Source organism: Haematobia irritans, chromosome 2, assembly GCF_050003625.1.
Source record: "Haematobia irritans isolate KBUSLIRL chromosome 2, ASM5000362v1, whole genome shotgun sequence".
In the NCBI taxonomy this organism is placed as follows: Eukaryota; Metazoa; Arthropoda; class Insecta; order Diptera; family Muscidae; genus Haematobia; species Haematobia irritans.
This window is the reverse complement of record NC_134398.1, coordinates 141,818,514-141,955,234: the sequence shown is the minus strand read 5'-3', so window position 1 is coordinate 141,955,234 and position 136,721 is coordinate 141,818,514. Positions and strand designations below refer to the sequence as shown.

The following is a 136,721-nucleotide window of genomic DNA, read 5'->3' as shown; positions in this document are numbered from 1 at the left end:
CTAATATAAACAAGGGATATAGATTTTCAAATTATAATAACTCCGATAGTGACTCTAAAAATTCTAGATATAATGAGGAATCTGAATATGGCCACCACCAACTCAATATGAAATCAAACAATGATGAATATGTATTTCAAAATTATAAAAATACAGCCAGTTATGACTTAGGATCTGAATATCAAAATATTTCTTCCGATAAGTTTTCAGGATGTGAAGATAAATCATCTGATAATGGTTTATTTATAAGGCGTTCCCAAATTTCAAATACGAATATATCCCCAGGGCCTAGTGATTTTTCGACGATCAATCAGCTGCAAAATGTGGACCAAATCAAGCCAAAAGCTATTATTACACCCAGTGAAAATAAACACTTGAGTGAATTTGGAATTGCTGCAATTGATCTCACAGATTTTGGAAAAACAATGGATATACTAAAAAGCCAAGAGGAAGCGGCATTACTCGAACGTCCCAAAACTCCAGATGAGTATTTTGATTTTATGAATGCCATCTCTGGAGATGATGGAATCTTGGATGACCCTTCATGGTCATTTAAAGAAAGACAAATAATGAATTTTAGACGTTCATTGGCCCTTATGGATCAACTAAAAGCTAAAGATCCGCTAACTCTAACACTACGTGAGAAACAATTGATGCGTATACACTCTCAACAAATACAAAAATATGAGGACTATTGGAATCCCAAATATAGAGTGAAAGATGATTGGAAGGACTCCGATTGGCCGCCTAAAGACAAACAAATGGAATATTATTATAGGCGATCTTTGAAATACATTCAGAGGATCAATGAAAAAGATCCATCATCTTTAACGGATCAGCATAAAAAAAATGTGCTAGGAAGTATAGTACGAATTCGAATATACGAACAAAAACTGAATGTTACCAATGAAGCAATAAAATTTGCTATTAAATCTCTGTCTCGGAAATTTAATGAGGATTTGGAAAGAAGTGTTGACATCAACTTAAAAAATCCCGAAAATCCAAATTTACTTGCATCAAACGAGATTGATAGTTCACGTTATAAGCAAGCCCTAGAAGTTATTAGAAAACTCACCACAAAGGATTCTTTGTTTATAACAGCAGTTGATCGACATCAAATTCTGTTGGCCATTAAATATATGAAAAAATATGAATCTGCCAAAAATATTACCACTTCATCAAAGGTAACTAATGCTCTACAACATTTGTCCACAAAATTAAAAGTGGATTTAATTAGTATGGCTCTTGATTACGTACCTCCGAAAGATATGGAAATAATAAGTATGACACATAAAGACCCCGATCATCAGGAACCTGATGCGGAAGTGATCTCCAAACAAAATGAGTCAACAGCAAATATAGTGGATAAATATAAATTATCAAAATACAAGCAATCGGCAAGACGAATTAGAAAATATAATGAAAAGCATCCTTCAACTTTAAGACCGAAAGACAAGCATTTTATTCTCACAGCGATTAGATCGTTACAACAGTGCCGCTCTGCTTTGAACGTATGCGATAATAAAGTAGATGCTGATATTGCAGAGTTATCTGCTAAATTCAATGAAAATTTATCAACCAAAGTAGATGAGTATATATCATCTGACCCAATATTAATAGAAAATTTAGTTGATGATCATACGGGAGAAGAGGCCAAAAAATGTCCTCCAGAGTTCTATTACAAAAGATCGTTGGAATTCATTAAAAGTCTAAATGAAAAGGATTCATTAACGATTAATGAATTTGATAAAAATTTCCTTTTGATGAGCATAAATCGCCTAAATGATTACGAATCCTCAGCAAATATCTCCAACTCAGATATACATGCCATAATTGATGAATTATGCCGTAAATATAATGAAGACTTTAGAAAACTTGCTAACGAGTATGAAAAGCCATATGGTACGAAATTTCCAAGTGCTTTGGCCAAAGATACTGGTGAAGAAGAAAACGAAAATTTAAAGCAATGCACAAGTTCGGAAAATAGTGGAGGAGAGTTTCAGGTACAAGGACCATTAATAGCTGGTCTGGAGATTTATAACAGTGACACTGATGACACTAGCGATGAAAGGGAACATAATTCCCAGGGTGCCAACCCAGAAGAGGTCGTGGAGCGTCCCAAAACTCCAGATGCTTATTTTGATTTTCTAAATGCCATTTCAAGCATGGATGATAATACCAATAATGAGTCCTATAATTTCTCTGGAGATGATGGATTTTCTGATGATCCCTCATGTTCAAATGAGTCCATAAAGGGGGGTTCACTCAACGAAAAACAATTGATTGGTTATAAACGTTCCTTGGCTTTTATACGTCAACAAAATGCGAAAGATCCCAATACACTTACACCAAGAGACAAACATTTAATGCGTAAACATAATCATCACATTCAAAAGTACGAGGAGTGTGTAAAGGCCAATAAACCGATGACATCATCTAAAAAGAATTTCGATAAAAAATCAGAATTTTATTATAAACGATCAATGAAATACCTTTGGAAGATCAATGAAAAGGATCCATCAGCACTAACGGATAAGGACCAAAAAAATGTACAATCGTCTGTAATACGTATTCGATGGTACGAACGAAACAGATATGTTACCAATGAAGAAATCAAATTGACCATAAAGGATTTGTCTAGGAAATTTAAGAGGGATTTTGAACAAGATTTTCAAGAACATTTGAAAAGTTCGGAAAACCTAAAACCAGCTGTGTCCAACGAATCTATTAATGATGATTACAATGATGAAAAAAGTTACAAACAAGCCATGGATTTAATAAAGAAGCTTAGCACAAAAAGTACTATGTTGCTAACAACAAACGACAAACACGAAATGCTCATGGCCATTAAATATATAAAAGGCTTCGAAGCGGCTAAAAATATTAGCACTCCCGTAAAGACAAGTAATTCCATTCAACAATTATCAATAAAATTAAAAAAAGATATAATTGCCATAGCTCTTAATTATATACCTTCTCAAGGTATAGATCCCCTCAGTATCGCAGACGGTAAACCGCAAAAGGCATTACAAAAAATTGACCCGAAATCTACAATTGAAATGACAAATAAACCGAAAAACAAAACTCAATTATACATTTTCAATCAGGCTGCAAAACAAATTAAGAGAATCAACCAAATGCCTATCACAGCTTTAAGGCCTAAGGATAAGCATTTTATTCTCACCTCTATAAGAACAGTTAAACGTGGTCGTTCCACATTGAATTTTTCAGATGATAACGTAGATGTAGCTATTGCAGAGTTATCTAGCAAATTCAAAGAAGATCTGTCTAAGACTGCCGATGAGTATAATGTATCGGATCCAAATTTAAGACAATACGGGGAAGATGACGAGGAAGAGAATGGGAGACATCTAAATTATTACAAACGATCGTTGGAATTCATTAAAGGTGTCAATCAAAAACATCCATCAACGGTTTCGCGTTTTGATAAAAGTTTTCTAATCATGGCCATCAATCGAATAAATCTTTATGAATCTATGGTCAATATCAAGGATCCGGATATCGCCGCAGTCATTGAAGAATTATCGGAAAAACATAAAGAAAACTTTAGGGCTCGTGCTGAAGAATTTGACCAGCCTTATGGCATGACATTTCCGGGTGCTTTGACAGATTATGTCAGCGATCAACAAAATCAAAAATTAAGCCAATCTAAAGCACATGATGACATTGATGTACCTGGTTCTGAGGTTTCTGGAGGTCAGAAATCTCGAAATTCTAAAAAATCTGTCAATCAAAAACGGTACGGTAACTATAGGCGTACGTTAAAATTCCTTAGGGAATTATCCAATACAGATCCATCAACGTATACTCCAAGAGATCTAAGTTTGGCACATTCTGCCATATTTCGAGCTAAAAAATTTATGCAAATTGAAAATATCACTAATACTGATGTTTTAGATGAGCTAGTAAATAAATTATCAATTAAATTCAAGCATGATTTTAACAATACTGAGAACGTTCGAAATAATCAGTATAACCCAGCGAAAATAGCAAGTGATAAATTCGATGACACTCTTATTGAGGAAGATAATCAAAATTCGTTAGATGAATCTGAATCTATGGACCAGAATGCAGGAGAGATTAACAAATCCACATTAGCAGCAGGTGAAAAATATGATGAAGACAATGAATTGAAATCCTTTGATCAAGATGACATCAATGAACTCACAGAGGACACAATGAGCGCCACAGAACACTGTGTCTTAACGGGGAAAGTGAGAAGAACTTATAAATCTTTTTTAAGATTCATACGAAAATTAAGAACAAAAGACCAATCTGCATTAACATTTAACGATCTGTTTCATCTGCGTAAAGTGGTTTCTTCTATCAACAAATACAAAACCTTATCGAATGCCATTGATTCGGAGACGAGAAAAGCAATTGAAGAGCTATCAATTAAATTTAATGATGATTTCGTAACACCCCTTGAAGGAAGGAAATGGCCTGACGATTTTATTGGAACATCAAATTGATAGGAAACTACGCCTCAACAATAAGATATCTACTCACAAATAACGAAATTAGCACACCAGTAGTTTAATCAAAAAGGTACATTGCATTTTTGTTTGTTTTGTATATCGAAAAGTTATAACAAATGTTGCTTTTATTATTTTATAGTGTCGATGCCAATCCGGTTAACATGGAATAAAATACATTTTTGTTTATTATCAACACATGAATGTTTTCTTGACTTATTCATTCAATGAAATGAATTCCTCAAAATCCCCAATACTTGCCGTTTAATATTTGGTCAGCTGAGGCAAAACCAATGCACACGATCTAGTAATTTTAGGGGAATGAGGAAGCCGATAAGAGTTATTAAAAGAGTTAATAACACTTCATACTACTTAAAAAAAAAAAAACAAACAAAGGTGAGTTTTTTCAGATTTACAATTGTATAAAATGCCATGACAAACATGGCGTTTTTTATATCTCTTGTGTTCACATTATTTGTCCCATTACACTAAAAAGGAAAGTTTTGAAAAATTAAATTTTAAATTAAAAATTAAATTAAATTTATTTTCCAAAACCAGTTGATTCGAAGTTGTTGCCGATTAGTGTAGTAGCCAATGATAATAAAAATAGGTCTAAAGAATGTTTAATTACATGAAGAAATTATATACAGTAGTGGAACAAATGGTTCTGTCTGGGAAGAATTTACCATACTCGTATTAGTCTGCATGGTTGGTTTTTTTCATGGCCACCAGTTGTAAAAATATGGTACAACATATTTTCACAGTTTCAGCAATTGCAAAACGCGTTGCATTCACCCCTTTTTCATATGCCTGAAAATTGCTTTTGAATAGAAATTTCAAAATATTATTATTATAAAACTAGCCTAAGGGACGGTAGCTGGTCTCTTAGTGCCTTTGGTGGGCAAAAGTTGAGGCAGCTGGTATGGCCATCAATTTAAATCGGTCGGCGCTCCGACGGTCACTAATGGAAACGGCTTCCGAACAGCGAAAAGCGGACGACTGTCTTGGAGCAAGCGGTTCGCTATATAAATGTGTATCTTTGTTAGATGGGATGGCGTATATAAGCTGACAGCCCTAGCACCATCATAGATTACAGTAGGCCAATCATCCACTTAACCGAAACTAAACCTGATTAATGAAACATCTACAGGAAATAAGACTAACAATCCTCATACGTTGACGACTATAGCCACACGAAACCGGATTAGAATAGGACAATGGGATGAAAGAACACTCAGGAAAACGTCCCGCCAGGCACAACTCGAAAATCAAATTCAAAAGTTTAAAATAGCCATTCTAGGCATTAGTGAGATGAGATGGTGTAACAGTGACAAAATAACGTCTTCGGAGGGAGACATCATTTTATACAGCGGCAAGGAGAATCGAGCGGAAAGCAGGGTTGGATTCTTAATAGCCAAGAACATTGCAAAACCCCTTAAATCATGGACACCCGTTTCGGTTTGTATTATAACAGCACGCTTCCACACAACGATTAAAAAATGTGTCACAATACAACAATGTTACACACCGACCGAAGACTTTTGAAAGATGACTTTTACAACCAACTGACGGCAACAATACATAGCGCCCCAATACATAGCACCCCTATTCTTATGGGGGATCTAAACACGAAAGTAGGAAGTTGCAATACAGGACTACGACACATAATGGGAAAACATGCAATTGGTACAAAAAATAATAATGGAGATCATTTTATTGAGATATGACAAACTTTTGATTTGGTTATCGGTGGTTCACTGTTCCCCCACAAAGGCATACACAAATACACATGGACATCGTCCAAAGGAACAATAAAGAATCAAATTGACCATATATGTACTGGTCGTAAATGAAGAGAATCGCTCCAAGACGTTCGATCGAAACGAGGGGCTGACATATACAGCGACCACGAGTTAGTAGTTGCTTCAATAAAAATCAAATTAAACAAGTATATACGGCCGTAAGATCCCAGGCCAGGCCGAATCTTATGTACCCTCCACCATGGATTGCATAGAAACTTGTACTAAAGACTGTCATCCACAATCGAATTAATTGGGTTGCGGTAACACTTGACGATGGCAAGGTATCTTAAAACTTCTTAACACAGTCTTCTCAATTGTAAGTTAGTCCATATGGTGTATATATTAAACCAAAAAAGGCCGATTAAATACATATATAATTCAGTTTGACAAAATTTTCAATAGAAATAATATTTTGACAAAACTTTCTATAGAAATAAAATCTTGAACAAATTTTGTGTAGTAATAAAATGTTGACAAAAATTTTCTATAGAAATAAAATTTTAACAAAATTTTCTATAGAAATAATTGACAAGAAAATTTCTTAAAGAAAACCAAAATATAATGATAGTAGAGGCGGACAAAGGTAATGTTACGGTCGCAATAGAAAAACAGGACTATGAACAACGAATGAATGTTATGCTGCATGATATTATGACTTACAGAAAATTAAATAAGGACCCAACTTCTTCGTTACAAAGAAAGAACAATGAGTTAGTGAAGGAATTACTTGTAAACAAAGTAATAGATGAATCCCAAAGTCGGAAACTAAAAACGGAAACGGCAATTGCACCAAGAATATATGGCCTTCCAAAAATTCACAAAGAAGGAAACCCACTGCGACCAATATGTTCTTCAATCAATTCTCCATCCAGTGGTCTCTGCAAATACATTACGACGGTGTTATCGAAGTTAACAGAAAACTCAAAATATAATGTTAAAAACTCTACAGATTTCAGAGAAAAAATCAAGGGAACTGTGATAGATGAAGACGAAGTGATGATATCATTAGACGTGGTTTCTTTATTTCCTAGTATACCAGTAGATACTGCAATAAAAATTATAGAAAGCAAATGGACACATCTTCAAAATTATACACACATGACGAAGGGCCTTTTCCTGAAAATACTCACTTTTTGCATAAAGGACAACCGTTATTTTCAATACAAAAATAACATTTACGTGCAAAAGAAGGGTTTGCCCATGGGATCTGCAGCGTCACCAATAGTAGCCGATATAGTGATGGAAGAGCTATTGGATAAATGTCTCGCAAACTGTGATATTAGACCTAAGATCTTGACTAAATATGTGGACGACCTCTTTGGAATAATTAAAACTAGTGCAATAGATAAAATCTTGACGAAATTCAATAGTTTTGACGCAAATATTAAGTTTACAATAGAAAAAGAAGAAAACGGCTCCCTACCGTATTTGGATATGCGGCTATCTAGAGACAAGAATAACATACTAATTGACTGGTACCAGAAACCTACATCTTCGGGAAGATTACTGAATTATTATTCCAAACATCCGAAACGAATTATCATAAATACTGCACATAACTTCATCGAAAGGGTCATAAACACGAGCGATAAACGGTTCCATAAACAAAACAAACAGAAAATAATCAGAATATTACAAGACAACAGCTTCCCACAAAATACAATAAATCAACTACTAAAGAGAAGAATACAGACATTTCCAAAAGACAAAGAACCACGAATTTACAAATCGGTCATTTACGTACCTAAACTTTCGGAAAGATTTGAAAATTCAGAATGTATAGATAAATCAAAATATAAAATTGCCCACAAGACTTAAAATACACTTCAATCTCTATTTACGAACACCAAATCAAAAGTTGGCAAACTGGACAAATCAAATGTAATTTACAAAATAAAGGGTGATTCTTTTGAGGTTAGGATTTTCATGCATTAGTATTTGACAGATCACGTGGGATTTCAGACATGGTGTCAAAGAGAAAGATGCTCAGTATGCTTTGACATTTCATCATGAATAGACTTACGATCTGCCACAACGTCGAATTTTCAGTGAATGGGCCCTAGAAAAGTTGGCAGAAAATCCGCTTTTTTATCGACAAATTTTGTTCAGCGATGAGGCTCATTTCTGGTTGAATGGCTACGTAAATAAGCAAAATTGCCGCATTTGGAGTGAAGAGCAACCAGAAGCCGTTCAAGAACTGCCCATGCATCCCGAAAAATGCACTGTTTGGTGTGGTTTGTACGCTGGTGGAATCATTGGACCGTATTTTTTCAAAGATGCTGTTGGACGCAACGTTACGGTGAATGGCGATCGCTATCGTTCGATGCTAACAAACTTTTTGTTGCCAAAAATGGAAGAACTGAACTTGGTTGACATGTGGTTTCAACAAGATGGCGCTACATGCCACACAGCTCGCGATTCTATGGCCATTTTGAGGGAAAACTTCGGAGAACAATTCATCTCAAGAAATGGACCAGTAAGTTGGCCACCAAGATCATGCGATTTGACGCCTTTAGACTATTTTTTGTGGGGCTACGTCAAGTCTAAAGTCTACAGAAATAAGCCAGCAACTATTCCAGCTTTGGAAGACAACATTTCCGAAGAAATTCGGGCTATTCCGGCCGAAATGCTCGAAAAAGTTGCCCAAAATTGGACTTTCCGAATGGACCACCTAAGACGCAGCCGCGGTCAACATTTAAATGAAATTATCTTCAAAAAGTAAATGTCATGGACCAATCTAACGTTTCAAATAAAGAACCGATGAGATTTTGCAAATTTTATGCGTTTTTTTAAAAAAAAAAGTTATCAAGCTCTTAACAAATCACCCTTTAGAATGCAACGGCGATGGCCTAACACAATGTCCAAAAATTTATATTGGAACCACAAAGAACAAACTAAAATCTAGATTAGCAGGACACAAATCAGATATAAAATTAAGAAACAGAAATACAAACCAAAAAACGGCATTAGCAGAACACTGTGCAAGAGAAAAGCATGAGCCAGACTTAGAAGGAGCGAGAGTGATAGATAACGAGATAAATTACAATAAGAGACTTAATAAACTTTAAGTTTTGTTTGTGCTTTTTGTACTATTGTTAATGTAAGTGAAAAAAGAGAATTCAATGTAAAAGAATGTAAACATGCTTGGCTTATTACACCCAGAAAAAAGTGACCCCTTCTTTAAGTTAAAATGAACTCATTGTGAAGAAAGTTGAACTTCGTATAGCGCCAAAGACATTTTTATTTGTTTGAACGATGTGATTTTCGTAGAAATTAGGTATAATGCATTCCATATATTAGTTAACGTTTTCCTATATTTATGTACCACTATACTACAGAATGAAAAAATTTAACTGATTTGAATTCATATATGGAATAATTTTATTGAAAATTTTTCATTCATTTGGACAAATCTTACACATTTGTGGTAAAACGTTTACTTCATAATTAGAACTGCTTACCTTCGTTTTTAAATACAATTTTATTTATTTATATAGGCAATTTTTTCTTCAATAAAATACACGTTTTATTAAGATATTAAATATATTTATTAAGAATCAACAGCATCGACTGGCCTTGAAATACTAGTTTATTATTCCACTATTTCCAATTTCCATGTAATGTCATCAACTGTAAAACGCATTTTTCTTCTTGTACCTTTCACTTTTAATAAGTTGCTGCATAACGATTTTGTCCTCCTTTTATAATTTCAATACCTACAAATATAAAAAATCATAAACCATTTTTGTTACAAAAGGTTAGCGTCACTGAATATTACCTGTTAATTGAAGATTCCAAAATGAAGACAAATGAAAGGGTTGTTATTCTGCTGGTGTTTTCTTTCTTTATACGCCATCACGAACATTGATAGATTTATTTTCAAAAAACGAAAATTGTTCTCACTAATTTAAAATAATAAATATTTTATATATGTTATTTATTATATTATTTTACCATATTATTTTTTCACAATCTCTCCGTATACCACAACAACGCGATTCCAACTAAAAAAACAACCCACGCGCAAACATATCGATTACGATGACAGGTATCGATTACAGGTAGACAATAGAAATATAGGAAAATTCTAACAAGTATTCTAACAAGTGTGTTTCCTTAAGTTTTGAAAGGATTGCATACTTCTTAGTACGAATGAACTAAAATATTTTTTTATGTCAAGTGTTTTTCGTATGTATGAAAAACTTTCTATTATAAAGGAAGTCGCAATTATCATTTTATAAGAAATTTTACTAATTTTGAGGAAACTTGGTTTTAGTTCGGTTTTTGTTTATTTTTACGAATGCTTTGTTATCGGTGAATAAAATTTTCTTGTTCAGTAGTAAATTCTTATACCCAGCGAAGAAAATAGTATGAGTAAAATTCCATGCATTATTCTAGTTAATGAACTATTCCTAACTGCTTACAGTTTAGGTTTTTTTTACTGAAACGAGTAAATTTTATTATTTCTCACAAAAATTTACCTTAATGGAAATAAAATGGATAAACTATATTGATGAAAAATTTTTCCTTTAGTTTCGAAGGCACTTTTTTCTGGGTGTACGTATTTGTTTTATGTTGTTTTGATAGGTTGTCTTGAAAATGCCTTACATATTAAGGCGAAATATCGACAAATAAATAAATAAATAAAAACATAAAGACCTCGAGCTTGACTAATCATTTCATTATATATTGATAAAAGGTCGAATAAAAAGAAAATTAATAAAAAGAAATAAAATATTGACAAAATTTGGTATAGTAATAAAATGTTGACAAAAATTTTCTATAGTAATAAAATTTTGACAAAATTTTCTATAGTAATAAAATTTTGACAAAATTTTCTATAGGAATAAAATTTTGGAAGATTATTTTTGGTAATCGGCTATATATAACTATAGGTCGATAGTAATAAAATTTTGACAAAATTTTCTATAGTAATAAAATTTTGACAAAATTTTCTATAGGAATAAAATTTTGGAAGATTATTTTTGGGAATCGGCTATATATAACTATAGATCGATACGGACCAATTTTGGCTGGTTGTTAGCGGCCATATACTAGCGCAATGTACCAAATTTCACCACGTACCAAAATTTCAACCGGATCGGATGAATTTTCCTCCTCCAAGAGCTCCGGAGGTCAAATCTGGGGATCGGTTTAAATGGGGGTTGTTCACATAAGCATTGGACCCACTGTATTGAGTGGTATTACGTGAACAGATCGCCTTCGCTCTCTGCCGTTTGCCCCTCTCACTCTAATTTCGTTAAGTTTTACATTGAAGTATCAAAAGGGACATTCAATTAATCCAAGTTTTCCTTCATACATTTGTTCTTTTAATCCACCAAGAGGCAGACGGCAGTGAATAGTGAAAGATTAAATTAAAGTAGAGACAACAATGAAATAAATAGTGATTTACCGTTTGTATTTGGAACAATAAGAAAACACTACTTTTTAAATAAATAAGCTAAAGTGTGTGGTTATTTACCAGAGGCAAAAGAGGTGCGCGTTGCCCCAGCATTGAGGCCCTTACTCACGGTTGAGATAACATAAATAAATAAAGATTAGTGCCCCAGATAAACAGGGGTTATATATAATTAAGACCGGTATGGACCAATTTTTGCATGGTTGTTGGAGACCATATACTAACACCACGTACCAAATTTCAACCGGATCGGGTGAATTTTGCTCTTCCAAAGGGGCCCGGAGGTCAAATCTGGGGATCGATTTATATTGGGGCTACATATAATTATGGACCGATATGGACCAATTCCTGCATAGTTGTTGGAGACCATATACTACCACGTACCAAATTTCAACCGAATCGGATGAAATTTGCTTCTCTTAGAGGCTCCGAAAGCCAAATCGGGGGATCGGTTTATATGGGGGCTATATATAATTATGGACCCATGTGGACCAATTTTTGCATGGTTGTTAGAGACCATATACTAACACCATGTACCAAATTTCAACCGGATCGGATGAATTTTGCTCCTCCAAGATGCTCTGCAAGCCAAATCTGAGCGTCGGTTTATATGGGGGCTATATGTAAAAGTGGACCGATATGGCCCATTTGCAATATCGTCCGACCTACATCAATAACAACTACTTGTGCCAAGTTTCAAGTCGATAGCTTGTTTCCTTCGGAAGTAGCGTGATTTCAACAGGCGGACGGACGGACATGCTTAGATCGACTCAGAATTTCACCACGACCCAGAAAATATATACTTTATGGGGTCTTAGAGCAATATTTCGATGTGCAACAAACGGAATGACAAAGTCAATATATCCCCCATCCTATCGTGGAGGGTATAAAAACATTATCGCCAAGAACAAGGGAAGACTATACAACCGTCTAGACGTAGCGAAACTGAGAAACAGAGTACTAAAAGAGGAGGTAGGAACATACATACGTGCAACAAGCTACGAGACATCGGAAAATGAAACAAGAAAAAGATGGATGTCGGAAACCACATGGGCAAAGAAATCAACTTAAAATGCAACATTCTGCTAACTTGAACTTCAGAGCACAATACCACGAAATCGCAAAGGCAGTTAAGAAATCCGCGTGAAACGATAAAAGGAACCTGGCAAACGAAGCAGAAGCGGAGCCAATAACAGGAGGGAATTGCACAACATAATTGGTCAAATATCAAACCAGTACAGAAACCACAATCAGCTAATAAAATACGAACATGGTCGAATTCTAACTACAACGTAGGAACAAACGCGTAGATGGGAACAACATTTTGAATCAAACAGCAACGACAACGCAGTTTACGAACACGAAAGGTATAGCCAATACAACGAATCAGAGGCGAATAACAATCGCATAAACCTGGACGTGCCAGACATTAATGAAATAGCCAACGCCATCATAAAAGACGGCATTCCACCTGAACTCCTACAAACAAATCCTTTAGTATCAGCGGAGGTAGTAACCCCACACATACAAAAAGCTTGGATAATGGGAAAAACTGCCAGAAGAGTGGAAAAAAGGTACAATAATAAAACGATCTCACGGACTGCAATAATTGGAGAGGCATCACCCTGCTGAACACGATTTACAAAATTCTAGCGATAAATATCAATAACAGGATGCAAGGTATAGAACAAGTATTAACCCTCTAATGCCCTATCCCGCCTTAATACGGTCTACTATAAAACGGGACGCTTATAGTAGAACACACTTAAAGACAAGAAAAATGGGTAAAATAAGAACAAAACTATTGAAATGATTTAATAACTTTGTATTATTACACTCTATTTCAATTTTAAATTTATAATCATAGAAGGCTTTGTAAAACCCTTTTTATTCAATATTGTCAATTTCATGAAAAAAAAAAATTTTCTCTATTCAAAACTTGACTTCCAAAAATTAAGTTCATTAAATAAATAAAATTACATTTAAAACTCAAAAGGTTATGTGTGACACTTGTTTGAAAGGTAAACAAAGCCGAGAGCCTTTTAATGGTGTTCATATACGATGTTCCCGTGTTTTGGAAAGAATTCATAGTGATGTATGTGGCCCCATTTCACCAAGAACTCACGATGGCTACAGATATTTTGTTTCCTTTATCGACGAATATACGCATTTCACTGTCATTTACCTAATCAAAAGAAAATCTGATGTATTCGAAAAAATAAAACAATATGAAGCTTTTGTGACAGCGAAGTTTTCAAGAAAAATATCGATTTTGCGTTGCGACCAAGGAACAGAATATTGTTCAAAAGAGCAAATACAATATTATAAAGACAAGGGTATTCAAATTAAAAAAACAATTGCGTATACACCACAATAGAATGGCATTGCTGAAAGGCTAAATCGAACATTGGTTGAAAAAGTTCGAGCAATGTTGATAGGTGCAAATGCTCCGAAAGAAATGTGGGGAGAAGCAGCACTGACGGCAGTCTATTTGTTAAATCGATGTCCTACTAGAAGCTTGAGTGGACCGGAAACACCAGCGGAGCTGTGGTATGGAAGGAAACCAGATGTTAAAAAGTTACGAATCTTTGGTTGCAAGGCCCATGTATGGATACCGGATCAAAGGAGAAAGAAGTTAGATTCGAAAAGTATGGAGGGTATTATGGTCGGTTATGCCAACAATGGGTATAGAATTTGGATTATAGAAAGAAGAAAGGTAATAACAGCACGGGACGTTAAGTTTGATGAAAACATATATCCGTTTAAAAACAATGTTGCTGCTCAAGATGATATTGTTGCAATAGGTAGTTATGAACAAGAGAGGGATAAAGAAAGTGTCATAACTGAAATTGGCAACTATGAACAAGAGAGGGAAAAGGAAAACGGTAATACTGGAAACTTAATTAATGGTAATGGAAAAATATGTGATCAAAGTACAGAAAATAGTTGTTTAGAAATTGAGGAATCAGATGCGCTTATTACTCATGATACCGAGGAAGAAAATCGGGACAATAGTAACCAAAACCTTCTCGGTACAAAGGATGATACATCAACTGGCTTAAGAAGAAGTGCTAGGGGTCTTATACCAAAAGCTTTTACTGACTATTTTGCGAGCTATAGCGCAGATGTGGTTGATGGTATTATAAATGAGCATCCAGAAACTTACGCAGATATTTTAGTGAGACGTGATAAAGCAGAATGGTTAAATGCTATAGATGAAGAAATTAAATCGATGGATGATAACAACGTCTGGACTATCGTTGAAAGACCAAATGATGCCAAGCCTCTTAAGTCAAAGTGGGTATTTCGATTGAAGAAATACGAAAACGGACAAATTTCGAGATACAAAGCCAGATTGGTGGCAAAAGGTTTCTTGCAAAAACACGGTATTGATTATGAGGAAACATTTGCACCAGTGGCAAAGCTCACGACATTAAGAATAGTTTTAACCATAGGTGTCCAACGCAGCTATCATTTTCACCAAATGGATGTAAAAACCGCCTTTCTTCACGGAAAATTAAGAGAAGAAATATACATGGAAGCCCCAGAAGGCATTGTCCTTGACAAGAATAAGATTCTTCGATTAAACAAATCGATTTATGGGCTAAAACAAAGTCCCCGATGTTGGAATGAAAGAATTAACACATGTTTATTAAAGATCGGATTTATAAGGTCTAAACATGATTATTGTCTGTACGTTAAGAATTCTGACACGATGTATGTTCTATTATACGTTGACGACTTGCTATAGCATGTAATGATTTAAAAGAAATCGAGAAATTGAAAAATCAATTATGTAATGAATTTAGTATGTCGGATGGCGGAAATTTGAGATATTTTTTGGGAATAAAAATTGAATACAACCAATCTGAAGGACTAATGAAATTATCGCAAGAAAACAGCATTAAAAGTATTTTGGAAACATTTGGTATGATTGATTGCAAACCAGCATTATCACCTATGGAAAAGGTGTCTCATATACCAAAATCAGAACCGACTATTAAACCATATAGGCAATTATTAGGCAGTCTAATGTATGTAATGTTATGTACTCGTCCTGATATTTGCTTCCATGTCGGATGTATGGCTCGGTATCAACAGGACCCAACGAAAGCTCATTGGAAAATGTTGGAGAGAATATTAAGATACATCAAGGGCTCCAAACAGTTACATTTAGTTATACAACGAAATAAAAATTGTCAAACATTACTTGGATATTGCGACGCAGATTGGGCATCGGATTTAACTGATCGAAAATCAATAAGTGGCTTTATCTTTCAAATATTTGGTAACACAATTTCCTGGTCAAGTAAAAAGCAAGCTACCGTTGCTACATCCTCTTCTGAAGCTGAGTATATAGCATTAAGTGCTGCTACTTCAGAAGCAATATGGTTGAAAGGAATTTTGCTAGATATGAATATTGTGGACGATATGTATTGCGTGCCTTTATATGAGGATAATCAAGGATGCATATTTATGGCAAAGAACACTGAATGCAAAAGATCGAAACATATCGATATCAAACACCATTTCATAAGAGATCATTTGGCTAAAGGAGACATAGAAGTAAAATATGTTAGAACAGCCGACCAAGTTGCTGATATTTGTACAAAGGTATTAGGAAATGTAAACTTTCAAATATTTAGAAATAAATTAAATTTAATAGAGTGAGAGAGGGTATTGAAATGATTTAATAACTTTGTATTATTACACTCTATTTCAATTTTAAATTTATAATCATAGAAGGCTTTGTAAAACCCTTTTTATTCAATATTGTCAATTTCATGAAAAAAAAAATTCTCTATTCAAAACTTGACTTCCAAAAATTAAGTTAATTAAATAAATAAAATTACATTTAAAACTCAAAAAAAAAAAAAACTTAGTCAAAACTCTACAAGAGACTTTGTAGAATACACTGGATTTTACTATATTGATTTAGCTTGTTTCGTTCTCTTGCTTTTGTATCGTAAGCGTAGACTATTTTATCAGAGAGCAGAAAAATGGGGCATTAGAGGGTTAAGCGAGTGGCGCACGCCGCTGCATATGGTCTTCATAGATTTTAAAAAAGCTTTTGATTCGATAAGGCGAAGATCAATATGGAAAGCTATGGCACGCATAGAGGTCCCAAGGAAAATAATAAATATCATCAAAGCTATGTACACTAAATCCACGCTACAAGTACGTCAAAATGGTACAGTCAGTGACCCATTTTACGCAAACGATGGAGTTAAACATGGATGTCCACTTTCGCCACTTCTATTTGCAGTAGTTCTAGATGACATTATACTAAAGTTGTGTCAACATAAAAGAGGGAAAGTATGGACAGGCACCTTGGATACCTAGAATACGCAGACGACATATGTCTACTATCCCATAAACACTCTGACATGCAAAATAAGCTAACGACCTCGCCGCCATGTCAAAAGAAGTAGGCTTGGAAGTGAATATTAGCAAAACCTTTGCAATGCGTATAAATCAATCCTCGGATAGAAACTTCAACATCTCCAATCAGCCCATATCCTTTGTCGAGAAATTTTGTTATCGGGGCAGTATGATGTCAAGTGACAACGGTATAGAAGAAGACGTTGATCACCGACTGAAAAAAAGCCAGATAAGCTTTTGGCCGTCTAAAGAAAGTATGTAGGGCAAGACAAATATCTCAGAACACAAAAGTAAAGATCACTTTATATGGTCGGAAATCTATATTTCGATATGTTACAAACGAAATGACAAACTTATTATACCCCCATCACCATTCTATGGTGGTGGGTATAAAAACTTGTAAAACTATAGTTTTTTTTGTCTGCTGAAAAATAGCAGTCTGTATTTGCTTTTAAGAGCTGTCTTTTTCTATGGACGTACTACATGGAAAGGTAAAGGAATTTCTGTAGAAAGGTCGCTGCATTTTGATCTAACGAATTTGTTTTAAAATGTTATGCAAAAATTTCCCTGTTTTATCAGATTTTTATGTTGTGTCTACTAACAAATTTCTTTGGGTATATATGTCTGTCTTGAGTAGACTTTTGGGCGCAATTAAATTTTTAAGTTATTTATTTAATCAATCTGGTTCTATCGGCCGAAAACAAAAAATCTAGGAAATTGGTAGAATTTGCAGTTTTTCATATTGGTTTTTTTTTTTTTTATTTTGAACAGTCTCTCTGAATCGATTATGAAAATCTTAGAAAGTTGATTTCCATAGTACATTTTATTTAAAAAAAAGTAGAACTCAATTTTTAGATCCCTTTGAAACAGTAAATTTTGCGTTCACGCAAAATACACTGTCTAAGTAGTTTTTTTTAAACTCTATTCCATATTTTTTAAGGTTTACATAGGTTAGTTATTTAAAATCGGGTGTTTTTTTAGCGTTGGGGTGATTATTTTTTGCAGCAAATGCATTCTTTAACAATTGTAAGATTTTTTTAGATAAAAAACGAACAATATTATTGTATGGAAAAAACATTAAATAATAATCAATTTCTTTTTTTTTCACGATTAAAGGATTTTGCATTAAAAGCTTCAAAGTCAATACCAATGAGAAATATTTCATCAATGTCTGTCAAACCGAAGAGATACCCCCACCAGAAGATATCACAGAAGCTGAATTAACGGAAATTTTGAACTCAGACGAACCAAGCTCTTATCGCATACCAATGAGCATATCAGAGCCTCGTGTTACCAAAGATAAATCCGATAATCCCGTAGATGCTGTTGACTTTGCTGTCAATCCGAAATTCTTTGCTAAAATTGAAAAATCGATACTATTTCGTGATTTCTTTTTGGTTTTAATTGCCGAAGCTCTTAGTGAGAAATACAATGTACAGATAAAAGTCGATAAAGCAATAATTCTAACTAAGCGTAAATTTATTGGTACTCTGGTATCACATCGTGTACGTAATAATGATGTTAAAACTGTATTAAGCTCTTATCGTAATCCTAAAAAAGAGGATCTCAAGAAACTACAATCCCTGGAAGGTGGACAAAAATCCTTGATACAAGAAGTCAATGCTAACGAAGTGCAGGCCTTAAAAAAGAAGTCAGAAGAAATGAAACAACAACAATCTCAACGCATTAAACAGGAAATATCACAGGCATCTTCTACGATTCCTGATTATAAATTAAGGGCCCGCATTAAAGACGAAGAAGTTGAAGAGGTACAAGCTGAATTCTATCTACCGAAATGTGTAAGTATTGAGGACACATCATCAACTACAATCGGCGGGTGGACTTTATTAATTGTTACCAATGTGTTTACAGATTTCTTCCCATGAATTGACTTTGGACATAGGCGAAGATCGTATTTTATTGGAATCTATGAAACATGGCTATCTCTTTGATAAATTTGTAAATTACCGTTTGAATCAAGAAAGAGCTCGCGCCATATTTGATAAAACTAATAAGGTGTGTATTGCTGGAATGGTTGTATTACAATAGCTTAGATTATAGCTTAACTTGTTTCATGGCATAATATACTCATAGAAAAATGTCGGTAACGGCATATGCTGTTATATGTTTGAAGTTTCGGTCCATCACAACATTGATTGGCTAGATCTTTAATTTATAATGTTACTCAATGGATTTTCAATATATTTTATTAAAATCATAACTATTTTATTAAAATCATAACGAAAATATACTTAAAAGCTACCATGCAATCAAAGAAACAAATCTGCTAAAAAAATTAACACCGCAAATATTCTTCAAATCTACCATATTATAATACATTCATAGAAAATTTCGCTACTAACAACAGCCCTTGAGATGCCTTAAAAGCGTCGTTGTTCCTTAATTTAAAAAATATTCAAATTTTTCAATAGTCCTAGTTTGACTTTTTTGCCTTAGCCCAAATAAATAAGGATAATCAAATAGACAATGTTTGTTTTTTTAACAAACAGAGACTGCTTACATCAGCAGACTTTCCGATGTTTTAGTAGATATTTCTGCTGCGGCAAATTTCTTTGAGTTAATAGTTGTAATTGTATGGTTTAGTTTTTATTATTTTTTTTTTTTTTTAGTGTATAGTTGTAATTATGTGGTTTGGTTTTTTTCAATTTTTTGCTTTTGAAAGTATTGATATAAATTATAAAATTGTATTTTTGTTTTGTTTCTTTCAGATGTTACAAATACGTATCCCTGTTATACCGGCTCAATAAATTCCATAAACCTTTAAATTAGTTCGACACTATTTTAAATATAAAACTTAATATAATTTATAATATAGAGATTGAAATTTATGGAGAATTCTGTATATAATCGAAAATTAACTTAGTTTTAATTTGATGTACTCATATTGAAAGATAGGTAAGTCATCTCTTAAAACAAGTAAAGGTCGGTACTATGTTCGGTTTCGTTTAAAATTTTCACGGATAATTTATTAAAATAGTTAATTTTAAAGTTGCTAATTTTACTATTTTATTCAATTGATGTGTACGGTCTTTTTAGTCAAAATTTAAGAGGAAAGTCTTTTTACTTATTTTTTTTTAAGTATTTTAAGAAAGATTAAGGGGAGATTAAGATTTCAGTGGAATACGGGTAACGACTGTTTTTTCTTTAAGATATGCACCTCCAGACGAAATTGCCGCTACCAATAAGAAATGCATTGCTATATATTTGATAACGAAAATACCGTGATGAGTTATTGTCAATTGTTTACATATTGCTCCCATAAGAAATGCATTGAAAAACTGTTTTATTGACACCCAAACGAAATTTCCGCTAGATGTGCATACCGGTCTTTAAATCCCAATTGACTGAGGCTGTGCTACCCACGAAACGATCGATCCATTCGGAGTGTGCACGGTTTTATCTAATGGGGCGACTACCATTGTGCCATAAGCTCTTAAAGCCAATTTTAAAAAGCTTATGGGAGCTTGGAATCGTTTCTGTACTGTCAGTAAGTCAGTTTTGCTATGTTTTTCTTATGTGATAATATATAAACAATCATTAACATCTTACGCTATGGAAAAATAATTGTTTATACATTCTCTTCCATAAAAAATGGTCAAAACGGCCTTGTTGGCATGCAACATGAGCTGTATAATTTGACGTTAGCGTAATATTTTGGTTGCCAAATAATTCAAAAGAGCTGCATACCGGGCTACAGAAGGTAGCAAAGGGGTTGTATATTCGACTGTTTACTTTTTCTCATGTTGATTACTACCTTATCGACATGGAAACATTTGCTTTCCGTTAAAGACCGGTTTGCCCCTCTAAATATCAGAAATTTCGGTTGCGTGTCAATAACACAGTTTTGCCATATATTTCTTATGGGAGCAAAATGTAACAGAATTTTCATTAGCAAATATAGCAATGCATATCTTATGGGTAGTAAAAACTTCGTTAGAGGTGCATACCGGCCTGGTATACAGCTTGCAAGAATACATGTTGCCTGAAACGCCGTTCGAACTCGGCTATAAAAAAGTAGGTCCTTTGTCATGGACCTAAACACAGAATCGGCCAGCGCAAGGGACTGCATACTCTAAGTGAGGCTGCCAATATGCCTAACCTACGATAATTCCTGTTGCATTCCAATAAGACAGTTTTGCTAGATATTACTTGTGGTTAGCTGAAATTTCTGCTAGAGGGCTTAGCAGATAAGAATGGCTCACGAAAGTGTCAGTAGCAAACGTACCAAAACCTTTCGTATGGAAAGTGATGTTATCAATTTTCAGTACCAATGCCTTTTCTATGGGAAGCGAAATTTTCGCCAGAGGTGTCTTATGGCCGGACGATAACGTCGTCCTAACAAGAACTTCGCCGGTATGCATCTCTAGCGAAAATTTCCGCTACCCTTAAGTAATGCAACCAACAAGAAGAGAATGGCCAAAAAAGTAGTGAAAATGTTTTTTTTTTTTGATTGGATTTTGCATTTTTTCGACATTTTAATCTGTTTTTAACCCATTTGGAACAAAAAAATTATAAAATTGGTGGACAGCTGCCAATCTGGCTTTAGGAGCCACCACAGCACAACTTCTTTAATGATTCATGTCACGGACAATATAAGACGATCTTTAGACCGTAGGAATCCTTTTTTATACATCCTTCTTTTATACATTGATAACCAGTACTAGGCCGATCCCTCTCAGGAGTGCATTTATTTTCTCAAGATCGGTTAGGAATCCACAAATATTTATTCCTAGAATTAGGAACAGTGTATATGCTAGATCATTTTTGGTGAGAGTGGCTAGATGTTGGAATGTTCTGCCTTATGGTTTAAGAATTTTTTCCCATACTAACAATGTTTTCCGCTTGAAATTACTTCAGGGCTTTTCAGATGGAGTCTTGTGATTTTAATATTATGATCTTGCATAGTTGTTTATATTTTTAATACACTAAGTTTCTGTGCTAGTGGACCACATACTATACTACAAGGCATATTAATTAAAGGTAAAGTCACGAGCAAGCGTGTGTACCCCCCCATGATATTAATAATGTCAAACTAAAATGGCATATCACTCAAGTTTTGTTTGTATGTGTAGTGTTGTTGTGTTTGTGCATGTGTAGTGTTTTTGTATTGTTGAATGCATATATAAAACATCAACATTGTTGAATACTAAACGTAAACAAAGCCTTTGACAAGATGAATGTCGATATTAGTCACCTGATTGCATGACTTTACCTCTTTAATATGCCTTGACTATACTACAGGTATTGACTTATTATGATTTCTTGTTTTGTTTTTTTTTTTTTTTTTTTTTTTTAATGGCTGGGGAGCCTTGAATCAAGTTTAGAATTGTAAGGTTTTTTGTTTTTTTTTATTTCCTTTAGCTTTATTCTAGCTATTTAGATATATCCAAAAACTCAGATATTGTTGTTTATTGTAATATATTGTTACGTTTTTATATTTAGGCGTTTTTAATTACCGGACAATTAAAACACAGTTCTTTTAAATAACGACAATCTACAATTTATTTACTATGACTTCACACTTTACAATTCGTTCACACTGAAGTTATTCGTTTGACGCTTTAATTAAGACTGACTCGTTATGCGCTTTACAGATTATCAGTTATTCCGGACGACAGAGCTCGTGTCGAACATATCCCATATATTGTGCACATTATAAGTTAAGTCCGAAGGCATAATCGATACTGCTGCATGTTTATGGGATCGATAACACATTTACCGATTATTTAATCATCGCCGACAAGTCGTATCGATCCGACACACTGTAAGATTCTTTACAAACACCGACATTCCGTCCGGAATAACTGATAATCTGTAAAGCGCATTAGCAGCATGCGAGCGCTTTTATATATGACGGTGTGGCAATACGAGAACATTCTGGTAGCACTACAATATTCTGGCAACGCCAGAACATTCTTAGACAATGCTAGAAGGATCTAAAGGGTGATTTGTTAAGAGCTTGATAACTTTAAAAAAAAAAAACGCATAAAATTTGCAAAATCTCATCGGTTCTTTATTTGAAACGTTAGATTGGTCCATGACATTTACTTTTTGAAGATAATTTCATTTAAATGTTGACCGCGGCTGCGTCTTAGGTGGTCCATTCGGAAAGTCCAATTTTGGGCAACTTTTTCGAGCATTTCGGCCGGAATAGCCCGAATTTCTTCGGAAATGTTGTCTTCCAAAGCTGGAATAGTTGCAGGCTTATTTCTGTAGACTTTAGACTTGACGTAGCCCCACAAAAAATAGTCTAAAGGCGTCAAATCGCATGATCTTGGTGGCCAACTTACCGGTCCATTTCTTGAGATGAATTGTTCTCCGAAGTTTTCCCTCAAAATGGCCATAGAATCGCGAGCTGTGTGGCATGTAGCGCCATCTTGTTGAAACCACATGTCAACCAAGTTCAGTTCTTCCATTTTTGGCAACAAAAAGTTTGTTAGCATCGAACGATAGCGATCGCCATTCACCGTAACGTTGCGTCTAACAGCATCTTTGAAAAAATACGGTCCAATGATTCCACCAGCGTACAAACCACACCAAACAGTGCATTTTTCGGGATGCATGGGCAGTTCTTGAACGGCTTCTGGTTGCTCTTCACTCCAAATGCGGCAATTTTGCTTATTTACGTAGCCATTCAACCAGAAATGAGCCTCATCGCTGAACAAAATTTGTCGATAAAAAAGTGGATTTTCTGCCAACTTTTCTAGGGCCCATTCACTGAAAATTCGACGTTGTGGCAGATCGTTCGGCTATTCATGATGAAATGTCAAAGCATACTGAGCATCTTTCTCTTTGACACCATGTCTGAAATCCCACGTGATCTGTCAAATACTAATGCATGAAAATCCTAACCTCAAAAGAATCACCCTTTACGACCATTAAGTAATTCGTCTGGTGGCTGCCAAACACATACACACTCACATAGATATATGCTCGCATTACTACAACAACAATGACAATAGACAATGAGATGAAATGAGAAAGCAAAATAACAAAGCAAAGGGGTTGTTATTCTATGAGAGAGTAAGAACTAACATTTCGGTAAGCAAACAAAAGAACATAAAAGAAATTCAGGAAAATACTAGAAAATGAATAGATGATTCCAACAAGTGATAGCGAAATTTTATCGTTACAATTTTAAATTTTAAATTAACGGAAATTAATTTAAATAAACTTATATCTATAATTATCATATTCGTAACAATATATTATTTGGCCACGTTGGCTTCATATTACAAATATGTTCAATAAAATCAAATGAATCCGGGTATACCTGCAATATTAGATCTAAGTAAGGCGTTTAATTCTGTTGACCACACTATTCTCTTAAATAAGCTTTTATCTCTGTTCCGTTTTTCGCACTACTCATGTATGTTAATTTGTCCTTTCTTGTCGGATCGATCGCAGTTTGTGATATCTAATGGTCGATCGTCTGGGACTCGTGCAATACACTATGGTGTCCCGCAAGGTTCCATTCTAGGTCCGTTGCTTTTTATGTTATATGTCAACGACATTTGTGAATGTGTTCATTTCATTCTTCGGATTCTTCTTTGGGTAATTGCATTCGGGAACTTGGCGACGATATTGGGCGTATTTCTGTGTGGTGTTACGAGACTAATATCTGCTTAAATGTGCGGAAAACTAATTGTGTTTTGTTTCATGGGGCGCGTAATCACTCTGCAAGTATTACGGTACAGAATTCTGTTGTATTTTGTTCTACTTCCGTTTCCTGTTTAGGATTTGAGATTGATTCTGGACTGAGTTTCACGGGTCATATTTCCTCTGTCTGCTCAAAAGTGAATTTGACTCTAACGAAGTTATATAGTATTGATGTTATTCTACCGTTTGATGTACGACACAGACTAGGTTAGGTTAGGTTAAAGTGGCAGCCCGATTAATTTTCAGGCTCACTTAGACTATTCAGTCCATTGTGATACCACATTTAACTAAAAGTACCTATTACATATGGGCACTTCTAGTCTTAAGGCCGGTATGCACCTCTAGCGAAAAATTTCATTCCCATAAGAAATGCATTGCTATTTATGCTAACGAAATTTTCGGTAGCGTTCAATTTCGTAAGCTGGTACGCACCTCTAATGAAAATAACAGGGTTGTCAAAAGCATATTTTGGCAGCAAACATTTAATTTATTACAATCATTGTGTGCGTAAAAGTTTTAAAAGGTCTGTAAATAATAAACAATTTATTTGAGGAATATTTGGAACATATATTAACAATGTTTAAAAGCGATTAGCTGGTTTAAAATTTGTGTACACAGCCCTGTTTTTTTTTGTTGCAGACTTAAATAAATTTTTGCTACCGAAAATTTCGCTAGAGGTGCATACCGGCCTTTAACCACTGAACCTTCTCTATTATTTACTTTTGTGGAACCAACCAGATTGCACCAAAAACATTAACAAACTGCTTAAGTTAACGTTTTCCAGGTCAGCCAGTAATCTAAAGCTATATGCTCCTAATATTCGCTTACGCCTTACACAAAAAGCAGGACACTCACACAAGAAGTGTTTAATTGATTCCTTTTCCTCCACATCATGACAGCTTATATAATAGTCATTATACTTCACACCTATAGTTTTTGCAAATTCGCCTATCTGTGAGGCGTTATTATCGATTTTGCTCCCATAAAAAATACATTGCAAAACTGTATTATTGACGCGCAATCGTAATTTCCGCTAGAGGTGAATACCGGCTTTAAGCCCTTTGTGCCCATCTAGTAAAAATTTCAGCTACTAAAGGGTGATTCTTTTGAGGTTAGGATTTTCATGCATTAGTATTTGACAGATCACGTGGGATTTCAGACATGGTGTCAAAGAGAAAGATGCTCAGTATGCTTTGACATTTCATCATGAATAGACTTACTAACGAGCCACAACGTCGAATTTTCAGTGAATGGGCCCTAGAAAAGTTGGCAGAAAATCCGCTTTTTTATCGACAAATTTTGTTCAGCGATGAGGCTCATTTCTGGTTGAAAGGCTACGTAAATAAGCAAAATTGCCGCATTTGGAGTGAAGAGCAACCAGAAGCCATTCAAGAACTGCCCATGCATCCCGAAAAATGCACTGGTTGGTGTGGTTTGTACGCTGGTGGAATCATCCCTGCCAACATTTTTTGAATTTGGGGACTCTTTTGAGAATCCCCACTACGTCGAAAACAATCATATACGACATCAAAAACTCGTCGGAAAAGCGCCGTCACTATTGAGAAGTTGTACCACGCCAAGTTACTACAAAAATGTTTCGCATGAGTGCAATTATTAGGTGCCTTTATAGATCAATTTAGAACGACGCCAATAAGGGACCCTCCAAACAATCAGAAAAAGTGCATTTTAAGATAGTTGTAAAAGAATCATTGTGGTCGAGTAAAACACGTTTGTTTAGATATTTATTAATTTGATTAAACATTTACAAATTCTTAAAAATATAACATTTATACCACTATCACATTACATTTAACATAATTTTTGGCATTAATGATGATGTTGAGTTACAAGTAGCGAGTTACATGTTGCTGCGTCTATCAACCAGTGTTTTTATTCCATGGAGGCAGCGTGTCTGTAAAATATCTGAAAAACAATCACTTTATTCCATTTGGAAAATCAAATATTTGTTCACCAATATACCTTTCACAATTTTAAGCGTATAATCTATGTTTTCAGAACTTTATTTTCGTTTTTATTTAATTAAAATATAACAAGCTGGTTGCGCTTGGCGTTTCACAAAAAAAAAAAAATGGCTTTTTTAACAGTAGGGATGGCAAATTACTTGCATGTACTTTTTGATGTACCTTTTCATGATGGTTGAAGTGACATTTACGAGTCTGTGGTAACGATGAGGTTGAAATGGAACTTTGAAATGCTGGCAGGGATTGGACCGTATTTTTTCAAAGATGCTGTTGGACGCAACGTTACGGTGAATGGCGATCGCTATCGTTCGATGCTAACAAACTTTTTGTTGCCAAAAATGGAAGAACTGAACTTGGTTGACATGTGGTTTCAACAAGATGGCGCTACATGCCACACAGCTCGCGATTCTATGGCCATTTTGAGGGAAAACTTCGGAGAACAATTCATCTCAAGAAATGGACCGGTAAGTTGGCCACCAAGATCATGCGATTTGACGCCTTTAGACTATTTTTTGTGGGGCTACGTCAAGTCTAAAGTCTACAGAAATAAGCCAGCAACTATTCCAGCTTTGGAAGACAACATTTCCGAAGAAATTCGGGCTATTCCGGCCGAAATGCTCGAAAAAGTTGCCCAAAATTGGATTTTCCGAATGGACCACCTAAGACGCAGCCGCGGTCAACATTTAAATGAAATTATCTTCAAAAAGTAAATGTCATGGACCAATCTAACGTTTCAAATAAAGAACCGATGAGATTTTGCAAATTTTATGCGTTTTTTTTTTTAAAAAAAGTTATCAAGCTCTTAACAAATCACCCTTTATAAGAAATGAACAGACATCAAACCACTGCTATTGCTAGCGAAATTCTCGCTAGAACGATATTAGGGCTGTTTTCTTTTAGCACTGGATGCAACATTTGTATGGACTATCCAGAACATCGTTGCATTGGTGTTCTATCCAGAACAACTCATCAGTGCAAGTCGCGCCGATGTTGCCAGATTGTACTTTGATAAAGTGACGCTTCTTTAGCAATTTATTGTGACTAATTTATCGAAAAACATGAAATTCAAAGTGGTACAGTGTCATAAATAATCGCAGCAGTAAATATTTATTACTATTTGAGCATTTCATACATTAAAAATGCAAGATTTCACTTCTTTTCTGTGATTGTTTTTAAACAGCTGATGACAGTGTTGCATATTTTTTGAGATGTCCTGTACTCTGTTTTCTTTTAGACCTTCACGGCTTAAGGCCGGTATGCACCTCTAGCGAAATTTTCGGTAGCAAAAATTTATTTAAGTCTACAACAAAAAAACAGGGCTGTGTACATAAATTTTAAACCAGCTAATCGCTTTTAAAAATTGTTAATATATGTTCCAAATATTCCTCAAATAAATTGTTTATTATTTACAGACCTTTTAAAACTTTTACGCACACAATGATTGTAATAAATTAAATGTTTGCTGCCAAAATATGCTTTTGACAACCCTGTTATTTTCATTAGAGGTGCGTACCAGCTTACAAAATTGAACGCTACCGAAAATTTCGTTAGCATAAATAGCAATGCATTTCTTATGGGAATGAAATTTTTCGCTAGAGGTGCATACCGGCCTTTAGGGTATCCAGTGCTAAAAGAAAACAGCCCTATTATCGGTTGTTTACATTGTCCAAACAGATACACATAGCAAACCTGCCTTATTGGCAAGCAACAAAGATTTTCGCAAAAGCTGCATACAGGGCTTTAAAAAAACTATATAGAAAATATAGGGTATATCATAATTATACAAATTTTAAGGTATATCTACAATTTATTTGATTTTAAATACTATTCCACATTGTGTTAAATAATTAGTAACAGATAAGAATTAAAAACTCGCAGACAAAAAACACGCAGATTTTCCAAATACAAGTTTCTGGCAAGCCTTTTTTAATTTTCACTCTTCTGATCATCTTGAGGTAAATTTTACAAAAAATATATATCTGTGCAGAAGGTACAAACGCTATGATGTGCTCAAAACACATTCTAATCATATGAAGTGTACATCAACAAACAATGCGCTTGGTATCTTTTTATTGTATATCCAATACAAAGACAAAAATAAGTTTGCCACAAAGTAACCAAATGAAATTTTTTTATGGAAAATCAATTTTAATTTGTTTTTAAATGACAAAAAAAACACAAATATTAAATTTTTAATAAATTTTATTAAATATTTTTAAACGAAACTTGGTTTCATGTCTACATGTTACGCAATAGTTTTTTTATTTCTATTATAAATGATAAATTTATAGAATGTATGTAGGCAAATGGTGCAAATACTCCAAGGAAAAGACCTCAATTCTTAACTTCCAAAGTTTCGATTTATGTAGCCCTTCCTGCTCTCGCACAATTTATTTGCCAGATAATTGCTCGTACAATTTGGGAACATAGTCATCCCATTCAGCTTGATAGAAATTGCCGGCTATGGGATTGCCGAGTTTGTATTTTTGGGCAAATGCAGAAATCTTAAAACATCCACGACCATCACCACTATTGTTGGGCAAACGGGTCTCGTCGAAAGTTAGCTTGCCATCTTGTTTGTACACCAAGAAAACGTAACGATGTAAACCGGTACCTTCTGGAGGGCCAGAACCCACATAGGCTGACAAGACCTCGCCAGCACTTATATCGCTTCCAGGAACATTTCCCACCAACCAATGATGCCATTCGCGATAAGTTGGCTCTTTGCGGCTAGGAGCATCTGGATCGGTCATACAAACTGTGTAAAATGCATTCGAATCGGCATTCCAGCTAAGGGTAGGTTGATCTTTGACCTGTGTTGGCGTCAATACATTCCCCTCTTTCACCTCCACTCCTCCACTATAACTGACTTTCAATAGTTCAGTAGGAGCCACGCTAATTACATCTGGTACAACTTCCAGGTCTTGGAAACTTTTCAAAGCCATTTTCTTTGCGTAAAAACGTTTATTAACCAATGGAGAAGAAGACGCCGAGCAGACCTCTAGCACAGACGAGTTAAAATTAAATTTTTCGACAGCTTGCGATAATGAAGAGAAGTTTCTCGATTTTATCAGGACTAGTTCTTGTTTTTGTACAGCAAGAACTCTCATCGGCAATTCCCGTGCAGCACGACCTAATCGTAAGACGAACATTATTCCGCGGCTGTGTGATTTCAACAATCGACCGGCTAATAACGAATGGTAAACCGATAACGATTACATATTGTGCATTGTTCCATCGATTTCCAAGTTATCCAAATCGTTCACTGAATGTTGCAGTATCGGACAAAACTGTGAATTTGAAATTCCACGCTCGAAACTTAAGGAAGGATGTGTCGCTAGTACAAAAAAGAAATGAAAGACAGTTTAAGCCCAGCAACGAAAGAAGAAAAGCACTGAAACTATTGCTACATAAAGTTCAGCAAGACGTTGTTATCAATTGTTTACATTTAGGTCTTGTACAAAATATATGGTAAATGCGTATTTTTAGCATGCAACAGGAATGTTCGCAAAAGAGGTATATAAATCAGGCCCCGAGAGGGTTTCAACTATGTCCAAGGACTGAAAACCCCCATTTGGAGCATATCTATTCCCTGAAAAAATATAAACAATTCCAAAGAGCTAAAAACAGAAAACAGCGTGCTTATAACACGTGCCGATAGCGTATTTATTTGTATGTGTTTTTTTATGGGAGTAGCCTGTAAGCCATCGATAACATCGTCCAAACGAACTTTCGAATAGCCATAAAAAATGCGTTTTGTCGATGTGACAATGTTATCGACGTTTATATTTTCTCCCAAAAACGCATTTCTTATGGGTAGACGAAGCTTGTGCATTCCGGGCATAAAAGCCGGTATGCACCTCAAATGAAATTTCCGTCATTCAATTTCTGGCAACGAAAATTCCGTGAAACGTTTTTATCGATTGTGTACATTTTGTTCCTATAAGAAATACATAATAAAATTGTGGAGAACTTTTGATCGAAATCTAAATTTTTCGGATCACGGGAGTCGATATCGAGTTTTTTTGATCGACAATTTTTTCGATTGGTAAATTGCAATCGTAAAACATTTCTTACTTGTTTTTTTACATTGTTTTCGCCATATAGGAATAATATATATATATATTAGTTTTAGTTCCAAATGGTTGGTAATTTATAGTAAATTTATATATAATGAACATATTTTGAATATTTAGGACTAATGCAACTCCAATAAAAGTTAAACAAATATTGGTCATAGTCGAGTTCGGGAGCGAGCATCCTAGTTTGGCAAAGAACCATATAAAAAGTGCACATGCTAGATCGATATCGAAGAGATTGTGATCAACCAATTACCGTACCATTCCGTGACAACATAACGCTTCTGGACCACCTTGTAAGGATAGTGAATGCTGAAGGCTTCCACTGGCCAAAGACGGCAGACAATTGTGAAGCTGTAGAATTGACGTTGACATGCCACCAAAAATTATCCCCACTGTTCTGGTTTCCGAATTCACAAAAAGCAATAACATCTGAACAATTCCATCTTCTTCCAAATAAATTCCTTATCCATAAGAACAGTGTGTATAAATTTCATCTTATATATCTTTGAGGTTCGGAAAATAGAGGTTGAGGAAAATTTTCGTAAACCGGAACATGGGGATATATTCCATTTGAACGCCTCCTTCATCAGCCTAAATCGTCCATTGAGCCTGCAAACAGGTGACTTTCTAACAGTGCACACCATTTCAAACCCATGTACTTACACCAATAACAATGTGCACTTTTATTCATTATTTGTCGCCGAATTATTTTATATTCATCTCATCCTCCAATTAGGAAGGAATTCGGAGGAATGTAAAAAGAGATAAGATATAATGCAATACAATTTACTTTTTACTTTGAAATCTTCAAAAACATATGTGTTTTTCTACATTCTATTTTGTGCCGCTAACTTAATTTTATCATTTCATTTTGTTCTGCTTCGTTTTTTGCTGTTGGCAATGCTAGAGAAATTGCATCAAATTTCGATCGAATGCCGTGATCCAAACTTTTAATTGTATCGGCAATTTTCTCGATACGATTATGAATTCGGTATCGAATGCCCTGATTAGCCCCAGGCCTGAGAAACCAATGAAAAGACTGTGTTAAGGTGGACACTAAGTTCGAGTTTAAGGTGGGTATTAAGTTCGAGTTTAGCCACTAAAATCGTTAATTTTTTCACGATTACTTTTCTTTAATAATCCATTTTAAGGAATACAAACTTTGTGAAAATTTGCTTTGGGCTATTCCCCATAAAGTTATAATAAAATTTGCAACAAATATGTATAATTTTATGTCTTTTCTTACTGATATAAACTCGAACTTAGTACTCACCTTATGGGAGCAAAATGTAAACAATCGACAACAACGCCTCACGGAATTTTCGTTAGCAAATATGAAAATGCAATTCTTGTGGATGGCGGAAATTTCGTTAGAGGTGCATAGTTAAGAGTTCCGAAACTCGTATAAATATTGTAATAATACGTAGTATAATTTTTCCGCTACTCATAAAAAATGCATTCGTACTGGGGTGTTATTATCGACTGATTACATTTTGATCATAAGTAACTACTATTTTCAGTTCTCAAGCTGAAAATCAGCATATTTTCATGGTTACTTTTTTAATACTTTGGATCTTTTGCATCAATAATTTGATAAGACTTGATAAAAATGTAATCATCTTCATATATATTTTTAGACTTTTAATTTAGTGCTTTGGTGAAAAAATCTAACATAGTACTCACCTATATAAGAAACACACAGTAAAACTGCATCGACCGTTAGTAATTTTCGGAAGAGTAGCATACCTGAATTTAACCATATTAAAATACGGCTTTTTATTGGATGGATGGTCCATTTGTATGCTTACAAAAATTTTTTTCTTAATTTAATTTTTAAATAATTTTCCTTCAAAATTATTTAATAGTGAGTGTTTTTCCTATTATTATCAGAGTGTAGTTGGAATCTTATATTGGTATTATTTTTTCCCATAATTTGTTAAAATGTAATCATTTTTTTTAAATACGGATATACTTTAAGGCGAAAGAAAACATCATAACAAATTAACGTCATTTTTATTTAAATTAAATTCACATCATCACATTTAATTCTTAGTATAAATATAAAATATTGCTTAAATAATTTATTATGGTTTGTTAGTCCATTACTAATTTACATGCATCATACATTTGTGCGCCAATACGTAGAAGAGCTTGTTCTTTTGTTGGTATAAGCCTAACGGCATTATTTACCAATTTACTTAAGGCAGTAAGATCAATTTCTTGAGGTTCTGAAGCGGTAATTTGTAGATTGTTGGTATTCGGAGTATCTTGCTGTATGGGGAAAAGGCAATGGTTTTTATATGTATATAATATTTCAAATAAAACATTGTATGTGTGCTATATATGCGGAATTATATATGATTTTTAAAAAGCGTATGAAGTAAACTTAAAAGATTTTTAAAAGGCGTATGAAGTAAACTCGACATAGATTTTGTGGTATGGTATGTGCTACAGCGTATAATAGAATTTAATATTCATAATTTACGGAAAAGACAAGGACTACTCTCTGCAGTGATATAAATAAAAAGGCCCCACAGTATTCTGCTGCATTGAAGTTGGAGCGATGTCAACTTCAAGAATATATTCAATAACAGTATTAGCTATTCGGCGACATTGACATAGTTAAGCGCATTAAATAGCGAAGACAACATGTTAGAATAGATGGAATTTCTATCGCCAAAAAGACTTGATGGAGGAGACATTAACCATAAGGAGCATTAACCATTTGGAGCAAGTTGAGATCAAAACAACAAATATGATTACAGTACAAACCAACAATAAACCAACAACACGAATGAAGTAAGAGGAAGCACGCTCAAAATAAACCCAGCCAACTGCACTCAAATCGATGATTTGATGGTGGCAAAGGAAAAGAGAGATGTTTATATGAATTTATTTCGGCATAAGCTGGCTATCATAAACCTGTTTTCGGAGGGTTCAAGTGTGGTTCACTTTGGGTTTAGCGAACTGCCTGAATTTATTCTGATAATTGGTTGATAGTTTTGCTGCAAGTAGAGGATGCTGATGAGGAATGTGGTAATTCCGAAACGTGCGTCCATCCATCCATCTTGCAGTCTATAGGGCTTTGCCCAAATAAATTTGACAAACATTCTATTCCTCTGTTGGTTAAGCTACTCTTGTAGTTTAGTCAAAGCAATGGTTTTAAAGCTGAGATCAAAACAACAAATATGAAATAAAATTTTGACAAAATTATCTATAGAAATAAAATTTTGACAACATTTTCTATAGAAATAAAATTTTGACAAAATTTTCTATAGAAATAAAATTTTGACAAAATTTTCTATAGAAATAAAATTTTTACACAATTTTCTATAGAAATAAAATTTTGACAAAATTTTCTATAAAAAAAATTGACAACATTTTCTATAGAAATAAAATTTTGACAAAATTTTCTATAGAAATAAGATTTTGAAAAAATTTTCTATAGAAATAAAATTTTGACAAAATTTTTTATAGAAATAAAATTCTGACAAAATTTTCTATAGAAATAAAATTTTGACAAAATTTTCTATAGAAATAAAATTTTGACAAAATTTTCTATAGAAATAAAATTTTGACAAAATTTTCTATAGAAATAAAATTTTGACAAAATTTTCTATAGAAATAAAATTTTTACAAAATTTTCTATAGAAATAAAATTTTGAAAAAATTTTCTATAAAACAAAAAAAAATTGACAAAATTTTCTATAGAAATAAAATTTTGACAAAATTTTCTATAGAAATAAGATTTTGACAAAATTTTCTATAGAAATAAAATTTTGACAAAATTTTGTATAGAAATAAAATTTTGACAAAATTTTCTATAGAAATAAAATTTTGACAAAATTTTCTATAGAAATAAAATTTTGACAAAATTTTCTATAGAAATAAAATTTTGACAAAATTTTCTATAGAAATAAAATTTTGACAAAATTTTCTATAGAAATGAAATTTTGACAAAATTTTCTATAGAAATGAAATTTTGACTAAGTTCCTAGAGAAATAAAATTTTGAATCAATTTTCCATAAATAAAAATTTTTAAATTTTCTATAGAAAAAAAATTGACAAACTTTTCTATTCTATTTTCTATGAAATTTTTCCAAAATTTTCTATAGAAATAAAATTTTGGCAAAAATTTTTATAGAAAAAAAATTTTGACAAAATTTTCTATAGAAATAAAATTTTGACAAAATTTTCTATAGATCTATAGAAAATTTTATCAAAATTTTATTTCGAAATAAAATTTTGATAAAATTTTCTATAGAAATGGAATTTTGACTAAGTTCCTAGAGAAATAAAATGTTGAAACAATTTTCCATAGAAAAAAAATTTTTGAAAAAATATTCTATAGAAAAAAAATTGACAAAATTTTCTATAGAAATAAAATTTTAACAAAATTTTATATAGAAATAAAATTTTGACAAAAATTTTTATAGAAATAAAATTTTGACAAAATTTTCTATAGAAATAAAATTTTGACAAAATTTTCTATGGAAATAAAATTTTGACTAAGTTCCTAGAGAAATAAAATTTTGAATCAATTCTCCATAAAAAAATTCTTTTTAAATTTTCTATAGAAAAAAAAATTGACAAACTTTTCTATTCTATTTTCTATGAAATTTTTGCAAAATTTTCTATAGAAATAAAATTTTGACAAATTTTTCTATAGAAATAAAATTTTGACAAAATTTTTTATAGAAAAAAAAAATTTGACAAAATTTTTTATAGAAATAAAATTTTTGCAAAATTTTCTATAGAAATAAAATTTTGACAAAATTTTCTATAGAAGTAAAATTTTGACAAAATTTTCTATAGAAGTAAAATTTTGACAAAATTTTCTATAGAAATAAAGTTTTGACAAAATTTTCTATAGAAATAAAATGTTAATAAAAAAGCTATAGAAATAGAAATTTTTAAAGGAATAAAATTTTGACAACATTTTTTATAGAAATTAAACTTCGACAATATTTTCTATAGAAATAAAATATGTGTATAGTCAAGCTTAAAATTCCTTATATTAATGCAATACGTCTATAGATATTTAAAGCAATGACGGTTAATTTAATATGCAAATATTGTATCGCAATCATGAGTTCTGATTATGGGTTTATGAATGGCTGATGAGAGCTCCAAATTAGAATTTAATTTTTTTTTATATATGCATCCAAAAGTAAAAAAACAAAAAAAGGGTAAATATGGAAAGAGAAAGCGTACCAGAAGTGTTTCATGTTTGTGGGTAATAGACACCAGCAACACTTACGAGATTGTCCAAATAACTCAAGAGCTGTTGACCAACCGATGCAATTTTCAAGAATGTGCCTTGAGATGTTTTCGAATATAAACTCAAACGTCGACCCGCTATTTCCAATAACATACGTCCTATAAATTCATCATCGGCTACATCGTTTAGTAAAACGTTTGCATTTGCATCAAAACCATGGGCATATAGATCGACAATCTGTAAGAATAAATAAACAACGTTCATTTTTTGGTGAGAGAAAAATCAAAATTTTAAGCTCCGCACCTGTCTTCTTCTTAAAGCCTTTTGATCAAGTCTCCAGCTTTCAGCCAATTTAAAGAATTTCTCCATATACAGCATATGTTCGGCTACAAATAATTGTTCCAAATCTTCTCTTATTAAATCCATGCTGGCTGTTATGGCTTTACATAAGAATTCGGTGCGATGTTGTTGTAGAACCATATCAGGAGCAGGCAATACAAAATTGAGCTCTTTGTTGATTTCAGCAAAGAAAGCTTTATTGCTCATGGCATCAAATACCAGGGTCATGGGTTTTGAAACTCTCAATTGAAAAAAGGCTATAAAATGTAAAACCGAGCATAATTCATAATGCAACTTTAACTGTTCCTTAATAGCATGGTGTTGTTGCAGGGCCAAAAATTGTAAAGGAGTTTGACCTTCGGCCAAAGACACTTCGAATTTCAAATCATATGATTCATGATTTAATGAATCTTCCATATGTTGAAGAAACGATAAACATAACTCTAAGAAATCAGGAACACATGAGGCGGACATTTCAATGTCTTGTTGACACAATTTGTCCTTGGGCAGTCGACCAACTTTATTTATCAATTTAGCTGTACTCTGTAGAGGAAATTTTACAGCAGCTTGCCAGAGCATACATGAAATTCCATGTTTGAGAGCATGATCACTTACTCTAAACTGGTTTAGGCATTCAAGGGCCGCTCTGAAATGTTCTAAACTGGTCAAGTTTTTACTCCAGTAGATCAGATAATGCCAAGTCATAAGGCTTAGCAATGAACCAGATTCCAAACTGAATGGGAAATGTTTTCTTAGCAGAGTTAATTTCATAAGTACAGTATCTAGTTCGGCAGTTTCATCATATAGTTGTATTTTTCTAGGGCTCTCATCGGCATTTGATTCACTCGATTTTGTATTATACTGAGAAGATTGCATTTCACCTTCTTGGACAATTTCTGCCTTATCAATTTCTACAATCTTTGATGGATGTATGCGTGTATTTATTAACCATTTTGCTGTCATATCGGTGACAATGCCCTTACCACCACTGACAATAGATTTTAAACTGCAATCCGGTTGATCATAGGGAATTTCTGGCATTACGGGCTCTAAACATAGTATGGGATATCTGTTCAAAGGAAATTTAGAAATATTTACAAAGCTTAACAACAACAAAAAACACTTACTCCAATATTGCTCCCAGAATAGCAATGTCTTCTAATTTTCCTATTAATAAGCCCCATTGAGCTTCATCGTGTGATATGCGTTCAAAATTATCTTCATCATGTTGTGAACCCTCGTCACAAGAACCCTAAATGGATTTCGGTGTTAAAACAATAATCAAAAAATTGTAAATATTATATTCCAAATACAAAGGCGAATTATTCGATGCTCGCCTCTGCATGAAAGATAGGCTTCAAGCATGTACACAGAAAAAACAAGTAAGGAAAGTCTAAAGTCGGGCGGGGCCGACTATATTATACCCTGCACCACTTTGTAGATCTAAATTTTCGATAGCATATCACATCCGTCAAATGTGTTGGGGGCTATATATAAAAGTTTGTCCCAAATACATACATTTAAATATCACTCGATTTGGACAGAATTTGATAGACTTCTACAATATCTATAGACTCAAAATTTAAGTTGGCTAATGCACTAGGGTGGAACACAATTTTAGTAAAAAAAAATATGGGAAACATTCAAATCTGAAGCAATTTTAATGAAACTTCGCAAAAGTTTATTTATGATTTATCGCTCGATATATATGTATTAGAAGTTTAGGAAAATTAGAGTCATTTTTACAACTTTTCGACTAAGCAGCGGCGATTTTACAAGGAAAATGTTGGTATTTTGACCATTTTTGTCGAAATCGGAAAAACATATATATGGGAGCTAAATCTAAATCTGAACCGATGTCAACCAAATTTGGCACGCATAGCTACAATGTTAATTCTACTCCCTGTGCAAAATTTCAACTAAATCGGAGTTAAAAATTGGCCTCTGTGGTCATATGAGTGTAAATCGGGCGAAAGCTATATATGCGAGATATATCCAAATCTGAACCGATTTCAACCAAATTTGGCACGCATAGCTACAATGCTGATTCTACTCCCTGTGCAAAATTTCAACTAAATCGGAGCAAAAAATTGGCCTCTGTGGTCATTTGAGTGTAAATCGGGCGAAAGCTATATAGGGGAGATATATCTAAATCTGAACCGATTTCAACCAAATTTGGCACGTATAGCTACTAATTCTACTCCCTGTGCAAAATTTCAACTAAATCGGAGTTAAAAATTGGCATCTGTGGTCATATGAGTGTAAATCGGGCGAAAGCTATATATGGGAGCTATATCTAAATCTGAACCGATTTCAACCAAATTTGGCACATATAGCTACAATGCTAATTATACTCACTGTGCCAAATTTCAACTAGATCGGAGCAAAAAATTGGCCTCTGTGGGCAAATGAGTGTAAATCGGGCGAAAGCTATATATGGGAGCTATATCTAAATCTGAACCGATTTCAACCAAATTTGGCACGCATGGCTACAATGCTAATTATACTCCCTGTGCAAAATTTCAACTAAATCGGAGCAAAAAATTGGCCTCTGTGGTCATTTGAGTGTAAATCGGGCGAAAGCTATATACGGGAGCTATATCTAAATCTGAACCGATTTGGCTGATATTTTGCAAGTTTTTCGAGACTCATAAAATATTCGGATGTCCGGAATTTTAGGAAGATCGGTTGATATACACGCCAATTATGACCAGATCGGTAAAAAATATATATGGCAGCTATATCTAAATCTGAACCGATTTTTTCCAAAATCAATAGGGATCGTCTTTGAGTCGAAACAGGACCCTATACCAAATTTTAGGACAATCGGACTAAAACTGCGAGCTGTACTTTGCACACAAAAATACATCAACAGACAGACAGACGGACAGACAGACAGACGGACATCGCTAAATCGACTCAGAATTTAATTCTAAGACGATCGGTATACTAAACGATGGGTCTCAGACTTTTCCTTCTTGGCGTTACATACAAATGCACAAACTTATTATACCCTGTACCACAGTAGTGGTGAAGGGTATAAATATCACCAAAATATTTCCAATTAAAAAGATAATTGAAGCTCAAACTTATTAGGGAGCCACCGTGGTGCAATGGTTAGCATGCCCGCCTTGCATACACAAGGTCGTGGGTTCGATTCCTGCTTCGACCGAACACCAAAAAGTTTTTCAACGGTGGATTATCCCACCTCAGTAATGCCGGTGACATTTCTGAGGGTTTCAAAGCTTCTCTAAGTGGTTTCACTGCAATGTGGAACGCCGTTCGGACTCGGCTATAAAAAGGAGGTCCCTTGTCATTGAGCTTAACATGGAATCGGGCAGCACTCAGTGATAAGAGAGAAGTTCACCAATGTGGTATCACAATGGACTGACACAGTTAGTTAAGAAAATGAGTGAACATTTTCGCTTACAATTTACAATTTAAATAAAACACTTAGTCGATTGCAAACCTTAATTAATTGTTTAATAATTGATTTAATAATTGTTTAATAATTGTTTGAATCTATCAAAAAACTGATTGAGTTTTCCAATCGACATCAATTAAATTTTTCATTGAATCAATTAAAAAATTAATATATTTTTGCAATCAACATCAATAAAAATTTTAATTGAATCAATTAAAAATATAATTGGTTTTTGGAATTAACATCAATTAAATTTTTAACTGAGTTAATTAAAAAAATTAATTGCAATTTTTAAATCAATTATTTTTTATGCCCAATTACAACTGCGATACTATCATCTTCGTGATTGAAGACATTTCAATTAAAAAATTAATTGGATCAATTAATTTCGTGATTCATTCGCAAAGAAATGTTTTGTGTGTACTTAGGAAGCAAAAAGTCAAAGGTTTCAAAAGTACACTGGAAAAAATTAAACAAGTATTTATCAAGCGGAATCCTAGGAAACGCCTTACTAAAGGCAAAACTTTCAATGTCCTTGGATCATGTTGAAAACTTAAATTAAATTATTAGATAGGGATAGCATTACCTTTGTGCCCCTTTACTAGCAAATTTATCACTTTTTTAAACATTGACACAATAGTTTTGTGCGTGTTTTTTTAATTAATTCCTTTTAATTTGTTTTCGTAAATTTTTATTCCGGATCTCTTTAAATCCATCAGTGATTTATTTATTTATTTATTCAAAAATTCTGTAATACAAAGCCAATAGAGGCCTATAAAAATATATATTTAACATAAAATCGAATCCAATACCATAATTTTGAACACTTTTTCAAACCATGGTGTTTTCAGGCGGACAATCTTGACCCTTGAAACTTAGCAAAGAAAGTTTTTCTGTAGTAGACCAACCGGGTTTTCCCATGTTCTGTTATTTTTTGTTTTTGAAAATAAAATTAGTGCGACACCTCTTATTAAAAATGAGATTTTTTATGCCACTTTTTTTTTAAATTCTCGACGCAATGCTGATTAGGGTCATAGTTTATTCTACGAATGCAAGATTGCACAAAATATGGCTTATACACTTTTGAATACTGAAAATCGAATTAAATTAGAAATTTTAAATTAAAAATAAAATAAAAGCGACTTAATAATAACTTGAATTGTACTTTATTCATAGTTAGTAGTCCGTTGTAATTTATATAAATTGGTCGCTATTTGGCTTCAAATTACATGATGAAAATAAAAATAAATAAATAAATAATGCCATAGAAAAATCTTACGAAATTAATTCGTATTTTTTATTTATATAAAAAATCCGTTTTTTTACACTTTTTGTTGCAAGTGACACCTTTTTTGCCAATTTTTAGAAATACTCAACGGTAACGCTCATTAGGGACATGGGTAGAGCATTTATCTTACAAAGCAAAATAGCACAAAATATGGTTTATAAAGCGGTAAATAAGATGGTGGACAAACTGTTTTGATTAACCTGAAATTTTTTTTCAATTAATCCTTCAAATTACTTTTATATTTCTCAGACATGGAATGATCTGTCTAGGACCTTCATACTGACAATCGATTTTCTTGCTGTACCAATTTTATATATATTATACTTAACTTTTATTAAAAGATTGTGTGCTAGTATAGGTTAATAGTTAGTTTTAAGTCAATTTTTCCTGAATTGTACTAAATTCTATCAACCTATTGTCCTATAGGGCGTTGGTTGATTAAATAAATAAATAAAAATACTAGGCCTCCATTGTATTCATTCGTATTGATAACAGTATAAATAAAATAAATAAATTTTAAAGTCGACTTTCTCAAAAATTGAAAATTTCCATTCTAATATTGTTTTCATTTTGTTAATTACAAGACAACTACTATATGTATAAAAAATGGATATAATTTATTTACCTCTTTGAATTCCCGTCTCAATGATATGGCTACAGTTTTACAAACAATGGCTACAAGTAATCCCAAGGATTTGGGACTATTCAAAAGTAATTCTCTGACATATTGCCACCAGGGAGAAATTGCATTGTAAGCATAATCATTTACAACATCTCCTGCTAGTTCGCAAATAGCTTTAATCATTTCTGCTAAGCGGGACATATCAGCAATTACTTCATCACTATGATAATAAAACATTACAGGCTTTGAGAGATTTCAAGAAAATATAAATATAAGCATACATACCAATTTTTATATAGAAATGGTTTTTCCAACCAATAATACAAAGCCAAAACCAATAGATCCTGATATGGTATTAGAGATTTTTCAGCGACCACTTTAAATTGATCGAAGCATAGACCCTGGGTAAAAAAGCGATGGAACAGTTTCGAGCTAACTTCACCATAGTTTTTGGATTTTTCTTTAACTAAGGGTATTTTATTTGCTTGATCCACTTGGAAAATATTTAGAAATTCCACAAACTCTCCAACATCATCAAATTCAGCACCAAAAGTAACACCACGTGAATTTGAATTAGTATCCATACCAAACTCGGGCATTTGTTGTTTCAAGAGATACGATTCACTAAGCAGTAAAACCAATTGTTGAATTATGACTAAATCACTTTCGTCCAGCTCTAAAGTTTCCACATATTCGCGCTGATTTGGAACTTTCATTTCCATATAAAATTTGCACAGATGTTTATAATTTCGAATAGAGGTTTGAAATTGTTGATAATCCTCAGTTGATTTGATGTGGTATTTTTCAGGATTTTCAATTTGCTCTTCTAAGGTCAAATCGAAGGCATTGACAATACTTTGGAAAATATGGGCTCGTAATTGTTTACTCTTCATTAACATTTCCATACATTGTTGACGCACTTCAATAGTTTGAAAATCCGCAGCCATTGAGGAGATCTCTTCAATATCAAGATTTTTACTATCGTTGGAGCGCAAAAGATTTTTCAAGCGCCTTAAAAGATGTATATCTTTGGATGTGGCCGAATTGGCTGTACTTAAAGCATAATGGAATGGTATTTGAATTTCCTTGACACTAGTATCGCTGGGATCAAGGAAAAGACAAGTATTGATATGTGAACGGTTTTTACCATCTGGTGTTAGGCCTAATGAAGAAGAAATAATACACACTATGAAGAATAAAGAACATTAAACATAGAGCTTACCCATAAGACCATGTGTACTATAGGCCAATTGTCCATATTTGCTTACAGTAAAAGCTGCCACTTTGGGTCCATGTTGTAAAGGCCATATTTCCAAACAACCCAAACGTGGAGCATAGATAACCAAGAATAAAGTTTTTCGTCTTGAATGTTGTACTCCTTTCAGGATTTTCTCCTTAACTGGTACAAATGCACACTGGGCCTCTCGATAACCTTTCCATACCCGCAGTATTTCACACCTTTGAGTATCCACCAACAGAACCCTATCCAAATTATCAATTATAGCTGCCAGGCGGCCATTGGGAGCTATAGCTATAGTATTTCCATCACGTTTTGCATCGTAAAATTTACATTTTGTACGCATTTTCAATTCCTTTCCAGGGGCCACAGAAGGTTGTTCTTCAGGTGAGGGTGTTGGTGGAGCTCTTCCGAAAAGATTTCCCATAATATTGCGATAAGCCATACCAATAACATCCTTTGCCACTTCACCTATTGATGATGTCTTGTAACCTTCTTCAGCCAGATAATACCCCAAACAGGGGTCCGCACCAACGGCCACAATTGTGGAACTTTTCATTGTGGTTGAAGAGACCCGGGTATGAAGACCATATGAGACACATTGATCCACAATATGATCAAACACCCTGGGTATTTGTGTGGCATCAATTACCGAATCATTAATAATAGTTTCCTTCTCATTGGGAAATAGAAATTTTTGGTATACCAGTATATCAGCAATGGCAGAAAAAGCATTGGAATTCACCGAATTGCTGCGTCCAACAGTTCTATTTAGATTTTGTCGTAAATTATTGAGATGTGGTACAAGATCTGAACCTTTGAGTATACAAACGCAACTATCGTAAACCATATAGATAAAGGCATCCGCTTCGGAATGTTTTGGTGGTGTATGGGCTTTAATTGATTGTACAGGAGCTTCGTGATATCTATGGTGAAGTAAGAAATATTAAAAATGGAAACATGAAGTTTGGAGATGGCAGATGGGTTAAACCAGATAATTAGCATTTGGTAAAAAAAGACCCTGAATATATTTAGCAAAGGCAATTAAAGTCTTTATCTTTTAATTCTGGATTTTGCAGCCACACGCTCTAGCTCGCAACATCCTGATTAGTGTGGTATATATGGAAATAAATCATTTTTATAAAGGGAATTTTATAAGTAGTAATTTTTTATTGCAGTTAGTTTTATATTGTTCTTATTCTCATTCTTTGTTATTTATTTATTTATTTATTTATTATTACAAAAAAAATTATCTATATTTTTTAATTGCTATTTATATATTTTTAATATTTACGTGTTTCTAGTAGTAATGCTATTGTATTGTAACTGTCTTAGGTTCTGATCGACTATGTTACATTCATGCAGAAATAAATAAAAAAAAATAAAAATAAAATAAACAAAAAAAAATTAGTTTAACTTTCCATAATTTAACGAAATAAAAATGAAACCACTAAATCAAATCTATAATTAAGTGAATATAAGAACTAATATACATATAATATTTAAAAAATATATTTTTTTAGTTTGAAAATTTTAATAAAAAAATGTAATAAAATTAATTTATTTATTATTGACAGTTGTATGGTAAAAATAGATTTAACGTTTACGTTAACTTTTTTTATAATGGGGGTTAAAAGAAAAATTTTAGCTAAGGTCAGTGATTTGATGACGATGCACATCATTTGTTTCTTTCCCTTTAATTATGAGAATACACCACCTAGACCTAAATACTCACATTTGGGAATATAATTTTATACCCGAATCGGTGTAAAATACCACCATTCCAGAGCTTAGACCCATAGCCACACATGTCCATTCTGCTCCTGTACTCACTGAACGGCCATACATTGGCAAACACAAGACAGACGTGACAATTTGATTTGGATCCTCTAATTCGCCACACCAACTAAGACTGTATGCTGGTGTTGAATTCCAGCTAGAACTTAATAAAGCCAATTTTTCTCCTAGAGCCATAGCGATTAGCTCGCCCGTGGGTGATATGGAATAATTAATACCATTTAACCAATTTTCATCTGGATAAACAAAACATTGTGTGAGCCAATATTTTAATGGGTGCGGAATATGTAAAAGTTAAATACCATGTTTGAGTCCAAAATACTCTTGAACCTTGTGGAAATCTTGTAAAAATCCAAATGTTTTAACTTCACAAGCCATTTTCGGGGATAAATAAACCTTGTGTATATTTTGCTTAATCTCGAAGCCAATTTAAAACCATTAAGACGAATATTAATTTATCATAGATATTTTTGTTTGTTTTGTTCATCAATTTTCCAAATAATCAGCTGGGGTGCAGAGATGCCAGAAGTTTTTTTTTTGAGACACAGCAAATGCAATAAGCTTGTTGGCAAAGCCGTTGTGCATCCCTGGCGGAAATTTTGTATGCGTGTCAATAACACAGTTTTGCCATGTATTTCTAATGGAAGCAAAATGTAAACAATCGATAACAAGTACACAAAAGTTAGGTTGCTAAAGTTCTTATGCATTCCTCATGGGTATAACATTTTTTTAGAAGGGCATACCAGTCTTCAATTGGAGTTGAAAAAACATATAAGGAATTGTTATTTGTGGAGTTATTTAAAGCTAAAAACATTGTCCTCTGTCTAGGCGAGAACAACGTTTAGTAGTGAGCTAAAAAATTTGGTAGACGATGACACCAATATCCCAAGAAATTAGAATAGACTGTAATTTATCCCAGTATGCAATTCCTCGTGCATAACAATATTTTTGTTATCTTCTTCTTCTGGCCGATGATTGCAGTGAATCGTCATGTTCCAGTTACAGTTTTGTTATGTATTTCTTATGTTAAACGTCTCTATCATAGGACTAAATTACACCTTTCTGGTCTTTTGGCATCTGTAACAGGGACAGTCCATATAAAATTCGTTTCATTTTCTACCAATATCACAAACATTTCAATTGACGTTTCGACGCTACGAGTTCAACGGGGTTTTTGGCTGAGTGTGCTAAGGCGATTTGTTATGGTGCCAACGAATCCAGGTTTAACCCGTGGATGGAGTGAACAAGTTTTTCAAGTTGTTAAGTTCGCATTATCGTGCTAAAAAAAAGCAACTTTTACAAAAAGGGTTATAATTTTGTTCAGATTTTACATATTTAATTCAGATTTTAACACCACCTGTAATGCGAACATCTGATAATTAAGAGCTAGCTAATTTCTCTTATCAGAAACGATCGCTTTCGAAATCGAAGAGGAACATTCGTTTCGGATATGAAAAATAGGCTGCTAATTGCTTAAAAAAATAAAAAAACAAGTAGAATGAAATTTGTTTGTGTATATTTACAGAATGAATAATTTCCATTACATGTTAATACATATAAATACAAAAAGGTATTTTCATGATTGATACGAGAATAGATATTTTTTTCGAATTGTGAGGCAATCTTTTGAAATGCTCAAAGAGATATATATAAAAAAAACAGAAAAACTGGCAGTAGCAAGACTGAAAACCAAGGAAAATAAAAAGAAAGTAATCTAAAGGGACATACAATAGATAAAAACACACATACAAATATAAATTAGAAATCAATTATTAATGTGATAAAATCTAGGGAATTGGGAGTAGCTCTTTTGTTCGTATACTGCTCCATTTATGCTTTAGTTCATAAGTAATTGAGCCATTAAATTGTTGTCATCCGCATTTGAGCTGGAAGTAGCATGTAGACCTGGACCACTTTCTAGGAACTCGCGCAATTCATTTTCCAAATCGCCACCCACATTTGCCGACACATCTTCATCTATATCCATGGCTATGGATGAGGATAGATTATTATGGGTGGTATCTTGTCGACTTGTCGAAGACGTAGTCGCTGTATTAGAAGTGGACGGATGAGATTGTGTAAAAGCCAAAGGGGGCATTGATACAGGTTGTTGCAAAATGGCGGGAATTTGAACACGATGTGGTGGCTCAGATGGAGGTGGTAAACCAACTAAAAATTATAAAAAAAGTCCAATTAAACATTTACAAGTGAGAAATATTTGGGGAAAAAGACTCACCATAAGATAAACCCATGGCTTTTCTCAAAGCATAGGGATCAGCCACCGCCGATGGAGGTAATTTTTTCACAACATCCGTTAGATTCTGGGTAACCTGATGGGCTAACTGCGTTTCTTCATGTGAAGCTGGTTGAACCAAACCCAGGTGATGGGGCAGTGGTTGAGAAAGGCGATCATGTTGGGTATTCTTTAGCTTGTCAATCAGATTCAAATTATTACTCAAGTGTTCCTGGAGTCTTCGTGTTAATTCGAAATTTTTCATTTCCTTCTCAATGTCATTCAAGAATGTGGTATCTATGCCTAGATCGTTAAGCGTCCTTAGACGACTAAAATCGATGCGGGTATTTTTATATTTTTCATACTCCTGTTCGATTTGGGCGCGAGATTCAGATGGTGCTGGCGAAGAGCTACTATCTAATAGCAAAGGCCCAGCATTAGTGAAACACTTCAGCGCCTCTTGTTGTTCATAATTTTGTACTTGAAGATCGTAAAGGTCTTGCATGCATTTGGAATGTTCACCATTCGTTAACATATCGAGAAGGCCATTGGCGAGCATGGTGGCGTAGGAAGAGTCTTTGGTAAATTGTAAAATGCTTTCAGCATATTCGGTACTCATAGCATCACCATAGGTTTCCATCACTAATTGGGTTTCATCCTTGTTTAGAGTAGAGAAACGAGAGTCGAATGTTGGGGCAAAGGAAGAGAAAGGGCCATAATTCAAAGGCTTTACCAACTTGGCTTCATTACGTTTGTCTTCTCGATAGCCCTGGACTTGGCCAGAACCTTGCTTGAGCTTGCCAACCAATTCGCCCAAGGAAACAACCTTTTCAGGTCCTTCATTTTCATCCTTAATGAGAAAGTTGAGAGAGGTAGATCCATCTTTGTTTTGACGAAGAAATCCCATTCGATGGGCTTTTTCTTTGGCTGACAAACGTTTCTTGGCTGCTTGAGCTGCACCCTGAACCTGAGCCAGAATCTCTTCTGATGTTAAATCATCAACATATGGTTCAAAACGAGATTTTGGTTGATTCTCTAGCCGAATGGCTTTACGTTTTTCCTCTTCTTCGATTTGTGCTTGTGTCATGGGTTCTTCGGCTCCCGTGGACGCACCCTCGTCAGCAGAGTCGGCCATACCATGGTGATCGAATCCCATAAAGTCTCCACTCTGTTGAACTAATTCAAATCCCAATTCCTTGGCCGTAAGATCTCTCAAATAACCCGATGTAGGTTTTAGACTTCTCATTAAATTATCTGGCGACAAATGTTTCATACCAACTTGCAGCAGGCGTTTTGCTGCTTTATGGTAAACAGTATCCACGTGATTGTAGCGTATGGCATTTTCACACATTAAACGAAAATCCTCGGTGAATTCATTCAGCGTTGTATAATCGTTGTCGTCGATTTTTTGTCGCATTGTAGAAAAGTCCATAGGTCGTGAAATAATTTTAGAATAACCAGGGGCAATGTCATCTGTGACAGGCCATGCGAAAAACTGATGGGGATCTCGCTTTTCTAGACCACGCAGCAAATGCTCTAAAAGTTTATTTAGCGACGTCTTTTGGTGTTTCATTTTGAGTACGCAGCTTCTAGGCTCTCTACCAGATTCACTACACGAACTTGGAGTACGAGGAGCTTCTAGTACTTTGGGAGTAAGAGAAGTCATGGAATTTGAACCACCTGGCGTTGTGTCCGAAGCTGATGGTGAAAACGAAGGTATAATTAACTGCAAAATGGAGAACACGAGTTATTGGTAAAGGAATGTGGAGGATGATTTTATTATATTACTTACCTCCGTCAAGGGTTTTGTCGGGCTAATGCCTCCTACTGTACTACTACCTCCTGGGGTGCTTCCACCTATTGGTTGTGTGTTCTGTAGACTTGCAGCTGAAGGAGCAACTTCCCCTCCACCAACACTTGGAATTGTACCACCTCCCAATGAATTACCAATGGAAGAACTTTGTATGGAAGAAGAGGCTGGTGAATCTAAAGTAACTTCTTCAGGTTTCATTGGAACTATGGGTTTCGTAACCGGCCTGCTTGATAATGAGTTCTCCGTTGTAATGCCAGCATAGAGTAAAACATTTTCCGGTAATGGTTGAGAATTATCATCATCCATAAAGCTAAAACCATCTTGACTACTGTCACCATCAGCCATAGATGGCATTATATTCGATGGCGGCCCAGCCGCTCCCAATTTGGGGCTTCGCTGTTGTAGGCAGCTGAAGGATGTACCTGGCAATGATTGCGAATCCTGATTGGCGATTAATGTAAGGTCTTCAGTACGATCCATTGATGTGGTATCTCGGCGAGGACTCTCATCTACAACGTGGCGCTCCCCTTTGTCTCGTTTCTTTTCTTTGTGATGTTTGTGCTTCTTCTCGCGGTCTTTCTTCTTCTTCTTTTTCTTGGATTTCTTATGTTTTTCACGATGCTCTTCCATGTCCTCCATCATAAGAGGACTGCTGCACATGGCTTCCATCGCAGATGGGGGACCTGCGGCAGACGATGTTATAACATCAGATCCGCCATACTCTGGAGTATTGTTGGGTCCAACTTTCAATATTAGTTTTAGGCCTTTTTGTAGACTAGAAGGGTCCGTATGGTGACTATATTCTACAAAAGGTTAGAAATTACAAATATATTCAATATTCTTTACCTGCAATTGGCGGCTAAAAAAATTACTGACCTTCATATTTTTCTCTTCTATCGAGTTTGTGCTTCTTGTGTTTCTTTGATGAACCCATGACTTTCTTTGTGTGGGATTGCAAGTTTCTTTATTTGTTGACCGAAAAACTATGAATTATATCGAATTTGTATTAAAAATATTTTTGGGTGTCGTAAAAATAAGAAAAACGAGCAGAATTACAAATGTTGAAAAAATGGCAATTGCCTCTGACGCTTACTGGGTTTTGTTATTCTTCAGACATTGAGTAGTTTTTGCCCACGATTGGTAGCTCATTCGATAACTGCATTGTCGATACCTAAATGGATGCGTAATGTATGCCGCAGTACGCGGCATCCCAGTACGCTATCAATTCCAAATCTCGTTTACACTACGTTCACATAATTATTGAAGTCTCTCTACGCAATAAACACAAACGTTTGAAAAATACTAAAATGCAATAATTTTTCAAACTTTTTTTCAAAGGTTTAGGGTAATATTCAAGTTGAGAAAATCGCGTTCTCAACAAAAAACAGACATTACCCTCAACAGTAAAATTCAAACCATCAGCAATAATTACTCAATTGTAATCCTCAAATTGCAATGCATCGCTACTCAATAATTTCTCAAACAGTTTTCAATATGAGATAAATTAAAAATTAACATTAGGGCTGTTTTCTTTTTGCACTGGATACAACATTTGTATGGGCTATCCAGAACATCGTTGCACTGGTGTTCTATCCAGAACATCTCATCAGTGCAAGTCGCGCCGATCTTGCCAGATTGTGTTTTGATAAAGTGACGCTTCATCGATTCACAATAGCACTTTATTGTGACTAATTTATGGAAAAGCATGTAATTCAAAGTGGTATAGTCAAAGACAATAAATTCTAGGAAGATAGGAAATTGGCTTGCGTCAAAACAAATGTTGCATTTACCACGTTAGTTCCATACATGTTCGTAATTTTTTATTTGTTTTTCGTTTCCTTTTTTTTAAGTGAAAAACTTAATTTTCTTACCCCCATTTTCATGAAGCTCCGTTAGTGCTACGTTAGCTAACGAACTTTTAAACCGTACTATGTACATATCTGTTATTTTGCCTATATATTCCATATGCCAGTTAGGAACTTAACTGCTAAAATTTTTTCAATTAAAGTTAACCGGAGACAAGATATTTCGATTTTACTTTCTGTTAACTGGGAGTTAAAGTCTAACGGAGATACATGAAAATGGCCGTTAATGAAACAATGTTACATTTTTGGCAACAACAAAAAAATTACATTTTCCCCTTTATGGAAATTTATTTCGTGCACTTAATTTCTTTTTATTTGCATTTTAATGCTATGTCAATACTTGTCGTATACGCGTTTGGTTCGAGTATGAAACTAACACGGTAAATGGTTTGATCTCCTCAGTAGCCAATCTCCTATCTTCCTAGAGTTCAATGTCTTTGGGTATAGTGTCATAAATAATCTCAGCAGTAAATATTTATTACTAATTGGAGCATTTCATACATTAAAAATGCAAGATTTCACTTCTTTTCTGTGATTGTTTTTAAACAGCTGATGACAGTGTTGCATATTTTTGGAGATGTCCTGGATAAACGAGTACTCTGTTTTCTTTTAGTCCTTCACGGCTTAAGGTATCCAGTCCTAAAAGAAAACAGCCCTATTGTTGCGAATATTTTCTAACTACAATTTGTATGAAATGCAATCCCAGTTCTAACTGAAAGTCAACGCTAAATTTCTAGGGATTTTTCAAATCGACTTACCATACATATTCGATATTTCCAATATCAAAATGGAGATTTTAGTGCAGTATAATACGCGGTCCAGGCTAGAAGTTTATCCGGCCGGAATGTCTGTGTTTGTAAAGAATCGTACAGTGTGACCAATCGATACGAATTGTCGGCGATGACTAAATAAATGTGTTATCGATCCCATAAACATGCAGCAGTATCGATTATGCCTTCGGACTTAACTTAAATTGTGGCCAATATATGGGATATGTTCTGGACGGCGGATAGGCGTTATTATCGATTGTTTACATTTTGCTCCCATAAGAAATACATTGGAAAGCTGTGTTGTTGGCATACAACAGGAGTTTTCGCTGGAGGTGCATACCGGCCTTTAGCAGAAATTTCCGCTATAAGAAATGTATAGCTATATATTTGCTAACGAAAATTCCGTGAGGCGTTAATATATATTGTTTACATTTTGCTCCCATAAGAAATTCATTGGCAAACTCTGTTATTGGCACGCAAACGAAATTTCCGTTAGAGGTTCTTTATTAAAAACCTTCTTTTCGAGTTTTATATTTATAATGAATAAAGAGGAATTCATTTTATTAATATAAACCTTCATCATTTAGCGAAATTTTAATTCGATATTTGATTTTTTCTTTTGGACCCCACTAGTATTAGTGGACCTCTGGTACTTTTTCTCGCCCTTAATAACTCTCGTTGATTTACTTTTAGTTTTATTTTCTTCTAATTTTGTGAGAGAACTGTTCACTCGACCTCTTATCATTTCGAGTCGATTGCGAACATTGCATATTTCCTGGGTTATAGACAGGCGGTCGTTCTGTAACTTTTTCTGATCCTCTAACATTGATGCGAGAATGGCATGTTTTCGATTCATAGCAATCAAACGTTTTTGATTAACAAAATTATTTGCATCTTCTGGCGGCGGTATGGTGCAGTGTAAGCGTTTCTTTTCTTTCTGGTCGCAAAGGATTTTAATGCGTGGTATACTTGAAGTTTTATTTTTATCAGGTGCCTCAGGGCTCTCAACATCTGGAATTCTTATTGGTTCCATCGCATCTTCAACAGTAGCATTTTTAGGGGGTTGTGAAGATTTAGTTTCTGAAAAATTTGATTAACAAATATTAGTGGACATGATTTTAGATCACAGAGAAATTCTGACCATATAACTGGGAATAGACATGCGCGGCAATAGCTTTTAGTCGATCTTCAAAATTAAAATGATGATCATGGGTCATCTTCACATTATTTGCGTATACATTTGTTCTTCCACTGTTTAGTTCATTCAAAATAGTGGGTTTGAAAAATTTCGTCCTCTGCTGCTCCTGTAAATGTTTGTTGACTATTTTTGTAAAATCCAAGCGATTTAGTCCGTCCATTTTATGAACTTTTGAGTGTGATTTTTTTAATACTTTTATTTACTGAGAATTTAGAAATATTTTTGTGATTTTTTAAAGAGTATGTATGTCTGCCGAAAACAAAAATGAAATAAAAAGCAACGAAGAAAATGTTTGATACAATTAAAAAAAAATACAAAAGAAATATCAGGTCATATACGCAAATTTTACTACATATAGGAAATGTTTTTTTTTTCTCGAAAAATCAGGGAAGCTGTGTAGATTGGCACGCAAACGAAATTTCCGCTTGAGGAGCATACCAGGCTTTATGCCGCTTTATTGGCATGTTGGCAAAATTGCAGGTATTAGAGTATATTGAGTATATAAGGCTATTTTCACATGGCTCTGTTAGCACGTGTATTTTGACAGGTGCTGACTTAGCACTTTTGCACATCATTACTAAATAAAGATAAAAACATATATTTAATATATTTTATAATTTATTTATAGTATATTTTATTTTGATTTATCTGTCGATCTGAATATTAATCCAATTTTTTGTAAAAGGTTGACTTAGCACCTTTACACATTAAGCTAACGTTATAATTTCTAGTTGTGAGATATTTTCTATTATACTTTTTCCAAAGCCGAATGCTTCCGAATCAACTCATCATATCATATCATAAAAATGCTTGCAATGACTTACATATTTATTTTTCTGGGTGCATATATTCAGCTCTCAAGTTTAAGGTGATCCCATGTCATAAGACATATTTAATCTCATTTTCCTTACAATGTGATGATGCTCTAATTCTCTCATTACTTTCAATAGGCTGTATAATAAAATCCGTTAATTTACAACTGCTAAATCTACAACAGAGAGCAAATGATGTTATGTTGTCATCCATCAATTGAGATATCAAGGTGAGAAGACATATTAACTGATTAAGAAAAAGTACAAAACGAGTTCAGAAGAAGAGATATATAGATGATTTTCAAGAAATCCCTATTCCGAAAATGTTTATAATTAAAATCTTATTAATTATATGCCTCATTGCAAGGGTATGTATGGACAGAATCATTTGAAATAGAATGAATGTCATAATTTTAGCCATCCACTTTCAGATCTATGCTGATTTCGTACAACAACAACAATTCCATCCGTATACCCCAGTTTGGTTACCAGAAATACCACCACCGCCTTGTCCCTTGGAATTACAATTACCTCAACTGTCCTATGCTCAATTAGGACCTCAATTAGCTTCACATTATTACGATGATGTTGGTGTAAGGAATTTTCGAACAAATTCTAACGAAATAAATTTTCTATTACCCTATTTGGATATTGATATACAAATTGAACATAATATTCATATCGTTCAGAATGCCGAAGATAGGGAAATGTTTGTATTACATGGTCATGAATTTTATCAATTGTTTTTGGGACGTCAGGAGAAACGTCTGAGCTTAATGGCCTATTTGGAGGGGAATGTGAAAATAATCGAACCCTTAGGAGTAGAGGTATGTTGTGATGTCTATATAAAATTTCAATATTTGTTAATGGGTCCTTCCATTTAGATGATTTCTTGGCAAGGTCACTACTTACTGGTAGTGGCGTTAGATGAATATTTTGAGGTATATTATATACGTAAAGATATTCTGGAAAATCGCGCTGAAATACTGAAAGACCCCAGCAGAATGTATTTCGATATACCACCCACATTCCAACCCATACAGCAAGTGTCTATATATGGAAAACTGCAGAAATTAAGTTTGATTTCCATATCAAATGATGAAATTATGATTATTGCTGCGGTAAATTTTTCAAAACTTCATGGAAAAATCAGGTATAAAATACAATATACACAGGATGAAGTATGCAAGAAAATATATGACTGTAATTGAATGATTCCTATTGTAACATATATAGTTACTTTGAATTACAGTAATTAAAAATTTCCTAAAGTCCTGCTCATTGACCACATCACAAATCTGATCCGTTTATATCAACGACAATACACATAGGAAGATGGGAAATCGTCTACTGAGCACATCAAACCATTTACGGTGTTAGGTCCATACTTTTCGTTTATCGAACCAAACGCGTATACGAAAAGTATTGACATAAATAGCATTAAAATGCAAATACAAAGAAATTAAGTGCAGGAAATAAATTTCCATAAAGGGGAAAATGTAATATATTTATTGTTGCCTAAAATTACCATTGTTTCATTAAGAAAATTAAGTTTTTCATTTAAAAAATAAAAACGAAAAACAAATAAAAAATTACAAACATGTATGAAACTAACACCGTTAATGCAACATTTGGTGTGGCGTATGCCAATTTCCCATATATGTATTGTCTTTGGTTTATATTAATAGATATCTGCACAAGTTTGTTTGTAAGCGGTTACAAATGGTTTGAATTTTTATAGGACATTCGGAACAAAGACAATAAAGAAGATAAAATGGAATGAGTCAAATCAAAGACAATATACTTTAGGATATGGGAAATTGGCATGCGTCATACCAAATGTTGCATTGACGGCGCCAAAGATTATAGATTACAGAAGATGGGAGATTGGCTACTGAGCACATCAAACCATTTACCACATTAGTTTAATACTCGAACCAAACGCGTATACGACAAGTATTGACATAGCATTAAAATGCAAATAAAAAGAAATTAAGTCCACGAAATAAATTTCCATAAAGGGGAAGATGTAATTTTTGTTGTTGCCTAAAATGTAACATTGTTTAACTAAGAAAATTAAATTTTTCATTTAAAAAATAAAAACGAAAAACAACTAAAAGATTACAAACATGTATTAAACTAATCTGGTAAATGCAACATTTGGTATGACGCAAGTCAATCTCCCATCTTCCTCAAATCTATAATCTTTGGATAGATCCATACATGTTTGTATTTTCTTATTTGCATTTTTATACCCTGCTCCACACTGTGGAACAGGGTATTATAAGTTAGTGCATTTGTTTGCAACACCCAGAAGGAGACGAGATAGACACGTGGTGTCTTTGGCAAAAATGCTCAGGGTGGGCTCTTGAGTCGATTTAGCGATGTCCGTCTGTCCGTGAACACATTTTTGTAATCAAAGTCTAGGTCGCAGTTTTAGTCCAATCGACTTCAAATTTGGAAAAGTATGTGTTTTGGCTCAGAATAGATCCCTATTGATTTTGGAAGAAATCGGTTCAGATTTAGATATAGCTCCCATATAAATATATTTCGCCCGATATGGACTTATATGGCCCCAGAAGCCAGAGTTTTACCCTAATTTACTTAAAATTTTGCACAAGAAGACCAATTAGTACTATAGTCAAGTGTGCGAAATTCTATTGAAATCGGTTCAGATTTGGATATAGCTCCCATATATCTTTCGCCCGATATGGACCAGAAGCCGGAGTTTTTCCCCAATTTGGTTGAAATTTTGCACTGGGAGTACAATTAGTAGTGTAGTCAAGTAGTGTATATGGATCGTCTTAGAATTAAATTCTGAGTCGATTTAGCGATGTCCGTCTGTCTGTCTGTCTGTCTGTCCGTCTGTCTGTCTGTCTGTCTGTTGATGTATTTTTGTGTGCAAAGTACAGCTCGCAGTTTTAGTCCGATTGTCCTAAAATTTGGTATAGGGTCCTGTTTCGGCTCAAAGACGATCCCTATTGATTTTGGAAAAAATCGGTTCAGATTTAGATATAGCTGCCATATATATTTTTCACCGATCTGGTCATAATTGACGTGTATGTCAACCGATCTTCCTCAAATTCCGTACATCCGAATATTTTATGAGTCTCGAAAAACTTGCAAAATATCAGCAATATCGGTTCAGATTTAGATATAGCTCCCATATATAGCTTTCGCCCGATTTACACTCATTTGCCCACAGAGGCCAATTTTTAACTCCGATTTAGTTGAAATTTTGCACAGGGAGTAGAAGTAGCATTGTCGCTATGCGTGCCAAATTTGGTTGACATCGGATCAGAGTTAGATATAGCTCCCATATATATGTTTTTCTGATTTCGACAAAAATGGTCAAAATACCAACATTTTCCTTGTTAAATCGCCACTGCTTAGTCGAAAAATTGTAAAAATTACTCTAATTTTCCTAAACTTCTAATACATATATATCGTGCGATAAATCATAAATAAACTTTTGCGAAGTTTCCTTAAAATTGCTTCAGATTTAAATGTTTCCCATATTTTTTTTACCCTAGTGCATTAGCCAACTTAAATTTTGAGTCTATAGATTTTGTAAAAGTCTATCAAATTCTGTCCAGGTCAAGTGATATTTAAATGTATGTATTTGGGACAAACCTTTATATATAGCCCCCAGCACATTTGGTATCGAAAATTTAGATCTACAAAGTGGTGCAGGGTATAATATAGTCGGCCCCGCCCGACTTTAGACTTTCCTTACTTGTTTTTCTAACATTATGGTCCGTCCCTGTCATTAACCAATTTAAATTTTGAGACTAGAGATTTTGTAAAAGTTTAAACAAATTTGTCCAAGTCGCTTCATATTTAAATATTTCTATATGGGAATATAAACCTTTATATAGCTCCCAACAAATTTGAAGGTGTTATAATGGCGTCAACAATTTTGGTATTGGGTGATGGGTATAATATAGTCGGCCCCGGCCGACTTTAGACTTTCCTTGTTATACCCTTCACCATAGCATGGGGGTATATTAACTTTGTCATTCCGTTTGTAACATATCGAAATATTGCTCTAAGACCCCATAAAGTATGTATATTCTGGGTCGTGGTGAAATTCTGAGTCGATCTGAGCATGTCCGTCCGTCCGTCTGTTGAAATCACGCTAACTTCCGAACGAAACAAGCTATCGACTTGAAACTTGGCACAAGTAGTTGTTATTGATGTAGGTCGGATGGTATTGCAAATGGGCCATATCGGTCCACTTTTACGTATAGCCCCCATATAAACGGACCCCCAAATTTGGCTTGCAGACCCTCTAACAGAAGCAAATTTCATCCGATCCGGCTGAAATTTGGTACACGGTATTGGTATATGTTCTCTAATGACCATGCAAAAATTGGTCCACATCGGTCCATAATTATATATAGCCCCCATACAAACCGATCCCCCGATGTGGCTTGCGGAGCCTCTAAGAAACGAAAATTCCATCCGATCCGGCTGAAATTTGGTACATGGTGTTAGTATATGGTCTCTAACGACCATGCAAAAATTGGTCCACATCGGTCCATAATTATATAGCCCCCATATAAACCGATCCCCCGATTTGGCTTGCGGAGCCTCTAATAGAAGCAAATTTCATCCGATCCGGCTGAAATTTGGTACATATTATTGGTATATGTTCTCTAATGACCATGCAAAAATTGGTCCACATCGGTCCATAATTATATATAGCCCCCATACAAACCGATCCCCCGATGTGGCTTGCGGAGCCTCTAAGAAACGAAAATTTCATCCGATCCGGCTGAAATTTGGTACATGGTGTTAGTATATGGTCTCTAACAAACATGCAAAAATTGGTCCACATCGGTCCATAATTATATAGCCCCCATATAAACCGATCCCCCGATTTGGCTTGCGGAGCCTCTAATAGAAGCAAATTTCATCCGATCCGGCTGAAATTTGGTACATGGTATTGGTATATGTTCTCTAATGACCATGCAAAAATTGGTCCACATCGGTCCATAATTATATATAGCCCCCATATAAACCGATCCCCCGATTTGGCTTGCAGAGCCTCTAAGAAACGAAAATTTCATCCGATCCGGCTGAAATTTGGTACATGGTGTTGGTATATGTTCTCTAATGACCATGCAAAAATTAGTCCATATCGGTCCATAATTATATATAGCCCCCATATAAATCGATTCCCAGGTTTGTCCTCCGGAGCCTCTTGGAGGTTGAAATTTGCAACGTGATTGAAATTTGCAACGTGATGTTAGTATAAGGCCGCTAATATCCATGCCAAAATTGGTCCATATCGGTCTATTGTTATATATAGCCGAACCCCAATCACATAAAAATTGATCCATATCGGTTCATATTCATGGAGCCAAAAATAATCTACCAAAATTTTATTTTTATGGAAAACATTGTCAAAATGTATTTCTATAGAACATTTTGTCAAAATTTTATTTCTATAGAAAATTTTGTCAAAATTTTATTTCTATAGAAAATTTTGTCAAAATTTTATTTTTATAGAAAATTTTGTAAAAATTTTATTTCTATAGAAAATTTTGTCAAAATTTTATTTCTATAGAAAATTTTGTCAAAATGTTATTTCTATAGAAAATTTTGTCAAAATTTTATTTCTATAGAAAATTATGTCAAAATTTTATTTCTATAGAAAATTTTGTCAAAATTTTATTTCTATAGAAAATTGTGTCAAAATTTTATTTCTATAAAAATTTTTTTCCAAATTTTACTTCTATAGAAAATGTTGTCAAAATTTTATTTTGTCAAAATTTTATTTTTATAGAAACTTTAAACTTAATTATATACGTATTTAATCGGCCTTTTTTAGTTTAATATATACTACACTGAAAAAAAAGCATGCCCGGTTCCAAGGATTTTGTCTTTACTTTAAAAATTTTGGTATTGATTCCGAACCAAAGAAGCGGAGAATACAAGTAAGGATACGTTTAAGACAGAATTCTCTTTTAAATTTGGGTTTTATGTACTTGCTTCTAGGCAGCAAATTTTAATTTTTCGCTTTTTCAGCTTTTTTTCTTCATATACTATCAAAGACCTTTAAAAACGAGTTAACGACAACTTTATTTTCCAAATTAAGACTTGACTTCCAGTAGAAATTATGCTATTTTTCAAGTAAAAAACGTCGTTAAAATAAAGTGTTGAAAAACATGTCCTATATTTGAACGATTTTTTGCTTTGTAGTCAAGATGCAAAATAACAACAAATTTAAAGACAATTTCATTAAATTTAAAGATTTTTTCTGAATTATTAAAGTTAAGTTGACCTTAGCCCAAACATATTTTCTTTCATGTTATGATACCCATTTTTAAGTCAAATCACTTAATTATAAGGACAATACGACTTCATTGAAAAGATTATCGACTTTTGGACAAGGAAAAACTTTATATTAGAGAAATGCGTCTTCTACACTAAGCAAAATTTGCATTCGTATTTTAAAGACATGAAATCTTTGGACTCACGACAATATTTTTTTCAGTGTACGTATGGACTACCTTGTAATTTAGAAGACGGTGTTAGGAAGTTTTAAGATAGCTTGCCATCGGCAAGTGTTACCGCAACCCAAGTAATTCGATTGTGGATGACAGTCTTCAGTAGAAGTTTCTACGCAATCCATGGTGGAGGGTACATAAGCTTCGGTCTGGCCGAACTTACGGCCGTATATACTTGTTGTTAATTAAAAATTTTAAAATTTCAATTATTCACTTAATTGGCTTAATGATTCTAGTTTAATTAAAATGTTAATTGTATCAATTGATTTTTTAATTGAAAAAATATTTTGTGGATATTTTTTTCTCTGTATGTAGACAAGATTATCGAAGGAATAATGTAAATTCGAAGTTTTTAAGTTTTTTGTATATCAGGGATACATTTTTTACAAAGTTTCTTTTTTAATACACAGGACATTTAGATGGTCGACAATGGGTTTCACTGATCTGGAAGAATTGACTGTACCAGGTTTAAGTGTTGTAAATATAATGGGTACAGAGGCTTCTAAATATTTGATTACTGGGAAAGTAATAAAAAATCAAGCGAAGGTAAATATGAGCTATTCGAATGTACCCAATCAAGAATTCAAAGTTATTTTTATCGTCTTCCCTTTCCAGACAATATTGAATATTTACAAAATCGTTTCCGAATCTTTACGTCTTCAAAATATACAAACTTTAGCTGTAGACTCTTTAATGGTCCATTGCATTACATTCCAGAAGCAAAATCTAATTGTGACATGCTCTGGCAAACAAAGCTATTGTCGATCTTATCTTCAAGCCGAAAATGGTTATTTTGAAATGTTCAAAGAACGTACAGCCAAGGAATTTTTATTTGATCATTTAAATGCCAATTCAAGATTTGTAATGGCATCACAGCAGAATAAAATTATGATATTTCCAGATCATCAGTTGGATTCCTATGGAAGTTTTACATCGGATCTTACAAGTATTACGCAACTTGTGGGACACATTGGATTGACAGGAGAGGATTTTGTATTGGTGATATCTAAAACGCCCTATAGATTTCTAATACGTGTCATTGAAATTGAATTGGGAAAAGGATTTAGAAAGACCAGGGCCACGGAAGGTGAGTTCAATAAATCCAATATAAGTGAATATTTAAAACAGTTTTGATTTCAGATTCCGACACACAGAAAAAATTTTTGGTAGCTTTAGCTGAACAGTTCCGAAGCTATCTTCCCGAACGTCCAAAAAACTTTTTTGAACAGTTATTTAGTCCCCCCACCCGTAAAAAGACTTCACCAAATATATTTACAAGAATGAGAGATATGTTTGAACCTCCTAAATCTGAAGAGGAAGAAGCCAGAGAGAGATTCATTTCTTTATTTCATCGCATGGTAGATGTGATAGATCCCAATACGGATGATAAATCTAGTACAAATATTTTCAATAGGATGATAGATGTGATACAACCACCGCAAGAAGAAGAACCTGCACCCGAAAATCCCTTTGAAGGTATGATACGGCAGTTTGGGGACATACTAAGACCAAATACAAAACGTGAAGTCAGTCTCAACTCGCCGGTGGTCATAAATAATGGACAAGTTGGTCAAATAAGAATGATCGATAAGTCCTTGAAGAGTCCTACGGAAATCTTGGAAAAGGTCTCCGAATTAAGGCAGAGATTTTCGGCAGGCGGACAAAGAGAAAAACGTTCTCACTATAGGCCTTCATCTTCTGATACGAAAACAGGAAATTTAAAAAATCATTTGAAGGCCAGAAAGATAAAAGTGAAAAATCTGATATTTTCTGGAGATATTATAAAAGGTGAAAAGAGAAAATACCTCAATATTCTTTATTTATGACATTTTTTTTGTTACAGGATTTTCTTCAAATCGCTCCTCAAGCCGTCTTCTGATTACGAACAAAATAAAAACTCAACTTTTAAATGCCAAAGAATTGGTTTTACCGCAATCATATAATCGCAGCATTCGCCAATTTATACCAGATCTTTATTATGGTCTTACACCATCCATGGAATCTAAACACTTGAATGTGGCTTCTATTAATGGTGTACCTTGGTCCAGCTTTTATGAAGCAGTATTTTTGAAAAATCGTGATGTAGTTGTAAATGGTAGTTTGCATTTCCAATCGGATTTGCATATTGACCATTTAACAGTTGAATTTCTTAATCAGCTTGCCGTCGATAACCTCTTTAATTTACGTCAACCTCAAGTGGTGAATTCAAAATTGTTAATTTCAAGATTTTTCGTTAAGGACCTGAAAGCGGATACAGTGAATGGCCTAAAATTCGAAGACGATATTGTTTTCAGTGGAAGGGATGCATATGTTGAAAGTAAGTACTGATTTACATGACTTTACGGGGTTATCTAAGGGGAAATGAACAACATTTGCATTTTAAGGGCGCTGATGCATAGATTGATGATATGGGCCAGGAATCTGGCGCCATCCTCTTTAATGTGTTTTAGCACTCTTGTAGGCGGTTATTTGGGACAATACTTGTTGGGATCTTTGAGAACTTTTTGCCTCGGTGCTCGGTATAGTATGGAGTTTGACAAGATACCTGCAGACGATAGGGCGGTGTCCGGAGTTTGCAGATGTTATCTTTTCGTTTAGAGTTTGATGGATTACAAATCATAATCCACATTCGCTTGGGTCCGAGATCGATGTCTTCCACTGGCTTGTAACACTTTTCTCGCTTGTATTTGATTACAAGTTGGTTAAGTTTTACTTATTAAGCGTCTATTTCCAGTTCGAAAAAAGCGAAATGCATTTCTGTTATTTTTTCAGGACACGCCAAGACATGCCTTGTGATGTGAAGCGAAAGTCCACTTCGGGGTTTCATCTTGAATTTATGGGTTCAGAAGTCAGAAGTAACTGTTTAGGTACCTGGAGATGTCAGATAGTAGCTAAGTCCTACCAGCCAATGTGTTTCTACTTCCAACTTTCTTAGAACCATTTTCGCGTGTTTAACAAAGAGGAACAGACTGTCAAACGTAATGCCAAGAATCTTAGGATGGCAAAAGATTAAGATTGCAGTTGACAAAGAAGTCCCCAAGTACTGTGAGGTAGTCATTAATCCTTCGCATAGGTTGTGTTTCTCGTCAACTTATTGGGCTATGGATCTGTTACTCTGCGCCCAGATCAAGAACGAATAGGATGGGATGTTCCCTGAGTGCAAATTTGAGGACTACTCTGCTATCACATCAAAGAGTAAAATTATGTTGGATTATCATTGGGGTCATATTCATCTCTAGTATGAACGTAAGTGGGAATTCTTCTTAATGACAAACAGGATATACATTCGTCATATCTAGGGCGATCGAAACCGGAGGATAGAAACCGGTGAACCGGGTTTTCTTCTTACACCGAAAACGCGGTGGACCGGTAGAACCGGTGTTTTCAATGCCTCAACAATCGGCTTTCGGTTTTTATATTTTCATTGTAGAATTGCCAAATTAATACCAAACTTAAGCAAATACATCTGGATATTTTAATAAACTGCAATAAAAACGCTTCTACACCCATAGAAAAATTATTACCATACGGGCTCAAATCGATACCGTACGTTATTGATAGTTAGCCAACCCCGTATGGTACAATATCAATACCGAACGGTACAGGCGGTACGCAAAGCATGAAAGTACCATATGGTATTATGAAAATACCAAAATGGTATTAAACATAATACCTAAGCGGTATTAATATTTATACCATTAAGTTATTGACGTATAAACAGTGTGGTATTACCAAATAATACCAAAACGGTATTGGGTTTAATACAAACCGGTATTTATTGTTATAATACATATTAGTTCAATAAAACACACGTAACAATGCCTTTTCCTTTAATACATTTATAAAATACATAGTACATACACTTCACCACTTTTTTCATGCAAAACTATTCTTTGAATTTTATGTCCCATCACTGGCTCTGCATGCCTCAAGCTGTCTGTTGTGAGATTTGTATGTCTCTTACGTATCTAATGAGAGAATGGTTCCGAATTAGTAAAGATTAATAATACTAAAACATTTTATACTTACGAATACTTCGCTATATCCACAAATTTAGTTTTTCAGTCATCATGTTTTCCAAGAAATATTGCAATTAACGCGTCTATTTACTTTATGTGAACAAACTAAACTACTAAGGCGACAACTTAGTTTTTAGCAACGGCGACATATCATATGCTACGGGTATGTGATAGTTAATACCACAATAATACCGGATGTAAATGATTTGATAGAAAGTGGTATCAAAATTAGAGGGTAACGTGAACCAATCAATTAATACCAAATGGTAATGGCCACGTACCGCCTTTTTCTACCAGTGTAAATATATACTGTAGTTTTCGCTTATAGTCCACACCAATAGTTGCACAATTTTTTTGGACTATAAGTGAAATTCGACAGTTAAGCAAATTCATTTATATGCCACTTTGGTATATAAAAAAGTGTTTTCACACATTTCCAGGAATAGGACGATAAACAGAAAATAAGAAAAAGACAATTTATTTTGTGTACTCATAAAGCACTTTTGTTAATGTAGTTTGAGGTAAAAAAGATGGGATTTCCCTGTTTTCTTAATATGTACCAATACTGCCAATCTAGCGCATTTTTGATGATGTTGCCACAATTTAATATTATTGTGGACTATATCTTAAATATTTTATTATACCCTCCATAGGATGGGGGTATATTAGCTTTGTCATTCCGTTTGTAACACATCGAAATATTGCTCTAAGACCCCATAAAGTATATATATTCTGGGTCGTGGTGAAATTCTGAGTCGATTTGAGCATGTCCGTCCGTCCGCCCGTCTGTTGAAATCACGCTAACTTCCGAACGAAACAAGCTATCGAATTGAAACTTGGCACAAGTAGTTGCTATTGATGTAGGTCGGATGGTATTGCAAATGGGCCATATCGGACCCCCAAATTTGTCTTGCGATTACTTTAAGAGAAGCAAATTTCATCCCATCTGGCTGAAATTTGGTATATGGTGTTAGTATATGGTCTCTAGCAACCATGCAAAAATTGGTCCACATCGGTCCACTTTTACATATAGCCCCCATATAAACGGACCCCCAAATTTGGCTTGCGATTGCTCTAGGAGAAGCAAGTTTCATCCGATCAGGTTGGAATTTGTTACATGGTGTTAGTATATGGTCTCTAATGACCATGCAAAAATTGGTCCACATCGGTCCATAATTATATATAGCCCCCATATAAACCGATCACCAGATTTGACCTCCGCAGCCTCTTGGAAGATCAAAATTAATCTGATTCAGGTGAAATTTGGTACGTGGTGTTAATATATGGCCTCAAACACCCATGCAAAAATTGGTCGAAATCGGTCAATAATTATATATAGGCCCCATATAAACCGATCCCCAGATTGGCCCTCCGGAGCCGCTTGGAAGAGCAAAATTCATCCCAATTTAGAAAACGATGTTAAGAAGTTTTAATATGCCACAACCCAAGTAATTCGATTGTGGATGACAGTCTTTCGTATAAGTTTCTACGCAATCCATGGTGGAGGGTACATAAGATTCGGCCTGGCCGAACTTACGGCCGTATATACTTGTATCGATTTCTTTTGATCAGCACAATAACAAACGGAATATATGCAAAATCGGCCTATATGTGAAATGGATTATTCAGCAAACTGTATGTGTGAGATGTGTCCAACTTTTAATAAATTATCGAATCATTTTTTTCGTTGATTTGTTGTGCCAATAAAATAAATGTTTCCTTTCAAAATTACGTGCTTTTAAGAAAACCGGTTGAACCGGTTATGTCTGTTATTTGGTTAAAAAATACCGTCCACCGGTTTTGGAAAAAAGTCCGGGTTTTTAAAACTGATAAAACCCGACTTTCAAAAACCCCGTTTTTTATCACTCTATCCCTATAACAAGGGCTTTATAAAGTTTCACTTGCCTGCTATTTTTTGGACTAAACCTGCTCTGATCAACTATGAGTCACATATTCCTCCAGTGATGAAGAGTTTGAGCGATTCTACACATTTTACGAAAATTTAGATTTTCTCGACACAACTTTCAAAATTCCCAAAACGGCGATTGTGTTAAAAATTTTGTTCGTTTTTTTTTCAAAATATCTCGGTCATTTGATAAAATAAAACAAGTATATACGGCCGTAAGTTCGGCCAGGCCGAATCTTATGTACCCTCCACCATGGATTGCGTAGGAACTTCTACTAAAGGCTGTCATCCACAATCGAATTACTTGGGTTGCGATAACACTTGCCGACGGCAAGGTATCGTAAAACTTTTTAACACTGTCTTCTAAATTGTAAGTTAGCCCATACGGGGTATATATTAAACAAAAAAAGGCCGATTAGTATATAATCTAGTTTGACAAAATTTTCTATAGAAATAAAATTTTGACAAAATTTTCTATAGAAATGAAACCTTGACAAAATTTTCTATAGACATAAAAAAAATTTTTCTATAGAAATAAAAATTTGACAAAATTTTCTATAGAAATAAAAACTTGACAAAATTTTCTATAGAAATAAAATGTTGACAAAATTTTCTATGGAAGTAAAATGTTGACAAAATTTTCTATAGCAATACAATTTTGACAAAAAATTTCTATAGAAATAAAATGTTGACAAAATATTGTATAGAAATAAAATTTTGACAAAATTTTGTATAGAAATAAAATGTTGACAAAATTTTCTACAGAAATAAATTTTTTACAAAATTTTCTATAGAAACAAAATTTTGACAAACATTTCTATAGAAATAAACTTTTGACAAAACTTTCTATAGAAATGAAATTTTAACAAAACTTTCTATAGTAATAAAATTTGACAAAATTTTCTATGGAAATAAAGTTTAGGTAGATTACAAAATTTTCTATAGAAATAAAATTTTGACAAAATTTTCTATGGAAATAAAGTTTGACAAACATTTGTATAGAAATAAACTTTTGACAAAACTTTCTATAGAAATGAAATTTTGACAAAACTTTCTATAGTAATAAAATTTGACAAAATTTTCTATGGAAATAAAGTTTTGGTAGATTATTTTTGGCGATATGGACCAATTTTTGTGTAATAAGTCATCGGCTATATATAACTAAAGACCGATATGGACCAATTTTTACATGGCTGTTAGAGGCCATATATTGACAAAATGTACCAAATTTCAACCGTATCGGATGACTTTTGCTCCTCCAAGAGGTTCCGGACGTCAAATCTGGGGACGGTTTATATGGGAACTATATATAATTATGGACCGATATGGACCAATTTTTGCATGGTTGTTAGAGACCATATACTAACACCATGTACCAAATTTCAACTGGATCGGATGAATTTTGCTCTTCCAAGAGGCTCCGGAGTTCAAATCTGGGGATCGGTTTATATGGGAACTATATATAATTATGGACCGATATGGACCAATTTTTGCATGGTTATGAGAGGCCGTAAACTAACATCAGGTACCAAATTTCAACTGGATCGGATGAATTTTGCTCTTCCAAGAGGCTCCGGAGTTCAAATCTGGGGATCGGTTTATATGGGGGCTATATATAATTATGGACCGGTATGGACCAATTTTTGCATGGTTGTTAAAATCCGTATACTAAGACCACGTTCTAAATTTCAACCGGATCGGATGAATTTTGCCCCTCCAAAAGTGTCCGGAGGTCAAATCTGGGGATCGGTTTATATGGGGGCTATATATAATTATGGACCGATATGGACCAATTTTTGCATGGTTGTTAGAGACCATATACTAACACCATGTACCAAATTTCAACTGGATCGGATGAATTTTGCTCTTCCAAGAGGCTCCGGAGTTCAAATCTGGGGATCGGTTTATATGGGAACTATATATAATTATGGACCGATATGGACCAATTTTTGCATGGTTATGAGAGGCCGTAAACTAACATCAGGTACCAAATTTCAACTGGATCGGATGAATTTTGCTCTTCCAAGAGGCTCCGGAGTTCAAATCTGGGGATCGGTTTATATGGGGGCTATATATAATTATGGACCGGTATGGACCAATTTTTGCATGGTTGTTAAAATCCGTATACTAAGACCACGTTCTAAATTTCAACCGGATCGGATGAATTTTGCCCCTCCAAAAGTGTCCGGAGGTCAAATCTGGGGATCGGTTTATATGGGGGCTATATATAATTATGGACCGATATGGACCAATTTTTGCATGGTTGTTAGAGACCGTATACTAAGACCACGTACCAAATTTCAACCGGATCGGATGAATTTTGCTGCTCCGGGAGGCTCCCCAAGCCAAATTTGGGGATCGGTTTATATGGGGGCTATACGTAAACGTGGTCCGATATGGCCCATTTTCAATACCATCCGACCTACATCAATAACAACTACTTGTGCCAAGTTTCAAGTCGATAGCTTGTTTCGTTCGGAAGTTAGCGTGATTTCCACAGACGGACGGACAGACGGACGGACGGACGGACATGCTTAGATCGACTCAGAATTTCACCACGACCCAGAATATATATACTTTATGGGGTCTTAGAGCAATATTTCGATGTGTTACAAACGGAATGACAACGTTAATATACCCCCATCCTATGGTGGAGGGTATAAAAATTGCACAAATAAATTGCACTAACCACAAATATTTGATCAAAAACTTCAATGTTTATACCCTCCAACATAGGATGGGGTATATTAACTTTGTCATTCCGTTTGTAACACATAGAAATATTGTTCTAAGACCCCATAAAGTATATATGTATATTCTGGGTCGTGGTGAAATTCTGAGTCGATCTAAGCATGTCCGTCCGTCTGTCCGTCTGTCCGGCTGTCCGTCCGTCTTTTGAAATCACGCCAACTTCCGAACGAAACAAGCTATCGACTTGAAACTTGGCATAAGTAGTTGTTATTGATGTAGGTCAGATGGTATTGCAAATGGGCCTTATTGGACCACTTTTAACATACGTATAGTCCCCATATAAACCGATCCCCAGATTTGACCTCCGGAGCCTCTTGGAGGAGCAAAATTAATCCGATCCGGTTAAAACTTGGTACGTGGTTTTAGTATATGGTCCCTAACAACCATGCAAAAATGGGTCCATATCGGTCCATAATTATATATAGTCCCCATATAAACCGGTCCCCAGATTTGACCTCCGGAGCCTCTTGGAGGAGCAAAATTAATCCGATCCGGTTAAAACTTGGTACGTGGTTTTAGTATATGGTCTCTAACAACCATGCAAAAATGGGTCCATATCGGTCCATAATTATATATAGTCCCCATATAAACCGATCCGCAGATTTGACCACCGGAGCCTCTTAGAGGAGCAAAATTAATCCGATCCGGTTATGATCGGTTTATGATGGTATCTAACTATTAAAAGAATAGATTCGCGCAGTGATATCGAATAATAGTTTTTATTTCAAAGGCACCAGAACAAAGGATAAAGAAAAATTTATTTTATACAATATACATATTATCAAAAGCATACTTCGATATATACACAATAATAAATATTTAAAACCAAAGTATAATATGCTGCACAGTGCATATCAACACCCCTTCTCAATGTGAGGCATAATATACGCTATTTATAGTAAAGTTGATAATGTAAAGTTTAATTCGAAATTCCAATTAAATTTCTAAATTTACAAATCTTAGTTTTCTGCAATGGTTTGGTAAATATATCAGCTAACATATTTTCAGTTGAACAATACTCATATCGTATTCTGTTAGATTTAAATAAATCGCGTACAAAGTAGTATTTAACATCAATATGTTTGCTTCTTGGATTAATCTTTTCTTCTTGGATAATCTTGAGACAGCTTTGATTGTCTTCAAATAATACAGGAGTCTTTACGGTAATTCCAAGTTCGGATAACAGTTGAAGTATCCACAACATTTCTTGAGATGCCTCGGCTAATGCCACCAATTCGGCCTCAGTTGAGGATAGAGTCACGTTTTCTTGTTTTCGACTGGCATAACTGATTGTAGCTTCGCCCAGTTTAAAAATAAAACCGCTTGTAGATTTCCTGTCTTTAACATCTCCAGCCCAATCAGCATCTGCGTATCCTTTCAGATCTAATGAAGTCATGGAGCCAACACATAACTTTGTGCCGATAGTCCCTTTAAGGTATCTGAAAATTCGTTTGACTTCAGTCCAATCTCGTTGATTTGGATTGCTAACCTTTCTAGACAATATTGAGACAGCGGCAGATAAGTCTGGACGCGTATTGTTAGAGAGATATAGCAAAGAACCATTCGCTTTTCGATAAAGATGATTATCAACTAACAATTTTTCTTCAACGACATCCTTCAAATACCCGGGATCGAGAGGAATTGTTGACGGTTTTGCACCCGATAGTTTGAATTCATTCAAGATCTTATTTATATATTCTTCTTGAGATAGGTAAAACATTCCATTATCGTTGCGGTGAACTTCTATACCCAAATATAACTTCAAGTCACCCATTTCGGTAATTTCAAAATTCTTTTTGAGAGTTTTGTTAACGTTCTTTATAGATTCATTTTTAACACTGGCTATTATTATGTCATCAACATAAATTAGTACATAGACAATGGAATCATTCTCTCCTTTGACATAAAGACATGGATCGGCTTTCCCCCTTCTGAATCCCGCATTAATTAAAATATCATTAATGTGAAGATTCCAACAGCGAGCCGATTGTTTGAGTCCATAAATACTCTTCTTCAATTTGCAGACAAAATGTTCTTTTCCCGGCTCTACAAATCCTTCTGGTTGTCGAATGTAAATATCGGTATCTATCTCGCCATTTAAAAATGCCGTCTTTACGTCAATGTGCTTCACAATCATCTTTTTGAAGCTTGCAACTGCAAGTAGTGTTTTAAAAGTAGCTTGTTTCACAACCGGGGCAAAAACTTCATCATAGTCTTCACCATATTTCTGTGAAAATCCTTTCGCTACTAGTCTAGCTTTGTATCGTTTGCCTCCGTTTACAGTTTTCTTAATTTTGAAGACCCATTTGGTGCCAATCAGCCTACAATCTCTAGGCATTTCTACAAGTTCCCATGTCTGGTTTTCATGCATTGATTTCATTTCATCACGCATCGCCTCCAACCATTTATCATTATCGGGTCTTGTAATTGCTTGTTTATAAGATACCGGATCTTCAGCAAAACTCACTTTATATCCATATTTTTGTGGAGGTACTCCTATGTTGCTTCTTGACGATTTTCTTGTACTGACAACTTGGCTTGATCCAGTATTACCTTGAATATCGTTCTCGGAAAAACTTGAATCACTTGATGAAAATGATGAATTCAATTCTATTGCGGATTCAAACCCGTTAAATTCTTCTGAATATTCCGTCTCTATATCATCTTCAACATTTTCGCGACTTGTGGTGTCAGATTCATGATTCTCTGTAGAAAATTCAAATAATGCGTTATCAACTAACCTGTTAATTTCATTTGCATTTGGTACATTTTCAGATATTTTTGGCTCTATGAATTCTACATCCCTGCTGATAATTATTGCATTGGTATTTACATTAAGAAGCCTGAAAACTTTCGATTCTTCGCTGTAGCCAACTAAATTACATTTCACGGCGACATTACCCAACTTCCTTCTCTTTTGTTTATTAATATGTGCATAGGCTGTTGAACCAAATATTCGAATATGACTTACATCTGGTACTTTGCTAAACCATAGCTCATAAGGTGTAGTTTTGGTAGAGGAAGATGGTAGTCTATTTTGGATATAATTCGCTGTATTGACAGCTTCTGCCCAGAATTTATTATCAATATTAGCTTCATTTAACATACAACGGGCCATTTCCATTAAACTCCGGTTTTTCCTTTCTGCTACCCCATTTTGCTCCGGTGTATATGGAGCAGTAAGTTGGTGTTTAATACCCTTAGATTTCATAAATTGTTCCATCTTCTTATTACAAAATTCGCCACCTCGGTCAGTTCTAAGAGCTTTCAATCGTTTTCCAAGTTGGGTTTCCGTCATCTCGATAAATTCTTTTATCTTTTCGTAGGCCATATCTTTTGATTTCAAAAAATATATGTGGCAATAACGGCTATAGTCGTCAATTAAAGTTAAAAAGTAACGATTTCCTGATGGGGTTGTATTTTGCATAGGACCACACAAATCGGCGTGTACCAGTTCTAAGCAACACTTTGCTCTTGTTTCAGATACTTTTGGAAATGATTTTCTTGTTAATTTGGATTTTAAACATACCTCACATTCTGATGAACAAGAACATTTCTTGATATTCATTCCTGCAATCAATCCTTCTTTGTGACTCTTACTGATAGCTTGAACGTTTCTGTGTCCCATACGGCGATGCCAAATGTGGACGCATTCCAGTTGGTTCCGACATACTTTATTTCCCTTTTGGCTTTGATTGAGTACATATAAATTTCTCATCAAGTTTGCTGTAGCGTGAACTTTACCATTCATCGAAATTGAACATGTACTTGAAGTGAAAAGAACTTCGAAACCTTCACTTGTCAATTTTCGTACAGACAACAGGCTTCCATCCAGTTCCGGAACAAATAACACATTGGTGACACGGATTTCTTTGTTTTTACATACCAAAATACATTCGCCGATTCCACTAGATTTCAGCTCAGTACCATCCGCCAAATAAATTGAGTCATTCTTACCCTTTTCCAGCTTGTTGAAGAAACTTTCGTCACAACACATATGACATGTTGCAGCGGAATTTATAAACCAATCACATTTTGATTTTTCTGTATTTGCCACAAAGCAAAGGTTTTGATTATTATCATTTATTGCAATGTTTGCATGATTTTCTTTCGGTTTTCTTTTATTACAATCCTTTTTCAAATGTCCGGGCTTGCCGCATGAAAAACATTTGGGTTTGAATTTCTTTTGAATCTTGAATGCGGCATCATTTGCTTGCTCTTCACCAGACTTGCGTTTGAATTCCAGAATTAGTTTTTCTTTAACAAAATCGACGGTCAATTCATTCTCTTGGCGCATTTCCAGAGAAGATATCAACGAATTGTAGTCCTCTGGTAAACTTCCTAGCAAGAATGCCACAGCTTTGTATTCCCCAATTTCCTCACCTAAATCATTCAATTTATCCACAATATTTAAGAATTCTGTTATGTGTTCCTCCATTGTTTGACCACGATTCATTCTCTTTGTTGAAAGTTGACGAAGTAAACTAACTTTATTTGTAAGACTTGCCTTCTCATGATGGGTTTTTAGGGTAATCCAATATTCCCTAGCTGTCTTGAGCTTCTTGATATGAATCTTTTGAGATTCCTCTATAGCCAAACCTATTGTAGCTCTTGCCTTTCCATCGCGAAGATGCCATTTTGCTTCCGGCGTAGTTGGTGGTTCTTGAACAATGATGTCCCAAAGTTCACGTTCCAGCAATAATAGCTCCATATTGAATTTCCAATTATGATAATTGGAATTCGAAAGTTTTGGAAATTGTACGCTTGGATTATTCATTATTACGACCAGCCAATGGTAAACGATTTAATTTAACGCGTATTCAAAAACTATAACGATTTAAATATCCCGATATTTCACGTACGCAGGCCCATAACCTATTAAAAGAATAGATTCGCGCAGTGATATCGAATAATAGTTTTTATTTCAAAGGCACCAGAACAAAGGATAAAGAAAAATTTATTTTATACAATATACATATTATCAAAAGCATACTTCGATATATACACAATAATAAATATTTAAAACCAAAGTATAATATGCTGCACAGTGCATATCAACACTAACAACCATGCAAAAATGGGGCCATATCAGTCCATAATTATATATAGTCCCCATATAAACCGATCCCCGGATTTGACCTCCGGAGCCTCTTGGAGGAGCAAATTTCATCCGATCCGGTTGAAATTTGGTACGTGGTGTCCGTATATGGTCTTTAACAACCATGCCAAACTTGGTTCATATCGGTCCATAATCATATATAGCCCCCATATAAACCGATCCCCATATTTGGTTCTGGAGCCACTTGGAGGAGCAAATTTCATCCGATTCAATTGAAATTTGGTACATTGTGCTAGTATATGGCCGCTAACAACCATGCCTAACTAGATCCATATCGGTCTATAGTTATATAAAGCCCTCAGATATACCGATCCCCAATCACTCAAAAATTGGTCCATATCGGTTCGTAACTGAATATAGCCCCCATATAAAGCGACCCCCATATTTCACAATATTTGGCACGAGTGGCAATCGTGAACACAAATCGTCACAAACCTTGTACATAAATGGCGAACAGGGCACTTCTACCTTCTTGGCCATAAAATCTATATTTTTCTCTTTCTTTTATCTATTTCTTTAAGCTCCTGTAACAATGCATCATTTAAGTATATCTGGAGATTTGATAGTTGCCGACAAGAAGATAGAACGTTTCTCACCAAATCCCGATGAAATGGAATTTAAGCAGTTCTACACCAATAAGGTTGTCATAAATGGAACTTTGGTGCTTAACAATGTGAAGCGTGATAGAGAAAATCATACAACAATTGAAATAGATGGAAATGAATTCAGAGAGCAGGATATTAAGGAAAAATATTTGCTAAAATCCCAAGACCAGGTAATTAATTCTTAATAAAGGGTGATTTTTAGCTATTATCTTTGTGGTAACACTGGTTTAATCAGTTAACGCACGTAGCCATTTTTAATTGAATATTTTTTAATACTCAATTAAGACTTTAATTGGAAAAATTTTTGTGAATTTTTTTTCTGTAATAGGGATCATTTCGGGATCGATAAAATCCCAGGATTCGGGATTTCAAAATATAGAATCCCCGGATACCGGGATTTTTTGTCGGGTTTCTTTAAATATTTTAAGTAATTACTAAAGACAATACACCTAAGGAAGATGGGAAATTGGCTACTGAGCACATCAAACCATTTACGGTATTAGTTCCATACTTTTCTTTTATCGAATCAAACGCGTATACGACAAGTATTGATATAACATTAAAATACAAATAAAAAGAAATTAAGTGCAGGAAATAAATTTCCATAAAGGGGAAAATGTAATATTTTTGTTGTTGCCTAAAATTTAACATTGTTTTATTAAGAAAATTAAGTTTTTCATTTAAAAAATAAAAACGAAAAACAAATAAAAAAATTACAAACATGTATGGAACTAACACCGTCAATGGAACATTTGGTGTGACGCATGCCAATTTCCCATCTTCCTTAGGTGTATTGCCTTTGGTAATAACAACCTACAAAAAATTATCGTACATTAAACCAATTTAGTTTAATTTAATTTTATTAAAAAAAAAAACAACATAACATAAGAATAAATTAAAAAGCAATTTCAAATTGCTATCATACTTAACGAATACTTAGTCCAACTCAACATCATGAAGAAAGCAAAATAATTTAAAAATCAATTTCATATCACTATCTATCTTGCCCAGCAAAACATTTTAAGGATTCTTAAAAATATCAAGGCATCCAAAAATTTATCAGCTAAACGCGATCTTGTCATATTTTCGACGTACCTTTTATCATTGCATTTTATTTTATGTGGCACGAATTCCATTTCGCATGAACTTATTATTCAAAGGAAGACCTTATCGTTTACTTCGATTTTTGATGAGATTGTGCTGTTTATAGTCTACCTCATGTATAATGAATTCTTACTCAAGGTGTACCACAAATTTTAAAATTAAATGATAAATTAACTCAATTTGTCGGGTATGAAATCTAAGGGCCGTTTGCACTGAATTAAGACGCCAATTTGTTAATACACAATCCCAAAAAGCCACAAATTTTCGGGACGTGATTTATACCGGGTGATAGCCTTATAGCCAACACACAACAAATACGCGAATCTCTGTCGTAGGGCTTATCTGACCATGTAAGGTCCGCTTAAGTCTCCATTCAGATTACATTGCTTTCAATTCTCAAGATTTGTAATCGATAAAATAAACAAGTATATACGGCCGTAAGTTCGGCTCGGGCGAAACTTCTACTAAAGACTGTCATCCACAATAGAATTACTTGGGTTGCGGTAACACTTGCAGTCTTCTAAATTTAAGTTAGTCCCTACAGGGTATATATTAAACAAAAAAGGCCGATTAAATACGTATATAATTCAGTTTGACAAAATTTTCTATAGAAAAAAAATTTGAAAAAAATTTCTATAGAAATAAACTTTTGACAAAATTTTCTATAGAAATAAAATTTTGACAAAATTTTCTATAGAAATAAAATTTTGACAAAATTTTCTATAGAAATAAAATTTTGACAAATTTTTCTATAGAAATAAACTTTTGATGAAATTTTCTATGGAAATAAAATTTTGACAATATTTTCTATAGAAATAAAATTTTGGCAAAATTTTCTATAAATAAATAAAATTTTGTCAAAATTTTCTATAGAAATAAATTTTTGACAAAATTTTCTATAGAAATAAAATTTTGAAAAAATTTTCTATAGAAATAAAATTTTGCAAAAATTTTCTATAGAAATAAAATGTTGATAAAATGTTCTATAGAAATAAAATTTTGACAAAATTTTCTATAGAAATAAACTTTTGATGAAATTTTCTATAGAAATAAACTTTTGACGAAGTTTTCTATAGAAATAAAATTTTGACGAAGTTTTCTATGGAAATAAAATTTTCGTTTTGTTTGTTATTGTTGGTTTCTCTTCAATCATTATTGTTGTTTTTGATCTCAGCTTAAAACCATGCATTGACTAAACTACAAGTGTAGCTTAACCAACAGAGGAAAAGTATGCTTGTCAAATTTATTTGGGCAAAGCCCTATGGACTGCAAGATGGTTGGATGTACAGCTGTTTCGGAATTACCACATTCCTCATCAGCATCCTCTACTTGCAGCAAAACTATCAACCAATTATCAGAATAAATTCGAGTAATTCACTAGACCCAAAGTGAGCTACACTTGAACCTCCCAAAAAAAGTTTGATAGTCGGCTACTGCCTAAACAATTTTGCAAACATATCTCTTTTCCTTTGTCAAACTCAAATCATCGATTTGAATGTAGTTCTGACAAAATTTGCTATAGAAATAACATTTTGACAAAATGTTCTATAGACAAAAAATTTTGACAAAATTTCCTATAGAAATAAAATTTTGACAAAATTTTCTATAGAAATAAAATATTGACAAATTTCTCTATAGAAATAAAACTTTGACACAATTTTCTATAGAAATAAAATTTTGACAAAATTTTGTATAGAAATAAAATTTTGACAAAATTTACTATAGAAATAAAATCTTGACAAAATTTTGTATACAAATAAAATTTTGGTAGATTATTTTTGGGGATATGGATCAATTTATGTGTGATTGGAGGTCGATTTATCTGAGGGCTATATATAACTACAGACCGATATTGACCTAGTTTGGCATGGTTGTTAGCGGCCATATACTAGCACAATGTGCTAAATTTCAACTGTGAATCGAGTGAAATGTACTCCTCCAAGAAGCTCCAAAACCAAATCTAGGGATCGGTTTATATGGGGGCTACATATAAATATAGACCAAGTTTGGTATGGTTGTTAAAGACCATTTATTAACACCACGTACCAAATTTTAACCGGATCGGATGAATTCTGCTTCCCTTTGAGGCTCCGCAAGCCAAATCTGGGGGTCGGTTTATATGGCGCTATACGTAAAAGTGGTCCAATATGGCCGATTTGCAATACCATCCGATCTACATCAATAACAACTACTTATGCCAAGTTTCAAGTCGATAGCTTGTTTCGTTCGGAAGTTAGCGTGATTTCAACAGACGGACGGACGGACGGACCTGCTTAGATTGACTCAGAATTTCACCACGACCCAGAATATATATACTTTATGGGGTCTTAGAGCAATATTTCGATGTGTTACAAACGGAATGACAAATTTGATATACCCCCCATCCTATGGTGGAGGGTATAAAAAACAGATAAGTTGATTATCGATTACAAAAATTGAATGCTTTGATGATCATGTTGTCAAATATAAACTGTGGTGTGGTCAATATTTAAGAATTTTATGGAAAATATAAGGGATAGATATTTTATCTATAGTATATCTAAGACGCCATAAATTATATATTATAGCTTGTTTTCGTTTCCAATATTTGTTTACGATTTTCTGTTTTTTTCTAGCATTTTGAGTTTCCGGTGATAATCGATAATGGTAAAATAACAGCTCCTAGTTTGGAAACGTTATTGCTAAATGATCATCCGACTGATGAGCATATGTTAACCGACAGAGTAAATAGCACAAAACCCTTACTTATAGTATTTATGAAATCCCATGTAGCTGGTGATATTATATGTAGGGATTATAAATCAAAAATAGCCGAAATTCAAGAAAATATAATAAGACCTGGAGATGAAGCGATGATAACAGGCAAAAAACGATTTGAAGCTCCTTTGGCAATTGATAATTTGCAAACAACCAAATTAAACAATATCGTAGTAAATGATCTGATTTTTAAGCCAGAATTGAATGCACCCATAACATTTAATAATTCGAAAAGATTTGAGAAAATTATTGTAAAAAATCCCTGTTTTGTGGAAAATGGAGTGGAAGCTATGTTTCTGAATAATTTGCCCCTGGAAGATCTCTTAAACTATGACTATCACATGGATTATATCAATGTGCCACATCCACTTTTGGCTTCTAATGTGGTCTTTCATAAGATCAATGGCATACCATTTGATGAATTTTTTACCAAACTAAATATACGAGATGATCAATTGATATTACGCAAAGATCTAATAGTAGAGGGTAATGTTCTTTTTACCGAACCCTTGGATTTACAGTATATCAACGATATCAAATGGAATGAATATATCGATAGTTTGGCTCACAAGAATGAAGATATGGTTATCGATGGAAATATTTGTTTTTATGGAGATTTAACTATTACCACGGAATTGCAAGCCAATGAGGTTAATAATTACAATTTACAAAATATTTTAGATAATATTTTGCTAAAGAGTAAACCTCAAATGATAATTGGTCAATATACATTCGATAATTTGAAAGCCACAAACCTGGATGTGCTATCGATAAACGATAGGACATTGGAAGATTTTGTGGATGTAACAAAGAATTATACGGAATTTCCAGGAGACTTGCTGGGGCCCAAGATCATAGTAAAGGGGAATGTAAAGGGTAATTTAAATAAGGAAATTGAGTTTACAACCTTACTGTCCGATGTTGAAAATCTAACGAAAATGCCTGGGCGAAATCTAAAAGTTTTACATAATGCTACATGGTTTAGTAGTAACTCTCGAGAGGTCAATACCCAGCAGGAACTTTTAAAATATCTATATAAATATGCTGTAAAATCCCAAGGCAATCAAACGATAACAGGCAATGTAAAACTATATCAACCGATTATTAAGGCCATGAACACACGTTTACAATTTCCACCTAATATCGATTTAGAATTTATTGCCGATGATGCTGTTAAGAAAAATCAAACTTCTGCGGAGTATATAAAAGGCCATAAGGAATTTTTACATTCCATATTTGTAGATGAAATGGAAAGTGCGAATGATATAAAAACACAAACTATAAATAATATCGATATTTTACGTTTGAATGCTTCATTATATCGATTATCTTCAAAATCTCCCATACAAGGACCCTTAAGATTTCAAAATCCCTTAAATATAGGTCATTTATCTTTGAAAGGTTTAGTTAATGGTTTGAATAGCACGCAAATATATCAAATACAAAATAATTCCCTGCTGCCACCAGTGATAGTGAATCAGCTGTTTGTCGATAACAATGTTCAAGTGAAGAGTATCAATCATATGGATATGGAATTTTTCCTTGATAATCGTGTTACATTACGAGGGCCCGCCTTGGAAGTTTTTGGTTTTCTTACTTTTGAAAATGTCATCATAGAGAATACGGCTCTTGTTCAGACAATTAATAATTTACATATCGATAATATGGTTTTCAAGCATAGCACACAACTGCAAACAATAATGGGCCACAAAACAGCTGTAGGCTCATTGGAGCTATATGGCCCCTCACATGTTATGAAACTCAATGATAAAGACCTCATGGACACTTATCGTAATTCTCTATTCATCAATCGTAATTATCAATTCGATAATTTACAAATCGAAAAGGCTACATTCGAGAGGGGAATAACTGTTTTGGCATCCAACAAGATGCAGCAACAAAGATCTTTCGATACAAACGAGGAAGGTGAGCAAAAAGCAAATGCAGAGGATTTCAAAAAATATTTGAAAAATATTAACAATGACCTTTCTACAAATATTGGAAATATTTTCTATATGGATTATGATTATGAAACATCGATAAAATGGCAAAAATCCAATAGTAGTTTTAGGGTAGATAAAATTTCTTTGAACGAAATAACTCGAGTATCATGGTGTGAGAAAAAATATCTAAAAATATCCCATTCAATGGATAGACGTGAAATTTTTCTCGAGAACGTAACCTCAAACCGTTTATCGGCCTTTGTCGATAAAGTTGCCGTTAAAGCGGAAAATTTCTGTAAACTCAATCAGCGTAAGGTACGCTCCAAAGTTAGCATAAGCTCTACAAAGCTATTAAAAGTTTTTGGTATGAAACGTTTTGTTGAAACCATCTATGTGGTTTCTGTAAGAGGGCAACAATTTGTTATACTCCATGCTTTGGATTTGCCCTCTTTGAAACGTAATGAAGTTCGTATCTTCCGTATCGATCATAGAAATAATTCCATAGTAGATTGGCAAGGTTTGACACTAAATATTGGAGACTATCTAAAAGTTTTTCAAACCCATTCCCTTACAACTCTCATTACCAATGGCCTTATTCATAATCGCCCCAGACTTACCATCTATCATTTCGAAGAACCTATGCAAAAATTTAAAATTCTTCAAATAATCGAAGGTTTTTATGATATTATCGATATGGTATCATTGCATGAAAATACCTATGATCAATTGATAATAAGCTGTAGCAAATGTCAAAAGATATATATTTATGATTATGGCCACAATCGTACAAATCAATCTTCTAATTATCAAATATTTCAAATATTATCGTTCAAATTTAATATCGATAAATTGTTTACATTTTCGATTAAAAGCGATAATTATCTAATGGTAATATCAGAAAATGATACCTCATATTTCCAACTATTCAAATATGCTTATATTCGTGGTTGGATTCCCCTAAACTTTGGTTATTATCCACAACTTCGTATGTCTATACCACTTATCGAAACTTGGGATGGTAATAAAAATCTAATATTATCGAATGAAAACGATAACATAGGTTTAATGATACTTTGTAATTTAGATCAATGTCATTTAGTTAATGCTGTTATACAAAAATGATAATGTTTTATATGTTTATATTGGTTTTGTAAATAAAAAATGTATATATTTTATTTTAATTTTTTATTTTAAGTTTATTTAGATTTCAAAAATATTGTGTACATTTACAAGTGGTTTATTTAAAAAATTATTTAAGATATTCTATGTTTTTTTGTAAATTACTTGGTCACTATGTTTAACCTCAAAATCTCAAAAAGTCGAAAACTGTATTATTTATTAATTTATGGCAGATTCTGTAAATATTAATTACCATAAAATTCTTCAACGATAAAAAGAGATGTATAGATGCTTTTCCAATGTAATGTTTGTTTCGAAAAGGACTTCCAGATTCCAATTTATAATTATTGTTATATTATTTAATAATAAACTATTTTATGGTGTTTTTAATTTGAAAATAAAATTGTAATAATAATATTTTTCTTTATTTTTTAATGTTAGAATTTAAAGTGATGTTGAGGAAACATAATCCTCCCTCAAATGGTACGGATTCTGAAATTAAATTTGAAATTTGTAACATAAGATTTTAAACTTATTAGAATATTTTTGTTTTGGACGAATATTGATCGAAATGGATCATTCTAATAAGTCTATGGGGGGGCTATATCATCAACCTAAAAACTAATATTAATTATATGTTCAATATAAAATCATATAAAAACAAATAACAGGTTGGCTGATAAGTCCCCGGTCTAACAAAGAAAAACATATTTTTTTTTGTCAAAATTCGTTTTTACTATTCAACATAGTTCACTTCAAGAGCGATACAACGATTATAACGACCTTCCAATTTTTTGATACCATTTTGGCAGTACTCCTTCGGTTTTGCCTCAAAATAGGCCTCAGTTTCGGCGATCACCTCTTCATTGCAGCCAAATTTTTTCCCTTCGAGCATCCTTTTGAGGTCTGAGAATACGGTGGGTGGGGAAGCAATTCGAAGCCCAATTCATGAAGTTCCACGCGTCAGAGACGGTTCACCGGTCGCTGTCCACTCAGCCGACTGTCGATTGGACTCAGGAGTGTATTGATGGAGCCATGTTTCATCCAATGTCACATATCGACGGAAAAACTCGGGTGTATTACGAGTTAACAGCTGCAAACACCGCTAAGAATCATCAACACGGCGCGGCACCCATTTTGCGCAGAGCTTCCGCATATCCAAATATTGATGAATGATATGACCAACACGTTCCTTTGATATCTCTAAGGCCTCTGATATCTCGATCAACTTCATTTTACGGTCATTCAAAATCATTTTGTGGATTTTTTTGACGTTTTCGCCGTTAACCACCTCTTTCGGGCGTCCACTGCGTTCCCCGTCCTCCATGCTCATTTCACCACGCTTGAATTTTGCATACCAATCAATTATTGTTGATTTCCCTGGGGCAGAGTCCGGAGTCCACCGTATTTTTCCCTTCAGAAAACAGTATTTTATCAAAACACGAAATTCCTTTTTTCCATTTTTTTTTTCACAATAACAAAAGTTGCTTCACAAAAGACGCTCTATCTCACAAACTAATTGACTTACAGACGTCAAATTTTGACACGAATCAATTGAAGGTTGGTACTATATAAAAATAATATGCATTTAATACTAGCGACGCCATCTATGTGTCAGACCGGGGAATTGATTGAAAGATAACACCACCTACCGACAAAAAAATGTGTTTTTCTTTGTTAGACCGGGGACTTATCAGGCAACCTGTTATTTGATTCATGGTGGTGGTATTTACGATTCGGCCCGGCTAAACTTACTGCTGTATATGCTTGTCTTAACTAACTTTGTGTTCTTAGTTTGATTAAAAAAATGATTATATCAATTAATTTTGTAATTAGAGACGAAATTATTTTCAAACACTTTCTTAATTGTCATTGTGTTTTTATTTTGATTAAAAAGTTAACTGTATCAATTAAATTTTAAATAAAAAAATTTCAATTGACTTAATGTTTCAAGTTTGATTAAAAAGTTAATTGTATCAATTAATTTTTTAATTGAAAAAGTTTTCAGCTTCAATTAACTTTTTAACTGGAAATATTTTGGTGATATTTTTTCTGTGTATATAAAATACATCTACTCGTATATTTCCAATTTCAAGCAAATCGGAGTAAAATTGCGGAAATCAAATTTGGAGATCGGTTTACATGGGAGTTATTGCCAAATATGACATTAGGATACTTCTTTATGAACCTAAACTACATCTAGATTTCCAACATCAAGCAAATCGAAGTATGTTCTAGCATATTAACATATATGTCGCTAGTGTTATGTGCTACTTTATGAACATTATATAATTTGCTAGAAATTTGAGTTCCAAACATATCATGTTTATACCGAAAAATATGGAACACAGTCGTTTTCGTCCGTGTAGCAACTCAATTTTTCTAGCTACGCCAATGACTCTGATTCACAGTGACTACGCTTGTTTTAAAATAAACTAAAAACAAATGTAAAGGTAATACAATAACACTCTTGTGCATCACCTAATTTTATGCAATATTTATGTAAATAATTTCTAATCTCAAGAACAATTTTGAATAAGCCCTCAATAAAAAATGTTCAAATCCAAAATAACATGTTATTCAGCATATATAATCTAGATTTGCCTTCATATCTTTCATTATCTTAAAGCTGTTAATGCTCCGAGCACATCATAAGTCCACAAAAATATTCGTGAATATTTCGATACAAAAGACTGAGATAAAATTCATAAAAAGGGAAAATGAATGCAATAAGTTTGTTAAATAGTTCATTCGTTGGTAATAGAGAAAATTTTCCTCGAAAATTTTATAGAAAATTTTGTCAAAATTTTGTTTCTATAGAAAATTTTGTCAAAAATCTATTTCTTTAGAAAATTTTGTCAAAATTTCATTTCTATAGAAAATTTTGTCAAAATGTTATGTTATTGGAAACTTTGTCAAAATTCTATTTCTATTTCTGGTTGATTTTTCAATTTGTTTGGGGTCGTCACGAATTAAAGTCCTTTTCGCTCTAGGACGCTTAGTTTAGGAGATATGGGCAAAACAAGTTTTTCATATCAAAATTTATATTTTTTAGGATTTGGGTGGATTTTGCAATTTGTTTGGAGTGGTCACGAATTAAAGTCCTTTTCGCTCTAGGACGCTTAGTTTAGGAGATATGGGCAAAACAAGTTTTTTCATATAAAAATTTAATCTTTTTTAGGATTTGGGTGGATTTTAAAATTTTTTGGGGGGTGGTCACGAATTAAAGTCCTTTTCACTCTAGGACGCTTAGTTTAGGAGATATGGACAAAACAAGTTTTTCATATAAAAATTTCATTTTTTTAGGATTTGGGTTGATTTCTCAATTTTTTTGGGGTTGGTCATGAATTAAAGTCCTTTTCGCTCTAGGACGCTTAGTTTAGGAGATATGGGCAAAACAAGTTTTTCATATAAAAATTTAATTTTTTTAGGATTTGGGTGGATTTTTAATTTTTTTGGGTTGGTCATGAATTAAAGTCCTTTTCGCTCTAGGACACATATTTAAGGAGTTATGGCCATAACAAGTTTTTTATATAAAAATTTCAATTTTTTTAGGATTTGGGTGGATTTTATTTTTTTTTTTGGGCGTGGTCATGAATTAAAGTCCTTTTCGCTCTAGGACGCATTTTTAAGGAGTTATGGCCATAACAAGTTTTTCACATAAAAATTTCAATTTTTTACGATTTTGGTGGATTTTTAATTTTTTTGGGGGTGGTCTTGAAGTAAAGTCCTTTTCGCTCTAGGACGCTTAGTTTAGGAAATATTTGGGTGAATTTTATATAGAAATAAAATTATATAAAAATTTTATTTCTATAAAAAATTTGTCAAAACTTTATTTCTATACAAATAAACACAAAAATTTATTTCTATAGACAATTTTGTTAAAATTTATGTAATATAATAAAATATTTGTCAAAATTTTATTTCTTTAGAAAATTTTGTCAAAATTTTATTTCTATAGAATATTTTGTTAAAATTTTATTTCTATATAAAATGTCGCAAAAATTTTATTTCTATAGAAAAAAACTTATTTCTATAGAATATTTTGTCAAAATTTTATGTCTATAGAAAATTTTGTCAAAATTTCATTTCTATAGAAAAATTTGGCAAAATTTTATTTCTATACAAATAAACACAAAAATTTATTTCTATAGACAATTTTGTCAAAATTTTATTTCTATTGACAATTTTGTTAAAATTTTATTTCTATGGAATATTTTGTCAAAATTTTATTTCTATAGAAAAATTTGTCAAAATTTTATTTCTATAGAAAAATTTGTCAAAATATTATTTCTATACAAATAAACACAAAAATTTATTTCTATAGACAATTTTGTCAATATTTTATTTCTATAGAAGATTTTGTCAAAATTTATGTAATATAATAAATTTTTTATCAAAATTTTATTTCTATAGAAAATTTTGTTAAAATTTTATTTCTATAGAAAATTTTGTTAAAATTTTATTTCTATAGAAAATTTTGTCAAAATTTTATTTCGTTGTTGTTTTTTTGATTTCAGCTTAAAACCATACATTGACTAAACTACAAGTGTAGCTTAACCAACAGAGGAAAACAATGTTTGTCAAATTTATTTGGGCAAAGCCCTATAGACTGCAAGATGGTTGGATGGACGCACGTTTCGGAATTACCACATTCCTCATCAGCATCCTCTACTTGCAGCAAAACTATCAACCAATTATCAGAATAAATTCAGGCAGTTCATTAAACCCAACAATAAACCACACTTGAACCTTCCGAAAAAAGGCTTTACATTGATACCCGGCTTATGCCGAAATAAATTCGTACAAACATCTCTCTTTTCCTTTGCCACCATCAAATCGTCGATTTGAGTGAAGTTGGCTGGGTTTTATTTTGAGCGTGCTTCCTTTTCTTTCTATCATTCGTTTTGTTTTGTTATTGTTGGTTTTTGAATTTATTCTGATAATTGGTTGATAGTTTTGCTGCAAGTAGAGGATGCTGATGAGGAATGTGGTAATTCCGAAACGTGCGTCCATCCAACCATCTTGCAGTCTATAGGGCTTTGCCCAAATAAATTTGACAAACATCTTTTTCCTCTGTTGGTTAAGCTACACTTGTAGTTTAGTCAATGTATGGTTTTAAGCTGAAATCAAAAAAACAACAACAATGATTAAAGAACAAAAACCAACAATAACAAAACAAAATTTTATTTCTATAGAAAATTATGTCAAAATTTTATTTCTGTAGAAAATTTGGTCAAAATTTTTTTTCTATAGAAAATTTTGTCAAAAGAAGATTTTGTCATATTATACCCTGCGCCACACTGTGGAACAGGGTATTATAAGTTAGTGCAAATGTTTGCAACACCCAGAAGGAGACGAGATAGATGTCTTTGGCAAAAATGCTCAGGGTGGGCTCCTGAGTCGATATAGCCATGTCCGTCTGTCCGTGAACACATTTTTGTAAAGTCTAGGTCGCAGTTTTAGTCCAATCAAATTTGGCACAAGTATGTGTTTTGGCTCAGAATAGAACCCTATTGATTTTGGAAGAAATCGGTTCAGATTTAGAATAGCTCCCATATATATATTTCGCCCGATATGGACTTATCTGACCCCAGAAGCCAGAGTTTTACCCTAATTTGCTTAAAATTTTCCAAAAGAAGAACATTTAGTACTATATTCAAGTGTGCCAAATTTTACTGAAATCGGTTCAGATTTAGATATAGCTCCCATATATATCTTTCGCCCGATATGGACTAATACGGTCCCAGAAGCCGGAGTTTTACCCCAATTTGGTTGAAATTTTGCACTAGGAGTACAATTAGTAGTGTAGTCAAGTGTGAAAAATTTTATTGAAATCGGTTTAGATTTGATACAGCTCCCATATATATATATATATATATATATATATATATATATATATATATATATATATATATATATATATATATATATATATATATATATATATATATATATATATATATATATATATATATATATATATATATATATATATATATATATATATATATATATATATATATATATATATATATATATATATATATATATATATATATATATATATATATATATCGTTCGCCCGATTTACACTCTTATGACCACAGTGGCCAATCTTTTACTCCGATTTAATTGAAATTTTGCACAGGGAGTAGAACTAGCATTGGCGCTACGCGTGTCAAATTTGGTTGAAATCGGTTCAGATTTAGATATAGCTCCCATATATAGCTTTCGCCCGATTTACACTCATATGACCACAGAGGCCAATTTTTAACTCCGATTTAGCTGATATTTTGCACAGGGAGTAGAGTTAGCATTGTAGCTATGCGTGCCAAATTTGAAATCGGTTCAGATTAAGATATAGCTCCCATATATATGTTTTTGTGATTTCGACAAAAATGGTCAAAATACCAACATTTTCCTTGTAAAATCGCCACTGCTTAGTCGAAAAGTTGTAACAATGACTCTAATTTCCATAAACTTGTAATACATATATATCGAGCGATAAATCATAAATAAACTTTTGCAAAGTTTCCTTAAAATTGCTTCAGATTTAAATGTTTCCCATAGTTTTTTACTAAGATTGTGTTCCACCCTAGTGCATTAGCCGACTTAAATTTTGAGTCTATAGATTTTGTAGAAGTCTATCAAATTCTGTCCAGATCGAGTGATATTTAGATGTAATGTGTTATGTATTTGGGACAAAGCTTTATATGTAGCCCCCAACACATTTGACGGATGTGATATGGTATCGAAAATTTAGATCTACAAAGTGGTGCAGGGTATAATATAGTCGGCCCCGCCCGACTTTAGACTTTCCTTACTTGTTTTTATTTCTATAGAAAATGTTGTTAAAACTTTATTTCTATAGAAATTTTTGTCAAAATTTTATTTCTACAGAAAATTTTGACAAAATTTTATTTCTATAGAAAATGTCGCCAAAATTTTATTTATATAGAAAATTTTTTCAAAATTTTATTTCTATACAAAATTTTGTCAAAATGTTATTTATATAGAAAATTTTGTCAAAATTTTATTTCTATAGAAAATTTTGTCAAAATTTTATTTCTATAGAAAATTTTGTCAAAATTTTATTTCTATAGAAATTTTTGCCAAAACTTTATTTCTATTGAAAATTTTTTTCAAAATTGTATTTCTATTGAAAATTTTGTCAAAATTGTATTTCTATAGAAAATTTTGTCAAAATTGTATTTCTATAGAAAATTTTGTCAAAATTTTATTTCTATAGAAAATTTTGTCAAAATTTTATTTCTATAGAAAAATTTGTCAAAATTTTATTTCTATAGAAAAATTTGTTAAAATTTTGTTTCTATAGAAAAATTTGTTAAGATTTTACATCTATAGAATATTTTGTCAAAATTTTATTTCTATAGAAAAATTTGTAAAAATTTTATTTCTATACAAATAAACACAAAAATTTATTTCTATATACAATTTTGTCAAGATTTTGTCAAAATTTATGTAATATAATAAAATTTTTCTCTAAAATTTTATTTCTATAGAAAATTTTGTTAAAATTTTATTTCTATAGAAAATTTTGTCAAAATTTTATTTCTAAAGAAAATTGTGTCAAAATTTTATTTCTGTAGAAAATTTGGTCAAAATTTTTTTTCTATAGAAAATTTTGTCAAAAGAAGATTTTGTTTTATTTTTATTTTTATAGAAAATGTCGCCAAAATTCTATTTCTATAGAAATTATTTTATTTCTATAGAAAATTTTGTCAAAATTTTATTTCTATAGAAAATTTTGTTAATGTTTTATTTCTATTGAAAATTGTGGTAAAATTTTATTTCTATTGAAAATTTTGTCAAAATTCTATTTCTATAGAAAATTTTGTTAAAATTTTATTTCTATAGAAATTTTTGCCAAAACTTTATTTCTACAGAAAATTTTGTCAAAATTTTGTTTCTATAGAAAGTTTTGTTAAAATTTTATTTCTATAGAAAATTTTTGTCAAAATTTTATTTCTATAGAAAATTTTGTCAAAATTTTATGTCTATAGAAAATTATGTCAACATGTTTTGATAGTAAATTTAGTTTATATTTTGTATTTATTTTAGTTATATTATTTTGTAGAATTTTCATTTCATTGTGGCGATATTGTTAATATGAAATATTGTTTCTAGAGAACATTTCATTAAGATGCATTTTTTGCCTTTGTAATATTTCCATGGTAAATTGTGTTGTTCTAAGTTTGTGATTTCCTAAGAATTTTGTATTCTGTGAAACCGTTGCACTCGCACTTCCAAATATTATGCAAATTGTATGACATAAATCGCTTTTCTTTACCTAGTAACACCTCATCTTAAGATGGATGCCATCCAAGTAGCGGGAGACACATCTGGTAGAATTGGAGCATTCATTTTATAGTAGGCGTTAAATCAAATGTTATCATAATTTCTTGGTAGATAGTAAAAACCCAAAATGAAAACAAATTTTTTTCGGGTTGATAAGATCTAACTTCGAGAGATTACCCTGATATTGGAGGAAGAAAGAAAATTTGTTTCTCTGAGTTCCTCTCATTATAAAAGGGGGCAATGTTAGTTTGGCACCATAACCAGTCTATGACTGAGTTTGTATAGATCAAACTGTGTGCTCCAATCGTTAATAATAGTCCGGATTTCCTTAAGTCCGTTTGCAAAGAAGCTCAATTCGAAGTAAGGAATACCAAAAGTCATCTTTATCCGGCAAAATGTTCGTTCGTCCACTGCAAAGATCAATGCGAAAAGGTGAACGCTCCGACGATACCGAAGCCCCACATCAGTACACGATATCGGACTATGGCTATGGTAAAGATTCTGTCAAACTATTGCATGTTCAGAGGAATGGGCCAGTGCACTCGATAAAGGAATTTGAAGTTGGCACTCATTTGAAGTTATATAGTAAAAAAGATTATTTCCATGGTAAGTAAAAAAAATATCACCCAAAATATTTCCAATTAAAAGGTCCATTGAAACTGAAATTAAGTGACACAATTGAATTTGTAATCAAATTAAAAAAAAAAAAAAAACTGTTAAGAAAATGATTCTAAATATTTAAGGGTTTAATTAAAATATTAGTTATTCCAATAAAAAATATAAATAAAAATATATGAAAATTCAAAAAATTAATAATTGAAATTAAAGGAAATATATATTTTTTTTTAATTAAAGCAATCGCACAATATTTAAACATGATTAACTCCTTTACTCGGTGTAGAAACAAACTTTTGTTTTGCTACACCCCAAGAAAAAATACTTTCTTCTGGAACAAAATTTTAGACAAAAAAATCCAAGTTTATGATTTTTTTTCATTTATTTTTTTTCAAGAAAAATCCTTTTCCGTCAAAAACTTTGCTTATTCTAAAATTTCGTTTCTCAGAAAGGAAAACTCTTTCATTTCATTTTAGTACTTAGGTATTTACCTCTCCCAGAAAAAAAATTTCTTTAGAAAATTTTGATGAAATTTAATGAAATTCTTTGATCAATTTTTGTTTATAAATCTACATATACTTTCAGGTGATAATTCGGATATTGTGGCAACCGATTCGCAAAAGAACACCGTCTATATTTTGGCCAAAAAGCATGGTGTCGATAACCCTGAAAAATTCGCCTTACTTCTTGCCAAACATTTTATGCAGAAATATGGTCATGTCGAAGAGGCGCATATTCATGTTGAGGAATATCCTTGGCAAAGAGTAAGTGCTGAACAAACCGGATGTGAAGGAGTCGATGGGGCTAGTTGTAATTACACCAAGGCTAAGCACAATCATGCGTTTGTTTTTACACCAAGCGAAATACGCTATTGTGATGTTGTATTAAGGAGAACTGGTAAGTGGATTTTGTATCGAAATGAAATTTTAGATGAACAGACAAAAAAATAATTCTTTGCAGCGAAACGAAATTTGTCTCCTTAAAGGCTAATAAATCGTTTTTTTTATGATATCCGTTGCCACGTTTGTGTACAACGAACTTAATTTGGCCTGAAAAAAAACAAAGGAAAACCTCGTTAGTCTAAAATTTCGTTTCCGATAAAAGAAACGATTTTTTTTGTTTGTTACTATTTTTGTAAAGTCAATGTATGCAACTATATTATGCTCAGAAATGAGATTATATAAAAGACAAATACAATTTTCATTACACCCAGAAAAAAGTGACCCCTTCTTTAAGTTAAAATGAACTTATTGTGAAGAAAGTTGAACTTCGTATAGCGCCAAAGACATTTTTATTTGTTTGAACGATGTGATTTTCGTAGAAATTAGGAATAATGCATTCCATATATTAGTTAACATTTTCCTATATTTATATACCACTATACTACAGAATGAAAAAAATTAACTAATTTGAATTCATATATGGAATGATTTTATTGACATTTTTTCATTCATTTCGACAAATCTTACACATTTGTGGTAAAACTTTTACTTCATAATTAGAACTGCTTACCTTCGTTTTTAAATACAATTTTATTTATTTCTATAAGCAATTTTATCTTCAATAAAAGACATGTTTTATTAATATATTGAATATATTTATTAAGAATCAACAGCATCGAATCTCTTTGAAATATTAGTTTATTATTCCACTATTTCCAATTTCCGTGTGATATTATCAACTAAAAAAGGCACTTTTTCTTCTTCTTGTACTTTTCACTTTTAATAAGTTGCTGCCTAACGATTTTGTCCTCCTTTTACAATTTCAATACCTACAAATATAAAAAATCATAAAACATTTTTGTTGCAAAAGGTTAGCGTCACTGAATATTACCTGATAATTGAAGATTCCAAAATGAAGACAAATGAAAGGGTTGTTATTCTGCTGGTGTTTTCTTTCTTTATACACTATCACGAACATTGATAGATTTATTTAAAAAAACGAAAATTTTTCTCACTAATTTAAAATAACAAATATTTTATATATTTTATTTGTTATTTATTATATTATTTTACCATATTATTTTTTAACAATCTCTCCGTATACCAAAACAACGCGATTCCAACTAAAAAAACAACCGACGCGCAAATATATCGATTACACCCACGCGCAAACACATCGATTACGATGACAGGTATCGATTACAGGTAGACAATAGAAATGTAGGAAAATTTCCTATATTCTAACAAGTGTGTTTCCTTAAGTTTTGAAAGGATTGCATACTTCTTAGTACGAATGAACTAAAATATTTTTCTATGCCAAGTGTTGTTCGTATGTATGAAAAACTTTCTATTATAAAGGAAGTCGCAATTATCATTTTATAAGAAATTTTACTAATTTTGAGGAAACTTGGTTTTAGTTCGGTTTTTGTTTATTTTTACGAATGCTTTGTTATCGGTGAATAAAATTTTCTTTTTCAGTAGTAAATTCTTATACCCAGCGAAGAAAATAGTATGAGTAAAATTCCATGCCTTATTATAGTTAATGAACTATTCCTAACTGCTTACAGTTTAGGATTTTTTTACTGAAACGAGTAAATTTTATTATTTTTCACAAAAATTTACCTTAATGGAAATAAAATGGATAAACTATATTGATGAAAATTTTTTCCTTTAGTTTCGAAGGCACTTTTTTCTGGGTGTAGAGGCAAATATTAAATTTGACGAAAACTTCGCAGAATCCATTGTGCTATGTTTGCCATAAATGTGGAGTGTAGTAAAATTTGTTAGCACAACATTCTACTTTAAAGAAAAAAATCTTTACTTTTCCGGGGAACGAAGTTTTAGACAAGCAAAGATTTGTTTTGACGCCAAAAAACGTTCTTTAAAATCAAATAAAAAAGTTTGGAGACAATTGTTGAATCGTTTGTCATAAATTCGGGTTTAATTGATCTCAAAGAAAATACTCTATGGTTAGTTATTGAGGATGACACCAATCTGTAGAAAAGGATTTGGGTTCCACCTACACCATATTAATATATACTCAGACAGTCAACCTGCAATAAAATATTCAACTAATGTGGGTGTCTGTCCACAGAAACATACCAGGCAACTGTGAAGCGGATGAGTTATAAATGGTAGGAACTGTATCGAACAGATTCCAGGGGAACTACACAGAGAATACAGATTAGTTGTGACAATCGAATTTATTGCCAACCTCCTTTTGGCAGTTGTGCACGCAAAGAAAAAAAAACGTTTGGAAAACGTGTACCGAAAACGTTTTTCTTTTGTTAGAGTTTTTTGAATTGCTTCGAAAAATTTAAACTTTTATCACCAAAAAAATTCGTTTGTTACAAAATTTTTATTTTTTCAATAAAAAAAGTTATATTTGAAACAACAACACAGTCCATTTCGTTTATATCAAACACTGTTCTTTTCTGACTTTAGGTCTTTAATAAGACACATTTTACAGTTCAAAATTTAATATAGTACAATGTAATGTTGAACATTTTTTTGGAATTTCTCGAACATATCTGGAATATATGTAAAAAAAACAAAAAAAAAAACTTTGGTCGAAGCAGGGATCGAACCCATGACCCTTGGCATGCAAGTCGGACGTAGCAACCACTGCTCCACGGTGCCAAACTAAATCTTTGTTTCTGTTAAAAAAAAATTTGTTTATTCGGTTCGTGGGCGCCGCAAGCTATGCTATATAAATATAACATATATGGATAATTATCTATTAATGACCATAACAGGTACATAGCTCAGTGGTTAGCGTGTTGGCTTACAAAGTGCATTTATAAAATCGTATAATTTCTTCTACATTGTTGGTATTACAGGAAAAGGTGTTAAGAACTAAAAAACCTCGTGGATGTGAGGGAAAATGCAATTAGCAAGAAAACAATGTTTTTTTTTTGAGTTAGTCTTTATGAAATTGTTTTTACATCCTGGAAAAGAATAAACGTTTATCACAACAAGTATATACTTTTCTTCCAAATACACTTCCTTACAGCGAAAAGCAAATGAGAAACGAACTTTATTTGTCTAAAATTTCGTTTGGGAGGAAAGAATTATTTTTTTTGCATGTGTCACCCGACTGATTCGGTTGACACAACTAATATCTCATATGGTGTTGGTTGGGTCTGCCGACGACACCAGTTATAGTTACCTTCATCATTCGGTTCTGTTGCCCGACCTTAATATTGCTCCTGACTGAATTAAAAACCAATTCGTTCCCAAACAAATATTATATTTATCTAAAAACAAAATCTAAAAAACAATGTATTTGATATCAAATCATGAAAATGGCACGATTATGTTCGTTATAAATCAGCTCGTATACCCTTCGTAATGAATTGGAATTAATCCTATGTGGCAAAAATCAAGAACATGTGCACCTATTTAAATGATATGAACGCAAAACGGAGAAAATCGGTACTATTGATACTGTTGCAGATTACAAATATATACAGACCACGACATGTTAATTCTTGCTATAATCTTAACGTAACGACCATGACATGTTGATTCTTGCTATAATCTTAACGTAAAAATGTCGGTTTAAATGGTTCAGAAGTAAAATCTGAAATTCTGCGACTTCACCAGCTATCGAGAAAGTTCAGTATTTCAGTTATCAACCTCTCTGGTCAGTATGTTACTAAATTAAAAGAAAAAGGTTGTGGTTAACACGTTGGCTAATAAGTCCTCGGTCTAACAAAGAAAAACACATTTTTTTTGTCTAAATTCGTTTTTATTATTCAACATAGTTCCCTTCAAGAGCGATACAACGTTTATAACGACCTTCCAATTTTTTGATACCATTTTGGTAGTACTCTTTCGGTTTTGCCTCAAAATAGGCCTCAGTTTCGGCGATCACCTCTTCATTGCAGCCAAATTTTTTCCCTGCGAGCATCCTTTTGAGGTCTGAGAACAAGAAAAAGTCGCTGGGGGCCAGATCTGGAGAATACGGTGAGTAGGGAAGCAATTCGAAGGCCAATTCATGAATTTTTGCCATCGTTCTCAAAGACTTGTGGCACGGTGCGTTGTCTTGGTGGAACAACACTTTTTTATTCTTCATATTGGGGCGTTTTGCCGCGATTTCAACCTTCAAACGCTCCAATAACGCCATATAATAGTCACTGTTGATGGGTTTTCCCTTCTCAAGATAATCGATAAAAATTATTCTATTTATGCGCATCCCAAAAAACAGAGGCCATTACTTTGCCAGCGGACTTTTGAGTCTTTTCACGCTTCGGAGACGGTTCACCGGTGGCTGTCCACTCAGCCGACTGTCGATTGGACTCAGGAGTGTAGTGATGGAGCCATGTTTCATCCATTGTCACATATCGACGCAAAAACTCGGGTGTATTACGAGTTAACAGCTGCAAACACCGCTCAGAATCATCAACATGTTGTTGTTTTTGGTCAAATGTGAGCTCGCGCGGCACCCATTTTGCACAGAGCTTCCGCATATCCAAATATTGATGAATGATATGATCAACACGTTCCTTTGATATCTTTAAGGCCTCTGCTAACTCGATCAACTTCATTTTAGGTCATTCAAAATCATTTTGTGGATTTTTTTCGTCGGTAACCACCTCTTTCGGCCGTCCACTGCGTTAACCGTCCTCCGTGCTCATTTCACTACGCTTGAATTTTGCATACCAATCAATTATTGTTGATTTCCCTGGGGCAGAGTCCGGAAACTCATTATCAAGCCAAGTGCTTTCACCGTATTTTTCCCTTCAGAAAACAGTATTTTATCAAAACACGAAATTCCTTTTTTCCATTTTTTCACAGTAACAAAAGTTGCTTCAATTTCACAAACTAATTGACTTACAGACGTCAAATTTTGACACGAATCATTTGAAGGTTGGTACTATATAAAAATAACGCCATCTATGTGTCAGACCGGGAACTTATCAGCCAACCTGTTATACCATGAAAAGAGAATGAAAATTCGATAAATGAGATCTGTATCAGAGAACGGCTGCGATCTACCGCAACCGACCAGTGTATTTAGTAAACACCAACATTTGCAATCTTAAAACACCAATTGGTAAAACAAATTTCAACCAGCAATATCCAATGCAACCGACGACTGTCGGTGTTTGTTAGTATGAGTGTTGGTCTCTCGAAAACACCGTAGTAAAGCAATCACACAAATTGGTTACCCATATCTCAGCAGTTTGGTATTCTCTTATTTGGTACTCTCTCAATTCTCTTGAGCTAATGCCAAATGCTAGTAATTGTTGTTGTTGAGTGCATACACTGCATACGAACATTGTTATATACTATTGGTGTTTTTATTGTCGCATTTGTATCAATGTAAAAGATCGCATGGTAATTGGTGTCTTACTCACTACCACCGACATTTTGTGGGTAAGATTGCAATACGAAACAAATATATACGGCCGTAAGTTCGGACAGGCCGAAGCTTATGTACCCTCCACCATGGATTGCGTAGAAACTTCTACTGAATGCTGTCATCCACAATCGAATTACTTGGGTTGCGGTAACACTTGCCGATGGCAAGATATCTTAAAACTTCCTAACATCGTCTTCTAAATTACAAGGTAGTCCATACGTGGTATATATTAAACTAAACAAGTAAGTAAAGTAGAAAGTCGGGCGGGGCCGACTTGATATAGCATACCCTAAACCACCATTACAGAATTAGTAATCATAAGCATTTGTGGGGTAACATATAGGTCTGGAGATAAACCGCAGTTGCATATTTAAGAAAATTAATGGGTACATGTCTATGGGTGCTTTGTGTCAATCTGACTATTGCTCATAGTCAATGTTGCCAGGGAAAATGTTCGGTTTACCCTACAAGGACAAAAAAAGTTCCCTACTTTCCCATACATTCACAAATAATTTTCCCTACTATATTTTTCGTTAAATTTAAAAAAATTTACAAAACAAAAATGGTTCTAAGTACTTTATTATCTTAAAACATGAATATGCGACGTATATAACTTAGAATATAAATTTGTATTACCACCACGGTTGCCACAGTTGGTAGAATTCTACCCAAATTAGTAATCTTTTTTGTTAAATTTCTATAAAAATAAAATTTTGGAAAAAGTTTCTATAAACAAATTTTTGTGAGAAATTTTTCTATAGAAATAAAATTTTGACAATAAATTCTATAGAAATAAAATTTTGAGAAAAAATTCCACAGAAATAAAATTTTGCGAAAATTTTTTATAGAAATAATATTTTGAAAAAAAATTCTATAGAAATACAATTTTGACAAAATGTTCTATAGAAATAAAATGTTGACAAAATTTTCTACAGGAATAAAGTTTACCACACATTGTTAAAGATCAAGCCTTGTCGGCTTCTAATTTCCTCCTCTAGAGCCACCAAAATGTAAAAATTATTACAAATTGTGTTGAGTGAAAATGTCCTACATTGTGGCCCTACGTCCCTACAAGACGCTAAATATTGGAAAAACCCTACATATAGGGAATTTCCCCTACTTCTAGCAACACTGGCTGTGTTGATATTGCACCTACGGAGTTAGTATGCCACTAATATTGAGCCCATTATTAAAAAGGGAAAATCGTTAAATTAGTGTGGGTAATAAATACAAATTTGTAAAAATCGAGCAATATTCTTATGTAAGAGCTACAAGTACGTATAAGTACGATCGGCTAGTACATCAAAATTTGAAATTTGAGTAACATTGGTTAATAAATAAGAGTACTATGGCCAAATTTGGGAAAATCGAGCGATACATATATATGGAAGCTATATCTAAATCTGAACCAATTTGCATAATATTTTGCGGTTTTGATTAATACCACAAAAGGTTACCTTGTGCAAGATTTGAGTAAGATCAGTTAAGAAATTAGGCCTGTATGGTCAAACATAAGGTTATTAGGGGCGAATTTTTCAAAATCGGGCGATACATATATGGGAGCTATATCTACATCTGAACCGATTTCGATGAAATTTTGCACATATAGTTAGTACTATAGAGGACTGAATCTAGCCAACTTTTAGTAAGATCGGTTAATAAATAAGGGTTCTATGGCCAAATTTAGAAAAATCGGGTGGTACATATATATGGGAGCTATAGCTAAATCTGAACCGATTTCGATGAAATTTTGCACATATAGTTAGTACTATAGAGGACTGAATCTAGCCAACTTTTAGTAAGATCGGTTAATAAATAAGGGTTCTATGGCCAAATTTAGAAAAATCGGGCGGTAGTTATATATGGGAGCTATATCTACATCTGAACCGATTTCGATGAAATTTTGCACATCTAGTAAGTACCATAGAGGACTGGATCTAGCCAACTTTGAGTCAGATCGGTTAATAAATAAGGGTTCTATGGCCAAATTTGGGAAAATCGGGCTATACATATATATGGGAGCTATATCTAAATCTGGACCGATTTCGATGATTTTTTGCACACATAGTAAGTGCTATAGAAGACTACATTTAGCCTAATTTGGGTAAGATCGGTTGATAAATAAGGGTTTTATTGCCAAATTTAGAAAAATCGGGCGGTACATATATATGGGAGCTATAGCTAAATCTTAACCGATTTCGATGATTTTTTGCACATATAGTTAGTGCTATAGAAGATTATATTTAGCCAACTTTGAGTAAGATCGGTTGATAAATAAAGGTTTTGTGGCCAAATTTGGGAAAATCGGGCGATACATATATATGAGAGCTATATCTAAATCTGAACCAATTTGAATGAAATTTTGCAGACTTGAAGGGCGATGGAAAAGATTACCTTTTGCAAATTTGGTGACGATCCGTTTGAAAAAACGCGCAACGTGACCCTATTTGTCGAAATCGGGCGATACATATATATGGGAGCTATATCTAAATTTGATCCGATTTCTTCCAAATTCAATAGCGTTCGTTCTTGTGCCCAAAAAACTCCCTGTACCAAATTTCATCAAAATCGGTTAATAATTGCGACCGGAATCCTGTGAACAACAAATACATGGACAGACGGACGGACGGACGGACACCAAGCGCTAGATCGACTCAGGAGGTGATTCTGAGTCGATCGGTATATATTTTATGGGGTCTAAAATCAATATTTCTGGTAGGCACATTTTTTGGCCGATCAAACTTATTATACCCTGACCACTATGTGGTTTAGGGTATAAAAAGGCCGATTAAATACGTATATAATTAAGTTTAAAGTTTCTATAGAAATAAAATTAGGGTTTATATGGGGGCTATATATAATTAAGGACCGATATGGACCAATTCTTGCGGGTTTGTTAGAGACGACATTCTAACACCATGTTCCAAATTTCAACGGGATCGGATGAATTTTGCTCCTCCAAGAGGCTCCCGAGGACAAATCTGGGAATCGATTTATATGGGGGCTATATATAATTATGGACCGATATGGACCAATTTTTGCATGGTCATTAGATAACATATACCAACACCATGTACCAAATTTCAGCCGGATCGGATGAAATTTGCTTCTCTTAGAGGCTCCGCAAGCCAAATCGGGGGATCGGTTTATATGGGGGCTATATGTAATTATGGACCGATTTGGACCAATTTTTGCATGGGGATCGGTTTATAGGGGGCTATACGTAATTATGGACCGATATGGACCAATTTTTGCATGGTTGTTAGATACCATATACTAACACCATGTACCAAATTTCAGCCGGATCGGATGAAAGTTGCTGCTCTTAGAGCAATCGCAAGCCAAATTTGGGGGTCCGTTTATATGGGGGCTATACCTAAACGACCGATATGTCCCATTTGCAATACCATCCGACCTACATCAATAACAACTACTTGTACCTAGTTTCAAGTCGATAGCTTGTTTCGTTCGGAAGTTAGCGTGATTTCAACAGACGGACGGACGGACATGCTCAGATCGATTCAGAATTTCACCACGACCCAGAATATATATACTTTATGGGGTCTTAGAGCAATATTTCGATGTGTTACAAACGGAATGACAAAGTTAATATACCCCCATCCTATGGTGGAGGGTATAAAAAAGCCACCGGTTGCAGTTCTCTGCTCTCTACCACAGCGGCTGACACCTTCGACGTTATGTTTGCATTACGCAAGGCCTTTATTGCTGACTGACGATATTTCAGGCTCACTTATGTTATGGTCACACTGGGCAAATATTTGACAGAAATCGAAAAAGAATCCGTCGCCACAGCCAAACCAGCAAAAACCATATCCAGATATTTGGAAAAAGGTTGTGGAAAAATGTTTGACACTCATTTTGGTCAAATATTTGCCTAGTGTGACTATAGCCTTAGACTATTGAATCCATTGTGATACCACAGTGGTGAACTTCTTTCTTATCACTGAGTGCTGTCCGATTCTATGTTCGTTTCAGCTGTGTTGTCATTATAAGGAATTTCAGCTCTTTTAAAATTTCCTTTAGAAGCAAAGATAGTTCTTTCTCATATTCATGGCAATTTACCTCTAAAATTCTCAATTTCCCTCTCTCTCTCAATTTTAGATCCCAAGCAGACTATAATCAGTGGAATACGTGGTTTGCGGGTTTTGAAGACCACACAATCTTCATTTGTGAATTTCGTTAATGATGAATTCCGTTCGTTGCCCGATCAACATGATCGTATTTTCAGCACAGTGGTTGATTGTTCCTGGGAGTACTCTACAACCGATGGTGTTAAATTTTGTCAATCATGGCATACCGTGAAAAATATTATTATGAAAAAATTTGCTGGCGATCCAACAGTCGGTGTCTCATCACCATCCGTTCAACATACTCTCTATTTGACCGAAAAGGAAGTTTTGGATACAATACCCCAAGTATCGGTCATCTCAATGACTATGCCAAATAAGCATTATTTCAATTTCGATATGAAACCCTTCCAGTCTGTGGTACCTGGTGACAATAATGAAGTCTTTATTCCCGTCGATAAACCACATGGTACCATTTATGCTCAATTAGCCCGAAAAAATCTAATGGCACATTTGTAAGAATGCCATGTGAGTTGACGATGAATGGTTTATTGTAAAGTTTTTGCGAAAGAACTATGGTATTTAGTTTTTATGGTATCTGATATTTGTTTTTCTTTTTTTTTTGGTTATGAGTAAGAAATTTTTTGTTAGTCACTTGAATCTTCAATAAAGTTTGTAATGGAATTTTAGCAGTATTTGATTTGGTCTAATCGATTTTCTTTTGGTATGATTCGAAAAATTAGCACCTTATTAGAATAAGGCATTCATTCATTCGTTCATATGATAGTTGAATGAACTCTTCTGTGTTTGTGATAACAGTTTCCATTGTCTATAATTTTCTTATTGGAATTGGAAAAATATCATCGATTCGAGGGTGATATGCTCTATGAAATATGGAATAGAATGATTTCTTTTTAAATGGTTTAGACAAAATGTTTGCAATTCAAACGATCATACGAGGTCTGATAAAAAAACCGGTATTTTATTTTTTTATAAATTCAATTTTTTTATAAGTTTATTTATCTATAACTATCTTGTCTCCTTCAAAGTAATCTTCCTCACCACCAGAGAAGGAATATGATCAGCTCAAACATGTTTCAAAATGTTATTTTTGGACAGGAAATTTACACACCCAAAAAAAGTGAACCCACCGTGGAAGAAAATGGTGGTTTATTTTAGAAAATGTCAACTAAAATAGTTTTCTAATTGCAACATGTTATAAATAAGTTAATACTTTTTGTCAAACTGAAGAATTTTTTTTTAAAAATAATTATTTTTTTTCTTTGTTTAAGAAAATTTCATATGTTGAAAGAAAAAATTGGATTTAAAAATTGTTAAAATGTCTTTAGCGCTGTACCAAGTTCAAGACAGGTACAGTTTTAGTAAAATGAACTCATTTTAGAGACTTATGAACTCAATTTAAGCAAACTTCTGCCATTTTAGGAAAATATGTAGTAAAATTGTGCGCTATATTTATATACAACTTTTAAAGTTAGCAAAAAATTATTCAAATAAGGAACATTTACTCATAGTGTGCACAATTTAACTAAAATCAACAAATCTTCATGAACTAAAATAAAGTTCACTTGGCATTAGAGCCCCTTTTTCTGGGTGTAACATGTTTGTCGCAATCATGATATTTTCTCGGAAGAGAAAAAAACTAAGCGATAGCACACAAAGTGTCCATAGGAGAAAACTGTAAGTCCTGTCGGAAGTCCGAACAAATATATCACTTAGGAATCTCGCCCATTTTGGATTCTGTTCATAGGAGGACATTTTTTAAATTATATCGTTTTGTAATCGGGTTATCCCCCAGCACCAGTGTTGCCAGTATTTTTCCGGCTCTTGTCCCCAAATTAGGACGCTTTCGTCCCCAAAAATTCAAATATTGGAGAAGTGAAAATGGAAAAACGAATTCTAAAAATTGGGTGGTGGAATTCTAAATACTGGGTATTGATGAACACTGATGAGAGGGCAAAATTAAGGCACGAGTGGGAGCCACCGTGGTATAATGGTTAGCATGCCCGCCTTGCATACACAATGTCGTAGGTTCGATTCCTGCTTCGACCGAACACCAAAAAGTTTTTCAGCGGTGGATTATCCCACCTCAGTAATGGTGACATTTCTGAGGGTTTCACAGCTTCTCTAAGTGGTTTCACTGCAATGTGGAACGCCGTTCGGACTCGGCTATAAAAAGGAGGTCCTTTGTCATTGAGCTTAACATGGAATCGGGCAGCTCTTAGTGATAAGAGAGAAGTTCACCAATGTGGTATCACAATGGACTGAATAGTCTAAGTGAGCCTGATACATCGGGCTGCCACCTAACCTAACCTAAGGCACTAGTGTTCATGAAATGATAAAACAATTGTAGAAAAATATCTCAAGCGAACTGAGTTAAATTATAAATGATGGTTTCGGCCTCCAAAATTAAATCTGGCATCCATTTCTAGTTCAAATGCGTCATCTGTAATCTGATTTATTATACTGAACCGATTTCAAAAAAATCCCCACAAAACCCCAAATTTATAGAAACTTTTCACCAAATCCAAAAATTTCGTCCCCATCTACGAAGAAATATTCCCAATTTGGGGGATACTGGCAACACTGCCCTGGACTGTGTTGAGAATACCGGACGAAGGTCTTCCATTTATTTCACCATAGGAGATAGCCGTAAGCCCTGACCGAAGGCCGGCCACTTGTATCACTTTGGAATCTCATTAGCTCACTTTGGATTCTGTTCATAGAGGAAAGTCTATAATACCGATCAAAGCACGGCCAGTTGAATTACTTTGGAATCTTCTTAGCTCACTTTGGACCCTTCCAATTATGTCACTTTGGAATCGAGCTAGTCTATTATGTCCTAGGGGAAAGTTGGAAACCCTGACCGGTGGCCGGTCACTTATATCCACCGTGGTACAATGGTTAGCATGCCCGCCTTGTATACAAAGGGTCATCGGTTCCAACACGGCTTCGAATGTTTAAAAGTTTCTCTAATTGGTTTCACTGTAATGTTGTTTGGATTCGGCTATAAAAAGAAGCTCCCTTGTCATTAAGCTTGGAATAGGGCAGCACTCAGTAATAAGAGATACGTTCACCACAGTGGTATAATAATGGACTAAATAATCTAAGTGAGCCTGAAATATCCGCACGAACGAAAAAGGCTGTTTTTCATATGTTTGGGTGTAAAAATTATATGTTTGGAACTCAAATTTTTTAACACAATATTTTTAAGTGCAAGCATATAATGTTCATAAACTAGCATAACATGTTTGGGACATATATGTTAATATATTAGAACATATTATGTTTGGGACATAAAATGTTTGTAAATATAATATGCTTGGTTCCAAACATATATTAATTTAGAAATAACCTATAAACATATATGTGTTTAGAAAGAAAGACCTAGAGAGTATGCTGCAAGTAAAAATAATGAATGTAACCAATTGGCGACTTAAAAATATATATACACAAAGAAAATTTCAATAAAATTTTTTTCTACCAGTGTATGCCTAATATGAAACATAATATGTTAGAACAACACAAACAATATTTTGTTTGGACCAATCCTGAAAATATATATGCTTGAAGCAAAATGTGTTTGGGGCGGCTGCCATTATACTTAACCTAACCTAAATTATATAATTTTGAAATCAAGTTAACCCACATTGGGCTCTGTCCATAGGGGAAGTTGAAAACCGCGACCAAAGGACTGCCACCGGTATTACTTTAGGATCGCGTTAGCCCGCTCTGTCCATAGGTAAAAATCTAAAACACCGCCCGTAGGCCTCCAGCTTGGAATTACGTATGCCCACTTTGGAGAAAATCTTAAACCCCGGTCAAAGGCCGGCCATTATTTCACTTTGGAAATCCGCTTTGTACTCTAACCATAGGGTAATCCTCCGGCGAAAGCCAGACACTTATATAACTTTGAAATCGAGTTAGCATACTTTGGATTTTTATACTCTTCACCACTCCTGTGGTACAGGGTATAAGTTTTTTTTTTATAGAGGAAAGTCTATAACACCGGCCGAGAGCCAGTTTAAACTCTGTGCATAGGAAAAAGTTCTAAACCCCGACCAAAGGACTGCCACCGGTATTACTTTACGATCGCTTTAGCCCACTTTGGATTCTGTCCATAGGAAAAGGCCCCCATTTTGGAATCGCATTAGCCCACTTTGGAGAAAGTCTTAAACCTCGAGCGAATGGTGGCCACTTATATCACATTGGAATCGTGTTTTCTCATTTTGGATTCGGTCCATAGTTGAAATTCTAAAACTCCGGGCGAAGGCCTTCCACTGTTTTCGGTCTTGGCTCTTCTGGACGTCTCTGGACGGATCATTGGACTTTGGTTTCAATGACATAGCCATACACCCTTGATTCGTCACCAGTTATGACTATTTTTAAGGTAATCTGGATTGTCGTTGATGATGTTCAACAGATCTTGAGTAATGAACAGCGAAAATGAAAACCGAATATTGGATCCACCTTTACTTTCTAAAATTGTCCAAATAGAAAAGTCCAGCAGATTGGTACCAGGTAATTACAATTGAAGTCATTGGGAGCCGTTGTGGTGCAATGGTTAGTACAACTGCCTTGCATAGAAATGGCTCAGGTTGAACTCCAATATCGACTCAACCACAAAAAGTTTTTTGCGGTATATTTCCCCTTCTCCGTAATGCTGGGGACATTTTTGTGTGTATATAGTTGGATATGATGTTAGATCTCGTCATGTATGGAATTATATCTAATTCTATCCCATCACATCTGGGTAAATTTGTTTAGATCTAAAAGGGCCAATTTTGAGATCCAATCATATCTAATTAGATTCCATAATGTTTTCACGGGTAAACATAGAATCGGATAGTTTTTGGTACTCAACGAAACAAAACCGATATATTTGGACCATAGGAGGGCTTTCCTCATTCTATACTTACGTCCAATCCCTACAGCCATAAGTTCCATATAGCAAACCCATATTGCTGAAAAGCAAATAAGTAAAGTAAACTACACGATTATATATTTAAGAAGGTGTTTCCCTCAAGTGCATACAAATTAACATGGAGTAAAAGCGAAAGTATTACGATATTACCTTTGTGTTATTCTGTTTGGGATATCCATCATGACTAATCCACTGGTGGCGCTTGAATAATTAATTGAATGACGTCGCATATATTCTCACATATAACTGAGGTATATAATACGTTACGTTATCTTCATTAGAGGCAATTTATAATCACTACATTTGCCATATGGAGAATCTGAAAAAAAATATGGAGAATGTCGCTAGTGATTTTATAGATGTGTTAATAAAATCAATCAAATGAGACTTGACACCCTGTCACAATCTATCTTTAGGTTAGGTTAGGCATATTGTGCTAAATCGTTTTCGATGAAAATTATTTTTTGTACACACAAAAAAAATAATATTTTCTGATTCAATCACAAAATTAATTGATCCAATTATTATACCCTCCACCATAGGATGGGGGGTATATTAACTTTGTCATTCCGTTTGTAACACATCGAAATATTGCTCTAAGACCCTATAAAGTATATATATTCTGGGTCGTGGTGAAATTCTGAATCGATCTGAGCATGTCCGTCCGTCCGTCCGTCCGTTGAAATCACGCTAACTTCCGAACGAAACAAGCTATCGACTTGAAACTTGGCACAAGTAGTTGTTATTGATGTAGGTCGGATGGTATTGAAAATGGGCCATATCGGTCCACTTTTACGTATAGCCCCCACATAAACGGACCCCCAAATTTAACTTGCGAGGCCTCTAAGAGAAGCAAATTTCATCCGATCCGGCTGAAATTTGGTACATGGTGTTAGTATATGGTCTCTAACAACCATGCAAAAATTGGTCCACATCGGTCCATAATTATATATAGCCCCCATATAAACCGATCCCCCGATTTGGCTTGCGAGGCCTCTAAGAGAAGCAAATTTCATCCGATCAGGCTGAAATTTGGTACATGGTGTTAGTATATGGTCTCTAACAGCCATGCAAAAATCGGTCCCCATCGGTCCATAATTGGGCCCCCATATAAACCGATCCTCCGATTTGGCTTGCGAGGCCTTTAAGAGAAGCAAATTTCATCCGATCCGGCTGAAATTTGGTACATGGTGTTAGTATATGGTCTCTAACAACCGTGCAAAAATTGGTCCCCATCGGTCCATAATTATATATAGCCCCCATATAAACCGATCCCCCGATTTGGCTTGCGAGGCCTCTAAGAGAAGCAAATTTCATCCGATCAGGCTGAAATTTGGTACATGGTGTTAGTATATGGTCTCTAACAACCATGCAAAAATCGGTCCCCATCGGTCCATAATTGGGCCCCCATATAAACCGATCCTCCGATTTGGCTTGCGAGGCCTTTAAGAGAAGCAAATTTCATCCGATCCGGCTGAAATTTGGTACATGGTGTTAGTATATGGTCTCTAACAACCGTGCAAAAATTGGTCCCCATCGGTCCATAATTATATATAGCCCCCATATAAACCGATCCCCCAAAGAAGCAAATTTCATCCGATCCGGCTGATATTTGGTACATGGTGTTAGTATATGGTCTCTAACAACCATGCAAAAATTGGTCCACATCGGTCCATAATTATATATAGCCCCATATAAACCAATCACCAGATTTGACCTCCGGAGCCTCTTGGAAGACCAAAATTCATCTGATTCAGTTGAAATTTGGTACGTGGTGTTAATATATAGCCTCAAACTCCCATGTAAAAATTGGTCGGTATCGGTCCATAATTATATATAGGCCCCATATAAACCTCTTCCCATTCTGTTGAAGTTTGGTACGTGATGTTAGTATATGGTATCCAACAACCATGCAAGAATTGGTTCCTATCAGCCCATAATTATATATAGCTCCCATATAAACCGATCCCCAGATTTGACCTCCGGTGCCTTTTGGAGAAAATTCATCCGATCTGCTTGAAATTTTGGTACGTGGTGATTGTATATGATATTTAACAACCATGCCAAAAGTGGTCCATATCAGTCCATAATCATATATAGCCCCCATATAAACCGATCCCGAGATTTGGTTTTGGAGCCACTTGGAGGAGCAAATTTCATCCGAGTGAGTTGAAATTTGGTACATTGTGCTAGTATATGGTCGTTAAAAACCATGCGTAACTAGGTCCATATCGGTCTATAGTTATATATATCACTTAGATAAATCGATTTCCAATCACACAAAAAGTGGTCCATATCAAGTTCATCATTCTATATAGCCACCATATAAGCGGCCCCCATATTTATATTCTGGCTCTCTACGTACGGTGCAAAAGTCCATGTCGATTCGTAATTATTTGTAGACTTACCTATACATAAGTTTTTTTGTCTAATATATACCACGTATGGACTAACTCACAATTTAGAAAACGATATTAAGAAGTTAAAGTTAACCGGAGAGAAGACATTTGCAATTTACTTTCTGTTAACTGGCAGTTAAAGCCTAGCGGAGCTACATGAAAATGGCCGTTAAAGTTTTTAGTTTGACTAAAAATTGATTGTTTGAAATAATTTTTTAATTAAAATTTAAAAAATTTTCCATCACTTTTTTAATTGACTTAGTTTTCCGAGTCTGATTTAAAATTGTATCAATTACTTCTTTAATTAAATATTTAAAAAAAAATCAATCATTGACTTAATTAACTTAATGTTTCTATCTTGATTAAACAGTTAAATCTATTAATCGAAAAAAAATTTCAACTTTAATCAAATATTTTTCGATTTAGCATTCTATGGTATGGATGTATTAGGAATGCAAAAGACGAAAATTACTAATCGGGAATGTGATCAAAAACACTAATCGGGAATATTATGTAAATTCTTTTATGGCAACATCGCGAGAATGTATATCTTTGAACATTTCAGCTGCCAATGATTTTTGTACACCATAAATAAACCTTCCAGCAAAAAAGAGCTTTCAAATAAGTAGTTTGGATCCCCAATTTGTGAACCGAAATTATTGCAAACTTGGATCATCTCCAATGAATTTTACATGGGCTTTTCCTAGGACGGCATTAGTCCACTTTTGGACTTCTTCGCTTCTTCCGATAGTTGAACTTCTTCGCTTCCTCCGGGGGTTGAACCTGGGTCTGTTTTTTTTCCATTAAAAATCAACAAAAAATTAAAAATTATTTTAATTTGTAAAACCTTCTCAAAAGAACTTCCGTGGAAGTGAAAAAGTCAAACAGCATAGGTTCAAATCCCAGAGAGGTTGATTTTTTATTGTTTTTTTTTTAATTTTTTTGATTTTCTTTTCTTTTTTGCGAAATTTAATTGTCCAAAACTTAAATTTTTACATAAAACGGCCTAATTCCGCACTTTCTAAGACTTGTCCAAAAGGACTGGATCGGAAGTGGAATAAATCGATCGGGGATCCCGGGATGCGCTTTAAAAGAAATCTTTGTGGAACAACTTCCAATTTTTTTTTGCTGGGCTTACCTTACCAGGTATCGCATGAAGAATCGTCGAAGTTTAACCCTCCGATGAGTGAGAAGGCAGCAGCTTACACTCCTCATGAAGCACTAACAGTTGATGAGCAGTTGTTCTCTTACAGAGGCCGCACCCACTTCACACAATATATTCCGTCAAAGCCAGCTAAGTATGGTGGTTATGCGATTCACAGAGTTATTATCCTGTGAAGGGAATGATATATTCTGGAAAACTGCCAAACCAACAACGGGAGACAAACCAAAGGCAGAACGTAGTGCTGGATCTTGTGGAAAAATATTTAGATGCTGGCCGTACTATATACGCGGATAATTTCTTTACCACTCTTGACTTGGCGCGTATTTTGTTGAGGAGGAAGACCGCATATGTTGGTACAGTGCGCTACAACAAAACATTCATTCCACAGGAGTTTAAGAAGAACCCGAAGCGCACCATCAGTAGTACATTACTTGGGTTCAATAAAATAAAGTGGTGAACGTGCTCTCAGCAATGCACTACACCTGCCTCGTTGACGAGCAAACCGAGAAGCGGAAGCCCTATGCCATATTATATTACAACGCCAACAAATGCGGCGTTGATACCATGGATCAAATGCTAGGCACTTACAGCTGCAAAAGAGCATCTCAACGATAGCCGTTGGCCATGTTTTATAATATGCTGGACGTCGCTGCATTGGCTGATTTTACGATTTACAACGAAATGAAGTCTATAAAAAGGAGTGACAGACGGCGGTCGTTCTTGTTACTGCTAACGAAACAATTGGCCACACCAAATATCGAAGAACGCGCCCTGAACAACCATATAACCTCATATCCAAGGATACGCAATGCGATGGAAGCATTCGATGTCAGGGTAAGAAAAACATCTTCAAATTCAAGAATAGAATATATATTAATTTGTTTTTTATTTTTCTTTTCATATCAGGTATTACCAAGACCGATGGAAGGCAATGTACCGTCGTTTGCGGCTAGGTCAAGTAGACCGCCATGTAAGCTTTGCCGTTCTGAGTACGGACAGCAGCGGAAGACGCGGGCATACTGCTTCGGCTGCGGCAACGCTGTTTGCGGAGAACATAGCACACTTTTACATCGCTGCAACACTTGCGCACAGGGCAGGGGACAAGAAGTACACGCTCAACAACAATAATTTTTAATTTTTTTTATAATACTCTTAAGAAAATTCAAGCAAAAAAAAATTAAAAAAAATTTTTTGGTTGTAGAATTTAGTTGTAAACAATAAAAACAAAACAAAAAATAAAATAAAAAGATATATGAAAACAACTAAGTAAAGTCTAAAGTCGGGCGGGCCCGACTATATTATACCCTTCACCCCTATGTAGGCCAAAATTTGTGTTACCATCTCAACTACTTCACATTTGCTGGAAGCTATATAAAGGAGACAATTTTTTACTTCTAAAAAATCTCTAGAATTAAAATTTAAATCGGCTAACGCTATCCAGTTAATTGTAGGAAATTTCCATTGAAAATGGGTCTAAAATGTGTAACAGTCTACCATATTTCCCCAACTCTGGTGTACGTATATATGGGAGCTATATATAATCTGAACCGATTTTGACTAAATTTGACATGTATAGTTAGAATAATAATTCTACTATCTATGCGGAATTTCACGTAAATGGGAGTATAACTTTGGCCCCCCTGGTCATATGAGTGCAAATCGGACGGAAGATATATATGGGAGCCATATCTAAATCTGAACCGATTTCAACCAAATTTGGCACAATTACCGATATTACTAAAAGTACTCCTTGTGCGAAATTTGAAGCAAATCACGGCAAAACCCTGGATTTTGAGGCCATATAAGTTCAAATCGGACGAAAGATATATATGGGAGCTATATCTAAATCTGAATCGATTGTGACCATATTTGGCACATACAATAGTATCGTTAAAAGTACCGCTGGTGCAAAATTTGAAGTAAGTCTGGGCAAAATTCTGGCTTTTGAAACCATATAAGTCCAAATCGGGCGAAAGATATATATGTGAGCTATATCTAAATCTGAACCGATTTTAACAAAATTTGATACACTTAACTATACTATGAAACCTACCCCTTGTACAAAATTTGAAACAAATCACGGCAAAACTCTGGCTTTTATGGTCATATAAGTTCAAATCGGACGAAAGATATATATGGGAGCTATATCTCAATTTAAACCGATTTCAATCAAATTTACCAAGCATTGGTAGAATGTCAATCCTATCCTCTGTGCAAAATTTCACGAAGATCGGTGGTAAACTTTGGGCTCTGTGGTCATATGAGTCTAAATCGGACGAAAGATATATATGGGAGCTATATCTAAATCTGAACCGATTTGACTGATATTTGGCAAGATTTTCGAGATTCATAAAATATTTGGATGTACGCTATTTCAAGAAAATCGGTTGTGAAACACGCTAACTATGATCAAATCGGGGATAAATATATATGGCAGCTATATCTAAATCTCAACCGATTTTTTCCAAAACCAATAGCGATTGTCTCTGTCCCAAGAAACGGCCCTATGCCAAATTTGAGGACGATCAGACTTAAATTGCGAGCTGTACTTTGTGCACAAAATTACATATACAGACAGACGGACGGACAGACAGACAGACAGAGATCAGACGGACATCGCTAAATCGACTCGGAATTTAATTCTAAGCCGATCGGTATACTAAAAGATGGGTCTATGACCACTATTTCTTGGCGTTACATACAAATGCACAAACTTATTATACCCTGTACCATAGTAGTGGTGAAGAGTATAAAAACATGATTTACGGCCGTGAAGTTCAGAACTGTCACTCATCGGAGGGTTAAGACATAACGTTGTTTGATCAACAGTATCGAAAGCCTTTGAATGATCCAAGAGGACAAGAAAATGAACCTGATCTTTATAAATATTTCCCCGTATTGATTCTGATACATCAATCACAACTGCGATCCTTACGGAACCCGGATAATAAGTGAATATGAAGATGATAATAATTTATCTGTTAAGGTAAATCCTTTTCGAAAGCCTTGGAAATGCAATACAAAATAGAAATAGTCTGAACCACTTAATTAAATTTCGGTATTGGAATAATCTTTGGATGCTTCCTTATGGTGGGATGATGATAATGGTATCAAATAAATTGGTCATAAAAAGAGGAACAAGTTGTGGTAACAAAATTCGTATATCATCCAATAGCCAATAGTATTCGACTTAACCTGGGAAACGATCTCTATGACTCTATTTTTGATTGAGTATAATGTAGCTAATCTTGGGCCAATAAAATATGACTTATATTTATGCATACTCCGGAAAATAGCCTCTTAAATGGTCAATAAGATAGTTTATGTTTTTCTTTTAACGGAAGTTTGGATATGTTACAAGGCAAGTAATTGTTTAGTTTTGTTTTGTAATACATCCAATATTGGGTATTGGTTATTAATCAGGCCATTGTTATTTTCGCACAGTGGTGGTAAATGTTGAAACTCAAATATGTAAATGTTAAACATGCTCACTAAGAAAAACGATTGTCGTTCGAGCTACAAATTATCGACAAAACTTTTAAGAAAAATCTATCAAAATTCTACCAAATTAAGAAAATCTCAATTAGAAGTTTTTGATGAAATTTTGGTGGTTAGTACACACACAGAAAAAAATTTCACGATTTTTTTTTTCAATTAAAATCTTAATTGAGTTTTAAAAAATATTCAATTAAAAATTAAATTGATTCAACAAAATTTTTAATTTAAATAAAAATCAATCACACAAATTAATAGTATCAATTAATTTTTTAATTGGATCAATTAATTTTTAATTGACTATCAATTAATTTTTTAATTGATACTATCATTTCTGTGATTGAAGACATTTCAATTAAAAAATTAATTGCATCAATTAATTTCGTGATGAAATTTTGGTGGTTAGTACACACACAGAAAAATTTTTCACAAAATTTTTTTCAATTAAAATTTTAATCGAATTTTCAAAAATTTTCAATTAAAAATTTAATTGATTCAACAAATTTTTTAATTAAAACAAAAATAATTCACAAATATTCAAATCATTTTTTTATTGTTTCAATACATTTTTTAAGTTACTTCGGCGATTGATACTATCATTTCTGTGATTGAAGACATTTCAATTAAAAATTAATTGGAAAATTAATCTCCTGATTTTCTTATTTTGTTGTCTTATATATAAAACAATTTTATATTTTAGGATTTTATTTCATTAACTAAAAGTTTAAATTATATACCCTGCAAAATATTTGGTAGTTATTCCAAAGGCACAACTTTAAAAGCACTTCCAGAAGATGTACTCCCAATGATGTTCTTTATTTTAACAACACAGAAAGTTCTTTTAATTCAATTGTTTTATAACATGCTTTTTCCTTATTTTTAATTGGTAATTTTAACTTTTTTGTTTCAAATGGGTTAAAAACAGAGCAAGAATTCATAATATGGTACAAATTATTTAAATTTTGTCGAAAAAAGATGCTAAAATCAATCTGAAAAAATTGTGAATTTTTGAAAATATTTGAGGTCAAACGATTCAGACAAGCGTCAGAATACATAAAAAATCATAAACTAAATATTACAGAATTTTTTAATTTACATTCAAAACATTGAATTCGGGTCACACCAAAAAAAGTGATGCAAATGCAGTGCAATGTCTGTTGAAATGGAGAACTTCCATCCTATGACAAGCCCATGTTAAATTCATAGCTTCTGCGTCAATTTTGCACCACTTCCGGATCCAAAAAGAACATTTTCATTACTTTTTTGGTGACGCTTTTTTTGCTGGGTATTAGCAGAAAATATTATCTCATAAGAACTAATTTTTTAGGTGTACACTGTTAGAAAAATATGTTTTTCATATGTTCCGATATAAACAAAATGTGTTTCGGGCACAATTTTTAAACACAATATATTTAAGTGCAAACATGTAATGTTCCTAAACTAACACAAAATGTTTGGGACACATATGTTAATATGTTACAATATATTATGTTTGGGGCATGAATGTTTCATAAAAATAATATACGTGAATGTAAACATATATAAATTTACAAATTTCGAGTAAACATATATATGTTGTGATACTTTATTCAGAGAGCGACAGAGAGAGAGAGAGAGAGTTAGTATAGAGAAAGAAATAGAAATGGAAACCGGGAGGGTTAAATAAAAAGATATCAACATAACACAGCGAGAGAATGAAATGAGAGCAATTTCTGTGAAACCGCTTGTATGTTGTTTCGGAAAACTGTTTTATAATATGGCCAAAAATTTGGTATGCTTAAGTCTAAATATTATTTAATTTGAATAGTAGATTGAGTATTCGGAATAAAGAGAATAGACATTCGGAACCAAGAAAATAGACATTAAAAAAAAACAGCATATTTGTATTACAGAAAAAGATGCGAAGAACTCAAAAATTTCGTGGAAGTTAAAAATATGAGAGGAAATGAACACAATCTTCTTTGGGGAATTCTTCCAAGCATATACTATTTTTGGACTCAAAATGCTTCCAAACATATAATATGCTCACATAAAACAAACATATTAATGTTTCGGCGGTATCCAATAATATATGTGCTTCCTGCAAAATATGTTTGGAACATATGTTAGAGTAGCGATTTTTTTGAGGGTGTATAGACCGATATGGACCAATTTTGGCATGGTTATTAGCGGCCTTATACTAACACCACGTTGCAAATTTCAACCGGATCGGATGAAATTTGCTTCTCTTAGAGGCTCCGCAAGCCAAATCGGGGGATCGGTTTATATGGGGACTATATGCAATTATGGGCCGATGTGGACCAATTTTTGCATGGTCATTAGAGAACATATACCAACATCATGTACCAAATTTCAGCCGGATCGGATGAAATTTGCTTCTCTTAGAGCAATCGCAAGCCAAATTTGGGGGTCCGTTTATATGGGGTCTCTATGTAAAAGTGGACCGATATGGCCCATTTGCAATACCATCCGACCTACATCAATAACAACTATTTGTGCCAAGTTTCAAGTCGATAGCTTGTTTCGTTCGGAAGTTTGCGTGATTTCAACAGACGGACGGACGGGCGGACATGCTCAGATCGACTCAGAATTTCACCACGACCCAGAATATATAAACTTTATGGGGTCTTAGAGCAATATTTCGATGTGTTACAAACGGAATGACAAAGTTAATATACCCCCATCCTATGGTGGAGGGTATAAAAAAATAATCGAAATTCAACTTTTACGAGTTTTGTAAAAGCCGACCCTCGAATTTTTAGAATTTTGAAAAAAGTTGACTTTCGACTTTTGACTTCTCGATTTTCGACTCTTTGATGAGTTGTCAGTATAAGAAGATCTTTATCACGGTCCATTTCAATACAAATGCGGCTTTACGATTAATCTCTTAAAAGCCCATTAGTCAATTTTATTCACTGTAAAAAGTCGATTGGTCGATTTTGGACGATGTAAAAGTTCGGTTATTTGACAAAGACTTTTCGACTTTTTTTTGGAAAAAAAATCGATTTTGATGACACCTGCGATCGCTTAAATGTCTACCTTACTGATCTTTAGGTTAGATTAGCTTAGGTTACTTTATAGAACAACCCCTTTGAAAAAAGGGGTTGGTTCCCACGTAGACACTGTTGATTCATTGTGTTTTTATTCCTCTTCATCAATCGTGTTTGACATTCCAGACGAGTTCCAATATGAGCTTTTTCACACAGAAATTTTTTTTTGATTCAACATTTCTGTAATTGAAATGTCTTCAATTACAGAAATGTTAGTATCAATTAAAAAATTAATTGATACTATTAACTTTTGTGATTGATTTTTGTTTCAATTTAAAAATTTGTTGAATCAATTAAATTTTTAATTTAATATTTCTTAAAACGCAATCAAGATTTTAATTGAAAAAATTTTCGTGAAATTTTTTTCTATGCTAGGTCTTCCATCACGAAGGCAAGTATATCCTTCAGATTGCAGTTCCGTTCATCGGTAATATCCTGAAAGAAAAAGAGCCCAGTATCTTGTTTCTTCTAAAAGATAATGCTGGTTATAATATGGTCTTCTGTTGCCTCCGCGTCCAGATACCATATACACATACCATCAATCATTAAGCCAATCCTTACCATTTGTTTTCCAAGTTGGTTACGTTATGATGCCTATTAAAGGTCTCAAATCATCTCAATGTGTCACTATCATTGAGCTAAATGTATAATTGGGCAGCACTCAGTGATAACGGAGAGAAGGTCACCACATGTGCACAGAAAAAAGGTTTCAATTAAAAAATTAATTCATACAATTAAATTTTTGATTAAGATAGAAACATTAAGTTAATTAAGTCCGCGATTGAAAATTTTAAATTTTAAATTAAAAATTTAATTCAAACAATAAACTTTTTTATCGAACTCGGAAAACTAACCCCCATTTTCCTGGAGCTCTGTTAGTGCTACGTTAGCTAACGAACTTTTAAACCGTGCACCCTCAAAAAAAAAATCGCTTCTCTAACATATGTTCCAAACATATTTTGCAGGAAGCACATATATTATTGGATACTGCCGAAACATTAATATTTTTGTTTTATGTGAACATATTATATGTTTGGAAGCATTTTGAAGCCAAAAATATTATATACTTGGAAGAATTTTCCCCAAAGAAGATTGTGCTCATTCCCTCACATAATTTTCACTTCCACGAACATTTTTAGTTTTTGGCACCTTTTTCTGTAATAATGTTGAAGAAATTATACAATTTTAAATTTTTTAAATTTTACCTTTCGCCTGGACGGATAATCGAACCGAGGACCATACAGTTTGTAAGCCAACACACTATCCACTGGGCTACGTAGCTGTTATAGTCACCAGTAGAAAATTATCGTTATAAGTTACATTTATATAGCATAGTTTGCAGCGCCCACGAGCCCATGCAAACAAAACATTATTTAACAGAAACATACATTTGTTGGTCACGTGGAGCAGTGGTTAGCATGTCTGCCTTGCATGCAAAGGGTCGTGGGTTCAATCTCTGCTCCGACCGATCACCAATTGTTTTATGTTTATTTTTTGTTAATTTACACATTTATATAAAATTTTTGTAATCAAACTTCGAAATGTGGGTTATTAAAGATTTACAGTCAGAAACAGTGTTTGATATAAATTAAATGGACTGAGCTTTTGGATAAAATATTATTTTTTTATAGCAAAAATAACAATTTTGTAACAAAAAACTGTTTTTGGTATAAAGTTTGAAATTTTGGAAGGAATCAAACTCTAACAAAAGAAAAACGTGGAGTCCAGTATAAACATATGTTACATAAATAATTTTATATATACACATAAATTTATTTAGGCGTGAACAGTTTTTTACTAGCATTTAACACCATTTTAATTTAAAACTTATCGTAAATGAATTTAAAACTATCGTGTTGTACTTAATTTCCTTTTTGCCTTTAAGGCAGGTATTAAGTTGGCATTATCGCTCTAAAATGACCATATTTTGGCTTTTACTTTTCTTTAATAATTCATTTTAAAGAAAATAAACTTTTATATTTGAATGTGTTCGTCAACTCCTCTTGGACTACTTATTAATAAAGAGGAACTAAACTTTGTTTTTATACATTTTACTGCTTAATTTTTCACTATTTCATTTTACAGTCCCAACTCTAAAAAGAGTATAGTGCCCTTTCGTTATTTTTATGAAGATTTTTGTAATTTTTGTATATTTTGCAATTTTTGTATATTTTCCACCGTTTTTTTTTTTTTTTAATCTCCTTTGCCTGAATATTTTGACTTACTCCTCGAATGTCTATTCTCTTTACTCCGAATACTCATTCTAATATTCAAATTAAATAATATTTAGACTCAAGCATATCAAATTTTTGGCCTTATCATAAAACAATTTTCCGAAACAACATACAGGCGGTTTCACAGAAGTTGCTCTCTTTTGATTCTCTCGCTGTGTTATGTTGATATCTTTCGTCAACCCTCCCGGTTTCCATTTCTATTTATTTCTCTATACTCTCTATCTCTCTCTGTCGCTCTCTGAATAAAATATCACAACATATATATGTTTACTCGAAATTTGAAAATTTATATAAGTTTACATTCACACATATTATTTTTATGAATCATTCATGCCCCAAACATAATATATATTAACATATTAACATATGTGCCCCAAACATTTAGTGTTAGTTTAGGAACATTACATGTTTGCACTTAAATACATTGTGTTTAAAAATTGTGCCCGAAACACATTTTGTTTATATCGGAACATATGAAAAACATATTTTCTTAACAGTGCGATATCTATATATCTGTGATCTTGCATATATATTCCATATGCCAGTTAGAAACTTAACTGCTGAAAATTTTTCAGTTAAAGTTAACCGCAGAAAAGATATTTCCAGTTTTCTTTCTACTAACTGGTAGTTAAAGCCTAACGGAGCTACATGAAAATGCCCGTAAGTCAGTTAAAAAAGCTTATTTTTTTTATTTTTTATCGATTTATTTCAAACAATCAAGTGTTTAATCAAAATAAAAAATCTAAGTCAGTTAAGAAAGCAATTGAAAATAGTTACGGTTTTAATTAACAAATTAATTGAGTTTTGCAATCAACATCAATTAAGTTTTTAATTGAATCAATTAAAAAGTTAATTGAAATTCGCTAATGAAATCAATTAATTTTTTTAATCAAGTATCTTTTTTATGCCCAATTAAAAATGTGATTGATACTATCAGTTTCGTGATTGAAGACATTTCAATTGATTTTACAAGGAAATTGGGGGTATTTTGACTATATTAACTCAATTAGAAGAAAACATAAATATGTGAGCTAAATGTAAATTTGAACCGATTTCCATCAAATTTAGCACATTGACGATAATACTAATTATACTCCTTGTGAAAAATTGCAAGCAAATCAGGGTAAAACTCTGGCTACTGGAGCCATATAAATGTATATCGGGCGAAAGATATATATGGGAGCTATATCTAAATCTGAACCGATTTCTTCCGCAAACAATAGGTTTCTCTTCTGACCCAAAACAGATATTTGTGCCAAATTTCAAATCGATTGGACTAAAACTGCAACCTGCACTTTGATTAGAAAAATGTGTTCACAGTATATCGACTCAAAGACATGGTTGCCACAGTTGGTAGAATTCTACCAAAAATTGTAGATTTTTTACTCTTTGGTAGATTCGTCTTGAAGTCTTGATGTTTTGGTAGGTTTTGCATATTCCTCTCCAACTAAACGGACCAAAAAGACTGTTTTCATATGTTTGGTTGTAAAAATTGTATGTTTGGAACTCAAATTTTTTAACACAATATTTTTGAGTGCAAGCATATAATGTTCATAAACTAGCATAACATGTTTGGGACATATATGTTAATATGTTAGAACATATTTTGTTTGGGACATAAAATGTTTGTAAATATAATATGCTTAGATGCAAACATATATTAATTTGGAAATAGCCTATAAATATATATGTGTTTAGAAAGAGAGACCTAGAGAGTATGCTGCAAGTAAAATAATGGAAATAACCAATTGACGCCTTAAAAATATAACTTATGCACACAAAGAAAATTTCATTAAAATTTTTTACTACCAGTGTATGCCCTAAGGTGAAACATAATATGTCTGAACAATACAAACAATATTTTGTTTGGACCAATCCTGAAAATATATATAGTTGAAGCAAAATGTGTTTGGGGTATATGAAGCGATTTTTTTCGAGGGTGTGGGAGGTATTTCACAAATTTTCTAAAGAAATAAAATTTTGGCAATTTGACAAAATTTTCTATAGAAATCAAATTTTGACAAAATTTTTATAGAAATAAAATGTTGACAAAATTTTCTAAAGATTTAAAATTTTGACAAAAATATTCTACAGTATGAAAATTTGGACATAATTTTCTATACAACTAAAATTTTGAAAAAAATCTAAAGAAATAAAATGTTGAAACAATTTTCTCTAGAAATAAAATGTTGACAAAATTTTCTATAGAAATAATATGTTGACAAAATTATCTATAGAAATAACATTTTTCCAAAATTGTCTATAGAAATAAAATTTTGATAAATTTTCTATAGAAAAAAAGTTTAACAAAATTTTCTATAGAAATAAAATTTTGACAAAATTTTCTTTAGAAATAAAATTTTGACAAAATTTTCTATTGTAATAAAATTTTGACAATATTTTCTATAGAAATACAATTTTGACAAAATTTTCTATAGAAATAAAATTTTGACAAAATAAGATTTTGTCTACAGACAAAAAAGATTTTGACAAAATTTTCTATATAAATAAAATTTTGCCAACTTTTTTTTATAGAAATAATATTTTGACAAAATTTTCTATAGAAATAAAATTTTGACAAAAAAGATTTTGACAAAATTTTCTATATAAAAAAAACTTTTGCCAACTTTTTTTTATAGAAATAGTATTTTGACAAAATTTTCTATAGAAATAAAATGTTGACAAAATTATCTATAGAAATAACATTTTTACAAAATTGTCTATAGAAATAAAATTTTGACAAAATAAAATTTTGTCTAGAAACAAAAAAGATTTTGACAAAATTTTCGATAGAAATAACATTTTGCCAATTTTTTTTTATAGAAATAACATTTTGACAAGTTTTTCTATAGAAAAAATTTTGACAAAATTTTCTATAGAAATAAAATTTTGACAAAATTTTCTATTGTAATAAAATTTTGACAATATCATTTATAGAAATAAAATTTGACAAAATTTTCTATATAAATAAAATTTTGACAAAAAAGATTTTGACAAAATTTTCTATAGAAATAAAATTTTGCCAAATTTTTTTTATAGAAATAACATTTTGACAAAATTTTTTATAGAAATAAAATTTTGACAAAATTTTCTATAGAAATAAAATTTTGATAAAATTTTCTATAGAAATAAAATTTTGACATAATTTTCTATAGAAATAAAATTTTGACAAAATTTTCTATAGAAATAATATGTTGACAAAATTATCTATAGAAATAACATTTTTACAAAATTGTCTATAGAAATAAAATTTTGACGCAATTTTCTATAGAAATAAAATTTTGACAAAATAAGATTTTGTCTACAGACAAAACAGATTTTAACAAAACTTTCTATGGAAATAAAATTTTGCCAAGTTTTTTTTATAGAAATAAAATTTTGCCAAATTTTTTTTATAGAAATAAAATTTTGACAAAATTTTCTATAGAAATAAAATTTTGAAAAAATTTTCTATAAAAATAAAATTTTGACGAAATAAGATTTTTTTCTCCAAATTGTGGTAGATTATTTTTGACTCTAGTGGCAACCGTGATCAAGGACCTTCTGGGTGTTGCAAACATATTCACTAACTTTGAATACCCTGTTCAACAGTTGACGCAGGGTACAATAATAAATACACCCACAATAGTTTATAATGTTATTGGGCTATTTGATGGATGCATTCACCGAGAAATCGTTATAATTGAAGAAAATAAAGTGTTCCTTCATCACGGCAATGCAAAGTGTAAGGGAAACCCATGGATTAAAATCCATGAATTTGTAGTTCACATAGCTTCCGTATTCTGGTCCCAGGATCTGGCCCAGCGAGTGTTTTACCATCTCAAAAGCTATAATTTTATTTTAATTTAAAGGGTTTTTTACCATGTATTGAGTTGCAAACCATCAATAAATCTCGCCATAAAAATTGCTGCATATTTTTAGGATGTTCATATGTAGCAATGTTGCCACCTTGTGAGTTTTGTTATTTAGGTCAAATAGAAATTCTCTAGACAAGCAATGGCTTTCGCTTTTCAAAATAATTTCATTTTCACTGCGGACCTCTGATTAAGCTCTACATTCCGCTTTTTGCAAATTTGATATGTAGAGAGTTTCATGGGTCATCATGGAGAAATGTAATGTGATGCGATTAAATTCCTCTCCTTTAGAAATTAATCATAGGTAAGATGATTAATTTTAATAACAACACTTCGGATTATACAATAGCTTCCCACTGTGCCAAAATAGTGGTGGTGCTGGTGGCATGGATGCCCTCCAGTTAGTTTTGAGAGTGTTTTTGATTGTATTTATTTGGCAAAACAAAACCTTAAATTGTTTTCAACGAAAATATTTTCATCGTAGTTATGGACATATGTACGATTGTATATCCATTTATGTATGTTGGTCGAGTAAATATGAGTATCGGTTTCTTGTCTTAAAGACAAAGGCAAACACTACAAATTTCACACCTTAGTGGACAATATTGGCAGATTGGAGAGATGTGATGTGAGGGTACATTTTGATGGCTGATACTCAATGACCCGAAAATTGAATGGAATTTTAAAACAGTCTCTTTTTAGAATTCGGAAACGAAACACTTGAATTTTAATAAGCGCTACGAAATCAAACGCCTACAAGTAAAAGTGAAATTTCGTAAAAAAAAAAAACAGAAAGAAATATGGAGCTTTTACTCTACCATGCAATGATAATAGTGGTGTTGGGGTTGGTGTCCTTGGCCCGGGGCCACACTCATGATGAAATACCCAAATGTGCCTTGACCGGAGTCTACAAGACCAGACAAACGATTTTGGAATCACCCAATTATCCTGACGATTATCCTTCGGGAACTTGCTGGGATTATGTGATACGATCTCCATATCGTTGTCCCACTAAGTTTCATATACAATTTTTGGATTTCTATTTGGAAGCATCAAAGGATTGTAAAAATGATTATCTAGCAGTTGGATTGGATAATGTCGATGACGATATGGATACTTTGTGTGGTCAAGTGGTGGGTATTAAGAAATACCATACACCGGATGGCGTTTTACGTTTACGATTCTATGCTGACGATTCTCCATGGTCCACGGGTAAAGGATTCAAGCTCTTGGTTACACGATTGGCTTGTGAAAAGGAGGAGATAATCCAACGTGAACTTGATGACAATGAAGATGATGGCGATGATACGGTAACCGTAAATGCTCCAACGGGTCATTTAAGGCCTCCCCAGACACCAATAATGGATTTATTCCGTAATTTTACGGGATCCGAACAACATCAGGTTTATCCTTTACCTCCAGTATTTTCATTGAATTATCCTACAACGATCCCCACTCCTCCATATCCAACTGTGGGAGGATATTACTTACCTACGGTACCGGTAATTCAACAACAACCGAGTTATTTTACCAATACCCAAAATACTTTGGAGAAACCTTGTACCACCAATAGTCAATCCACACAGCAACAAGTCCAGCAGCAGCAGCAACCAGCTCAGATCCTATATCCTAGTCAACCTTCCTATACGATCGGTGGCGTTGGTGGTGGTAATAACTATCTACCCATCTCCCGAGATCAATATGTTGGGGCATGGCCTGCTAGTACATATTTAAGAGCCTTAGATGGCTCTGGTCGAGCCACATTAGATGAATGTTGTACCTCAGCATTCCAGCAAAAGCGTTTCTATTTGTCTAGTCCAGGATTTCCTCGAACCATCTTTAGTAATCTTCTGCCTGTTAATAGAAGAGATTGTGAGTTTCGTATACAAAAACATTCGGCTAATGTCTGTCGTCTAAGAGTGGAGTTTAAATTCTTCGATTTTGGACAAAACTATCTTGGTACTACCGGGTCGGTGGAAGGTAATCTAGGACTTCCAGCTATTGGCTCAACATCCCATACTTGTACCGATGACTATATTGAAATCGACAATCAACGTTTCTGTGGTTGCCAATCGGATAATGTCTATACGGGATTCTGGAATTATCAGGGTCATAAAAAGATTCGCATGCGTATGGGTTATTCTGGTATACCTTCGGGTGGTTTCCTTTTGGAGTTAATCCAGGAAGAGTGCTCTGAGACACAGTTCTCCACATCAACTCTAAGACCCACCAGACCTCTGTCACCCACACCCCCGACATTGGGCACAGGAAATTCCCATAATTATTTGAATCAACAACACTTGCAACATGGCCTCGGTGGTAATCAACTCACAGGAGGTTTAACACAACAATCATTCGGAGGTTTATCACCACAATTTGAGGGTCAACAAAATCTTTTGCAATTACCTCCCAACTATCAGGGTCAATCGTTGTTGCAGCCTCAACAACCACAACAGCATCAGCAACCGTTTATTAATCCTTCTATCCAACAGAATCCTTATCCCCAACATTTTTCATTTGCCAATAATGGAGTCTATCAACCCATACCACAATTGGGACCAGGAGGAGGAGTAGGAGTAGGGGGAGGTTATCAATATGCTAGTCCCAATCCATTGCAATTGAATCCATTTGGTTTACCCCAACTGAGATATGCTCGATCCTTTGCAGATGACCAGAAACCGGTAACGATTGTTGAAACAAACTCCACTCGCAAGGAATATTATTTTACGGAAAATGGTGATAGCGCTCCCTACTCATCTTTATCACTTAAAGATGAACCTCAACTTAGTATTGCCATGTCGCGATCAAGTAAGGCTGAAGGTGGCCCAACCCGATGGGAAGCTGAAGAGCTGAGGGCAAAACAAAGCAATAAAGCTCAAGTCCGTCGTAAATGCTCTTTTGATATGGGTGATATTTTACGCTTATCCGTTGATGTTTTATGGATAACGAAGCCAACATGTTATGCTCCTCAAAGGAATTGGTTTTCAAATCTATTGGGTTAGAATGTCTGGACTAGAATGGGTAAATAGAGAATTTTAATCGAATAAAATTAAGACGAATTGAAAGTTAAGAGTGGAAAAGTATGTGTATTTATTCAATGGATCAATGCTGTTGCAATTTGGAAACTTCTCATGCAAATCGAAAGATGTTACAGGTAAGGTTTGGGTTACAGTTGTGCCTTCCAAGGGGACCCCCTCTAAATGGATACGGAATGTAGGGTTTTGAGATAGCAGTCGTTTTGAGATTTATTGGAGTACCCTAGGTTAGGTTATAATGGCTACCCATTTCTGGTCCACTAAGATAATTCAGTTCTTTGTGATACCATGACCCAGTACTATTTTGGCGCTATTTTGCCAATGACTCTGTGCATTCTTCCGACATGAGATAACACTCTGAATGTTGGGTAAAAATGTTTAAAGCAATAAATGCAATATGACACCAAGGGAATCTGTACCTGTCTTTATCAAACATCTTAGACACACAAACACGCCAATCATCGACAGCTGTAGTGACAGCACCCGACCACAACACCATATGAAAGTATGGATATAAAGGGTGATTTGTTAAGAGCTTGATAACTTTTTTTTTAAAAAAAACGCATAAAATTTGCAAAATCTCATCGGTTCTTTATTTGAAACGTTAGATTGGTCCATGACATTTACTTTTTGAAGATAATTTCATTTAAATGTTGACCGCGGCTGCGTCTTAGGTGGTCCATTCGGAAAGTCCAATTTTGGGCAACTTTTTCGAGCATTTCGGCCGGAATAGCCCGAATTTCTTCGGAAATGTTGTCTTCCAAAGCTGGAATAGTTGCTGGCTTATTTCTGTAGACTTTAGACTTGACGTAGCCCCACAAAAAATAGTCAAAAGGCGTCAAATCGCATGATCTTGGTGGCCAACTTACCGGTCCATTTCTTGAGATGAATTGTTCTCCGAAGTTTTCCCTCAAAATGGCCATAGAATCGCGAGCTGTGTGGCATGTAGCGCCATCTTGTTGAAACCACATGTCAACCAAGTTCAGTTCTTCCATTTTTGGCAACAAAAAGTTTGTTAGCATCGAACGATAGCGATCGCCATTCACCGTAACGTTGCGTCCAACAGCATCTTTGAACAAATACGGTCCAATGATTCCACCAGCGTACAAACCACACCAAACAGTGCATTTTTCGGGATGCATGGGCAGTTCTTGAACGGCTTCTGGTTGCTCTTCACTCCAAATGCGGCAATTTTGCTTATTTACGTAGCCATTCAACCAGAAATGAGCCTCATCGCTGAACAAAATTTGTCGATAAAAAAGCGGATTTTCTGCCAACTTTTCTAGGGCCCATTCACTGAAAATTCGACGTTGTGGCAGATCGTAAGTCTATTCATGATGAAATGTCAAAGCATACTGAGCATCTTTCTCTTTGACACCATGTCTGAAATCCCACGTGATCTGTCAAATACTAATGCATGAAAATCCTAACCTCAAAAGAATCACCCTTTACTTCCATTTTCTGCTACTTCACTAGTATAGGACAACCGTGGCTTTCTTCGTCCTTTCTTCATATTAAGCCTAAAATTCAGCCGCCTGTCCAATATAACTTCGACTTATTTTGCCAAAGGAAATTTTATTGTCACCTACGGAGATGGGCTTAACTGGGGGAATGGTAATATCCTTTTAGGTCATGACTAGTTCTACCTTTGGAGGATTTACACACCTAATTCATATAATCTGAGTATTCCCGCACTTTCTCTCTGTTCTTTTCCTAGGTTAGGTGGCAGTCTGATGTATCAGGCTCACTTAGACTATTCAGACCATTGTGATACCACATTGGTGAACTTCTCTCTTATCACTGAGTGCTGTCCGATTCCATGTTTAGGTCAATGACAAGGAACCTCCTTTTTATAGCCGAGTTCGAGCGGCGTTCCACATTGCAGTGAAACCACTTAGAGAAGCTTTGAAACCCTCAGAAATGTCACCAGCATTACGGAGGTGGGATAATCCACCGCGGAAAAACTTTTTGGTGTTCGGTCGAAGCAGGAATCGAACCCACGACCGGGCATGCTAACCATTGCTCCACGGTGGTTCCCGTTCTTTTCCTGAGCAAAACCAACAGAGATTTGTGGCAGCATTCCAAGCAGAGTTTATAGAAGTCGTCTTTGGGCAGCACATCCAGAGTACCTACTATAACATAGGACAGTGGTTAGCATGCACGACATACGTAGCAAGGGTAATGGGTTCCAACCCAGAATCGACCGAACACCAAAAAAATTTCAGCGGTGGATTATACCATCTCAGTGGTGTTGATGTGTGTGGGGACCCAAGTCGACCTAATCTCTGAATGAAGCTTGATGAGGTGAACGATGAAGTGGAGGATTAAGAGGGGGATTTACTCTTGAGAATGGAAGAAAAAATGGAGATTTTTTCATATAGAGAAAAGTAAAGAAAATTCAGATAAGGGAAACAACCAAATTAGGATTGTTTGAATAATTCTGAATTTATTTCGTTCGATAGAGTTGGAGTCTTACCAGTACCAGATGGATAATAGCGAATGAGCGCAAGCCCTAATAATTATTTGCGGAAATCGTAATGATGACATAATTCGATACAGAAAACAATATCGATATCACTGAAATGGAAATGAAAGTGTTTGGCGTTTGGGAATTTCAATGCGTTTCTCTAAACAGCTGGTGACATTTCTGAGTGTTTCAACGCTTCTCTAAGTGGTTTCACCATAATTTGAAACGCCCTACGGACTCTGCTATAACAAGGGGGTCCCTTGTCATTGAGCTAAACATGGAATCGGGCAGTACTCATTGATAACATAGAATTTCATCACTGTGTACTGTGTTAGTCTGAATTAACGGGAGACCATTCCCTTTCGACTTTTATTTTCTTCCGTTATTCGAAGGGTTCTTTGTAACTTTTTAATTGTAGCTGGGAATATTCTCCCGCCTGCGAATGCCACACCATCTACTTCGTTTTGGGCAGTGCTTCCATTCATATACCTTCAAATGTGTGCTTGTGCTACATTGGCTAAATCCGTCTCTTTATTAGGAATTTGCCTTTCAGCCTCTGTATCTCTTGAACTCGGATAGATATTTTCAATGTCTATAACTTTATGCAATATGGTCTCATTGTGCTTCGAGAATGTTTATTCTATGACAGATATCTATATGCTTCTCCAGAGTCTTAAGAAGGATTGGGGATACAATTATTGAGCGGAATTCATTTGCCCCCAAGTAAAAGGATTTTCTGCCTTAAGTATGAGTACAAATTTTATATTCCTCGATTTTCTTGGAATATATGATATATGGAAAAATTCTGTCAGTAACTAATTGCATTTTCGCCTAAATGGTTCTAAGAAATATGGATAATTTAAACGGCTTATCTATTTTGTAGAAGTCCAAGAAGTCTAATTTTCAGGAAAATGTGTATCCCAGTCCTCAACAGGTATGAATATTGCCTTGTCAAAGGGAGCGACCGTGGTGCAATGGTTAGCATGCCCGCCTTGCATACACAAGGTCGTGGGTTCGATTCCAGCTTCGACCGAACACCAAAAAGTTTTTCAGCGGTGGATTATCCCACCTCAGTAATGCTGGTGACTTTTCTGAGGGTTTCAAAGCTTCTCTAAGTGGTTTCACTGCAATGTGGAACGCCGTTCGGACTCGGCTATAAAAAGTTTAACATTGAATCGGGCAGCACTCAGTGATAAGAGAGAAGTTCACCAATGTGGTATCACAATGGACTGAATAGTCTAAGTGAGACTGGTACATCGGGCTGCCACCTAACCCAACCTAACCTTGCCAAAGAACTTCCTTTCGTGATTATAATTAAGCCCTCAGACCACCATGATGGTCGATTTTTCTCCTTTGGCATGTAGTTTAATTCTAAGGATTCTGGATAAAGCGATTCAAGCAAAAGTTCATCATAGGGTCCAAATGTCGTTTAAGTGGTAACACAATTTCAAAAAACATATGATGCATAAACAGCACTAACCCACCGGTTTACCGCCATCACCTGTGTTTGTACTCTTCACTGAAGTCTCAGGCTCTACCCTCGTTTTCTACAGTATGGCCGCTAGTATCTTTCCCGTCAATGGTATGCTATTTGTATTCACTTAAACCTGCCACTCTTTATGTTCGAAATAAGTTCGTAGGTCCATCTACCTTTGTCATCTGTTTCTCATCTCCTTTGCCATTTATATATTGTAAGTAATAATTCAGACCTTTTTCCTTATCAGCAGATCAAATGGAGGGATACCTGCGAGGGCCGTTGATGTTCACGTCGAGATTGTGCGGTAAGCAGATGCCACTCAAAGCGTACACACTATATGCACTTTGCTTAGCATTTCCTGAGACCAGCACGATTATCACAGCGTTAGTCAAAGAAGGTGCTGCGTAAAGTCCTGGCGCGTATGCGCTGTTTGTCCAGGACCTCTCATATTTAGCATTCTTCTTGCTAGATTGCACAGAACCAATCTGTGGTGGTTCTGTGCAAGCTAGCTTTGCGGTTTTCATTATTTCGTGGACAGCAACCACTGTCGATTTTTCCTTTACAAATCCGAACAGCATTTGGGGAGAAACCTCAAGCTACGATTTCAGCCCGTTTAAAATTAACTTCTCAAGCAGTTTACCGTATGTATGTATAGAGACCTACTGGAGTAGTCGAACAGAAATGTGGTATGAAATCGTCACTATTCTCTACCGCGTTACTCTCTATGCAGTGTCAGTGTGTACACGTCAAAAAGCGATAAGTTGTGGAAAACATACACACCTGTCAGAATACTGCCCTTAGAACTGCGACAGGATGTCTCCGCAGTACACCCCTGAATCAACTTTATGTGGAGACCTAGATTATCCCTGTGTTATCACAGTAGCCATAATTTGGATGATCTTGATCTTTGGATCTTCTTGTGTTAGCTTTGGATCATCTTGTGGATAGGCAACCTCCATCAAGGAATGTAAGGTTTGATCTTCTAGAGCGCGAGATCCGGCGTTACAAAAGAGAGCAACTAGACCAAGCAGATAAACTAAGGTAGTTTTGGCCGCCTAAGTTCTCAGCTATCAGTGATTGATAGCAGCGTAGCTGACGTGTGTCCCCTCTGTAACTAAGGACCACACGACACTCGTCACCTTTTCGCTTGTCCAGCTAAACACCAACTCGTTTCACACCCACATAACTATGACTACATTCCACCTTGTCGCAGAGTTTCTTGATCTGGATACGAGCTGATGTACCAAAGCGTAAAACCAAAATGGATGGAATTACATAAAAAATTGTTACAATAACAACAACCGCGATATTCAAACCAGGTGCATTATTCAGCACTATTCTTGATTCTATATTCAAACCAGGTGCATTATTCAGCACTATTCTTGCTTCGACGTACCAGCCAAGATGCTAAATTGCCCCTTCATAGTCAATTTGCTGTCTATGTAGACTCCGAGAACTAGTGAACTAGGAATACGAGAGTCTTATACGCTGGATAGTGATTGCAGTATTTTTCAGGCGGAGATTTCTGTGGGAACAAGAGCTGTGTAGTCGCTGTTGATGAGGCCGGTATTCAAAAGCGACAGCAATCCAAGTTGATATTGGAAGAAAAGAACCAATGAAACTGCGAAATTTTGATGTCGATGAACAGAGAGGAATTACGGCCTTTGATTGGCATTATAACAGGACATAACACACTTGGGCAACATATGGTAAGAATAGTCCTTATAGATGATGACATTTGTAGATGGTGTGTGGACCCGGAAGTTATGGAAGACTCATACAGAATGGACCTATAGTGGTCAAAGTGGACATCAATTCAACACAAAAATTGATGTCATCCTCTACAACCTAACCTAAGGTCGTTCTTGATGACAATCTGCTATCCATTCACTATTGGCTTAGTGCATTCGAATTGTTATCTGGTTACAATTAACGCCTCTGTCAGTTTTTTTTTCACGATTTCGGTAAACTTATGTCGATTTGGAAACCGATTTTGGAACGTGGAGATCAGTGTTGAGAAAATTTGGTACGTCTTATCCTATACGAGTATAAATTAAAAATATTAAAGAAAACAACAGTTTGCTTGGTTGGTGGTTACTAAAGTAAAAATTTTATTAAAAATATAAATTTATTTTGCAAAACATAGATATAAAATTTCTTCGCAATAACATTTTGTGCACATTGGAAAACATGTGGGTTAGAAAAGCCACTCTATATATAGGGTTATTAGTATCCTGCAAAGAAATGATAAAAGAATGCAAAATTTTTAAATTTTCACAAGAATGTGTAGGCATATCATAAATTTCAGAGGTTAACATGTGACTGATTATTTACAAGTGTGGAAAATTTTGTGCAGAGAAAAAGATACTAAAGCACCAATCCATTAAGTTAATGCCAATAGAATGCTACAAGGATAGTAAAGAGAGTTAGAAGACCCATGTTACCATACAATGAACCACCACCACTGGCAACATGGATACCCGACGACTCAGCAATTAATGCTGTTGATCGTGCATTAACATAATAATCACCTGGCACTTTTAGAATATCTGGATTTGATGATGGATTAAAGGGTGCCAGTGCTACGGATCCTTCGGGAATTGTAAAAGGTGTTGTTTGCAAAGGGGCTAAAGCCACCCCTTGTGCCGTAGCTTGTATGGCTGGTTCGGAAGCCAACGATGCACCACTTGCCGGAGTTGCACTTGCACTCATTTCACTTGTCGGAGCTGGAGAGCTAGGACTTTCTGTTACCGCTGGTGCAGGAGCGGCTGCAGCTGGTGTAGGTGCCGGTGCGTCATAACAGGCTATTTTCTCAACTTCAATAGTTTTTGTGCTATCATTTGGATCTGGTTCTGGTACTTTAACGGGAACGCAAATTATACCTCCTGGAGGTGGTGCAGGTTGTTCAGCTCCAACAGCAGCCGGGGCAGCGGGTGCAGCAGCAGCAGCAGCTGGGGTGGCGGGTACAGCAGCTTCTGGTGTCATTGCAGCACCGGCAACGGCAGCACCAGCAGCAGCACCTACCGCAGCTCCAGCAACAGCGGGAACAGCCGATCCAACAGCTGAAGGAGTCTCAGCAGGCTGAGGGTTATAAGGAGGTGGCGAATATACGGGATTTGTTGGTATGGGACCAGGGGCAGGATCAGGATTCATGGGAGCTAAATTGGGAGTTTGTTGAGGATAATAGTTGGGAGAAGCTGGGGCGGGGGCTGGAGCGGCAGGAGCCTGACCTCCACCGGTGGTAATAACTGTAGCCCCTCCTACATCCGTAGTTGTAACCGAGCCAGGGGGACCATTATTGATGATGATAATCTTGTCGTCATTTTGGGGTGCAGAACCACCGCCACCACCTCCGCCACCGTATCCACCTCCACCATAACTTGGAACATGTTCGACTACTTTAGTATGTGTTGGCGTTAGAGCATGACCTAAGATGGCTCCAGTCAAACCACCTGCAAGTAATCCGCTACCTAGAAAGATGAGAGAGAGGTTTTGTTTATTCCTTTGGAAATTGAAACGTAACACAATTAATTTAGTTATTTATTTTGCAGCACATTATTTTTGTGGTCACAACCCATAACAGCCTAAGTCTGTTTTTCAATATTTTCAGTACAGGAGTTTAAAGTTTTGAATCTTCACTAAAAATCAGGAGAAGGTGTTTTTTGGATTAGGATTAATTGCCTTTCTAGAAGAGATACAAACATGAAAAATGTATAGCAAATAAATTTAGATACGCTGAATACGATGGTGCTATTAACTCAATTGTGTCCTAACTTGAGCTAGGCTGTTAAGAGTTTGTGACCACAGATTTATCCGCCCTACGTTAAAAGTCAACCAACATACAAACACACACATAACATACGAACCACCATTAGATACAAATCAGTTTCAGCCATAATGGTGAACAGCTTAGTGGCTACGTGCTGTCACATTGGGAAGATTTCTATTGATGAAATTCAACTCATGCGAGAGAAGCAAATTCTCATTCAGTTCATCGTATGTATTACTTATATTATTGACATTTGCCAACAGAAGGCAGACTCGGATAGGCGACTGACTGAGATACTGGACAAAATCAGCACCTTACTGTATACAGATAGTTGCTAATCGTTCTACGGCTCATTGCATATCGTTCTGTTCTTGATACACTTGTAAATATTTTGGTGTCGTCTGAAGAATTTGTTCCCAGACGCGAAACAGAGACCTTCGGACCTAATGTCCCTCTCACAGTGACCATCGGGCCTACTGTTCCATCACAGAGACCTTTGGGACTACTGTTCCCCCACAGAGACTTTCGGGTCTATTGTTCTACCACAGATAGTAGTGTAGTTTACATGGTTTGTAATACTAAAACCGACCGTAACCGATTACCGACCCTGGACGATATCACGCCACTGCCTATACCGAAACCGAGACCACACCGCTTCTACAACAATCAACTGTAGTAACACTAGCAACTGGCTGAAAACCGAAGATCTCACCAGCACTTCCCAATCGACGAATATACAACTTCCCAATCGTCAATGAACCGAACTACTCTGCAACGAGCATTCGAATACGTTCCAACGTATGCAAAAGCCCCCGATTACCTATAAACCATCAACAACTCTACGTTATCTATCATCAATGAAACGGATTCTTTATCAATTACCCATCATTGATGGGTCGAAATTCTCATCCTCTACCGATTATATATGAACCGAACCGAACTTCGTATTAACTACCACAAATCCATAAACCATTACTAGTAATCATCAACGAACCGGATTAGTGATGAACCGACGTTCTCATCCACTATGTATCATCAACGTACTTATTTCTCACCAAAAAACAGATCATCGACGAACAGACGTTCTCCTCGACTGCCGATTTAAAATCGAACCGAACTACGCATCAATTATCGAACATCGATAAGCTGATATTCACATTACTACCGATCATCAACGAACGGAATTTCTACCGTTCTACTACCAATTATCAAAGATCCGAATTCATCAGCAATTACCGAACTTATACGAACCGACATTCTCATCCACCATCGATCAATCAACGATCATCAACGAACCGAATTCCCAACACCTACCGATCATCAAGAAACATCAACGAACTGCGTCAAACATCAACGAACCGAATCTCTCATAAAGTATCGATCATTAAGCAACCAATCGAAAAATCGAAGTATATACAACCTGCCGATTATTTACGAACCAAATTCTAGATTATACACCGATACCGATTCCCGATTATACACAAATCAAAGACATCCCGAGTGCCTACTCCAGATCCTGATCATAGTAGAGAGGTTGTCATATATCACATAATTCGATTAGTTTCAATCATTTAAACCGAATTAATTAATATTTACAAAAGAGATAAATTCTTGTGTACTTATTACGAAAGGTTTACGGAGACCCTGGAGGCGACTCTGGTTACATCAGCCGACGAGAAACCACTTTACAAAATATATAAAAAATCAGAAATATTCCTAAATTCTTTCTAAAAGACCTCTTCATTGAGGCTTCATACCAGGCCTTTGGCACAAATTATATTTGAAATGAGATAAAAATACCATCCCTGGGAAAGACTGATAAGTGAAATAGTCATTACTGCCTGAGTTTAGAAGCAAGGAAGAACTTCTTCTTTAGGAGTTTATCCTTCAGGCCTTGTTTTTGGAAATGGAAAGGAAGGCCTTGTCTCCCAATATCACCCTATGTTAAATGCAATAGAATATAGAATGTGTAGTAGGTCTTCAGCATGGCTAAGAAGACCTGAAATAAGACATTACAGGTCATGAATTTCCCGTTGGGTAACATATTCCACAAAGAAACACGAAGAAGATAGAATCGTAAGTTATGCTGGGACCATTAGAGTTGGTTTCCCATTCTGTCTTTGTTGCGATCAGTTCTGTCCTATATAAATCAGGTTCCGGAACCAGTTTTTCTTAAGTCATACCTTCTGGCACTTTCTATACTCCTTCATACTTACCAAAACCTAAACCAGACGATGACTTTTGCGGTTGCTGAATATATGTGGCACCTGCCGGTATGGCTGATCCCGCAGGCAAGAAAGTAGCCCCAGCTGGCAAAGCTGAAGCTGATGGATAATAGACCGGAGCAGGGCGGCCATTGGTGGTGGGGCTGGATAATAAGTTGCTCCTGCGGGTATATGACCAGGACTATGGTATGGGCACCAGGTGGAGGTGCTGGATAATATGTGGCTCCATGAGGACAAATTACCAGGACTATGGTAAGTAGCACCAGCTGGAGGAGCAGGATAATAAGTAGGCTCCTTGAGGCAAATGACCAGGAGCATGATAAAGTGGCTCCGGCAGGCAAAGAAGATTGCGAGGGATAATGTGTTGCAACACCTTGTTGTTGACGAGGATAACTCGATTGGACATTGTTCACATTTGGTGCCGAAATGGGAGTGTGATAACCACCGCCAGATCCAAAACCTCCACCAGTCGAATTGAAACGATTACGATTGTAGTTGGACGTTTGTTGTTGATTATTATAAGTGGAGGCTGGGGTCATGGGTCTATTGTTGACACTACTCTGCGATTGCGGATAGTTAACTCGATTGTTGGTATTTGCGCTGGCCGAATAACTGGGTGGAGCTGCATAGTTTGGATTATAGGCCGGGGGCTTATCGTGCATATTCACTTTGGCACCGCCCACAGTATTTGTAGGTGAATATGCCGGTGGAGGACCCTGAGGCTTGGGTGGCACATTCCAACCTATCGATGATGTTGTGGGTCGGGCTGGTGTTTGGGCATGGGTGTTGCCGATATGGGTATTTGTACCACTGGGACGTTTATTGGCCTGTTGATTATAGCCGCCATAACTCAAAGATGTAAGACCAGTATGGGACAACGAGGGATTGGAGTGTGTATTGGAACTACCCCCACCATATGAAGTGGGTCGATTATTGTTATTGGTACGTCTTACACTGGATGAAGAGGAGCTTGAAGAACGTCGACTACTGCTTGAGCTATAGATGCGCTTCGCCTCCACGCTGAGGTCATGACTTAACAGCAATATGACAATTGCAAATAACATGCAATTTATTTTATTTCTATCATTTGTCGCCATCGTGTTGGATGGTGTGATGTGAGAGTCTTATCACCCTACTGGTTCTGAATTTCTTTTGTCTTTGTTTGATCTCTTGCAAGTCTGTTGGATAAAAAACAAATAAAGAAAATCAACAAAAACAATTTAATTTAATAAAATTTATGATTTCTTCAAAGACAACTACAACAAAGTGTCCATCCTAAGAAACAATAAAATTGACTCGATTGTGTTCATCCGGTAGGTAATTTACACTGCATTTGTTTCCATTTTCCATAATTGACTTAGGGTTGTTTTACATCTAGCACAACAAATGGAATTTCTAGGCAATAAAATAATAAAGATCATAGTTGAGGGTAATGTGGAATCTATATGCGCATTTTGTATTTTGTGAAAATTATTTCTGGAAAGAAATCCCATGAATGGGACCACATAATTTATACTAAGAGAAATATAAAATGCAAAATGTATTTTTTTTTTTTCAAATACTTCGTAAGTTGAATTTTATGAGTAATTTTTCCAGATATGAAGACTGTGGGTTATTGAATTTGAAACATGTCGTTGTAATTTAGTATTTCTGGACATGTAATTAATTAAATTTTGCTTTAAAATGTCCCCAAAATATGAATTTTTAGTATTGCGGTTTTCTCGCAATAATAATATCAATAAAATCAATTAATGTTTTATAAAGTGATGTCCAATTTGTTTGATTTTACAAAATCAAACAAATATAAAGCAATTTAGCATTTTTTTATAACTTGATAATTGTGCAAAATTTATTGAATATTAATATAAAATGTCCCCAAATATGATATCTATATCAATACATTAAAAAACAAAACGAAATAATATATATATATATAATATATATATATATATATATATATATATATATATATAT

The 136,721-nt window shown here is 34.2% G+C and overlaps 11 protein-coding genes, 3 long non-coding RNA genes and 1 pseudogene across 17 annotated transcripts in view; 7 read left to right on the top strand and 8 right to left on the bottom strand.

The window, feature by feature from the left end:
- LOC142226380 (uncharacterized) overlaps positions 1-4,696 on the top strand; it is a 12,157-nt gene extending 7,461 nt beyond the window's left edge. Inside the window, exons 3-4 of the mRNA XM_075296364.1 lie at positions 1-4,569; positions 4,639-4,696. The exon at positions 1-4,569 is cut by the window's left edge and continues 570 nt beyond it. Coding sequence (XP_075152479.1) covers positions 1-4,493 — 4,493 coding nt within the window. The 3' untranslated portion in view covers positions 4,494-4,569; positions 4,639-4,696. The remainder of the gene's footprint in view (positions 4,570-4,638) is intronic.
- Positions 4,697-5,460: 764 nt separating this feature from the next.
- Positions 5,461-6,041, top strand: LOC142225094 (uncharacterized). Its single transcript, XM_075294867.1, has 2 exons — positions 5,461-5,512; positions 5,647-6,041. The coding sequence occupies exons 1-2, from the start codon at positions 5,461-5,463 to the stop codon at positions 6,039-6,041; spliced, it is 447 nt and encodes a 148-aa protein (XP_075150982.1).
- Positions 6,042-6,859: 818 nt separating this feature from the next.
- Positions 6,860-8,116, top strand: LOC142225093 (uncharacterized). The gene has a single exon (XM_075294866.1). It carries the CDS (start codon positions 6,860-6,862, stop codon positions 8,114-8,116), a length of 1,257 nt encoding a protein of 418 aa, XP_075150981.1.
- Positions 8,117-9,799: 1,683 nt separating this feature from the next.
- LOC142226381 (uncharacterized) lies at positions 9,800-10,321 on the bottom strand. Of its 2 annotated transcripts, XR_012719674.1 has the most exons (3): positions 10,253-10,321; positions 10,077-10,200; positions 9,800-10,014 (listed from the first exon to the last, which is right to left on the bottom strand). It is a non-coding gene; the product is annotated as an uncharacterized LOC142226381 (long non-coding RNA). The 2 variants fall into 2 exon arrangements; XR_012719673.1 differs by lacking the exon at positions 10,253-10,321 and having other exon boundaries at positions 10,077-10,246.
- Positions 10,322-17,133: 6,812 nt separating this feature from the next.
- Pih1D1 (PIH1 domain containing 1) lies at positions 17,134-19,867 on the top strand. The gene is made up of 4 exons (XM_075294865.1): positions 17,134-17,353; positions 18,216-18,898; positions 18,972-19,115; positions 19,829-19,867. Exons 1-4 carry the CDS (start codon positions 17,134-17,136, stop codon positions 19,865-19,867), a joined length of 1,086 nt encoding a protein of 361 aa, XP_075150980.1.
- A 6,621-nt stretch (positions 19,868-26,488) lies between these two features.
- LOC142224134 (uncharacterized) lies at positions 26,489-26,966 on the bottom strand. The gene is made up of 2 exons (XR_012719048.1): positions 26,760-26,966; positions 26,489-26,702 (listed from the first exon to the last, which is right to left on the bottom strand). It is a non-coding gene; the product is annotated as an uncharacterized LOC142224134 (long non-coding RNA).
- Positions 26,967-28,945: 1,979 nt separating this feature from the next.
- On the bottom strand, positions 28,946-29,956 carry LOC142226379 (protein D3). Its single transcript, XM_075296363.1, has one exon. The coding sequence runs from the start codon at positions 29,911-29,913 to the stop codon at positions 29,152-29,154; it is 762 nt and encodes a 253-aa protein (XP_075152478.1). The 5' UTR covers positions 29,914-29,956; the 3' UTR covers positions 28,946-29,151.
- A 2,881-nt stretch (positions 29,957-32,837) lies between these two features.
- Rab3-GAP (Rab3 GTPase activating protein) lies at positions 32,838-45,285 on the bottom strand. Of its 2 annotated transcripts, none has more exons than XM_075296358.1 (9): positions 45,075-45,284; positions 44,711-45,008; positions 42,961-43,901; positions 42,024-42,900; positions 41,742-41,958; positions 37,532-37,656; positions 36,369-37,473; positions 36,105-36,302; positions 32,838-33,114 (listed from the first exon to the last, which is right to left on the bottom strand). In XM_075296358.1, the coding sequence occupies exons 1-9, from the start codon at positions 45,148-45,150 to the stop codon at positions 32,938-32,940; spliced, it is 4,014 nt and encodes a 1,337-aa protein (XP_075152473.1). In that variant the 5' UTR covers positions 45,151-45,284; the 3' UTR covers positions 32,838-32,937. The 2 variants fall into 2 exon arrangements, with proteins under 2 accessions (XP_075152473.1, XP_075152474.1); XM_075296359.1 differs by having other exon boundaries at positions 32,976-33,114; positions 36,059-36,302; positions 45,075-45,285.
- Positions 45,286-46,271: 986 nt separating this feature from the next.
- Positions 46,272-49,930, bottom strand: Brd7-9 (Bromodomain containing 7/9). 2 transcript variants are annotated; one of them, XM_075296361.1, is made up of 5 exons: positions 49,912-49,930; positions 49,695-49,801; positions 48,798-49,621; positions 47,009-48,731; positions 46,272-46,941 (listed from the first exon to the last, which is right to left on the bottom strand). In XM_075296361.1, exons 2-5 carry the CDS (start codon positions 49,750-49,752, stop codon positions 46,610-46,612), a joined length of 2,937 nt encoding a protein of 978 aa, XP_075152476.1. In that variant the 5' UTR covers positions 49,753-49,801; positions 49,912-49,930; the 3' UTR covers positions 46,272-46,609. The 2 variants fall into 2 exon arrangements, with proteins under 2 accessions (XP_075152476.1, XP_075152475.1); XM_075296360.1 differs by lacking the exon at positions 49,912-49,930 and having other exon boundaries at positions 49,695-49,905.
- A 1,989-nt stretch (positions 49,931-51,919) lies between these two features.
- On the bottom strand, positions 51,920-52,969 carry LOC142226378 (uncharacterized). The gene is made up of 2 exons (XM_075296362.1): positions 52,595-52,969; positions 51,920-52,533 (listed from the first exon to the last, which is right to left on the bottom strand). The coding sequence occupies exons 1-2, from the start codon at positions 52,809-52,811 to the stop codon at positions 52,037-52,039; spliced, it is 714 nt and encodes a 237-aa protein (XP_075152477.1). The 5' UTR covers positions 52,812-52,969; the 3' UTR covers positions 51,920-52,036.
- A 649-nt stretch (positions 52,970-53,618) lies between these two features.
- Positions 53,619-81,718, top strand: fs(1)M3 (female sterile (1) M3). Its single transcript, XM_075296356.1, has 9 exons — positions 53,619-53,831; positions 53,895-54,290; positions 54,348-54,616; positions 60,389-60,524; positions 60,594-61,065; positions 61,119-61,766; positions 61,822-62,295; positions 74,295-74,548; positions 78,098-81,718. Exons 1-9 carry the CDS (start codon positions 53,787-53,789, stop codon positions 81,302-81,304), a joined length of 5,901 nt encoding a protein of 1,966 aa, XP_075152471.1. The 5' UTR covers positions 53,619-53,786; the 3' UTR covers positions 81,305-81,718.
- Positions 81,719-89,869: 8,151 nt separating this feature from the next.
- Positions 89,870-101,330, top strand: Uro (Urate oxidase). Its single transcript, XM_075296357.1, has 3 exons — positions 89,870-90,229; positions 90,824-91,135; positions 100,670-101,330. The coding sequence occupies exons 1-3, from the start codon at positions 90,019-90,021 to the stop codon at positions 101,152-101,154; spliced, it is 1,008 nt and encodes a 335-aa protein (XP_075152472.1). The 5' UTR covers positions 89,870-90,018; the 3' UTR covers positions 101,155-101,330.
- LOC142226374 (uncharacterized) lies at positions 91,814-92,248 on the bottom strand. Its single transcript, XR_012719672.1, has 2 exons — positions 92,072-92,248; positions 91,814-92,009 (listed from the first exon to the last, which is right to left on the bottom strand). It is a non-coding gene; the product is annotated as an uncharacterized LOC142226374 (long non-coding RNA).
- Positions 101,331-122,562: 21,232 nt separating the features above from the next.
- On the top strand, positions 122,563-124,787 carry LOC142224133 (uncharacterized). Its single transcript, XM_075293922.1, has one exon. The coding sequence runs from the start codon at positions 122,575-122,577 to the stop codon at positions 124,774-124,776; it is 2,202 nt and encodes a 733-aa protein (XP_075150037.1). The 5' UTR covers positions 122,563-122,574; the 3' UTR covers positions 124,777-124,787.
- Positions 124,788-130,831: 6,044 nt separating this feature from the next.
- Positions 130,832-136,721, bottom strand: part of LOC142226371 (uncharacterized) — a 27,896-nt pseudogene continuing 22,006 nt past the window's right edge.

Excerpts from the sequence above, each read along its gene's own strand:
- LOC142224133 (XM_075293922.1), top strand. The coding sequence starts at position 122,575 with ATGGAGCTTTTACTCTACCATGCAATGATAATAGTGGTGTTGGGGTTG.
- Brd7-9 (XM_075296361.1), bottom strand. The coding sequence starts at position 49,752 with ATGGGTTCATCAAAGAAACACAAGAAGCACAAACTCGATAGAAGAGAA. Across the intron at positions 49,622-49,694 it reads TAGAAGAGAAAAATATGAAG|AATATAGTCACCATACGGAC; the intron begins GTCAGTAATTTT and ends AACCTTTTGTAG. Across the intron at positions 48,732-48,797 it reads CGACAAAACCCTTGACGGAG|TTAATTATACCTTCGTTTTC; the intron begins GTAAGTAATATA and ends TCCATTTTGCAG.
- Rab3-GAP (XM_075296358.1), bottom strand. The coding sequence starts at position 45,150 with ATGGCTTGTGAAGTTAAAACATTTGGATTTTTACAAGATTTCCACAAG. Across the intron at positions 43,902-44,710 it reads ATAAAATTATATTCCCAAAT|ATATCACGAAGCTCCTGTAC; the intron begins GTGAGTATTTAG and ends ACTTCACCATAG. Across the intron at positions 37,657-41,741 it reads TGAGACGGGAATTCAAAGAG|GGTTCTTGTGACGAGGGTTC; the intron begins GTAAATAAATTA and ends AAATCCATTTAG.
- LOC142225094 (XM_075294867.1), top strand. The coding sequence starts at position 5,461 with ATGGAAACGGCTTCCGAACAGCGAAAAGCGGACGACTGTCTTGGAGCA. Across the intron at positions 5,513-5,646 it reads CGACTGTCTTGGAGCAAGCG|GAAATAAGACTAACAATCCT; the intron begins GTTCGCTATATA and ends AAACATCTACAG.
- LOC142226379 (XM_075296363.1), bottom strand. The coding sequence starts at position 29,913 with ATGTTCGTCTTACGATTAGGTCGTGCTGCACGGGAATTGCCGATGAGA.
- Pih1D1 (XM_075294865.1), top strand. The coding sequence starts at position 17,134 with ATGTCAAAAGAAGTAGGCTTGGAAGTGAATATTAGCAAAACCTTTGCA. Across the intron at positions 17,354-18,215 it reads CTTTTGGCCGTCTAAAGAAA|GATTTTGCATTAAAAGCTTC; the intron begins GTATGTAGGGCA and ends TCACGATTAAAG. Across the intron at positions 19,116-19,828 it reads TATTTGATAAAACTAATAAG|ATGTTACAAATACGTATCCC; the intron begins GTGTGTATTGCT and ends TGTTTCTTTCAG.
- LOC142226378 (XM_075296362.1), bottom strand. The coding sequence starts at position 52,811 with ATGGACGGACTAAATCGCTTGGATTTTACAAAAATAGTCAACAAACAT. Across the intron at positions 52,534-52,594 it reads TGTCTATTCCCAGTTATATG|AAACTAAATCTTCACAACCC; the intron begins GTCAGAATTTCT and ends CAAATTTTTCAG.
- LOC142225093 (XM_075294866.1), top strand. The coding sequence starts at position 6,860 with ATGATAGTAGAGGCGGACAAAGGTAATGTTACGGTCGCAATAGAAAAA.
- Uro (XM_075296357.1), top strand. The coding sequence starts at position 90,019 with ATGTTCGTTCGTCCACTGCAAAGATCAATGCGAAAAGGTGAACGCTCC. Across the intron at positions 90,230-90,823 it reads TAAAAAAGATTATTTCCATG|GTGATAATTCGGATATTGTG; the intron begins GTAAGTAAAAAA and ends ATATACTTTCAG. Across the intron at positions 91,136-100,669 it reads TGTTGTATTAAGGAGAACTG|ATCCCAAGCAGACTATAATC; the intron begins GTAAGTGGATTT and ends TCTCAATTTTAG.